This window comes from Chenopodium album, chromosome 13 (genome assembly GCF_948465745.1).
Source record: "Chenopodium album chromosome 13, dcCheAlbu1.1, whole genome shotgun sequence".
NCBI lineage: Eukaryota > Viridiplantae > Streptophyta > Magnoliopsida > Caryophyllales > Amaranthaceae > Chenopodium > Chenopodium album.
Window position 1 is genome coordinate 2657882 of NC_137846.1, and position 141921 is coordinate 2799802.

Here is a 141921-nt window from a genome sequence, read left to right on the forward strand (position 1 = left end):
GAAACTAAGTCAATCATCACATGAGATGTAAAAAAAGTAATTGAAGAAACAAACGATAGAAAATAATGGCGAAAACTTTTTGAAATAATTCAATTTAATGGTTATTTAATTACATGTGATGGAAAATGGAAAATTAAGTAGAATGAAATTAATCAAAAATATTTTTAAACAAAAAGGCATTAAAAATATTTAAGATTTCACTTTTAGAAGAAATCTACATTTTGCCAATGTCATTTATGTTGTTATGTGCACCCAAGTGCATAGTTTGTGATGTTGAGTGCACCCTTGAAAGGTTGTGCTGCTACACGCACCTTTGTCATAGTTGGTGTTGTTGCGGCCAATTTTTCCTTAGTTTTATCATACTGAGTTTTTATTTATTTATTTATTTATTATTTTTTATAGTGGTGAAAAAAATAGAGAACAAACACACTATCTGCTATGAAGTGGGCTCTATGGACATTGCTTCTACCCGCCTTAGTACATATTACAAAGGCTCTTTTACTAGCCTAGCTGATGATGTCCTTAACTATATTTTTTTTTAGCTCGTCCTCTACTTTAGAAGGTTGCTATAAAGCCTTGATAGCAACAATGAAGTTAGATTTTATCACCACATTAGGATAATCCCTTGGAACCTCCTTGATGGCACATATAATTGCTAGTTTCAATTCTCTACTTGGTCGGGTGATGTTGCAAATACTCTTGAAGCCCCTTGAAATTGCTGCTGGCTGCTACTTTCTGCTATCCAAGCTATGGCTACTTCCTATAAATAGACAGTTTTCTTTTTTCTTCTCTTCTAGGCAGCATCACACAAATGGATATAAAATGATTTTATGTTGTCTTTCCTTTGATCCAGAAAGGAAGTATGGATGTTTTCTTTGTTCACTTTGCTGTGTTGAGATGCGTTGTTTAAAATGACTGACCTACTTTCATCTTGTGACGTGTGACTGCGCTGCTTCCATTAATGAAATTGGATTAGCACTCACGCCTTTGAAGATAATTTTATTCTTATGATTCCAGATTGCTCACCCTCGCAAAACAATAGCATGACCAATAGGATGTTTTGATGCGTATAATTTGAATGGCTCTCCGGAAAGGAGACACCGCATCAAATCTTTCTCATTTATGTTAATTGACGCTATTAGGGGTTTGGAGCTTCTTTAAAACTACATTTTTCTATGCTTTTCAATTGATTATTAAATCTCTTGAACACTTCAATCTATTCCTTTTGATTAATAATGCATTGAATTCAAACGATTTAAGAAGCCAAATCAAATTTTGGCGAATAGATTAAATAAATTATATTATAATTATTTATAAAATAACAAATTACATGAAATTATATATATATATATATATATATATATATATATATATATATATATATATATATATATATATATATATATTGATAAATTAATCATAATTTTATATCACTTTTCTCATATTAAATAATTCAATGTTAAATAAGTTATTAGTTCTTCATCTTTCAAATATGTAACAAATATTTATTTTACAAAAAATAAGTGGGGTCAATTGGCCCATTACCTTGTGCAATACTCTTCAATTCATTATAACGCAGAAAAAGTATTGAATGGATATGAATCATCAAAATCATTCGCACCTCCTAAATTGTCAATTAGTTCCTTTTTTAAAATATTGATTCTTCTATTCCTAACCATAACTGGAAATACATAGATTCTAAATAGTCACAAATCGGAAAACACCAACATAAATTGGTCGCTTGTTTTATTTGCTCTTAAAAAATGTTAAAAAATTACCTGTCATAATTGAGGCTGTAATCAATAATCACAACCCCTCCATTGAATCTCACCATAGATCATCCTTATTAAAATATATATGAAATATACACATCAAATGGTAATGTGACATATAATTTTTTATAAAATAACAAATTACATGAAACTATATATACAAGTGTATTATATTAGACGTTGTTGACACATATAATTATTGATATTTATAAACTAATCATAACTAGATGAAGACCGTGTCATGCACGGTTTGTTTGAATTTTTTAAAATATTTTTTATTTATTTATGTGCTAAAATTTGTTACATATTTAGATAAAATTCTTAATATTAAAAGATAATATTTTATATTTAACTAATTTAAATTTAAAAATCTCATTCACAAATTTTGCTTAGGTGGCATTTGAATTATTTCATTCTAAAAGAAAATAATAATCTCTTATTTAATTGGCTACAACTAAAATTTATAATTCTACACGGCGCGCTATGAAAATTAAATGCTGCGTGGCTCTCTAAAAACTCAGAAAAACTCCCCTTTAAATATATATTAGATTTTATATCACTTTTCTCATATTAAATAATTCAATGTTAAATAACTTATTAGTTCTTCATCTTTCAAATATTTGTAACAAGTATTTCTTTTAAAATTATAAGTGAAGTCAATTGACTTCATTACCTTGAACATAGATCCGCCGCTGACTAAAACAACCTTAATTAAAAACTCTTATCCACCATTCCTTTATAAACTTAACATACATTACACTAATAATAAACATTCTAACCATTAATGAATCACCTTTGTTGGTAAACATTCAACATTTCAACCTTATAATACATATGTGATTGATGAACATATTGCACTCAACTATACATTATTTACCGCACATAAGGCTGTGGAAACTGATGATGATAGAAAGCAATACTATTATTTATACGACCCAATATATGATGTAATGTATGTAGTTGTGCAAAAAAAAAAATCGTTACACCACATAAAATGGACAACAATTCAATTTTTGATGGCATTAAAGTTTATAAGCACAAAAAAGCTATATGTTGAATATCTAACTCATCTTTGTTGTGCCTTTAATACCAAAACCCTTTACCAAGCAATAGAAAATTGTTGCTCTGTGTTTCACCAAACTCTTCATTCCTCTAGATATCCTGAATATTGCGTTCGAGTTTTTCGAGCCAAATATCTGAGAATTATGCATCTTCCTTAGCAACAAAGGAGTTTTATATTGTTTATTTTCCCCATTTACATTCTTCCCAAAGGATGCATTTTTTAATAGGTATTTCTTTATCCTTTGCTTCCTACACTCTAAAGACTCAGATTTTCCCATATTTTCTTTGAGTTCTAGGATGGGCCCAAAGTCACTTGGATTAAATGGGCCAAAAGGACCAAAATCATCTTTCTTTGGGCTTAGAACCACTTTGTTATGTTTATGATGGGTATCACATCTTGCTGACCCAATGGGCCTTCTAAATGGTGAGAGTGACTTGGACCGTCTAATCTGGGCCTTCTTTTCACTTGAGCCCATCACATCTTTTTCTTCCTTAACCTTGTTCAAAGCAGCTAAGAATGGATCAAACCCATCATTCCACAAGCTCCTTTGCCTCAAGAATGGCACCTTGAGCTTAGAGCTTCTTCCCCCTGGAGACGAGGCAGTCGAATGATTACCACGTCTTTTATGAACCCTCGCATCGAGGGCTCGTGGTGGGAGCCTTAAGGGAACCATTTTCCCATCACAAAACAACTCATCAGCATACGCTATAGAAAGATCTTCACTCTTTTCAAAGCCATTATTCTCATAGGGGTCAAACCTCTTGCTCCCCTCAAATTCAAAATCAGCGTAAGGAGAGTAATTTTCGGATATCACGGGTGTTATCGATCCTGACTTGAACCTAGATGAATTCCTTGAGGGGCTAGTAGGCATGCTAAGGAAGAAAAAATCATTTGCGCGGTTGTACCTCCTAGGGCTAGTTGGTGCACTCGTGTAGTAAGAGTAGAAATCATCTGTGTTTGGAGAAATACTTTCCATTTGCTAGAAATTGTGACTTTATTTGGCTAGGAATGAAATTCAATTAAACAAAAAATGTGCAAAGTTATACATATATATACAAGTATAGTATAGTGCATGAAATTTTGAAATTTCAAACGAAAACATAGGTTCCTGAATTAGAGGGAGGATATTATATACTTTGTGTTAAATAAAAGTTTGAGCCAATTGCATGTAAACTAGTGTTACAAAAATATAAATAAAAAATTTATTAGTGAAGTAAGTTGAGTAAAATAAAAAAAAAAAAAAAAAAATATGTACGTGGGTGATTTGTTAGTGGAGTGTGAACTGTGAACTGTGAAATTGTTAAATTCCTGGTATTATGGCTTCATTGCTGGAACATAATAAAGCAAATAATTTTGGTCAAAATCATATCCTTTGACACATCCCATGTATCATGAGAGTTTCTAGTGCCCATTTCCCAAATTTATGCCCGTGATCACTAGTGCATGAATTTGTACACAAAATAATTAATTTGGAATCCTCTATTTCACTTTTTATGTGTAATTTGCATGTCATAAGCTTAGAGATGATACAATAATATACGGAATATGTTTGTAAATTAAATTCTCGAAAGGAATATTTGTTTATTAGGTGAACATTACACTATCACAATTCACAATCATAGCGGAAGGAGGATGAAGGGATTTTTTTTAATGAATATGTCTAATTGTCTGCATATACATACTGATAGATACATGCATAAAATACGCACAATACACATACACCTGCCACAAGCTAAACAAAAGCTTCAATTACCGTTAAGGACATGTATAATTTACCTTATTTATTTTATGATCTTATTATTCACTTCAAATAAAAAAAAATACGTACTATATATTATATAGAGTAAATATAATTATGAATAGTCTAAATAATAATCATAGCATTATGACCTTTTCTTTTAATCAGTTTATTACAGAAACTTAATGCCATATTATTGTCTAAATTAACTAAACTAAAATATCTAATATCTTTAATTGCGTAGTAAATAAAAATTTGTATAAAATACATATGAGATGACACTAACAATTTTCAACTTGATACCGTTTTCTTTTCTTATACACTTGTATAAATTATAGTCAAAATTTGTAGACTATAGCTAGTATGAAGTATGTATGTACTACTTGGTCCACTTCTAATGTGGTTTAGTGAGAATTCAGTTATTACACAAACTGGATATAGGAGATGAACCAAATCAATAAATCATTATATAATTAAGGCTAATTTCCATATTATCGAATTGATTTCCTTCTTTATTAAATTAATAATCCTATTAGGAAAATTAGTTTTTAAAAATAGAATTCTAACCAGTGAAGTGTCTATCAGTTCAATTGACATTTTTGACCAAAAATAAAATACACACGTCGACCTTGATTTTTTGACACTATCACAAAAGACTTTTAGGAAAAAAACAAAAATAAAGTACGAATGATTACAACTGAAATAGAGATATAAAATCTTTTAGTGTCTTTGTTGTAAGTTTATCTATAAAACTAAACGTGCTTTAACTCTTATAAGTAGGAAAGCAAATAGTGGACAAATAGGTTTATTTGGCCTTTCATTTATTTCTAAAAAAACATTTTCTTATAATTACTCTATTTTTAATAGAAAATTAAGAGTTGGTTGTTTCATAAGATTGTGTTTGATCAAGAGAGCGAGAAATATTTTGATTTGATTTTTTTTTATTTTTTATTATACTAGGGCAGCTAACGCGCGCGATGCGCGCGCATAGCTAGTCATATCTAGTTACTATTTCGGCTTGGTCTTAAAATCACAAATTTAGTTATTGGCAAAATTAGTGACAAAAAAAATATGTACACAACTATGTTTATGAGTATAAATATCCAAGACAACTAACATTAATGCATGAAAGCAAATAAGTACATAATTAAATATTTCAGAGGGTATAATTGTCCAAACACTATTCATTAAAAAACTTGTACATATTAATGAGGGTATATATGTAAATGCACATTTTAAAGGGTATAATTGGCATTACACTATTCATAAGAGTAAGTTTCTACTTTTTATAAGGTAGGGAAATTGGCATTACACTATTCATAAGAGTAAGTTTCTACTTTTTATAAGGTAGGGATGTATTCTTGTAAGTACGATATTTGTATGTACTTGGTATAATATTTTGAGGTAATATATAGTGTGATTACATACTGATAGGTCATGTGTCAAACGATTTAGTAGTTGCACCATACACTTTATAAATTATATATTAATCTATTGTACACCCTAATACCTCCACCTGAGCACCTTCTTATCACATTTACTTGTATACATTATACATTAACAATTAATTATTATTATTATTATTATTATTATTATTCATGACATGGTACACCTAGCCTTAATTATTCCTGTGAGCGCATATATACTTCGTATACAGAGTAGTAATTTAAAAATCACAAATTTTCATATGTGGCTGACTAGGTGTGGCCGGGGTTACTAGGTCGGTCAAGGGTTATCCGATCAGTGTTTGGGTCATGCGTGTCAGCTTGCCGCACAGTATTGCTGCCTAGTTGGCCACACCAAAAAAATGTTGTTTATAAATATGGTGTAGGTTTAAATTCATTATTTCTTTTTCTATTTGTATTTCAATTTTAATTTTACACACCTTACTTAATTGCAAATGCTTATTTTGTGCGACTAATTTAATTGCTGATTTGGTCTCCTTGCTATTGATATAAGAACATGCAATTACACAATCAACCAATTAAAGAGTTTGTTATTACCTAAGAATTAGTGTGTTGATTCAAGCATACTTTGAGTTTTGGGAACCCTAGAGAGAAAATAGGTTAAAGGTTTAAAATAATAGTAGAGAGAAAATATAATCCTTTTCACACCAAATTAATAAAAGTTATATAAAAATAATGTAAAAAATCGAAATGATGCAATTTTTTTTATTCTTATTCTTCATTTTTTTGACAAAGGATAAAACGTGATGCAATACTTAAAAGAAAGACAAGTTCCATTTATGTTGGCTACTTTGTAATTTAGTGAGTCAAACAATTAACAAACTTAAACACCCCCCCCCAACAATTTTCATTATATTGATTATATATTAAACCAATTTATTTATTTATTTATTTAGCTAAAGCGTGTAATTCGTTGCGAGTTGTGAGTCCTATGAGAAAATGAATATGCAAAATTACAATAATATTAAATCATTTATTATAAATTATATATTCATTACATAAATGATTTAAATGGGACACTAAGGGCATGTTCTGATTTACTGAACTAAGCTGAACTGCACTGAATTGTTTATGAGAGAAGAAAATTATGAACAGAATTGAACTAAACTAAACTAAACTGAAATTAAACTGAAGTGAACTGCTCCGTATATAGTATTTAGAGTAGAGCTAGCAAAAAGTCGTGTCGTATTTGTATTTAATCTCGTTTCTATTTCGTGTTGTTCATAAAATCTATATTATGTAAATGCTATTTGACCACTTTATCAAAAAATGTCATATTCAAGTTGGTTTCATGTCATATTGACTTCGTGTTCGAGCCATGTCAGTAATTCGGTCATATTCCCGTGTCTTGTCAGAGATTGCAAGCTCTAATTTAGAGATAAAGAAAATATGATTTTTATAATTTAGTATTATATTATTAGCCATTAGGTGTGTATAATGATAATGTGAAGTCAATGTTTTAGCCTAAGAAAGTCAAGAAAACGCAAGCAATTGATTCGGTCAATGATTGGAGAGAGGCTTCACGGTTGAATGAAGTTTTTACAAGTTTGGAAAGTTGGAAGTCAATATAGTGCCTAGACCAGTAAATGCTTCAATTCCTATCATAAATAGGAGTACAAATTATAAATTGTCCATCATACATCATTACTCATTAAATTAATTCTCTACTACACTTTATTAATTTATGTTCTTGTTTTGTCTTTATTGAATATTAATAGGCGGAGTAAAATACAAGATTGCTCGTGAACAATTTAAAATCAGTTTATTCCAAAAACACAGGAGATACTTAGCTTCTCTTAATAGCTAATTAAATTTTCGACTATTGATTAGAGCGATTTTTCACATCACTACTAATGTAGCAAATTAAAATTATTTCTAATTGAAAAATATAAAGATTCCTGTGGTGTGATCAAGAAGAAGATACTAACCAACATTACACCTTAAAATTATTGAATTAGCTTAGCTTGATTAATTAGGCGTAAGAGTAAAGCTTTGCGATCAAATTATGTGCCTCTAATTAACTGAAATGCTCTTTGGCTGACCATTGACGATTGTTTAGTCTTACACTATCAAGTTTATTTCAATTCATAACTCTATACTTATTCGTTCTTACCCTATATTATTGTATGGTCAATTTTCTATGTACAACTGGTCAATTTTCTATGTACAACTGGTTATTGTAACTAAGCTACCTTGTGCATGGTACAATAAACACTATTTCGAGCTATATTTCAAATCTATTCTATAATTAAGATCGAGATGAGTAAAAATTTAGAAAATAGAGGAGTTAATGAGTTATACCCTGATTGTTCGATTGATGTTAAATAAAGAAGACACTTATATTTTCAATGGAGACAACCCTAGATCGGTAATTTAGTATTACGTAATACAAGATAGTCAAGAATCAACAAGCTAAGTAACTTCACTCCAATTTCTTAATGAGGAGTATATATACTTGGTATTGCCTTTTCACTGACGTAATCATTAAAATAAATATATAATATTTTGTTCATGTTATTTTTGACTTAGATTTTTCATGATCTGCTTCATGTTTTTCAATTTATCGTAATTCAGATAATTAAGCTTCTAATTTTACTAAAATTACTACAGAGTACTTTAATTTAGTTTTGATGAGCGAAGTGAGAAAGTGTACTCGTAATAACAAAGTAACAGCCTAGCTATTTGAAAATCAACATTCTTCCCTTTTTGACCGAGTACGGTATCTAAGTAAACCATGTTAATTGTTGACCAAATGTTGATTAAAATAATAATATCCTGCTTTGAATAGATTGTATTATTGGATAAATTTCAATGATAAGCAAGAATACGTAGCTCTATATAAACCTCAACGCCCTAACCTTTTTCTTCCAAGATCTACCTCCCTCCTTTTTAGTACTACTTCTCTCCATAATTTAATCACTAAAAAAAAAAAAAAAAAAATTATTATTCATTATTTCTACAAAATAACTTACAAACAACTTAGCTATGGAATCATTATTAGCACCGGACACGGCCACCGCCTTACAACTCATCGAAAACCACCTATTCGACGACCAATTCTCACCGCGAACCTCCACAACAACCAAGCTTAGCTCAAAGTCATCATCCTCATCATCATCGTCGTCGTCATCATCATTTAGCGACCAATTTTTACAAAATAACACAAAAGTTACAACCTTCAACATTTCCTTTACTACAACTGGAAGTGGTTGTTTAGATGATAGTCGCCTACAATACATTTACTCATCGCTTGACGAGGAAGGAATTGATTATGATGAAACCTTTCGTGCATTCTGCACTAAACCACGTAAAGTTGGTCATAAAAATGACCGACGACATAATAATAGTGGGAATTATATCGGGGTGAGAAGAAGGCCGTGGGGTAGATTCGCCTCGGAAATTCGAGATCCTAGTCGTAAAGGGTATAGGATATGGCTTGGTACGTATAACACGGCCATCGAAGCTGCCCGAGCTTACGATCGGGCAGCTTTCGATATACGAGGTCATAAAGCTAGACTCAATTTTCCTCATGAAGTTGAGTGTTGGTCTTCATCTACTAAACGAACAATTGATCAAGTGCAACGCTTAGGTGAGAAAAGGCAAAGAATTGATAATGGTGAAAGAGAATTAGAAAATAACTATTGTTCTTTTGATGATGATGACCAATAATTCATCAAATTGCCTAAATTAATGTAACTAATTTTGTCATCTTCGTATTTGAGGTATAAGTTTGACCGTAAATTAATATTATTGTTAAAATTATAATTCTAGTGCTTTCATATTATTTTTTTTTTTATAATCATTATATTCTAGAAGAAATTTACGGTCAAATTTTAACCTAAAAAAAAAAACATCGTTATGTATATTTTGACATTTTGTCATCCACACTATTCAATAAATGAATTTTTGTTTTACATGTTCCGTTTACCGTTTTATCATTTATTATAGTATATTTTTTTAAGAAAGAAATATACACAAATACATTTAGGCATGTCTTCTCTCAAAACTAAAACTTATAATTTATTATACATTTAACTATTACTAATTGTGTCTTTCAAAAAAAAAAAAATATTTACTAATTGTTGTGAGCTAGTTCGGTCATTTAATTTAAGTTCAAAAATGTAAAAAATCACTATATTTTAAATTTGTAATCCATAGTAATGATAATGATGTATATGCAATTTAATCTCATATTGTCACAGTGAATTACATCTTGTTCGATCCACACATGTTATTTAAAAGACTTTAAAACTTTACCAATTGAGTTAGGATTCATACACAATATTTTGGTATAGCCGGTGGCGGATCCACTAAGGCACAAGGGGTAGCACATGCTACCCTTTAAAAAAAAAAAAAAAAAAGGAAGAAGAAGTAGTTCAAAGAGACCTGTTATCTTACATAACTGGTCTCTTTGAGGCTACTATAACAAGTGCCACCAAACCTGCATGTTTTCCATATTAAAACAAAAGAGACTTGTTATATTTAAAACAGGTCTCTTAGATTCTGCCTTTTTTTATTGAATTGCTTTCCATGCTAAAAGAAAAGAGACCAGTTATATATAAAACAGGTCTCTTAGCTTTTATTTATTTATTTATTGAAACAAATTACTTGTACTTATATTTGTACATAATTTTTTGTTTTTGAAGGACTCTCATTTAAGTTATAAAAATTTATAAAGTAGTAGAATTTATCTACCAAAATGAATTTTAAAATTTAAGGCTAATTATTAAACGATAATACTAGTATATAATAAAGAACTTTTTCTAATTTTTATTTTTTTCTTATTATTTATGCTACCCCTAGTTAGAATTCCTAGATCCGCCACTAAGTATAGCTATGAGCTTTTGAAACCGCAAGAGACAACGATGAATAGATGATCTTCAAATTTGGGTTAAACAATTAAATTATTGTAAGCTTCTTTCAAAATACTCCATAATGTTAAAAATATTATCTTCAACGAACGCTTGACAATTGACATGATGATGGCCTTGATGGGTCATTGACCTCTAAGCAATTTAGCGTATTATATTGAGGCGGAAGTTTTTCTTAAATTCAATTTTTTAAATAAGGATTTTTTTTATATGGAAAATGGTTAGCATCTTTAAGGAATATTTCCTCCATTTCATAATGGCCCTGTTTGGCAATTGGCTGTTGGCTGTCGGCTGTTTTAGTTGGCTGGTTTGACTGGCTGTTTAGATTGGCTTTGAGTTGGCTGTTTGACTAGAGTTGTAGTGTTTGGTAAATTGGCTGTTGGGTGCTAGCTGTTGTTAAACTATATTAACACTAATGAACTAATATAGTACTTTAATATTACTTAAAATAATAAATTATTGGTAATTATAATTGTAAATTAATTATTAATTATTTACAATAAGGTTACAATAATTTAATAATAATTAATTATAATTTAAATTAATTAATTATTGGTTAGAAATTACTAATAATTGTATATTACTCCATTTTAATACTAATTATTAAAAACTAATTATTCAATTATAATAATTATTATTAAATATTAATTACTAATTATAAATTACTAATTATTTATTATTAATTATTAATTACTAATTATTAATTACTAATTACTAATTATTAATTACTAATTATTAATTACTAATTAATAATTACTAATTACTAATTACTAATTATTAATTATTAATTACTAATTACTAATTATTAATTATTAATTATTAATTATTAATTATTAATTATTAATTATTAATTATTAATTATTAATTATTAATTATTAATTATTAATTATTAATTAATTATTAATTAATTAATAATTAATAATTAATAATTAATAATTATTAATTATTAATTATTAATTATTAATTATTAATTATTAATTATTAATTATTAATTATTAATTATGAATTAATTATTAATTATTAGTTATTAGTTTTTAGTTTTTAGTTATTAATTATTAGTTATTAGTTATTAGTTATTAGTTATTAGTTATTAGTTATTAGTTATTAGTTATTAGTTATTAGTTATTAGTTATTAGTTATTAGTTATTAGTTATTAGTTATTAGTTATTAGTTATTAGTTATTAGTTATTAGTTATTAGTTATTAGTTATTAGTTATTAGTTATTAGTTATTAGTTATTAGTTATTAATTATTAATTAATTATTAATTATTAATTATTAATTATTAATTATTAATTATTAATTATTAATTATTAATTATTAATTATTAATTATTAATTATTAATTATTAATTATTAATTATTAATTATTAATTATTAATTATTAATTATTAATTATTAATTATTAATTATTAATTATTAATTATTAATTATTAATTATTAATTATTAATTATTAATTATTAATTATTAATTATTAATTATTAATTATTAATTATTAATTATTAATTATTAATTATTAATTATTAATTATTAATTATTAATTATTAATTATTAATTATTAATTATTAATTATTAATTATTAATTATTAATTATTAATTATTAATTATTAATTATTAATTATTAATTATTAATTATTAATTATTAATTATTAATTATTAATTATTAATTATTAATTATTAATTATTAATTATTAATTATTAATTATTAATTATTAATTATTAATTATTAATTATTAATTATTAATTATTAATTATTAGTTATTAGTTATTAATTATTAGTTATTAGTTATTAATTATTAATTATTAATTATTAATTATTAATTATTAATTATTAATTATTAATTATTAATTATTAATTATTAATTATTAATTATTAATTATTAGTTATTAATTATTAGTTATTAATTATTAATTATTAGTTATTAATTATTAGTTATTAATTATTAGTTATTAATTATTAGTTATTAGTTATTAGTTATTAATTATTAGTTATTAATTATTAATTATTAGTTATTAGTTATTAATTATTAGTTATTAATTATTAATTATTAATATATTTAATTATTAATTATTAATTATCAATTATTAATTATCAATTATTAATTATTAATTATTAATTATTAATTATCAATTATTAATTATTAATTATTAATTATTAATTATTAATTATTAATTATTAATTATTAATTATTAATTATTAATTATTAATTATTAATTATTAATTATTAATTATTAATTATTAATTATTAATTATTAATTATTAATTATTAATTATTAATTATTAATTATTAATTATTAATTATTAATTATTAATTATTAATTATTAATTATTAATTATTAATTATTAATTATTAATTATTAATTATTAATTATTAATTATTAATTATTAATTATTAATTATTAATTATTAATTATTAATTATTAATTATTAATTATTAATTATTAATTATTAATTATTAATTATTAATTATTAATTATTAATTATTAATTATTAATTATTAATTATTAATTATTAATTATTAATTATTAATTATTAATTATTAATTATTAATTATTAATTATTAATTATTAATTATTAATTATTAATTATTAATTATTAATTATTAATTATTAATTATTAATTATTAATTATTAATTATTAATTATTAATTATTAATTATTAATTATTAATTATTAATTATTAATTATTAATTATTAATTATTAATTATTAATAATCAAAAGTTAATTATGTCAACAAGCCAAAAGCCATAAGCCAAAAGCTGCTCCAACTAGCTTTTGGCTTTTGGCTTAAAAGCCAGCTTTTCAGCTAGTTAAAAAAGCCTCTAACCAAACATGTTTTTTGGCTGTTTGACCAACTTGAAGAAGCCAAAAGCTAGCTGAAAAGCTGGTTTCCAAACACCCCCAATAACTGTAACAATAGGGTTGACACAGAGTTTTAGGAAAATTATAGCTAATGGACCAAAAGGAGAATATTTTGATATAAAGTATAAGAGCAAGCTCCAATTTATAACCTGATAAACAAATTATGTTTATCAAATGACATTTTCGTAAATAAATTATATTGAAAATTGAGTTGTTTTATTAAAAAATATATATTTTTATTGTTTGTTGGGCATCATGACAAGTTGGACAGATTTTCAAAGTTAATACCGTTAACTCTCCGTTTGCTACGATTCATAATCTTCTTTCTCCCACCTTCTTCTTCATGTTCATCTTCTTCCTTTTGTTCATATTTCTTCTTTCCACCTACCTTAATCTTCTCCCTCCAATATCTACCCATTTTCACCTTCTCTTTCAAGTTCGTTAAACGAAAACCCTAATAACAAAAGGAGAAATTAATGGCATGGTTAACCCTAAAGGGTAGCTGAGCTTTCCTTCCTCCATTAAATTCGACTTTGCACCACCATTTCCGGTGGCGTTAAACGAAAACCCAAATAACCAAAGTGAGAATAACGGGCATGGTTAACCCTAAAGGGTAGATAAGCTATTCTCCCTCCATTGATTTCGACTTGTTCGACGTCATAAAGTGAAAAGATGTAATTTCCACCATTGAAATTAAAGGTTGAAGGAGGATAGAGAAAACAACAAAAGGTTGAAGGAGGAGAGAGAAAATCAGAAAATACCAAAAGATTGAAATAGGAGAGAGAAAACAACAATTAACCAAAGTTAGATGTTATTTACATATACACCCTTGATAAAGAATTGTTTATTTGGGTTATAAACTTTTATTTTCTCAAAGTATAGTTAGTAGGAATATATTTAATTGTTAGAAGGAGAGAATAATAATAATAATAATAATAATAATAATAATAATAATAATAATAATAATAATAATAATAATAATAATAATAATAATAAAGTAATTTAAGTGGGGTTGGTTGTTATAAAACAGATGAAAAAGGAAAGTATTGCGATTATTATGAAACGGAGGGAGCATATTACAAGCCTAATTAAAAATTAAGGCATTACTATAGTTTCTCAGCTCGCTTGAGATAGCCACATTGGTAAACCAAACTCATTCTCTACATTTTGTATATTTATTGGTAGGTTTGTTATGATTTCAAATCAGCTTATATGACCTAATATTCCCTTCAATTTTGATTTTTCTCCCGAATTGGTCCGAAACGTGAATTATAATCTTCGTTTGTGAATAAAGTTCGACTTTTTTGAGCTCGGGAAGAGATGAGGTCGGAAACCTTCCCATAGATCCCACGAATCCCTGAGATGCCAATTTACCCTTTATATTGTCAATTTAATTAGTTGGTTTATACACTTCTCCTTCATCAATGCAAGGCCAACATAGGCCTTTGTTTGACATATTATTGGTCGTATTTTGTTCAAAACAATTTTTTTTTTTTTTTTTTTTTTTTTTTTTTTTTTTATAAGAGTTCAAAACAATATGACTCTAAGGTGCATTCCTTACCCTTAATGTAACCTGAATTGTCAACATCAGATCCTAAAATCTCTGAAATTGGACAATTCCGTATATAGCCTTTAAATTTAGCATAGTGGTTTTTTTTTTTTTTTTTTTTTTTTTAGTGCAAACTAGGGGGCAGGGGCTAGGCCCTGATTTAGCTTAGCTTAATGACACAAAGAAGTATATACCTTGGACAAAAAATTAATTTATTATGGCATTGTTGAGTGGTACAGAGTATTTATAAAAGAAGGTTACGAACTATGTAATGGAATTTCAACTCATTTTCTTAGCTTAAAGAGTCATGGATGCAGGGATCTACGTATAATTATCAGCAACGGAAATTTATGATCATGGTTTTAACAACAAAAATAAAAAAAAAATAAAAAAAAAGGTTACTCAGAATAGCATCTGGAGCCAAGTCCGAATCACACACTAGTTAATGAATGAAAAAAGTATATAGTTGTATTAATTACATGTTGAGTAATCAGAGTCAACAAACATGAATAAAACTTTATTTCTATTATTAATACGAAGTACTCCGTATTCCTAGTATTTAGTTACGGAGTAAACCTAGTACTTCGTATTTTAGTTGAATCTGTATAAAAATCCAACCTATTACAAATGTATAATGTATTATACATGTAGTAATACAATTCAAGCAAGTCAATATACGTTTGATCAGGCAGACAAATTCAAGCCAACGCAACCATGGATTATGATTTAATAACACTGTCAAATTTATTTAGATGCCTTGGATTGAATTAATAGTCAAGCCAAAAAATTAATTAAATTTGTCCTTAAATATTCTAGATATTCAATAATTTTGTCCTTAATCTGATTATAATTAATCAACTATCTCGTAATTAATTAGTACTAATACAATGATCATTGTTAGCTATGATAGAAAATTTCAACATTATTAATAAATCACATATAATTGAGTTTAGTACGAAAGCCCCATTAAATTTCACCTGATGAAAATTACTCGTATGAATTTTTAAATTATACATTTTAATCTGCTTATTTCTTCGTATTTGATTAATACCGAAAGGGTAGTTGACTTTGTCTTAGAATCATATGACAACTGTTCGTTCAATTTATTCCATCCACGTTTTTTTTCAAAAATCTTGCAGAATTTTAATAATTACTACTCCAGTATTTATATAATTTTAACTAATCTAGAATATACCCTGTAAATGTATGGAATATAACCTTTGTGATTTGTGAAGAAAGATTATTAGATTAGCTTAAGATCTGTTTGTTACTCCGTATCATTTTTTATTTTCATAGAAAATTAAAAACAAAAAAGTGAAAATCACAAAACGCAGTTTCTAGAATTTTTTTTTGGTCATTTGTCAAAATCATCGTGATTTTTGTAGGTATGATTCATTTTTTGGCTCATATTTCTATTTTAGTCATATAACCTGCAAAATTATAAAATAATAAACTAAGGTGGATGTCAAACAAGCCCTTAGTTATTAGAAAGGGAGTGGGAAATATAAACATTATTGGAGAATTTTATTTACCGTGATTATTTTAATCTATACATAGAACTTGAATATTGAAGCTGGTTTTAAAGCTGAGGTTTATTTTCCTATTTCCTCAATCTCTTATTATTTACATCGTCAAAAAAAATAAAATTGGTGAGGGGGTTTTATTGCATAGGAGTACTCTTTTAATTTATTTAATTTTCTAATTAGCTCCTCCCACCTTGTAAAATTAAAGGTTGAATTCTTGGAACGTTCTAAACCTATGATTACAAGCTACAACCTGTTTTCACGGGTCAATAGGACATGTTTAGGCAAAAACCAATATACAATATGATTTTTAATCATAAATAAATAAGGAGGAATCTAAGATGACTAAATCAAACTATAATACTCTTAGTAATCCAGTATAGATCTGGGATAATCCAATTATATATACGAGTATGTTTTTAGAATTTTTTATTATACAAAATACTTTGATTTGTTATATATGATTTAATGTTGTGAATTTAAGGAACAAATTCATTAAATAAATACAAGTACTTTGTGTATAACAATACAACAATTACCTAACATACATGGTCTGTTTATTTGAGATTAATCAACTTGTTTCCCAGTTAAAATTTAACCCTTAAACCTAATTGAATGATGATACATTCAATAACGGAAAATTTAAGTTGTATAGCTAGCCAGCTTGCGCATTATACATATGTGATAGATTATATAACATATTTTTGGGTCTCAACCATCAGCTTAAACTTTTGGTTGAGATGGTCCTTTAACATGGTATAGCTTTTGGTTGAGGTGGTCCTTTAACATGATATCAGAGCCAGCGTGACACAAAGGTTATGGGTTCGAATCTCATCCACCCCCCACTTTCAAGTGGAATATTAAGCGCAAGGTATGAGGAGAGCCTATGCTGCATCCACATTGCTAGCCCAATGGGCTCTCGCGTGAGGGGGTGTGATAGAGTATAAAACATATTCCTAGATTTCAACTATCCGTTTAAGCTTTTGGATGAGATGATCCTTTAACCAAATGGTACATACATGGTCATGCACTAAAAATTACATGTGACATCCACGTAAAACCACATATGTGTCCCCTAATGTGCACACTATACACACTTAAGACCTAATATGTATAATTATAAGTAATACATATGACATCGTTAAGAAGTATCTCAAAACAAATTCATAATAATGTAACGATCAATCAAATTCATTTACTTTAATATTGATAACTAAATGATAAAAATACAACACCCTTCTCAAGTGAAATGGCTTATATTTTACATTATTATATTTCAAGAGGAGAAATTCAACCTATTTCCATTTTATAGACCGAGTAACTATATTTCAGTAAACTTTGTACATTGAATAAGTTATTATAATAGAAATTCCGTTGTTGAACAACTAGGCAATACAAAGTCAATAAGGAATTTCAAGTTGATTCTCCTGAGAGTCAACACTTTTTAGCCAATGAGGTTTTTTCTTCTTAAAGCTCTATATATATCCCAGTTACAAACTTTAAGCTTCCAGATATCCACCCCCCTCTCTCTAACATTTCTAAATTCTAAGTACGTGCTATTGCTCCCATAGTTAAACAACACACTCGTACCGATAACCTAAATTATTAGGTGCACATAAAAGAAGGTGCTTCTGATTGATATGATAATTATATTGCGAAAATAATTGAGATTAATTATCACTCTCTATATTAGTCTCTCGCTACAAGTTATCATATATCTAAAAAGCACGTAATCGTAAAAACATCTGATAATCTTCCTTAGGAGAAGACGGTGTCTCATTCATCATGGATCCATTAGCTCAAGACACAATCTCAGCCCTACAACAAATTGAGCAACACCTCTTCGACGATGAAGTTGATCATTATACCTCATCATCTCCAACCTCCTCATTAACCAACCTCAACTCAAGCTCTTCTTCATTCACTACCCAACTAAATCCTCCAAACAATAATTCTAGGGCTTCCTCTTTCACAATTTCATTCAGCAATAATGAGGGTCATTATCGTACTACTCATTCAGACAATGACCCTCTCCTGGAGTACATTCAATCATCACTCGAAGAAGGTATTGATTACGAAGAAACCTTTCACGTGTTCTGTAGCAAACCGCGAAAAGTGGTAGCTGCTAAAGATAATGCTACTAACAATCATAAACTACGCGGGAACTATATAGGGGTGAGGAGAAGACCATGGGGTAGATTTGCGGCTGAAATTAGAGACCCTAATCGTAAAGGCTATAGAATTTGGCTTGGTACGTATAACACGGACAAAGATGCTGCCCGAGCTTATGATCGGGCAGCATTCGAGTTAAGAGGCTGCAAAGCCAGACTTAACTTCCCACATGAAGTTGGGAGTTGGTCATCTTCTTCTTCATCTTCGTCATCATCCTCTACAACAAAGCAAGTGCAACAACATTCAGGTGAAAAGAGGCAAAGGAATGAAGATAGTGAAAAAGATATGGGAGATGATGATTTTTATTCGTTTATTGATGAACTTATTGATGAAGAATTGATCATCAAAATGCCTAGAACATTTTAATTTATTAGATTATTATAGTATGTGATAGGGTGTTATTAGTGATTTTACGTCAATAATTGAAGGTACATGTAACATACTAACATGTGCATGTACAACTCTTTGTGTTAGATTGGCGAATTCATCATCACAATTAGACATGTCAAATTGGTTAGCCTAATTCGGTTTGAATAAGATGACCCAAGTTTGAGTCAATTGTGAGTAATAGGGTGATTTCGGGTTTGAGTAATATATGATTTGAGATAGTTTTCTTTATTTCCAATGTTTTTGTGCATTAATGATACACTTGTACTTTTTAGGAATCCAGATATAGAAATCATTATGAACTTAGTCATTCAATATAATTCCTAACTAAAATTAACCGTGCAAGTCCCAAATCTAACAAAAACCATGCCAAAAACAACTATTAATAATTGAAGGTTTATTTTTACAAGAAAATAAATTCTTGTATTCTCATTACATTACTTTAAAAGTTTAAAAGAATTAGTTTTTGAGTTGATTAGGTAAAAACTAGCCTATAATTATCAAATTGCTTGGATTTCAAAAGAAAAATTAGGTTTTGTTTATGTAAAAAAGGGTTTTGGATAGCTAACTTAAAAACAACAATCACAACGTACAACAAAGCCCTAATCCAAAATGATTTGGGGTTGACTAGCATGAACGTCATGAATGATCATAAAAAACCATCCACCAAAGTTGAAATGATACAATAAAAGTGGATTAAAAACAAAATAAAACATACGAGTACTTTGTAGAAATCAAAGTGAAACCCAGAAACACTAAAAGTTTTATTATCCCAAAATGATTTTGAGCAAACTTAAGACAGATTAATTCTAGGTTGAATTTTGACTTAGTATTAATCATCATTCATAGTGTCCCAACTCTTCCTACCAAGGTCGATTACCATAATTTTACTAAAATAACTTCAAAAAGAGTTAGCTCTGATGTCTTCTCTCTCTCCACCATTTCATTTTATTTTAGACTAAGATAGGTTTGGAAATCAAACCTATAATCTAATCTAGATCTCATATAGAATTTGTGCCATGATCACATAAATAGTCCACTATTAAAATAACATACAACCAATAATACAAAATAGTCCAACACATGGTTGGCATATCATGTTAGCATCATATGAAATTTCCCAAAATGATTATTAGCCATCTTAAGTTAGAAAATTTTAATTTATGTTGAATTTAGGTTGACTTTAAACTTGATATAATTAGTAGTCACAATGTCCCAACCCTACAAATTAGAGCATAGGTCCTGTAACCTGTTATGTGTAGTTTTACATACAACCAAGCTAGTTTTAATTAGTATTTCTATTGTAACAAAAGATGTTAGAACAAAGGAACTAACATTATATAAAAGCACAATTAATTTGTAATAAATAAATAAAAACACATTTACTAGCATTAATTAATATAACACATAAATAACCATTAGAAACAAGCACAACCATTATATTTATATATCACATATTATTTATTATAAAAAAAAAAATTAAATCATATTACTCCGTATTACATAATAAAAACACACTCTTTAATCAGTTAGCATATTACTCCGTAGTATATAGAATTATAGATCTACATACAACCACTTTAATTTTTATTATGTTCTCCAATTTTTAATTTCCTGTCCTCTCTCGATTTCCACCATTATATTTCATGTAATTTTAGAGTAGTATCTGTTTGGAAATGAAACCTAATCTAATGTAGATCTAACATAGAATATGTGTCAGGCATCACAGATCACATACTGTAAATAGAAGCATTAAACATACAACATATAACCAATAATATAAAATGGTCGTCCAACACATGGCTGGCAAATTGGCATATGATAGAAACATCATATGACATTTCTTAATGTTAGATAATAATAAAACTGTTATGAAAAACGTTGGTAATTCTGAATAAAATAAAAAATGTTAGTTTCGCTAATTATATGGATTCAATAATTCAGAGTAGCTGAAATTATAATGTACGGGGATACTTCGTTTTTTGACAACTACGAGTGTTATTTAGCACGGAGTTGTACGGTCGTGCCAAAGGGAGCCGTAAATATAACTGACTGACTACCTGGCTGGCCTGTCCCTAGGAGATGCTCGTCGAGAATAATTAAAAATAGATATAATAAATAAATAAATATGAGTTTTCTACAATCGTAATGAAAAATGCATAAAATAGCTAGTGATCTAGAAAGTGTATTTAATCTTTAGTTTTATGTACCATCCTTTAATATTTTAACTAATAATTACAATAGCTGACTAAGCTACTTAACATCCAAAAGAATGTTATTAATTTTTTGGTAAGGAAAGCGGTCATACCGAACCAGAGTCTAGAACAGATTACTTAGTCCGGCTATACATGTCAACGCTTGAGAGTAGAGAGGTGAAATAAAGAAATCCCTCTACTCTCAAGCATGTGTAGATGTTGGGGCTCGAACTTTTAACCTCAAAGTTATAAAATGAGTTTGGGACTAGAGAGGTTCCTTTACATCCCTCTTTACTCTCAAGCGTTGACTAACTGACTTGTGAGAGGTTCCGATTCAATAGGGCTTTTTCTCAAAATAAAAAAATAAATAAAAAATGTTCCTTTCAAAAGTTATGATTGGGTTGTAACATACTCCGTAATATCAAAAGCTTGTATTCTATAATTTTGACCTCAAAATTTGGGAGAACAATGGTCTAGAAAAAAGAAATCTTGATTTCAATTTTCGAGAGCTTGTTATATATACTCGGGCATACTGTAGACCCATGAGTATTTTGTTCTTATTTTGATAATTGTCTTCAAATGAAATGAGGAGCAAACACTAATCTTGGGTTATTTGGGTATACGGTACACCCGGGTGTATATAAGAAATTCTATCAATTTTCGGGACAACTAGATCACTTTAGGAGATTTATAAATTTGCCCATGCCAAGAATAAAATAGAAAAATATTGCATAGTAAAAATCAATAACAAAGTAACCATTAATAATATGGACACATAGAGAGGCTTCAAACTCAATTTGGAAGAACGAGAAAATCTGACAGCCTTTGAGCATATATAGCATGGAAAAACGAAAATAATAGCAAAACTACTAAATGGTACGTTGGTGTTAAAGGTGTGAATCGGAATTCATGGAACCTTTCTAAACAGGTTTGATTTAGGCCCTTTCGTGGAATCGTGAGGCAACATATACAATGACCTACACTATTTCACTACCACTCCAACCCTATGAGCTGATATCTTGAAGTCAGAGGAGGCGAAGGAGGGCCAGAGGAGGTACATGTAAAGGATATCGGGGGGATGTTTATGTTCGGTGTATCATCTGATGTGCTTCATTACCAGCTCTGTTAACTATAGATATTCCAAGTCTCTTAGAAGTCTTACAAAGTAGAGCATTTCTGCTAAAAATCTCGAAGATACTTGCTGTACATCTGAGGTTTTCTTGTCCATGTAATTGAAGTTACTCGAGCAATGACCATGAAGAAAGTTAGGATTGAACGACACTCATGGATTTGGATTTTGATCAGCCCAAATAAAGCTCAATAAGAATTTACCAGGAATATGACAACAACTAAAATGCTTACATCTAATCAGTTGTATTTACAAAGCTAGAAGGAATTTCACTAATGAATAATCATTCTAATATGCCAGGCGCAGCTGTAGCAATTACGACAAGGCAGATGCTCACAGACTTCAAAAATGCGCCAAAGAAACAAAAATCTGCACTCTTGATGTCAAAGAAAGCATTTTAGTGTGATCCATGCATGGTGCATTCCTATTTATCATTGCTGTTTCTGTATTGCAGCTTCACAGCTTGGTCAATACTTCAGGAGAGTCATCTGACATGCACAATTCATCTGCCTTTGTCTTATGACCTTTTCCATAGGCAGCAATGAGTAGAGCCTCAGCTCGACCTGGAAGAAACAATAGTCTAATAAGCTACACCAAGAAATAACATGCAGCGACATTATTAAAACCCCAGAGAAAGAATGCCACCTAAAGTCAGTGGAAACTTCTGATACAGTAATTGGCTTGTGGGTGAGCAAGTGATAAAGAGAAATTTTGGAATCATTTCAGTAATATATCATTCAGGAAAATAGTTCAACACAAGTATCCTATACCAAGCGCAAAATTCAGAAAAAAGTCATATAAGTTTGTTTTGCACAATTGACAAATATGCCAAGATCAGTGTATCGTGCCAAATACAACTAAAGATGAAGAAAAAGGCCATCTTTCTCAGATCCAAGTTAGTCACCGTTTCCTAATTAACTGAATGGGCAAGCTATACAATTTGGTTGAGTATTTTCAACAAGATGGCTAAGAATGGGCTAATGGAGCATGTACATATCAGCATCAGTTTTAATTCATAGGGGAACGACAAAGTTTCCATGTTTACAAAAGACGTAATGCATCTTTAATAACTTAAGAAAAATGCTAGAAAAATAGTGATTTAAAGACTTTATTAGTACCGTGGTCCTTCTTCCTTTTCAGCATAGAACTTAAATCAGGGAACATACGTGCTGCAAGCTCCCTGCTATCATCCTGCAAATGTTCAAACACTCGATACAATATGTTCATCCATGGGGAATATGCTAGATTAACACACTTGTACAAAATTGCTCCATTTATCATATTGTATAACAGTTGGGCACACCTTACTTGAGGTGCTTCGAGCAAGTTCAAATTCCCTTTTCCATGAACTAGACGGCACAGGAACAACAGAGAACCCAGAAGCAACCAATACTCCGATCCATAACCCATAGCCAAATCCTCCACTCCACCAACCCTAAATCTTACAAAAAAGACAACAATCTGCCAGTATTAGAGCTATCAAAATAGTATGCAGTAAATATTACACTCTTGCCCGTTAGGAAGCGAGGCAATGACTGTTATAACTTTGGGGTGACAATATAAATGACATAACAATGCAGATTTAATATGTTTCTAAAAGCAATATGTTATGTGAATTGCAATATTGAAAATATGAAATAGGCTAAATAACATGCTCTAAATTACACACGTAGGCAGTCAAGTAGCACAAACAAAAAAGACAGAAGTAAACACTAAAAGCAGCAATCACCAGTTTTCCATCTCGAGGAAATGGTATAGATTGCTCCAGATATGCAGTGGTACCTGCAAGAAGAGAGATCAAGTTCAGAACGATGGCAGGTAAAGGGGTGGATGGATAGAAGGCCAAATACAAAGCAACATCACGAGTCACTATGTCAAGGAAAATAAAATGTACAAGATTGAGATACATATATCAGACAGGATAGAGAAAAAAACTAAAAATATCTATACTAGATAAAATGGGGAAATATAACATGTGGATGGCAAGAGCAACTGAGCTAGAGCGACAACAGCAGCAGGCAAATCTTGAGAGCAAGAGAAAGCATCATACACCCACTTTCGAATTTTAGTTTGGAAAGCATACAGCTTGTCCATACTACCCTTAATGCTAATGATAACCACAAGGAAAGACTATCTTGAGGCATGGTAAAGATGTAAGAACTTGCATAAATAAGGATAATCATGGTATTTCAACCACTGGCCTATTATTTAGGGATGGAGTTTGGAGAGACTAAGTTCTTCCCTTCTCGCTCACTTCTCTCCTTCCCCTTCACCTCACTCCCCCTTCAATTGACTGTGTTAGTTCTGTTGTGCTTCTACAGGCCAGCATAACAATGTGCATTTAAAATGATCTTCACCACAAACTGCTTTTCATGAAGAGGAATGAATATGAACCATCAATTATTTAACATGCAGCTAAACCAGAGTGTCATGGTAACTGCAATGTTATATACATGCAAATACAGAGTAAATATAATTCCACAAAAATCGGTTCAATAATTAGCAAGACATGATACCTTTTGGAGCATCAAAACTCTGCAACAACTGAACAATAGACTTCGCATCTAATCTTTTACGGCGTGTTTTCCCAACTGATATTTGCACAAATGGGGCATCAAAAACCTGGAATAGTTTAACAACAATGCTTGTAAACATTTGATATAAACTAGAGAGCGTCCACAAACCAAGCAAAGTAACCAAAAGCTCAACTTTAACTTCAACAAAACTTAGATAGTGATCATCATACAAATCAAAGGGCCTAATGGTCGAAGTTTTTTCAAAACTACACCAAAGTCTCATTTTTCATTTGCATTTCAGGAAAAGTAATAATTGACTAATTAGTTTACAAAATACAGATAAGTCATACTACATGAAGAAAGATTCACTTTTTTCAGAATACAGTAATGCTTAGTCGTCTCTAGTTCAGTTCCCTACATTGCTACACCACCTTCAAGTCTCCAAGTAATGAATGAAGTATTTCTTCTTATGGAAGATAATCCAATTCGAATTTTTCACTTTCTAGGAGAAACTACCAACTGCTCTTGATCATTCCTATATTAGTTAAATCATCCTTAATTTCTTACATGTAACATGCCCTTTTTCAAGATAAATCAGCAAGCCACTTTATCCACTTTGCAGAATGTTAATATATTTAGTGGGCACCTCATGACCTCAACCAGTAATCCATAGCCTAATAGACTTCGACTAATCAGGTCCGAGACCCCAATTGGGAAGAAACCTCTCCCAACAACATAGAAGAGTACAAGAAATAGTGGTATCAACCTCATTTCCCACAATTATAACAACAGAAGAATCTAAAACCACAGCACAAAAATCAATAATTCAAAGAAAACAGAATATTACCCAGCTGATTAAACAATCAAACACAACAAAAATCACCTAAATTGAACAATTTAGCGTAAAATAATTAATTACAAAAATCAAACCAAGTAAAAAATCAATCAAAAAATGCATGAAATTACCCCAATTTGATTACCTGGGCAGAAATACAGACAGAATTATCGTATTTCAAAAGGGCTAAGGCACCAGAAACATCTGGGTCGATACCAATAATCCAATCAAACCCACCATTTCCATCAATTTGTTCGTTATTTGAAAGAGAAGACAACCAATTTTGTTTAAGATTTTGCAAGTTAAATTTTGAATTAGCACTGGCTTTACCGTTGGGAGGTTGAATTTCTGTAATGGGGTTCTCTAAATTCTGGGAAGTAGTACAGAAAATGCGGAATGGAAGAGATTTGGAGAAGAGGGTTCTGGGTTTAAGCTTAAGTTTTGAGGAGAGAGAAAGTGGGTTCATCAAATTTTGTGGGAGAAATAGCCGTTGATGAGGTTGAAGAAGGACACTGTCCATGGAAATTTGGGAGTACAGAACTGTAATTAGCAATTAAAACAACAATTTTTCGAGCATAAAACACTAGAGTTCAAAGGAAAAGTAAGAACTTGAACTCGAGTGCACTCGGTCAAAAACGACAACATATTATTTGGGTTTAAACTATACTACAGTACATGTATGTTTTGGGATTTCAATTTTAGGTTCATAATCTTCATAGACACAATTACTCCATGCTTACCAATTCTTACCTCAGATTCTAAAGGTTTGGAATTCGAATCCTAGCAAGTGATAATGTTTGAGGGTATTTGGAGATATCGTGAGGGTTCCTACCAATTAAAAGAAAAAATTATTCCATATGTATTTAGGTTTGAACTCTACTATTATCTGCCAAAGTATATTTTTGTATTTTGCTTCCACTTGTATGTTTTTTTGTTAGTGAAACACGTGATGTTAATTGAGCTATTTTTTTTCAAGTTGGTGCATAGCTCAATGAACAAACAATGCATTTGAGCGCATGAACCAAGTATTGAAAACATAAACAATTGAAGTCATTTAACATATGGTCAACAAAGTCATAGTTCTATCATTATTTTATGGGAAAAAAAATGAAATATACTTCATTTAGTTCAAATTATTTACAATGGTTTGACTTTTAGACTATTCATGTATATATTTTGTTTTTCTAAAAGAAAAATAGAGTCAAATAAAAGAGACATAAAATGTGAATCGGTACAACCGTACAAGGAAGACAATTTTAATCAATTGCACACTTGTAATTATTTATGTAATGGTTTTAGTTCATAAGATTTGTACAATGATATGAGAATAATGAAGAAAAACCTTCACTGGATATGGTTGTTACATCATGCAATTAAATTATACCTTCAACTTTAAACCAATGATAGTGATATAAACTCGAAAATTACATGCATAACATCCATCAATTTTGCCAAATCGAGCCAATATCATTTCACATGAACCAAGTGAGCTAAATTTTAAACTTCCATATTACTCTAGAATATACAATCCCTTCCTATTATTTCCTACTTAAGATACTATCTTTAACCTAAATCCCCCACCCCAAAAAAATAAAAATTGAAAAAGAAAAAGGCATGCCTATACAATCAAGGTGCACTTCAATTACAAGGGGGTCAAAATTTTCAAATAAACTAGAAGTAGAAAGAACATATAACAGCAACAAATTATCTCAAGCTTGTTGCAGGATCTTCTGCTTCCTCTTGCCCATTATGGCTAGCAAAATCTATATGTCCCATTGAATACGATTGAAACCCCCCGGAAGTCGATAATTGGCCGGAGCCACTACTACTAGCAGACCTTTCGATATCCTCAAGCTCTGCATTGAAAGAAATTGGCCTTTCTGGAATAGAAGGAACTTGCATATCAGTCTCCAATATCTTTACAACTTGATCCATTGTAGGCCTAGCATACAACTGAGGATGTGAACATAAAACCGCCGTCAATACATACTTCTCCATTACTGAATCCGGTCCTAACTCCGGCATCCCTTCTTCTATGACATCCAAACCATGCCCTTTCCTAACCAATGACCAAGCCCAATCAGTCACCAATGATGGCTGCCCTTGCCCATCTGGGACCGATAATATAGCTTTCTTACCACTCAGCAGCTCTAATAACACAACACCAAAGCTAAAAACATCGCTCCTCTCGGTTAATTGCCCATAAAGGGCATATTCCGGGGCAACATACCCCATAGTCCCAGCCACCCTAGTACTCAAATGTGAGAAACCTTCAGGGTTGAACTTTGCTAGACCAAAATCCGCGACTTTGGCCTCAAAATTATCATCCAATAGTATGTTACTAGCTTTAATATCACGATGAATGATCGAAGGCTGTGCTCCATAGTGTAAATAAGCTAATCCCCTAGCCATTCCTAGCGCGATTCTTTGTCTAACCGGCCAACTTAGCTTCCTCTCCAACGCATTCCCATACAAATGATCATGTAAACTACCATTATGCATCAAATCACACACAATCAACCTCTGATGACCCTCTAAATTAGTAGTAGCAACACAATACCCTCTCAATTCCACAAGATTAACATGCCTAATACTCGCAATCACCTCGACTTCGTGTGTAAAACTCGCATCCCCTGCAGCCGAACAATTCTTAAACCTCTTAACAGCAATCTCAGTACCATCAGGCAATAAACCCTTGTACACATTTCCATACCCGCCTCTACCAATCAAATTATCGCGGTGAAAGTTCTTGGTAGCCCGTTTAATCTCATCAAACCCGAATTTCATCAAATGGGTACTCCCCCCAATCGACGAAAGATTCGGCCCGGTTCCAGACCCGACCCGACTAATCCACCTGTTTTTCGCAGCAATTTTCTCTCTCCTCTTCTTCAACCTCAAATACATATAAACCCCACCAAAAACAGAGCACAACCCAATAAAACCCACGACTACAATCAACGAAATCAGCAATTTCTTCTTCCAATTACTACCATTTTTGGACGAAGAAAAATCCAGCGAAAACAAACACTTAGCAGTTCCAGGATCAGACGGTCCAAATTGATTAATCACAGCCCCAGCATAAATCAATGGAAGATTAGTACAATCAGAGATATTACCATTAAAAGGGTCCTTCGATTTGAGATACGAAGCTTGCAGAGTAGTAAGACTCGTGAGACAAGAAGCACAAGGAGACCCATTTGCCAGAGATTGATTACAGTTCGAAACGGCGTCGTTTAACGCAGATTGAGGAACGAGTTTCTCGAACTCGGACTGAGTCGAGATGTTCAAACAACCTTCGGAAATCCACTGAGTTTTGAACCCACAAGAGGCTCGAACCTTGAAGTTTGGTAGGAACGAGTCGACGACTGAGTCGTACGAGTTCCAGCATGACTCGGACGAGCTAAGTGGTGGGTAGAATGAGCCGGTGGTTCGGAGGTATTGCGAGAGGACGAGCCTGAGTCCTTCGGCGATGTAGCCGCAGTTGGCTGCGACATTGTTTGATGAATTTACGTCTTTTTCTCGAACTAGAGTTTGAAGTATGGCGAAATCTAAAGGACATGATGAGTTTTGAGCTGATGAAGGAAGAAGAGAAAGAAGAGAGAGAAAAAGGAAAAGAATGAGACGAAACATTTCTTTTTTTTCTATTGTTGATCCATGAATGGGTGTGGGTTTTTGGTTTTGATTCGCGGATTAGAATTAGGCTCGTCTTCTCTCAAGACTAAAGAAATGATGCGAGGATCGGATAACGGTGGATTAGTGAGGGTGGTTAAGGAAAATTATGAGCATGTGAAGAAATCAAGGATTAATAATTAAAACTGATTAATAAAATAAGTGAGAGATTAGGTGTAGCAGCCAGCAAGACAGTGTAAGGGATGCTGATGCATGAATGGGTACAAAGTTTGATGGCTTCTTCTTGCTTCTTGGAAAGTAGTGTTATTCTTCTTCTTCTTCTTCTCTTCTTTTTCTTCTGGAGGGGTCCACTTACTTACTGATGAATTTTGACTAGATTTTTTGATTGGATGATTGGATGGTCTAATAGTAAATCTAGGGGCTGTTCACATTTAATGAATTGAGCTGAATTGAACTGAACTGATTGGTGCTGAATTGAACTGAACTGAGCTGAAATGAATATTTTATGAGAGAGGGAAATTAGAAGCTGAACTGAACTGAACTGATTGGAGCTGAACTGTACTGATTAGAGCTGAACTGAACTGAATTGAAATTAAGTAAATGTGAACAGGCCCCTAGTTGGTGGTGGATGCGGTGGTGGTGTAGGGTGGTTTCTGGCGAGAGGGTTTATTCGTGGAAGTCGAGGCTGAGTTTGGGGATTAGACGGTGAGAGTATTGATGTCGGGGTACTCGTACATATGTCTTGTAATAGTCACCATAATCTCTTGTTATTTGGGCATAGTTGCAAAATTAATACTCATAGTGATATTGTGACACACGAAATGTAAGGAATCAAACATCAAAGCTTGTTATATACTCGTACTTAATATTGAATATGGAACTATGGAGTACATATTATGTCCTTTAATCATGAATGATAATACAAGTTACCCAATTATTAAAATTGCAATTAGCCTTATCACCCAATTATCTCACTAATCCCAATTATGCCGCCGTTAATCAAAATTGACATTCATAAAATAATGATATGAAGTACAAGTTACTTGAACACCCCCTTATCTAAACTCTTCCTCTCTTTACTCATTAATGGCAAAATGGACAAAACATTTGGTATAGTATTGTTGAGAGTAGAGTAGGTTAGAGGGTGTTGAATTGTTCATCCCAATCTCACCTAAAATTCCACTCAACCTAAACAAATATGGAAAATAATCAAATTATCCATTCTATCATTACAAATTCCAATCAAACCCCTTTTCCTACAAAATGAAATATAAACAAGGAGTTTGCAACTATGTGAAAATGAGAGGAAGAAATAGTGGGAAAGGGTACATGGGTCTTTTCATCCAAAAAAAAACACTAGTTAATTGTTTATGTTGGGTTGTGCATATTAGTAGGGACAGACGGACAAGTTGTAGATCAATGATTTGGAATTTTGGAGTAATATGAGATGAAAACACACTTTTGGTCCTACTAGTGGCCAAGTGGGTTCTGAGGGTTAGAATGGGAGCTTTTAAGTTTTTGAGGGATATTTTCAATGTATAAAGCTAGAATTTTAGTATGTGGTCTGGTTTGCGCTAAAATGCAGGGTCCATGTTGGGTAGGTTTACAGTTCTCTAAGTAACATTTATTGGTTCGGGTTGAATTTTCAAACCGGGTTAGAGACTGCTGCCTCTAGATCGGCTCTAGTCCTCACTACTTAAGCCTAAAGGACAGGACACATTTGGGTCTAACACCTAATCTTAAGAACTGTGTAGTACTGGGTTATCAGACACCAACCCTGCTGATGTTTCATTCGCTTCACCCACACTCACATAAATCTTACTTAAATGACAGCTAAAATGACAGAAAGCAGCTATTTCCACATGCTTGCATATGCTTGCTATGCTCATAGTAATCAACATTGTCACTAAGAGAGAGATTTTCCATTCATAGGCAGCATATAAGGGCTATTCATATGCTAATTAATAAATCGAATTCTAGAAAGATAGAATGATTGATGAACTCCATCTTCTCAAAACTCCTGAAGATGATACTATGATGCAACAATAAGATACACAGCAGAACAGCAGTGGAGTTCGGGTAAAAAAAAAAACATATATAACATTGATGTCCAAAAAGCTATCTTTTGTTCTCTTCATTCAGTCGATAAAATAGTTTTCTTGTTTTTATAGAAAATGAACAGTACCAAAAGGAGTTTCATAATACTCTATATATATATCCCTATGTCAGGAAAATAGTCAATGTGTCATTATCTCAAGCTGCACCTTCTTGCTTATTATCTCATCTGAAAGTTGCATCTGATCTAGGATCTGAAGCTGCAGCTCCTCCAAAACTAAACTTGAAATGCTGCGACATCTTGACATCCTCTATATTCTTTTATAACAATGTCGGATTGTAAAATTTACTAAAGGGTAATCTCGTAAATGACCCCTTCCAAGTTCCCAACAATTGAACGAGTTCCAGCAACTTCCTTTGTGGACAAGCCATGTCCCTGGGCCTCATCAAGAACCATCTGATCCATTCTGTGTGAAGGTGAAAGATGTGAGCTTATAGGGCTTGTAGGATCACAACTCACAAGTACTTCCATAGGAAGACCTTTAGTCATTTTGAACATACTCCAAAGTTCCAGCTTAAAAGGAAAGAACATAGAACGACAATCCCATTAGACACCAGATACTACTGAGAGTCATATTAGTCTAAACCATTTTCTTTCTTCATATATATATGGGAGTTTAGCCTCAAAAACATCATATATTTAGATTTCACAAGGGGAGAAAAAAAAAAGAGTGATTTGTAATGCTTTTTTTTACATTTATACAAAATATTCTACGGAGTACAATATTTGTTTTTGATCAGTGCGGGCTATGTTGTTCTAAGTTCTAACCACATTCTCCATAATGGCCCTTTTATATCTTCTTTTGCTGAGCTCAAGTTATGAAAGAAAGGGAGATAACCAAAAGGTACAGATAGTAACTAGTTTCATTAAAAGTTCATATCAATCTACAGCATTAAATCCTTCTGCATCTAATAACTAGCATTGGGTAGACCTCAAAGTTTAATGAAAAGCTTAGCATGAAGAGGGAAATGAATCACCGACAGATATTTTCTGAACACTCTTTGCGGAGAGATCAATCCAAACTACATGGCTTATAATATTAAAGAACGATGGCAAATATAAGAAACTGTGATGTATGCATGCATAAGAATATAAGGAAATCACGAAAGTTACTCACACTTTAGCACGAGAAACATAACCCAGGATGAATCTGCATCTTCCTTTTCCTCTGATTTGAAGAAGACTCTTAACTGTATCAAAAAGCAAGGGAATACTGGATTGTTGGAAGCTTATAGATTGTCAAGGCCTTCAACCATGTGCTCATGGAAAGATAAAAAAAATGGCAAGAGTAATGACTGAAAACTTGTGTGACAGAGTAGCCAGAACATTAAGCTATGGGACATGACATTGATGACAAACATCAAAGCATAACTCAATCAGTTGCACATATCAACAGTCACTCAGCCTATTTAGAAACGTAAGCTGATTGGAAAATAGGCAAATAGCACATCAACACTTTTAAACAAATAAGAAATCATTAACAACAGCATGATTTGAATTTGCAAATCAAATAAGAAAAAGATTAGGATATAAATATCAGCTCCAAGAACCAGATCAAATCCTTCAGGATATCTTTGCACAACTTCATTTCTCTGGTCAGAATTTCCCCATTCTAGTTTTTCCGCCCCCAAATCTGAGATTAGGAAATTATAGAAGCATATCAGGTCAATGACATATCATATTCCACAAATTGCTACTCCAAGTCCCTTTTACATACCAGGGGGAGGGTAATTCTCAGAAGATGCATGTAGGTCTATATTTTTCTTCAGAATCTGCATGACAAGATAGCACAAACTGTTAGGCCACCAAGATTAACCTTCAAAATCTCCAGCGATAAACTATTAAATCCATGACTTTGCCTTAAGAACTTCATCATTGTGGTCAGTCATCACAACTGTCTTGCAAAATTTACTACAGAGTACTCCAGTGACACCTGTGATATTGGGGTTGAAATTTGAAAGATTTAGAAAACAGTACAAAAGGTAGAAATATAAAAACTAGATAATTGCTTCAACATTTGGTTTTAAGATGAAAAAGAAAATGACTATATATGAGAAAAATTATAGATTTCTGATACCATGCAATATATCTGATTAATCTCTATGCATGGGAATATCATAAATTCCTTTCACGTAGAAGTTAATACACAATTTAACAAAGCTCTTAACCATCAATCTATCAAGGGCATGGCCAGTTGGCCTATGCAGATTAACAAACTTCTTAGCGGCTGACCTCTTTTCATTATTCCATCAAATGCCTCGAACTGATAAGATGTTCAATATTTTGAATCATGATCATTTTTCACAGCCATAATTTATCAACGGTTGTATGAGCATTGTTTAAGACATGGTTGACACTTTTGGTTTTCTTTTCACAAAAAATTACATTACCAAGCTCAAGTCAATGTCATTGTTGTGCCCACCGAAACAGGCAAACAGCTGAAGAGCAGGGGACTGGGGTAAACATATGTAGCAAATAAACAAACTAACAAAGTTTAATTGAATGAAAGTTAAAGCTATTGATTCTTCCATCACAACAAATGCAACAAGATTCATGGTCTCATCTATCACAATTCATTAAAAACACGATGAAGAAAAATTTCCAATTCAAGTTTACAAAATTCTACAATCCTACAAAAAGAAGATAGTTGCAATCAAAGAATTGGGCATACCAACACCAGAGCCTAACTCGATAACAGATAGTCCTTGAAGCATCTCAGCATTTTTGGACAAGTATTCATTTAACAACACGGCCCCTGGCCACACCAACTGGCCTGTCAGATCAAAATCAGCTGCCCAAAATATATACAGTTTCAGTATTACTTCTCCATTATTTGAGAAATGGTAATATACTTCTCACAAGCTATAATCTTCAACATATATCGAAGTATAATTGCGCTTATTGTAGCACATAAATTTAATTCAACATCAATATGATAATTTGCTAGCCAAATCCCAAAAAAAACCCACTTGAAAGTATATATACTTAATTGAAGTTGAATGAAGACAAAGTAGCTCAAGAAATCAAATATTATACAAATAAAATTATATGCAATTGCAGCTAATTACAGCACAAAAGTGAATTGAACAGCATCAAATAAGTAATCATTAAATAAGTAGTTGCAAAACCCCAGAAAACTCATTTGATAAAACAAAGTATTGAAAGTGAATTTACTCGATCCCAGAAAACCCATTTGAGAAAAATAACAATAGAAAATAATTGTACTCACTTGAAGCTGAATTAAGGCAGAATAGCTCAAGAACTTGAGACCCAAATGTAAAAGTGGTTAATAGGTAACTGCAAAATCAAAAATAAAAAACAATTTAAGAAAAATTAACTAAACATTTAGCGATATCAGTTGATACTTACTTTGGATAGATAGAGAGAGGAAAAAATACTTGTCATTTATGAAGAATGATTCGTCCAAGCAAACAATATCATCTTCATCTTCCTGATCTCTTTCCATTGTTAGGGTTTAAGCTTTTCCTTCCCCAAAACCCCACGCTTAAGTAAAATACAAATACTTACTTCGGTTTTATTAGTAATACAAAACAAAATACAGAGTAACTTGAGATCAAATCCTCGTTTTATATGCAATTTTTTATCGTTAAATTTCGTAATAAAAAAATTATAAAAATTACATAATAATTAAATACATATTATTACAAATCTAATAAAATTTTGATTGATATATATTTTTCCTTACAGATTATCATATTAATAACTTTATTGTCCGTTTAACCTCTTTTTATTTTCGTTTTGTGATTCTTGTTGTGTAAAAAAAATAAAAAAAAATAAAAAAAATAACTAGCACTTCATTTTACTATCTCCGTTAACATTTACTTGCAACTTTGGGGTATTATTTAAGAGACATAAAATATTCCAAAGTTGCAAGTAAATGTTAACGGAGGTAGTATTTATCTTGATGACCAATCACAAGTCCATATATATTTCTACTTCAGAGATAATGTTGTAAATATGCCAACTAATTTCCTTTCACCAAATGAAGTTGATTGAATGATCTGATCAAAGTTTCTAGAACAAAATACAAAGTATCTCACCAATGACCGATAGCTATATAGCTCCTTGAAAGGATAATTGAATTAATTCATATAAATACTAAAGTTATGAGTCCATCGAAAGGTTGAGAAATGAGCTCAATCAATTTTATTGAATTTTTTTTTATTTTCTATTCACGAAGAATGGTCTAACACTTTTTAAATTTACCCTAATAGACAATCCTAAAACAAGTACTTCATATATAAATGACTGAAAGGAACATAGTAGGGTATACGTACCTAGGACCTATTCTCTTCAACTTAATTTCAGTTCAATTCATCTCAATTCAGTAAATCAGAACATGCCCCTTAAAATGAGAAAGATAGGAATTATGTCTAATTGTCTAAATGCTAGTAAGAAAATGGCCCTTTGCTTGTAGTTAATTTAATGAAGATGTGCTCATTGCCTCATTGCACCTACTTTAGTCATTTACTACTAGTCTACTACTACACCCTACAACCAGCTAATTATTAGTGGTCATACACACTTTCATTATTTTCCTTGTTAAAAGTATGGACTAATGGACTATGCATGGAGTATGTAGGCTTTAAGAAACTTTAATATGGTCTTACTTCCAAAACATAATAGAACTTGAATAAAGTAGATACATTTTGACTTGAAAAGTTCTAGTCAAAAGTTGATTTCAATAAATATGGATAAACTTCAACATAGTTAATGAGTTCATTGTCTTTGTACCAAACCATATTTACCCACACCCTCATTTTTTTTTTCATGGAATATAAGTACCGAGTACATATTATTTCTACAGTGTTACTTCAAAGAGGCAAATATCAATCATATCTAACGAGGGGCAAATTACGCAATATATTTGGCTTACGCAATAGATTCGAGAAATATCAAATATGAGGGACAAAATTTCTTTGCTAAATGTGTCATATTTAAGATATATCATATTTGCATTTACATGAAATATCAAATTTAGGTCTGAAACAAATATCAAATTTAAAAAATACTTCCTCCGTTTTTTTTTTTATAATTGTAATAGTTTGACTTTTAGACTATTTATGTGTTATGCTTTGACTAGTTTTGATGATTTATAGATATGCAAAATACAGTCATGTGGGAATTTGTTAAATCCGTCTCAATTTGGGGCATGTTTCCTTCAGCTTAATTTCAGTTCAGTTCATCTCTAATCAATTCAGTTTAGTTTAGTTCAGTTCCTAGTTTCCTTCTTTCATAAATTATTCAGTTCAGTTCAGCTCTAGTCAGTTCAGTTTAGTAAATCAGATTAGACCCTTATACTATTTTAATATCAAATGTTAATAATTTTTACATATTAGTAATTAAAAATGTGAACGATTGTAATCATAAATCAGTAAACGTAAAAAGAGAAGTATTATAACTATAAAGAAATAGAGGAATATCAAATACGGAGTATTGTCAAATTTACCAAACTCATTTACCAAACTCATTTACCAATATTAATGCAAAATCGCAAAGTACTAGGTAATTTCCTCTCAAAAGAGCAAGAGTCACATAACATGATAATATTAATATTTTCTTAAATAAAACTAATACTCATAATATTAAATTATTAATATTAATACGAGTATATGTAAGAGTAGTTGACTAAAAAAGAGCAAAAAGAATGCATGGAAATTGACCAACTTCCAACTGAAAACTACCCACCCACCAATTTCCCTCCCTTTTTTAATTTATTTTGTCGGCAATAGTTGATTTTTTAATTTTTTTAAAATTAATTTTAGAAACCTTTAAAATGGGACAAAGTATTTTACTGCCACAATAAGCCATATAATCAAATTTCCCCAAATCATTCAACAATCAACACACATTTTTTCTCTCTCTCTACATTTCATTTTCTACACCAAATACCAAGAACGATTTATGAGCAACTAGCTTTCTTTACATATTATAGTATTTTTTAATTTATTTTTTCTTCAATTCCTCAACTACCCACAAAATTATTCACTACTGTATTATTTGTTTTTTTAGAGGAATAAAAAAGCAGAGGAGGAAAAAACTCCCCTTTTTTTTCCAGAAAAACTAAGGGATTTCTGTTCAATTTTCAAGGAAATTTCAGTCAATTTCAGGTGTGTTTTTAGTTTAATTTTTGTGGGTTTTTGATTTTTTTGGTTGATCTGTTGATGGGTTTATTTATTCCCCTGTTTGTTTGATTGGGAACAGAGGATTGAGAAAATTAGGGTAACAAATTGGGGAAACAATTTTTCTCTTTGTTTTTGGATAAATTGGTGTTATAATTAAACAATTTGAGGATGTAATTTTATTTTTCTGCCTTCTTTTTTGTAGAACCGTTGAAATTATTACTGAATTCCTCTGTTTTTTTTTTTAATAAGCTTTTCTTAAAATTTGAAGTTTTTTTTTTTTTTTTTTTTTTTTTTTTTTTTTTTTTTTTGGATAGCTGAGTAGTACTTGTACATATAATTGTTGGGTTTGAATTGATGTCAATGTTTGAAGTGTTGGCACATCTATTAAGTAGTAGTTGATTAAATTTGGGGCTAAATTTGTTTTAAATATACTCTACATTTTGTCGAGTTCTTGGATTTTTGCTTAAAATGCTAAGTTTATCTTGCTTTAAGTGGAACTAGCTATATTAGAGAACATTTAAGTTGATTGTTACTAAGTTTAGCATAAATTGGAAATGAATTGATGGTAGAAAATTATGTCTTTTTTTAATGCACTTATGCTGTAGCAAACTGATAATATTGACTTGTGGCATGGTATTTGTGTAAGCCATTTAAATTTCAGCTGTAAATGCTATGAAATGGGGTGTGGCGAAAATCGTTCTTATTTGGTATACTTGCTATTAATATTATAGGAACTTAGGAAGAGTCTGATAGAGTGATAAGTACATCCATACATGGTACTTGGACAATATTATATACTCCTATAAGTAATCATGAACAAAATTAGTCATCTAATCGAGGTCGAAGTGTTGAACTCCTGACTTTCCTCATGGGAAGCTAAACTTAAGATCATGGAGGCAAATGCTTTTATAGTGTAGAGTATGACCATTTGAAATGTAATTACCAGTGAGAAAAATAGCATGAGCAATCTGATCATATTCAAAGGAACAAATAAACTCTTAAACAAAAACAAGCGGAATCAAGAGTGCCGTGTAGGTTCATGCACATGGAGTGTGCAATGTAAATGGTAGTTGACTCACCTATTTCTCAACAAGTTAACAAAACTACAGTATAATGTTGGGTGATGAAGTGATTCTGGTCCTTTTTTTTGATGTTGCATTTGTTGGCATTATTCGATTTCTTCTGATTGATTATAATTAGCTGATTCTTTTGCTTTGACAAGTTGAAACACCTCTTACAATGCTTGTGGTAAGTGAGGTTTGTAGCCTATAGCCAAGATGCTAACAATGTTGAACATGGCTTTATTGAAGTATCGATAGAGTAATTTGTTTATATATTTATTTTCTACTTCCCCACATTTAATTTCAGAATGTCAAGTTTGGAGGAACCCCTCAGTTTTGACAAGCTGCCTAGCATGGGCAGTCTTGATAGAAGGTTTTCATCTGGTTCTTGTCGACCCCGAGGAGAGGATATGGGCATGGGAGCTCGATGGATTGAAGGAAACAGGTGCAGCACATCTAACAGCTGTAGGTCAGTGAGCTTCAGGCTCTTTTATAATCTTATCTCATATCAAATGTTTTTTGGGTGGATTTTCTCATTTGATTTGCTTTTTGAAATGTTGCAGTGAGGATACAGAAGATTACATGGGAGATGCTTTTCTTTGGGGAAGGAAATCAAGGGAGACTCGTGGTAATTCTTTCAGCTGGAGGAGCTTAAGTCTGGGCAGAAATCATACGACATATGGAAATCATGACAAGTGCACTGGTGTCAAAAGAAGTAAGGTAATTGGGTACTTTTGGCTTCGTTTTTCGGTCTCTAGTATTTTGGACCTGTTATGTAAGCTCTTTTGCAGCAAGATTTGGCTATCAATATACCCATGATGTCGTTTTTTGCTGCCCACGCTTCTGTGAGATGTGGATTTGGTCCGTGATTTTCACCTTATTTTTATGGCATTCAAACATTATTGCAGGTTGTAAATGGCATGCCCAATCATGTGAAAATTGTGGAGGTTGGTCCAAGGGATGGACTTCAAAATGAGAAGAACATGGTGCCTACCCATATAAAGGTTGAATTGATCCAAAGACTAGTTTCTGCTGGATTATCCGTTGTTGAGGCAACGAGTTTTGTTTCGCCCAAATGGGTACCTCAGGTACCAACCTTTTTCAAACTGATTTTTACTTTTATGTTATGTTGCAAAATTTGCAGGCACCTCAGGCAAACCTTTTATTTTGCAGCTCTCAGATGCAAAGGATGTTATGAAAGCAGTCTGTCATGTGGATTCTGTTCGTCTTCCTGTGTTGACCCCGAATCTAAAAGTTAGTGACTTTCATCATGGTTGTCATCTGTACTTAATAGTTATGGACATGAATAGCTTTACTGATCTGTTTCTTAACTTTTTATCTAGGGGTTTGAAGCGGCTATAGCAGCTGGTGCTAAGGATATTGCTGTTTTTGCATCCGCTTCAGAATCCTTCTCAAAGTCAAATATAAACTGTAGCATTGATGAAAGTCTTGTTCGTTATCGAGCTGTTGTTGCAGCAGCTAAGAATCTCTCAATTCCAGTTCGTGGGTAATGCTCTACACCAAAACACTTTTTATCTGAAAGTTTGAATTCTTTTGATGTGTATGTCAATATATTTGAAATGTTGACATGTTTACCTATGCTATCGATTTCCATCACCATAACAAACTTATAATGCTGTCCACTTTGCATCACTTCTTCTGATTTAAAGATCATTCTTCTGCTACACATGCTTACTGATTACCTTAATATATTGCTATCAATTTTATCATTGCTAATTTGCTAAATGTGAAAATAATTGTGTAGGTATGTATCTTGTGTTGTTGGGTGCCCAGTTGAAGGGCCTATTCCTCCTGCAAAGGTGGCATATGTGGCTAAGGAACTGTATGACATGGGCTGCTATGAAATCTCTCTTGGGGATACTATTGGCACTGGTACACCAGGTAATGTTGTTATCCAATCTATCCTTCTCTTCTTGAGCTACCTTCTGGAGAATGCTTCTCCATTGCAGGAAGCTTCTTTTTTTAAAAATGAAATTAAGCTTATTTTGTGTAATGTATTGGCATAACTTAATATCTTGGCCCCCATTATAGTCTGATGTTAAAAGAAAGGCGTCAATCTTTGATTTTTTTTTTTAATTTAAATTTTCCAACTGTGTAATTCAAACATTGGTGCAAGTGTTCAGTATTGGTACAAATCCAAGTGTCAAACACTTTAGGGCAAAAATTTTTGAACACGGGACTATCCTAAAACTGGACACAGGTGTGGGAACACAACATTAATAAGACTATGGCATGTACTTTTCATGTTACATATACATACACATATTGACACACTTTAAGTTGACCACTTGTCTAGTTGATATTCTGATCTGTAGCCCGTAATATTCTCATCTTTCCTTTCTTGTTACTATTGTCAGAGTGACGTAGCTTTCTACACCTCCATTGACAACTTTGTATATGCAGCATGTATATATGACCGGTTTAGCAACTAGATAAACTGAGCACATAATTTTCCAAGTTTGCTTAATTGTTACATAGACTTTGATGATCTTTAATTTTCATTTGTCATTTGTGTTCTTCCTTTTTTTTACAGGCACTGTTATGCCCATGCTCGAAGCTGTAATGGCTGTTGTTCCTGTTGAGAAGCTTGCTGTGCATTTCCATGATACCTATGGACAGTCTCTTCCAAACATTTTGGTGTCTCTGCAGGTGAGTTCAGATTTCTATCTGTTTACTACTGCACAATGTTTGATGGGTTTGATTTTGGTTAGACTTAGGCTTTCTTTCTTTTTTTTTTTGCACTTGAATTCCCTTATTATCATTTCTTACCTATTCCCATATCTGAATTTAGTCGAACCTACTTGAACTAACTTTGTTTGGGGGATGGGTAGGTGGGTATGAGAATTTTCTTACCAGTTGCTTGTTAAATTCTTATGTCGATAATTTTCTTTCTTTACAGATGGGAATCAGCACACTCGATTCCTCAGTAGCAGGACTTGGTGGATGCCCTTATGCAAAGGGAGCATCAGGAAATGTTGCCACTGAAGATGTGGTATACATGCTTCATGGAATTGGCATCACTACTAATGTAGACCTGGAGAAGCTGCTCTCTGCTGGAGAGTTTATCTGCAAGCATTTGGGTCGCCTTTCTGGTTCTAAAACTGCTATCGCATTGGGCCGAGCAACATATGAAACCTGTAATGCTGTAAGATATGATGAGCTTACACCTGCAGCAGTATAATGGCCTCTGAGGTGGTATCACAATAAAGATTAAAAGAGAGGCGATAATTCTCGTGTCTTTTATTTCTTATTTTTGTAACCATTTTTATCACACATTGATTAAAGGGGTCAAGCCTCTAGTGCATTCCCCATTAAGTTTGATTCCAAAGATATACAAACAACCTCATATACATGTAGACCATTGGGATACATCCCGCTTAACAATTGATTGATTTAAAAAAGTGCAATTTTATGCAGTGTATCTTGATTTTGAAAAATGTTCGCTAGCAAACATAGAAGTACTTCAAGTTATGCACCTAAAACAAATGTTTCCATATAATATACCCGTAGCAAATAATAGTACTTGTTGACACGATGAAATCCTCATTTTTCGCACTTGAATTATTAACATTTTGCTCACTAACGCATCATTCTAGGCCTAATTCATTCTAAACAAAAGAGTTGCTCCAAATCTAGTTGTAACTCATAAGAAAGGTGGAATTGACCAATTGTGGGGATGTCAAATAGTCAATGGCTAGAAAAGCGTGTACATAAGGTGGAATTGTGGGGAAGTCAAATTGTCAATGGCTAGAGTTACTCCCGGATTGACTTTTGTGAGAAACAGTTTGAGGTTAACTTTGGATGTTTTTATGGTAAGTTTAGCCCCTTAAAACGTAACTTTTAATTTGTCGTTGGTTTGAATTTTATTTTAATGTGTATTTTCTTATAAATTCATTAAATATTATAAGGGCTAATATGATTGAACGCAAGACCTCATTGAATGAAGTTTAACTTATTACCATCTAAGCTAGAAACTAATCATGTTCTGTATATGCACATAAATATATAAATACATACTCAAAGTAATGTAGTATATTATTGTTTTGTGTTATTATAATTTACTAACAATGAAAAAAAAAATTCTTTCAAATTTTTTAATAAAAATACTCAAAGTAATACCCGAAGCAACGTCCGGGTCGCGCACTAGTTTTTGTAGTATAAAATGTAACTTAAAATAACTTTACAATAAATTAACGTACACCATTTTTGAAGAATTTGTGTTATTCTTCATATCTTTAATACTTCATATTTCTTACTACATAGTAACATGGAAAAACGTCTAAAATCTATCAAAACTAATCTAGTTCGGGTGAATCATGATTACTTCTTGTTTGATACGGTCCTAACATAATCTATTTGGCATTTTTGACTATTCAAAATTTCCTTTTTCTTTTGGTGTATTGTGGTCATGGACGAGATTTATTCACAAGTCTTAGGCAACTGACTTTAACCGACTAAGGTCCCGTTCTTTAGAGCTGCTCTGCTCTGCTATGCTCTGCTTTGCTGAAATCTTCTCTGCTCTGCTCTGCTTCAATTTGCTCTGCTCTGCTTAAAAATAATACTTAATATTGAATTATTATTATAATAATAATTAATATTTAATAGTAATAATAAATAATTAATTTTTAAAAATAATAATAATTAATATTTAATAATAAAAATAAATAATTAATATTTAATAATAATAATATTATTAAAAATTAATATTTAATAATAATAATAATAAATAATATTTAATAATAATAATATTAAAAATTAATATTTAATAATGATAATTAATAATTATTATATTATTAATAATAATAATATTAATAATAATAATGATTATAATAATGATAATAACAGTAATACTAATACTTATTATTAATAATATTAATTATAATAATAGTAATAATTGATTTTTTATAATAAAAATTAATATTTAAAGATAATAACTAATATTTAAAGATAATACTAATTATTAATTTTAATAATAATAATAAAATAATATTTATTAATTTTAATAATAATAATAATTAAATAATATTTAATAATACTAATAATAATAATTATAATTAATATAATAATAATAATTAATATTTTATAATAAAATTTAATGATTATAATAATAATGCGATAATATTAATAATAGTATTAGTTGTAGTAGTAGTAGTAATAATAATAATAATAAATAATAATAATAATAATAGTTATAGTAGTAATAATAATAATAGTAATAATAATAATAATAATAATAAAATCTGCTCTGCTCTGCTCGGCTCTACTTCAATCTGCTCTGCTCTGCTGAAATCTACTCTGATCTGTCCAGAAGCTCAAAAGAACAGGGCCTAACTAGATGACATGTTAGTTCCTTAACAACACCTTATTACTTCCTCCGTTTTTAAATACATAATTCATTTCTCCATACGCGGAGTTTTAAAAGAAATTGGAGAAATTAACATGTATTTTCTCCTCTACGAGCTTCCTCTAGTTAATATGCCATATTAACCTCCTATGTTAATATGATGGCAATTTCGTAAATATGAGAGGTGAAATCAATTATTTTTTTATTTTCTCCTCTACGAGCTTCCCCCACTTATGATGCCATATTAACAGGTATTTTCTCCTCTACAACTTCAAAATTGAGACCTCCTTGTTTTTTTTTCCCCTCAAAGTTGATATTTGATCAACCAAAGATCGATCCAAAGTTGCAAGCAGCATGGATGAGCGCGAATTTCAACGCCTCCTTCTCCTCTTCCCTGTTGTTCGAACTCCAGATTACTCTGTAATTTCTCTCTCTTCTTCTCTCTGTTAAACCCTAGATTTTTCTTTCATTCTCCCCAATTTTAATTATTTCTTCCTGCTTGATTTTGGGCTTTATAGTTGATTTTCTTGATGGGGTTTTCGCTACTGTAATTCTGATTGATGGGATTTGTCCCTAGCTTCAATTTCTGTAGTTTTATATAATTTATTTTATTTTTATTATCATGGGAAGTGAAAAAGATTTTTTGCTGCAATTCTGTTTGGGAATTTTGATTTTTTTTTTTCTTTTAAATTTGTGGTTGATTTTTGTAAGTAGTTTAATTCTGGGAATCTCATTGTCGATTGAGTTTGCAAAAAAAGTTGGATTAAAAAAAAAAAAAAAACCAAATTTGCAAATCGGGAAAATGTTTACATGAAATGCTTGTGTGTATTTAGTTGATATGTATGCACTCACTTTGTTCAAAATTATAGTTTCATGTATGAATATCAGATGTCCGGTATAAGTTATCACAATGGGAGGTCACAATTATGATAAAGATCTTGTAAGAGATCATCTCATACTTTAACTATAGAGCAATGATGCACGGATTCGTCAGATGGTAGCCGTCTCCCGTATCGGAAACGTTTCGGGGACGGGTACGGCTTGGAAACGTCCCCAAGGCGTCCCCTTCAAAAGTGGTACGGCAAGCCAATTTGGGGACGGCTAGCCTCTTGCTCGGATACGTATCGGGGACGGCGTGGCTCATTTTCTGACGTTTCCTTAGGATTTCAGCCCAAATTTTCAGAAAAAAAACCCCAAATTAGTGAATTACTAACCTAATTTTCGATTTCCCCCAAATCTCAAAAACCCTAACAATTGCGAACAGCGATTCCCTTAGAGGTGCGACTTAATTCAATCCTCTACGGTGACTGGAGGCAACTGGCGAGTGGCGACTACTCCGACAACGGCGAACGAGGCTTCGACTTGTTACTGTTCCTCTTTCTTCTCTCTCTGTTCTGCACTTCTGCTTCTAGCTCTCTTTTTTCTCTTTCTTCGCACCTTCTGTTTTCTTTTTTTCTTATTTCTTTTTTTATTTTTTATTTATTTACGTGAATAATGTGATTAATATTGGTTAGTAGTCTAGTACGGAATATCTTACAAACAGTACAGCAGCATGTGATTCTTTTTATTTTTTATTTGAAGTCACTATAAGTGTAGAAATCAATTACTTGTATTTTTCTTTTTTTTTTTTTTTTACCTTTTTCCGTTTTAAATGGTACTCCGTACTATAATTTGTGTTTGTATAGATTATTTTTAATTTTTTTTTTTTTTTTTTTTTTTATATTTCATGGATTTATATTTTGCTCATTTTTTGCCGTATCCAAGCCGTACCCGTTTTTTAAAATTTTGATTTTGCCGTATCCCGTCCCCGTATCCGTACCCGTTTTTGTCCCCGTATCCGTTTCCGTGCAACTTAGCTATAGAGTTTTGGGACAATGTGAATTATTTTTTAGATGGTTGGAGTATTTCAATGTTGCCTTGGTTTCTATTCTGTTGATATTTGGGGTGATTAGGCTTGTCTATGATCATAATGTAGATAGAAATTCAGTGGCTTCTGTGAAGTAATTTGATTGAAAATGTGGTGGAGCAGTTTAAGAAGTGTTGTTTTTGTTTTTCCTGTTACTTGTTTTGCATCTGATTAATGTTGTCATCTTGTGTAATAAATAGCAAGCGGACTCAGAATCATCAGGGCAATCGACCTCACAAGTAGAAAAGAGTGAGGAGGTGGTCTCACTTTATTTTATTTCAATAATTTTGCTTCATGTTTTTTTTTTTTTGTACTCTCTTGTTTTCCTCACGTAACCTTATTTTCTCTTCAGGTATCAGAGTGGCAAGATGCTCAGGGTGAGCAAGAAACCAAGAACCAAGGTATTGCCCAATAGTGGTATTAAATAGTTGTTTATTGAGTGCTTGACAGGTCCTTCGATGTCCTTGAGTGAAATTTTAGATGGTTAGGGTGTCTTGCTTTCATAAGTTGTTCCTCACTCCCTTTTCTCCTTATTGCATCAATAATTAATGTATCTTTTGTTTTCATTAATAGAAGACACAAGTAAGCATTAATTTCATAACAAAACATATCTTCCTGCTGACAACATTAAACATTTCATGCAAAATTTGTATACCAACATTTTGACCTTGTTTTCTATTTAGTATTTTGGAATTCTATGAGGCTTTAGATGTGTCCAATTCTCTTTGATAATTTAGCTGCTCTTCAAATGTGTAAAAAGCTAAATGATGTTATTTGGTGATTATCTTGCTCTTTTAATTGATTCTATTTTGCCGAACTGTTTTGATATTTTTCCCACTTGTCGTAACAGATGTCTTCTGGGATAAATTAAGATCTACCGCAGAAAAAAAGGTGAGCAAACATGTGGTTCTTTTGTATTATGGTACTCTCATTGCATGATTGATTGATAGATAAAGCTTAATGGTAATTTATAATTAAGCCTAACATATTATCGTATAGGGGCACTTTATTTGTTCGCAATTTAATTTAATATAATATATTCTTCGCTTTCGGAATTCATTACTACTCTGGAGTATGTTTCCATGTGATGCTTTGCTGGTGTGTACATAATTAGTAGGTACCAATATCTATGTGAGCTGATAGATTTTATTAGCTCTTTTGAATCTCATCAACGTAAAGTCCATGTGTAGGAGTCTATCAAGGAAGCCACTTGCAGTCATGGTTTGAGTTTTAGATGCTAGGATTACATATCTTGTGCTTGTCGAATATCTTAAATGTTATACTACGTATTCTTTCTTTTGGTAAGGTCTAGTTTGGTCAACAACCATAAGTTTAGCTGTAACAGTATCCAAGTTCAGGTATCTTATCAACAAATCACATGATTGTATCATCTTTACTAAATGTGCATCTTTATTGCGCCTGAAGGCCCTGAATTGATATTATGAAATAGGCTCAAAATTAGCAATTGCCAACCTTATATTCTCCAAGCTCTTCTTCCCTACCTTGTAGCTTGGTAAATCTTTAAGGCTTTAGTATCTATCCATGAGCATTGATCATCCTCAGACCTTAGTTATTGGGTGGAGTTGGAATGATGGAGTAAAAAGGGACATTTAAAGATACAAAATTTATTAGTGAGTGTCTTATTTATGGGAAATTGGGAATATTTACACTTCTATGAAATTCAGACACATCTGACAAGTCAAGGTTCCGGAAAGGTCACTAGCGAATACCACATCTAAAAGTTCATTTACTTTGCAATTTAGACAAAAATGGAATTGTTAGATTGAGGTCATGGCTCATGGGTAGTATTAGGTAATGTTTTGATAGGTAAACAACGCCTCATATGAAAATAGAATCTTCACCCCAAATATAAGATTAATACGAGTCATTCTTGCATTTAGTTTTCCTCATCAAAGTATTGTTAGTTACTACATCAAAGAGATGCCTCCAGTTTACTGATGCTTCTTGGCTTCCTTTTGATCATATTATCTATAATAGTAGCCATTTCAATGAATTGTGGTTTAGTCTAGGTGTTTAGAAGTGCAGTGTTTTCCTATAAATTTGTAGTCTACTGTCATTAATGGTCTCAAAGGCAATTAGGTATCTTGAGGAGAAGCATCTTCAATTCCCATCAAAAATTGCAGCCATCCCTTGGAATACCTCATTGGAAGTCGCTTTTTTAATTTGGTTTTGGATAGTGTGCTGTCTTATCTGGACTGAATGACCATCATTAACTTCTTCAATCCTGGGAGCATGAGTGTTAGTAATTTGGATACTTCTTTTAGTTAAAAATTTATAATATTGCCTTAATAGCTTTTACTCTAAAGACATGGTATTTTTCATGGAAATCAAGCTGCTAGTCTGTGTCTACTAAGTATCTACTCTATAATGCCATATAAAGCTGTTGGGTGACTGTAGGATTCTACCAAGATTTTCCGCCAAAATATAGAAGGCTTTCACGGGCATGGTTATTGAATTATGTCGTCATCAAATAGGAGGCGATCAGATATCTGGTGTCATATAAGGATCAAATGACTTAATTGTACTCCATATGTTTGTCTCAGCCTGGGACCCTTCAACTATTTCTTGAGATTTCTTACCAATGCCATTAAAAGTGTATTTTTGGTGTCATATAAGGATTGAATGTGGCATGTGTCCGTCTCCTAGGACCCTTCATTCAACCATTTCTTGAAATTTTTCACCTGCAAAGTGTGTAGGACTTTTTTTTTTTTTTTTTGGTTTGTGTGTCACCTATTCTTCCCCGTTAGTTTGAGATCTTCAGAGTTCAGAATGGACTTATTCAGAGTGATTGAGATGCTAGTATCATCTTTGGATTAGGAATAACACAAATTTAAGGAAAGAAATCTTAATATTTTCTGCTATTTTCTAGTGTCAAAAAATGATGTTTGAATCATATTTACACTTTGAATCATTGTTGTGTCTTGATTCTAAGTTTAATGTCATCTATGGATCAAATGGTAATTTGGATCTTAGGCAACCTGTGCTTCAGTTCTTAAGACCTTGTCCTAAAGCCTTTTGAAATATTTTCCATTCATTTCTTTAATGGTTTCTATAGCATGACATTCGACATTTGTTTGAACATTTAATGTTGGATCTTCTACCAACTATGGAAGGTCCTGCAATCTATTATGCAATCTGAAGAAAGTTCCCTTCATTTTCTATGCTGATTTTCTGCTTAGACATGTGTTACAATCTTCAATTTCTGCCCTTCTCCTTTTTATTTTTTATATTTTGAGGAATTACAGGTTTGGGTTCAGCATCACATATCAAATGACAATCCGAGCTTCAAATGAACTTCTAAATGGCCACTGTGAACCACTCCAAAATTTCTTGAAAATTTCCACCAGGCCTGTAAGATGAGTAGTTTGACTGAAGACCTTACTAGATCCATATGTATTGGATTGAGTGTCATCTATAGTCCAAAAAGCCATTGAGAGATTGATAGAACTTTACCATTTAAATATTTGTTCAAGGTTTTCTGCAAGTCACAGAAGGATCTTATGGGTCTTATGGGTGTGAGTTATTTACTTTCAAACTAGCTTCTTGGGATGAATTTTAGTTGTGTACAACCTATGTATTCACCCTAGGGAGCTGTTTATGACTTTTTTTTTTCCAATTGTTGTATAATTTGTGATAATTCCCACTGGTGCTCTGAAATCACCTCCCCTGTTGTGTTTGTTAGACCAATCAGAATAATTTGCATTTTTAATAGTTTTGAAGGCTTTTGGGTGACTTGTGGACTAGGCCTTCCAATTTCCATCAAGACTATTGAGTTTCAGGTATGAATCAAAGGTTGAAGTTGGACCTTAGACAACGTCATTGGTGCCTGAGAGACTTCCTTACTCTTGCATGAGTTGTGGTTTTATTGAGGCATCATTATCTGTATTCTGTAAGATGAAGGTCTTTTGAGTGAAATCTATAAGTTCTTGACATCACATTGTTCTTTTTAATTCTGTTTCTTTCATTAGGTTAATGTGTGGATGCCTTTGAGATTCTTTCAAACACCAATGTGAACTTGAGCTTTATCAAATCATTCTTGATGACAAGTCTCTTGTGTTTTTTTCACACTAATTGGTGATCTTTTGAGTCTTGCCTTGCTATATTGTTGGAGAATCATCAAGTTATAGAGCTATGATGGTTTACTTAGTTTGGAAGGCTTCCTCTTTTGCAGTGAACTGCCCACGGATAGGTTACTTTATTTGCTTTTAAATTTTTATTGTAGCTGCACTTCCTCTCCAGTGGCTTCACATGCCAATTGTGTTGAGATGATGGGGCTCCTCGTCTGTTTTGCTTATCTGGTGGTAAATTTTTAGGTGAGTTAGATTTGGCATCAGTATCTTATCTGACTCTTTCACTGGGTTAGTATACTTTTTTTGTAAAAGACTTCCTGAACTGCATTTCTATTGTTTGGCACATAGAGGTTGTCATGTACTTACTTTGCCCTTAGCAAAGTACCTTCAATTCTGGGATGTCACATAAAGATGTCGACATCCCCTTTTCAGTAGGCCAAATCGCCAGCTTTTTTCACTCTTCACATCTATCTCGTCTTTATCTCCGTGCAAAACGTATATGTTAACTTGTTTTAGGGATGCTGGGACAGAGGAAACATTACTTAGATGAGCTGTCGTTTGGTGATATTTGATTATACTGTAGTGTTAGTTAAGTAAAAATTAGTCTTGGATCGAGAAGACATCCAACAATGCTTGGGAATGAAATGGATTTATCTTGTTGCTGTAAGACGTCTTGATTTCTGATATGTACTTATTTGACTAACAGTTAGCACTTATAATGTCTTATTCTCAGTCTGGTGGTTTAATAAATTTTCATTTCTTGATAGGTTGGCCCAGCTGAGGCAGAGAAGTTCTGTGACGCCTTCCAGAAAATCTATCAGAGACTTGTATGTAATCATATTTAGACTGACAGTGTACATTTTTCTCATGCCCAACCCCTAACCCAACCCAAAATGAAATTTTAGATGAATGAATAACTAAAAGCTTTATTTGTTGAGTATATTGTATAGTTGCTGATGAATTCTGGTTTCTTGTTCTAGGTTCATGAAGAGCTAAGCAAAGAAGATATGGAAAACTTCTTAAACTCGTCTTGAGTTGTTAACTGGTTTAATGGTTTTTGCTGTTGCCCGTTTTCCAATTAACATGAAGTAATACCTAGATCTAAGATGATTCGACAGCAGTGTCTGTCCATTTTCAGTGTTTTGTATTGACATTGCTTTGGGGGATCATCTAGGCTTATTTGGTGACGATAGTCTAATTTTTTGGGTGGACTTTCTACTGCGCACAAGCAACTATTGGCATCTGAAGATTTAGGTCCCCTAATCCTCTGACTACTGTGGCAAGTGCTGTAAAAGCACATCGGAAGTTTACTACATGACTGTCACCACAACATTGGTTGCTTGAATGATGAATGATAATTATATTATAATTCCAATTATTTCATGTTAGCTCGTAGCTAAAATATTTGCAGCTAATACAAGACTATGCAAGTGACCTATTTGGTTTGCACTCAAATTTTTCATGCCAGATTAATTGCAATTATTTGACTTTTACAGATGTCAATGTATGTAAAAATTATTGAGTAATCTAACAAATTGGATCAAGTTAGATTGATTAGTACATTAAAAAATTAAATTAGCAAAAAATGTAAAAAGTTGTTTATTTTAGTGCCTAAGTCATGAGAGGAAGTTAGACTTGCATGATCAACCAAACTAGGAGTACTTAACGCTATAAATATACACATTGACAAAAATGTGATAAGTCATAAACTTGGAAAAAATAAAGTTTTTAGCCACTGAAATAAAGGCTTTGCCTGTATATCACTGATGCAACCTTGCATGATTTATCAACATCAATAGGCTAGACATTAGTCAATACACTCCACAGCACTCCTCTCTGCTGCTTGATTAGAGCTTTGTCCAAGCTTAAGGGATTGGACGAAGGCGATAATCTCGCATTGAATATTTGATGTTGATTATACTTGAGGAAATTTACAATTAATCAAATAGATCACGAATAATGAAATCTGTTAAGACACCACTTATTTTGGTGAAGGCTGCTAAGACCTACAAGTCATGGAGCTCAAGCCATTCCCTTCACAAGAATCCCTGCATCTCTAACTTCAAGAATATATTGCTATGATCAACAAGCAAAAGGCGAAACCAAACCATACATACTAATTCCATAACAGTGATCAGAAATGATCAAATTAATAATAACATGAAAATGTTTCCAAAATTTGCAATTTAATCACCACTTTTGGTTCTGGTATTGTTACAAAAGGAGAGTATTTCTACTTCGTCAATTGACCTCTACGACCCCTTTCTGGGGTTTTATATTATTATTATCAATTTTTTTGGGGTGGGGGAAGCTCCTAAAAATGGCCAGAAAGCCGTACTGAATCACAATCAATCATGTAGAGTTCCAAGAATGTCATCTTCCCGGTACAGATGATATCTGCAAGAGGAGCACAAGCAAGAACAGTTACAACCATAAATAATTATACATTTCTCATCCCTGAATATAATCACACGCATGATACTCAACATTTGTATTAAGATATGCATTATATCACACATGAACTAAAACATACAAAGTATTAACTCACAAACAGTGGCAGACAACATGCCTCAACATTCCAAGTCAAATTATAGCAATGAAAATACAATCCCCAAGTATTAATAAACGTTGTACTTGTATATCCCAACAATTAGAAACTTACAATCATCTGATATACTAATAATTGGTCCACCACAGCCATTAAAGTGAAGTATAACTGCTAAAAAATCACCACCACAATAATTCCATGTACAGCATATGCCATCACAACTCATAAGGATTCATAACCATACAAGATACCACCACGCCTACTTACTCCTCCATTATTAGACTGTTTAGCAACTACTAAAGTATTTCACCAAGTATCCTTAACACCAATGCAAATATAATGCGTTGGAAGGATAGGGGCCTTTAGACTCAACGAAGGGTAATTTAACAGCACCAGCATCCCATACAGCACACTTCCCTAGCATGGGTGCTGTATAATTTCTACACGGCTTCATGACGTTAACTACAAATGACATCCTTGAACCCCAGGACACCATTACATTACTACAAGAATGGTGCAGATCAAATGGGGAAGCAATAAATTGCCAGTAAATTTTTCTAAAACACCAACCTCTATTCCAATTCAAATGTTAATGTCATTTTGGCTAGGTTTTTCTATATGCATCAACAGTTGATCAATGAAAAATCAGGCCCCAATAAGTCACAGTTTGTTGCAATATACTAATACCACCATGGTTTATTGAAGTACATCACCCAAAATATTACCATAATTATATGATATACCACCACAAGTCCATAACTAATTTTTCTATATAGGTTGGATTAGGTATAATACTGGATAAAAACATGATTAGGTATAGTTCAAACTTTGAGCCACTCACAACTATCTACTGTAAAGACGGGAGCTTTTTGACTCATTGAAGCACGGTTGAGCAGCATCAAAATCCATACCTTTACTACTTTACCAGTAACAACACCGTAAGAAAAAAAATCGAAATCTCTCCTAAAGTGCACTAACCCAACATGCTTGCTGTACAATACTACAAGACTCTACAATTGAAAATCCATATGAAACCCCTAAACTACATGTAAACCATATAGTGTAGGAAGAATGATATCACTAGTTAATTCTTCTAACAAAACACTACCATTCCAAAATTGGTCATCATTTCTTCGGTTTAGCAGCAATTAAGTTTGTCAAGGTAATACTGTATCTTGCAATGATTAAACTCAGTAATAAATTCCAGATCCTTTGACAGCAATTTCAAATTTCACACTATTTAGAAGCACATTTGAAAATTTTAAAGAACAGAGTTGATTCCAGAACAAAATCAATCACAAATTACTCATAATTTAGCTTCCAAGGTACACTAATAGATATAGCATAAAACAGAACTCACGTCTTATCTTCAAGCTTAAATTCAGAGCCACCATATTCAGGCAATAGAACAGTATCTCCCTCCTTCACACTCACGGGGATTAGTTTCCCATCACCGGTACGACTCCCAGGGCCCACGGCAATTACTTTCCCAGAGTTGAGCTGCATCAAAATAACCAAAAGCAATCCAATTTTAAGCAAACTAGATTATACAGTAGTATTGACCGCATATATTATAGAATTCATCAAAACCCTATTACCCTCCAAAGCTAATACTTGTACATTAAAAAAAAAAAATACAATTTTGGCATTTGCAACCAAAATATTAGCCGCATTCATTGAGAAATATTGATAAACAAAAATGCAATTAACCAATATCACAGATTCATATAATACATAGTTTGGGGCATTTATAATTAGATCAAAAGCAACAAACTCAATGCAAAAATGCAACTAACCCAGATTTGATTTCAGTATATACACTATAATCAACGAAAAAAACAGCTAATTAACCGATATCATAGATTTATAAAATATATAGTTCATGATTAGATCAAAGCAACAAAATTTATGTAAAAATGCAACTAACCCAGATTAGAATTCAACTTACACACTATAATCAACGAAAAAAACAGCTTACAAATTTAATAAATAGTAAACAAAGGGATTTAATCAGACCTTGCTAGAAGATTCTGGGAGCAAAATTCCAGTATTAGTTTTGGCGGGAGCAGTAATTTTCTCAATCAAAATGCGATTGAAAGTGGGAATAAGCCGCTTTGCCATCTTTCTCAAAGTCTGCAAATTACCAAGAAAAAATGGAGGAGAGAGAAAATTGGGGTTTAGAAGTAGAAATCAAGGGTTTTGACACCGTGAGGTTTATTATAATTGAGCACTGGTCTTCGCTAGAAGCAAGGCAAAGCAACTAGAACCTTCTAAATAGATCTTGATTTTTAGGGTTTATCTAAGATTTATGGTTTGGTTACTACTTCTACTAAACTACCCTGTAACTACTTTTGTAACACTTGCATTAGTTGTATAACTAAAAATTTTGTACTTCATATGTTGTTAAGCAAATGTTCTCTGAAAGTTAGCTATCGGGACTCGGGTAATTTTCGAGAGTCATATAATGTAATTAGGAGTTAATAAAGGGGGATTTGTTTGTCATTGAATACAATGTCACTTTGAAAGAAAAAACATATCAAATTAAAGGCTATGATTCACATTTTTAGGGTCAATTTTAGAAAATTTTTCCAAAATTAAGTTGAATGTGAGAGATGTCTCTCAGTGTTGTAGTAGTTGGTTTACAAAGATAACAGGTATACCAATATGTTTATAAAGTACCGAGAATGTACGTTTTAATTCTATGGCTATATCGGAATTATGTTGTATACCGTGTCAAGAAGTGCAAGAGATGATTTCAGTCACCAAGTTGACTTTTCAAAGTCATATTAAATTGTTTTTAAATTACTTAGCATACCATGCCAAATATAGTTTAATTTGGGTAATGGCCAAAACTATAACGGCCTTGACCATGTACACGGGACACCCCTTAGAGCCAATAACAAAGTTCATATGAATAATGTTGACTGATTTTATAAAAATATAAAATCAATCTGAATCAAAAAACTCGTTACAACTTACAAGTGAATTGATTGCCATACTTAGTGCCAGCAATAACAAAGACTACTAGACAACCATCACGATTATTCTTCGTTGCATTAGAAAGGGGCAAAGGGCGAACAATACTTTGTGTTTTGTCAAAAGATTTGATTGTCAATTTGTCACTTCTAGACTTCAAGTGCTAGTATAGGATAACTTCCAAATGTTTTTTTTTTTTTTTTTCTTTTATAAACTACTGTAACTCATACAATGAAACAATTGAACAAATATAAATGAAGCTAAGTGAGATCATAAACACAAATAGTATGAAGTATATACGCTAATCCTCATATACTCCAAGAATTGAATAGGCAAAATTGGACTATTGGAGGGATTCAATTTTGTAGGGGTTAATAGTGTTGTTTGACAAAATTTCCAATCACGACATTATCATCCACAATCCTACACATCAACTTACAAAAAGCAAGCATGATGCCATGATTGAGCAATAAACAACTGAGTTGATGATCTGATCAGCACTGGCTTACAAGTTACAACCTCTAAAACAGCCGTAGATGAAAATACTGAGCAACGCGTTGATAATGCTACTCACAGTGTGACAGTATACATAGATTTCTGAGCATGTGAGGATATCTTTTCTCAGTTTCTCATTCGAGTATGCTTTAGCTGCTTCTATTGTACAAAGCATTACTTATAACTTTTGCCCTTGAGGTTTATTTCCACTCAATAATCTTCTTAGTGGCGCTTTTTCCCACCACCACCTTTCTTTTTGCCACCCTTTCTTTTGCCACCCTTCTTTTTCCTCCCTTTGCTAGGCATAGGAGGACCATGATCATCATTCTTTGGAGGTGGGGCGGATTTTAATAAATGTTTGACATCAAGAACTCCATTTCGGAAACGTCCTTCACTGGATCTCAGCACTCCATCTTCAGGTCTGCGCTTCTCTTCAGGTTTTTTGGTCCTTTTGATAAGGCTTTCCCCACAATGTCCGAGGAGTAACTCCTGCAAAAAGTTTTTATCAGCAAGTTTCAACTTTACATTCAGAATATATCAAGTTTCAAACAATTTAAAGTCCCATCTCTGAAATCACCACCTGTTGCAACATCTTCTCTTCTTTTTTCTTTTGATTCTTCATCATTGGCCGTGCTACACTTAGTGGTAGTCTCTGTGTCTTGGGAGCCTTGAACACATAAATTCAAAATGTTTGTTAATCAGCAGATTCAATCAAAATTTTCAGATCAAAATCCAAACATAAGGTATGTCAACAGTGCCTACCTTTCCACCCAATGAAACAACCTTCTTATTCTGCAAATCCTTCCTCTCTTTCCATGTCATATCAGAGGATCCTGAAACGACATAAAGTTTAATTAATCACCAGCAATACATTGGAGAAAAGCTTGCAATCATATCACGTAACCATAGATAAAAACAGAAGCTAAAATTCGCAGCAGTAAAGAAGTCTGTAAGAAGCACGTATACTGCATCCTGCATCACCCATCCCCTAAAATTCTATTTGGAGACACAGCAAACTAGAGACAAACTACTTCATTACCCAAGCAGAATAATATCAATCATCCAAATGCAAAAATATAAGGTATTGGTTGGTACTCCCTTCGTCTCTTGAAGATTGCTTCCTAGCATATTTTGGGATCAAACAAAAAAATCTGATCACAAATCCCACTAATCTACTGAGTACTCGTATAAAAAATAAAGTAATCAATCATGTGGGATCTTGTTAGATTCTTCTCAATGGAAAATTTTACAATATCAATTACTTATGAATATCAGGAATATGAAATTGGTGATTAAGACAAGTATTAGAGACCATGAAAACTCGTATGAAACAATCTTGTTAGAATGTTAGCCAATGTGGGAATTCAATTTCAATTTCTTAAGGATGTAAATAACTTAGGCTCTTTGTTGGTTAAAATTGAAGTCTAATTGGAACTCAATCGAGGAAAAGGACTCTATTGGTTGCACTTCCACTATTCCCTTGGGCGATTTCTATTGTACAACAGGTTGTATCGTACCACTAAAGCTACAATTGCAGTCCCCCAATAGTCTCTCTTCCCAAATTCTGCAATTTCTATCGTACAATCGCAGTCCCCCCAATAGTCTCACTTCCCAATATTAGCATCAAAAGTTGTAAACTTTACCCCAAATTCAAACCCAAATGCCATATAATTAAGCAAACAATAACACAATTGAAATCTTTAAATTCAATACCTAAGAATATAACTTATTCTTAGCATTTATAACAACAAAAATTGAAAGAAAAAAGAGGGGAGTTTACCAAGAAGTTCAACTTCCTTCATAATAGAGCGAAAATCCAATGGTTTGCCATTTAATTCCAAACCACTTCTGGAAGAGCTTCCGGTTTCTGCTTTCGCACCTCCCTTATTTTCCCGCATTTTCATCTTGCAATTTCAATCAAACTGTTAACGCAAAAATCAAATTTAAACCCTAAAAAGAATGAATAAGGAGAAATTAATTACATATAACCTGAAAAACAATGAATCAAGTTTTACGAAGGAAGACGAGGGTTTTAGGCTTCTTTGTTTTGGAATTTTGGGTTAGTATCAGGGGTATACTGGAAATTCGGTTTTTTTTTTTTTTTTTTTTTTTTAATTTTTTTTTCTTTTTTCTTTTTTTTTCTTTTTGAAGTTTTTTTTTTTGTTTTTGTATGTTTTCTTCATTTGAGCGATTTCAAGCTAAAAATATAAATTATTTTCTTATATAACTCGGTAAAAAAAAAAAAAATTTACTCAAGACAAAATAATATAAAAAATAGAAAATTTTCAATTATAAAAAAAAGCTATAAAAGGAAAATTTGAGAATAAATAAACATTAATAACACCGATATACGCGTGTTTTTGTCCTAAATTACTAAATCTATACCATTTTTTTTTATGTATACACCCTCCGTGTTTTAATAAGTGTTACAGCTTGACCAAACACGTATGTCGAGACACGACTTTGACCATTAACTTATTTAATTATATGTTAGTAAAATTATAGGAAAATTGATGTTATGAAAATATACATTATAACGAAGCTAACAATGTATTATACAATAACATTTGTTTTTTTTTTATATATTAGTAAATTAATCAAGTCAAAATTATTATGTGAATTGTGAAAAAAAATCAAACTGTAGCACTTATTAAAACATGAAGGGAGTAGATTCAGGCTGAATTTAGAAAGAAAAAACAATGAACAAATTAATATTGTGAGAAATAGAGGAAGAATTAAATGGAGATTCAAATCGAAGTGAATTCGTAGCCTTGTTCCATAATCTAGATAGACACACATTAGAGTTTGTTCACATTTATTGAACTGAGCTGAACTAAACTGATTGGAGCTGAACTGAACTGAATTGAATATAGTTGAAATGAATATATTATGAGAGAAGAAAATACTGAACTGAACTAAACAGAACTGATTGAAGCTGAACTGAACAACCCCTTAATTGTAATTAGAAAATAATCATCTATACTATCAAGTTGCATTAAAACCTTTTTTTTTAAAAAAAAAAAAAAAAAATAAAAATAAAAATTAAACTTAACTTTAGATTTGTTGAAATAAACTTATTTTTATTTAACTTAACTTTAGTTTTGTTGAACTTAACTTAGTCTTAGCTTAACTTAACTTATATTTACAATGTGAAGAGTGATGAAAGACAGTAATATACACAGTAATACTTGATCCAAACAGTTGTAAAATATTTGCCCAATTTAGTATCCTGTAATGTTGGAACTTGCATAAAAACCGAGTATCAACAACATGAACGGAGATGAGAGTAGAGAGCTGCATACACCAGCTAATTACTGGAGTAGTGCAATAACATTTGAGCTGGCTCGTAATCTATGCGTTCCTTTTGTACACATTCAACTAGCATCTGGATAAATTTATGAACTCGCAGCTCGTTCCTGCCTTAATACTCCGTAGTTAACAGCAATCAAAAATTTCATGATTTATCAATGTGGGACTGCTTACAAGTTCTCAAGGTGGGCGATACAGTTTTTTAACAATGATTTTGCCAGTTCATTTTTTTCATTTTCACACAACTGAGCTAGATTTTCTTTAAACCCTTCATCTACTGCAGACGCTGGTTGAATAGCTCCATAGACTTCAATCACTTCCAGCAAACACTCAGCGGCAGCAACATGAACCTAGTTGAATAGTATAAAGACACCTTGTCAGATCGTGAATACAATTTCAAGGCTAAAAAATATTACTACCAAAGCAGATTACAGTTGCAATAAGATGGGAAATAACCCCCGTTCCCCCACTATTGTGAGAAAACGAGTTACTATCCAAATCCTTTATGGATTAGCTGACTCCAATCAGTTGTATTGTTAAAATAGCTACAGAATTTCAATTTATCTTTATTCCTTAAAGTGATGCATTTATTTGTAAATGTTTAGCTCTCCAGCAAAACAAACAACATATGGCAAAAGCAACCACATACCTGTCCGATCTTTACAGTGCTAATACAATCCACAATTTTGCCAGATACGCTGATGAATAACTGAAGAAGCAACAAAGAGGTCACATTCCAAAGGTAAATATAGAACGACAGTTAGCAGTGTTAAATAAATTAAATTTTGGCTGAACCTCATTGATTAACGCCACGGCACCAGCAAGTAAAGGATCTTCTAGGGTGGAACCACATACAGTAGCTTTTAACTTTGAACAGAGCTTCTTTATGGTAATAAATGCCGACACTTTGACTGTCCATAACAAGAGTGTTAGCAAAAAAAAATGGCAATAACTTATCTCATAAATCCGCAATCAAATCATACATCAAATTACCTGTCCACGGAAATGCAGGTGATAAGGCATGGGATAACAGCAACATCAAGTTGTGCTTTTGTTGAAGAACATCATTAATTGGAGCAACACTTATGCAAGACGTGGTGCAATCTAAAATTTTACTACGTGGCACATAACTATCTTCTTCCTTATCAGAACCTGCAACTGTCAGACCATACATGTAACAACTATCAAAACCTTTCATATACTTCGTACATCAAAAAACATAGTATGATAAAAATATTTCTGCACTCCACATATCAAATTTTCTCAAACCTCCTGCACTCCACAGAATTAACACATACTATATTTTCCATAATTTGAGATACACCAGAGAATTCTCTTATATTTTTCTGTACTGCTCTCACTTAACAGTTAACACTCAATTGAGGTCTAAAACTCTATTATGCTGTAATATATACGCAGTCCATAATTTGAGAAGTTAAATGTTCCATAATAACACTTCAGCTACCTGATTTAAGGGAAGTACTTCCTGATGGTTCTTGTGTACATTTATCTCCTGTAGCTGAATCAAACATCTCACATAACAATGGGAAAACAACATTAAAGAACTCTGGTGAATCGAAAGCCTTGATAACCTACAAAAGAAGAGGACAATTGTTAATATTGTGTCTCAATGGATAACTTGTGTTAATAGTCCCCGTGCAAACACTAACGAAAATATTCTACAAACCGTTCTTGGAAACGAATCGCAGGAGTTCCTTTTCCTCGTAGAAAAATTTAGCTCGTCTTCTTTAGCTTTCTAGATAGTAATTATCTACCATATAGTAATGGCAGAGCACGTAAATGCAGTGCACACAAAACAGCAGTTTAGGGTAGTTTCAGATGTAGGAACAGATCCATAGACAGCACAAACAGTCATACATGCACAAGAATGCAGCGCATACTAAACATAGACTTTACTACTTCAGTGAGAATAGAATAAATTCCAAGTAAATTTTGCTAAGCATAACAGAAGTCTCCTGCAGCTAATTCGTGATTACATGGTGGCGTCTAGTGATGATTAGTAGCCAGAGTTTTGTATAATGATATAGACAGGAGGGAATCAGGAATTTGAGGCATACTGTAAGAAGGTATAAGAGTCATGAAGGTCTTGAAGGAGACATGGGAGTGGAAGTAGCACAAATACCAAGAAAATTTTGCTATGCATAACAGAAGTCTCCAGCAGCTAATTCATGATTACAGATGATTAGTAGCCAGAGTTTTGTATAATGATATAGACAGGAGGGAATCAGGAATTTGAGGCATACTGTAAGAAGGTTTAAGAGTCATGAAGGTCTTGAAGGAGACATGGGAATGGAAGTAAAAATTTTAGGATAAAGTTTTAAGTTCGAGGAAGTGCCCAGAACTCCTGTGAAACTATACTGTAGCATTAGATAGCCAAAAATAAAATAAAATAAAAAAATGAAAAAACAGAGACACAATAAGAGAGGAGGGTAGTTTGACTAAAAAACAGCAAGGGAAAGAGTTGCAAAGCCAAGTCTAGTACTCCACAGGAGCATGTAAACACTGGATATTCAAGATTGAGATTCTAAGATCAATATGTTCTGTGTTTAACTATGCCAAGGCCAGATAAGGAATTGCACCAAGAACTTTTCTAAAGGATGAATCATAGATTGTTAGTTTGTCATCAAAGACTGGTGGCTGAAACACTATTGGAAGTCAACCGATAAGATTGGAGAAAACAGCATTGATTAGGGACAACAATATCATGAGAGCCTTACCTAGGCTCCAATTGAGCTGAGAGCTGAACAGTAACTACAAACGGTGACTGCTACAAGCCTACAATTTTATCTGGATAGCTCATCCTTTGGGTGAACTTGCCTATCATTCTTATCAAATTAACAGTCCCTCATTCATATTATCACGTTAATAAGCTCCAGCTTCCACCACCAATCCTATAATCCATCCATTAAAAACATGTACACCCTCTTCTTCACGGTTATAGGCTGATCTTAATAAGGTAGACAGGAAGAGAACTCCTTGGTTGATTGCTTTATTCCATGTCCCTTGGTACAATAGCAACACCTCTATTCCATGTTGGAATCATTCAAATTGATTGTCTTAATTACTAAATGGATCCCTTTTGTTCCTCTAAGTCGATAGGATGAAATCCGTGAAAGAGTAATTACATTCACTTAGTTAAGAAGCTGCATATAAGAATTACCTGATCTAAAGCACATAGAGCTGCTTCTTGAAATTTCTTCTGCTTCTTAGTGCACGCTGTGGTAACCACACTTAGGACATCATTAGCAGCTGATGGATTGGCAGAAGAAATAACATTGTGGCAAGATGTGCAAAGGGCAGCTAATGCATTTAGAAGAGCATCCTTTCCCTGTCGCAGATTAAAGTTCAATTAAACGTCATTGAAGTTAGAATAGATCTTCAGCATGTAGACTCTAGGAAAGAAGTTATAGGCAGAAAATTAAACCTCCCACAGTCGACCAGGAATCTCCTTCAGCAACGAGCTCAGTAGAACTTGACAATGAGTGGAAAGCGATTCATGCAATGTCTCACTAAGTTTAGTAATTGCTTGCGCTGCCTGTTGTCGACCAAAGTAGTTCATACAAAGAAAAAAAAAAAATCAACATAATCTACCAGTATATCTGGTGATTTAGCCACACGAACTCATGAAGTCATTGGTATCAAAATGAAGAGTTTCTACCTTTCGTTTGGAGTTCCAAGATGATGAAGTGATGCTATCTGTAATAAGTGAAACTATCTCTCCCAAATACAATTGAAGAGTGACGTTATCGCCACTAGTATTTTCTTCCCACACCTCATCAAATAAGCAAGACACATGCTTATCGTCCTCAAATCTGCAAATTTGAGATTAGTTTGAATGCAATCAGACTATGTCAACTCAATTCTTTTTAAACAAACAATACTCCAGAGGTAAGATAGAAAGTACCCTAAAAAGGTCATTAATTAATTGCAATGCAGTTATCATATCTGATTACCCCAATAATAAATACAACTCACAGGAGACACACCCATATGGCATAAATCCAATATACATATACAAGATGATCATAACAGCTATTGTCGTCATAGTTCATAGACTAAGTTATTTCATCAGAATTGAGTGGAAAAATGAGAGCCTGACCTAGGCTCCACGGCCATGCATGATTAAGTAAAGAAGGTTTTACCCCAACATTTACATTTGAGCTTTGCCAGCTTGGCAAGTCCCACACCAGATATCATTACTACCATACCTTCTTTCTTCTTTTTTTATTTTATTTTTTTCCTTCAACATATTTAAACATTTTTTAAAGGAACGTTTATGTTTCTTGTATGTTCATAGCATGTTGGTGTCAAGCCAAGCGCAAGACCAAGCTGCCAGGGCTAAGCTACACTCATCAAGCTTACCTAGGGCCTAATAGGCTCAAGCTTTGATCTGCTCTAACACAAACTGACATAACCCATGGATCTAGCCAAATTTTACGCCCAAACAGCGCAACAATGCAGTTGACTTCTCGACTATATACAAGATTCACTGTACTTCAGATCTACCAAGTATCTGAGACCTTGTTGATTTCACTTAAAATAAACAGTCTTATCAAAATTATTGTAAAATCTAAAAGATTATTGTCGTTACCAATAGTAAATAAATGAACTACTAGTCTACCACTATCACTAATCTGTCAAAAACCACAAAACAGTACAACAACAGAACAAAAAGTCCTCCTTCAAAAATCACAAGAATCATGCAAACCACCGTAGACATCTACAAAGTAAATAAGTTCAAAATGCCCTTGGCACCACAGACCATAAATAAGCTAACAATTCCCTCATGTCTCTGACCCAGCAGCCTTATCGTGAACTAAGTTATCAGTGATCATTATGCTTTAACCAAAGAACCCAACTCACTTCTAAAAACATGTGCCTCCAAAGAGCTTTCTACTTTCTGCTACTCCCAGAAGTCAGAACCAATACACCTCATTTGCATATTTTGCAACAAAGAATCCCATAGCCAAAAATCACCCTTCAAAGCAAAAGAGCTACAACACAAAATGAAGCCAATTCAATTGGAGAAAGAAACTAGGAAAACATTCAGCACCTTCACGGCTTCACATACTCCATCTGTTCTTTTTTTTTTTTTGGGTACTCATTTAATGTGGACTCTTGTCTCTAGGAGAGGTGAGTGGGTGCAAGATCAGGGCGGATAAAGTAAGAGAGATACAGTGAAAACACAGATGGGTGTAAGAAAAAGGTTGATAAAATAAGAGTGAGTGGAATGGTACAGATATGGTGGGGTAATGGAGGTAAGATGTTAAATGTGATTACCAAAATTAGAGGAAAGTAGATGTGGTTACATAAACATTAGGGGGTCAAAGCTCAAGGTTGTTACTGGAACTGTAAATTATCCAGGGTACTCAATTCCAAAACTGGTGTCCATAGAAAAGCTTTGGAGCCTTACCCTTCCAGATAAACTTGGGAGCAGAGATGATTTGAATCTAATACTTACTTAACTAAGCAAACTAAGGTGAACCAAATACGGCCTGACACTCCGTAATATATTTCAAAATGTATCAAAAGCAGACTATACAGAATCCTAAGAGAGAGTACCCTAAAATCTTGTCAGGGATGCCATAGTGATAGCGGATCTAGGATTTATTTGAAGGAATCTTATATTACTAGCATGCTGCAAGAGAAATAAAAACAAGACTATGTATATGTGATCTACGAAACTGTTTTTAGGCAGTCAACTCTTAAATAATATTTGATGACTTTGAGTGACAAGAATAAGATGCATTATTAAGCATATAATAATAAAAATCGTTATAAATGCCTTGTATCCTGATCCAGACCTTGAAATGAAAATCACGGGTAATATCGTCACATGATAACCACTCAAGACATCAGCAGCTAAGGACGCACAACTTTTTAGTAGAACAGCACAAGACACCTGAGCATTCCTGTCACCTGCATGTAGTGCAGCCACTTCCTCAATAAATTGTTGAGCCTGAGTAGGCGTTGAATACTTCAGGGCCATTGCAAAAGCACTGGCAAAGGCACGCTTTGCAGATGCGCTTCTTTCCTCGATGACAGCAGGGAATAAAAGCCTCAGCAGCGTTCCTGTGAAGGGTTTAATCTCAAGATTGACTCTTTGTACCAGTAAGGTAATAAAAGATGCTACACCAACCCTTCAAATCAAAAAAAGAAAAGAGTGAGTTATCAAGTAAAAAATGGCTAAATTAGAAACTATGTCACTTTCACCATAAAATAGATATATTTCAGCAATTTGTCAGGTACGGTAAAATTGTATTCACAAACAAAATGACTAACCTCCCTAATAATTATTTTTTGATGGTTAAATCTGCGTATAGTTATGAAAAGGTAGTTAAGTGTTAAATTTCATACCTAGTATTGAGACCAACCCCAGATCTGACCAACTGAGCAAGCCGAGGAACCAATAGATCTAATGATGGCTCATCTACTACGTCAATGCATAGCTCAAGAGTTTCCCACATTGCAGAGCCTTTTGCAATTGAAATCCGTAAATTTTCAAGCTTATCTTTCTGTAATCCGATGCTTGCCGCATGCAGCTATGGTAGAGAGAAACATGCATCGGTCATACTGGCTTCAGAACAAGGCAAATGTCAATAAAAAGATAATATTCACGATACCTCAACATAATTGAGTCCTTGATCTTCCAGGCTTGACAAACTCTCCAGCATGCAAGTCACTAAATCAGCCAAATGTGGACGGATAGCAATTCCTGCACCCTGAAATTGATCAAAGCTTAACCACTTATTGTATCACTCATTACCCTTGCGGAACAACTAAAAAGTCTAATTTATAATTTTGTACAATACAGAACAAGAATTTAACCATCATTTTCAACTAAATGTAGTAGGTTTGAAACAAAATCATCCATGATTTTTGCATGTACTTTGTGAAAAGAAAATTTGGACTGGAATTTTTTTTCTTGCTAACCTTTGCAAGCTTCATAACCACTCCAATAGATGCCTTACGTATGCTATCAACTTTACTCATAATCCCTTCTGCCAACAGAAGTGGCAGCACAATATCCATAGCTTGGCTAGTTTCAGATTTATCAGTGAGTGAAACATCACAGAGCCTTATAGTGAGGGAGCTGACAGCACGACATAACTTATCACCAGAATTCCTGACAGTCTCCTTTATATCATCCATAGCACGGAATGCAGCCATCCAGAGCTTTTTAAGATGCTTCCCAATCTGAAAAAAATGTCGCATTTAAGATCAATGTCAAATACGATGCTAGTAATCACCATTTCCAAAGATGGATCTGAAGACCCCAAGAAAGTGAAGAAACACAAAGGACCAACTCCTACAAACTAACGAAAACATAAATATTAGACACCAATAAGCACAATTACAAATCAACAATAACCCAAATTGTCATATTAACATATTGTCAACATACTTTGATGTTAACATAATCTGATTAAAGATTATGTGAAAATCAAGTTAAAGATCAAATGCCTAGATGCAAACCTGTTGAAAATCATAAAACCAAAAAAAAAAAAAAAAAAAAAAAAAAAAAAAAAAAAACAATTCACAGGAAGGCATACTTTGATGATAATGACAATGGTTACCAAACAGTCCGGGTATTAGAGAGTTAAAAACTCCTATGATATTAATCAACTTTATAACATCTACAGAGTACTTGAAAATATACTTCCAGAACCTTAGGCAAAGGGCCTCCAGAGATTTGTAATGTCCAAAATATGAGTCAAGTGTTTTCGCAGTGGGGGGACAATAAAGAGTATCAATAAATGTAATAGAGATGGACTGCACTGATGAAAAAAGCAACAGACCATCACATAAAGGCAAGTTGAAAATCGATAATGCAACAGCCTTTGCATCATGTAACTGCTTTGATATTATTTCAAAATGCAGACCCTCTAATGTGAGTACAAAGAAAAGAGATATCAACACCACCAGGTATGCGGCTATGAATGCAATTCTTAAGATATTATAAAAGCCATCTTTGTCAAATGATTTGCTCTTTAACATCACACTAATTCCTACCCTTCCCTGTCTTACAACCCATCACCCTTCCTCTTTAGGAGTACCCATATGTAATATTAACAGAAACCCTAAACCCTAATATAAGTACAAAAATCACACTCACAAAGGTACATAGCTGCAACAATTTATTCCTATGAGGCAAGAGAGGCTCTAATTAATAGGCCCTAGCTAATCTAAAACTACTAGAGAGATTATCTCCAAAGGACCTACAAAAGAGCACATTTGTAAAAGTGTGAGCTAGTCTTTATTTCAGAGACATATTCGAAAAAGCATCACGCCTGCATAGTGCAAATGCCACACACACACACACACACGTGTGCCCACATATAAGCGACACACGTGTACACTCTGCAGTGTACATTAACACAAAGAGACTACTCAATGCTGAAAAGACTGTTATCTTATTCACAGGATCCACAATTTTGAGTGAAACAATTAGGTTGTATATTTCTAAATAATGTTGTGGCAGACAAGTGGTAAATGCAAAAAAAAACATGCATCTCACAACTCATGCCCAACCAAAACATATTTCCAGTGTTTCACAGCTATTGCAACTCATGCTAGTTTGAGATGTTCATTTAGAAAATTGCAACACTTCCTTGACAACTTTTACAAATCAACCCATGTGCTTTACTCATACTTGGCCCACACTCTCTCTCTCCACTTCCCTCCCCTCAAGTCTCTATTTTTCTTAAAATGTACATTTATTTTCATATCATCGCATGGGTCAGCAACACACTTGCATTGTTTCTTCTTGCATAAATTATTGGACAAATGGCAAATGTTACAATTTTAATAAAACGGAGGAAGTGTGAAGTTTTCCAATGCAGATTTGCAGCTTACAACATAAGGTCACACACAGATACATCATGTTCACCATGACTGGCCGGTATCAAATATTTCCTCTTTCTCTATTATCATCCCAAGTAGGTGAAATTGCATTACAATACTTGTAGGCTATGAAGCTTTTACCAAGATTCTTGACATTTTTTCTCTTTAATCAAGCTATAAAAAGGTCCACCAGGCAACGAGAAGAGAAAACCCACCTCCACAAAAGATTGGTCTTACACTCAGAAAATGGCTTAGTCCGAGTATGGCATGCAACACTCTCCTACCCCAAGACCCCAAAAGATACTAACTACAAAAATCATAAAATGCACAAAATCATAGCAGGATTCCTCATCAACATATAACAATTAGTTACTTACATAATCAAACCTGCGTCCCTGAATAATATCTGCAAGTGCAAGACATGAAGACTCACGAGAGCGCCAAAGCCTAGAACCACACTGAGTCAATAAATCATCTAGAATAAGATCGAAGTGTTCATCGATTGTTTTCTTCGAATCAACGACAAGCGACTTCCATATGTGTGCCATTGAATCCTAACATGAACAGAATCAACAAATGCAAGGCCGATAATGAGAGTATGATGATAATAATAATAATAATAATAATAATAATAATAATAATAATAATAATAATAATAATAATAATAATAATAATAATTTTGGACAGCATAATGTTGTCATTAATATTAAATTAAATCCAGAATGAAGCTGAGGTTACAAAAGCACCAAAAGAATTCACAAGTCATAGGTTAGGACTGCTTAGTGCTTACCTGAACATTTTTATCAGGATCATACTGATAGCGTACCAGCCTTGGAATCAACAAACGGAGATGAGGTTTTAGAGCATCGCCAGCATGTTTTGCTATCCTAGAAAATCCAAAGGCAGCTCCTCTCTTAGAATTTAGAGCAGCCTGATAATTAGCAAGGTCCATGAACTTATATATAAGGTCTGGCTGGCCCATCTCATTTGCCATGTTGCACAGCTCCTTATATGTGCTCAATTTTCCCCCACTGGGACTATCACCAATAGTTCCCTCTTGAAATACTTCTGAATCCTCTACCAGCTAAAGGTTCCAAACAGGAGTATAAAGATAAAATTAATTAATTTGTGCAAATACCAACACCAAAATACGTGAATCATAGAAACAACAAGCACATTTACCTTGACAGCTCTCTTTCTCTTCCCTGAACCAGTCAAAGTGCCAACAAGTGCATTCACTAAGCTCTTCTTCATTAAATCATCACCAAGTTCATAAACAAGACTCATTCCTTGTGACGCTAACTCCTGAACAAGTTCATTTTGCTCGCCCAATAAATGAGAGAAGGCTTCCTGTAATCGGCAAAAGAAAATAATAAGGTCCCAAACCCCCACCACCCATAAAAATAAATAAATAAATAAAAATAAAAAATAAAAAAAATCTCCACAAGCAGGTAGGCAAAAGGTCTACAGTAATATACTTTCAGCCTTGAGAAATATTCTCTACACGGATATAGTGAGTTTCAGTTGTATATAGACGTCCAAACTCCAAAGTACACAGGCTGAATCAGAGACCCAATTTGAACACTTTTTTTCAGATCAAACAAGAGTTACATGAAGCTAAGAACATAAGGTATGGGGATGCACACAAGTAATAGTTGACTTACATTTTTATTACTTTTTCCATTCCACATAGCCTTACTCATGTTTTCATTTTAATTTGTCCCAAGTACTCATTTCCTTATTTGGAATGTACCCAGCCATTAGTATGTTATTTTCTTGCTCCTCGCCTCTATAAGTCATTACATTTCCTTTCCTCATATATATAATAATATGACAACACACTACTTTCATTAAATATACATAGTTTTCTCAACCAAAAGCCACCACAATATATATAGACATATTAGATACTCCTGGAGTGCCACCTATTACAAATATTTCCCTGGCATAGAACAAACAACAACCAAAGCCTTACCCCAATATGACAGGGTCGGCTGCAAGACCCGAGATTTTAGATCTGGTTGCATAGAACCACATAATAAATTATATTTTCCATGTTGGACACACCTTATCCAATTTACAAAGGAACTTCAGCACAAAATGCCCTAACCATAAATTGAAAACATAGGTCATAACTATACCAATAAATACATTTCATTCACAGACATCAATTCTTGAAGAGGGGAACTTAATGCTCAATTGCTCAAATTAAAACTCGCACAGAAGTAATAAAGATATGAAGGCATTTCAGGTAATACTTCTAATGAAAGGCAGGGTCAACTCTCCACATGCATCCAACAGGGTCAACTCTAAAGGTGGTTATGTGCAAACATATACATGTGCGCTCACATATACCTACACGTGACACACACACTAACACAAATGTCAATCCCACTCATTATATAAATTCAAACATATTAGAGGTGGTTAACTTCATTCCATGGGTGTGATCAAACCTGAAGTTTTTTCATTTTATGGTATAATATAATTGCTTAATAAGACGAAAAGTAATAACACCAACAGCCCAAAGTGAAATCTGATGGTATATTTGAACTGGTCCTTCTAAATTTTGAAAGAAAAAGCACCTAAATTGTATCAGTTTTATTTAAAACACACACACACACACACACAACATGAGGATGCAAAGCTAACATATATAGGTGCATACTTCAGATTTTTAATTACATGAATAAACACACTTGCAAACCTGAATGTCAGGAAGCAATTTTTGAACTGTATGATGACGGCCACAATACATGGTCAATGACAACAACCAGACAGTCCCAGCACAGCGCTCCTCTTTCCTGCTGCTGTACAAAAGAGTGTCAAATATTTTTTTGGTTATTAAATCTCGGGCCATATCTCGACCATCCTTATTGGATTCATTCTCGTCATTATAATTTTTTGTCAACCAAGAAGAAGAAACATCTTCCAGAAGAAAGTTTGACGTTGTTGAAAGTGAGGTATAGTTGGTTTTCAAAATAACATCAGCATCCACAGGAACAGCACCCCAAGAAAATGCAAGAGCCTCCCCGGCAGCAAATAGAACATCCTCAGCCTGTGAAGCCAAAAAGTTTCAAACAACAGATAATTAACCTAAGCTAATGAGTTCATTGGAAAAACATGACCCGAAGAAATCAAAGCACGTACCTTTGAACGACAGAGACCAAATATAAGTTCTAGAGCAACATTATAACTAGAAGGTGAGATTTCCTTCATGCACATATGCCCCAGAGATATGGCAATTTTCTTTATTGCTTTTGTATCATCTCCAGCAAGAAGTTTGCCCAGCTTTTCCCGCAGAACAGTCAACACAGACGCTACAAGAATTTTTGCCAGCAACTATTTTTTAAGACATTTTTCAAGAAGGTACAACATAATCAACTAAAGAAACCATCAGAATGTACTTTACCAGGACCAGAATCATTAACAAGTGATGGCAATGCTACACGCAATGCAATATGTCCAAGTGCTTGCATTGCAATAGAAGCCACTGTAGCAGTTTCAAAGTTAACTACATCAACCAGGCTTTTTACAGTATCCTGAAGTACCGCTTCTGGCACCTACCATGTCAGAATACAAATGTCTTTCAGTGATAGAAAAAGAATTAGCTTGAAAACCATCATAAAACCCAAGCTGAGCTGACAAAAAAAATCAGATTTACTACAGCAAATAAACAAAAAAGAAGCTCACAATTCAACAAAGCAAGATATTTGTGACTGAGAGCAACCTCCCCAATTACCCAGTAATCATAGGCCATGAGGAATTTAGCCCTCTGAAAGTGCAAAAACCTCTGGTGACAGGAGGAAGGTAATTGCTGGATAGAGGACATATGTAAAAAAAGTGTAAAGCTGATATGTGCCGCAGGTGACATGATTTTTTAAGAATGGGAGGGAGGGTTGTTTGAGAATGGCAGCAGTGAGTCTAGAATCAAAGAGATTATGTTATATGACAATAATTTAAATCTTTCCAACTTAAACTATAGGTCTACAGCCCCCATCAGTCCCATCAAACGCCAACAAATTTCAGGAAAAATTTTCAAAAATGACGATAATTAAAGATAGCGAATTGGAAAGACAGCAAGTAACAAAAAAGGCTTAAAAGAATTTCATTTTGTTCAGTTCACTGATTCTCAGGTATAATCAGTTCATTGTTTCCCAGGTGTCAAACTCCAACTCTTCTCAGTGCTCACGATTCATACGGAATATGGCACATTGGCTCCGGATAACCTAACATGTAACAACTCTAATGACTAACAAAACAAGGATAAAGAGTGGAACCTCACAAACCTCAGGTGCTCTAGATAGAGAATCTGCAGTAACAAACCCTATAGCACATAAAGCCCCATGCTGCATTTCAAATCTGAAACCAAATCAACCTAAAAATCAGTACATATATACCAAACCCCGACTTAGTCACTAATATAAATGAGCAAACCTCGTTTTATGTGGTCCACTAGTAGGATTAATAACAGCCGTCAATTCACTTATCAGGGAAGATGACGCAGCAACAGGACAAGCTGAAGAAGCTATTCCAAGCAAACGAGCAGCAGATTCACGCGTATCAAAGTCTACATGCCCCAGTAATTGCTTTAACCAATTAATTTTTGAGGCATACCGTAATGCCAACACCTAGTTCACAAGGCAAAACATGTGAGCAAAGAGGGAGAAAATGAGCAGGCAAAAAAGGCATAACGCGGTTGATTCACCAATATTAGATACCTCGGGAAAGTACGCTGCTATTTCAATCAAAGCCTTGGAAGCATTAGCGTGCAGCTCAGCAGAACCTTCAATAGCCATGGCATGTTCAATAAGAGAGCACAATGCTTCCACAGTAGGCTGGAATTCAGCTGTCTTAGAATCATCCTGTAGCATGTCAGACTCAAAGCACTTCAAAAGAAATTTAATCATGGCATCATATGTCTTGGAGGGGAAAAGGAGTCGCTCCCTCATTTCTATTTCTGCAACTTCTAACACTTTTGGTTGGTGCCTGATGATACAATCCAACATGTCTCCAACTCTGGGATATTTAAGATCTATCTTTTGGCTAATGGATCTTCCTTCATCAGGGAACAGCCCCTGAGTCGCCATTTCCCTACAAGTGAGAAACATAGAATCAAAGGGACATAAATAAACGACAAAATCAGAGTAGAAAGAGCAGAAATAATTGAACTAATAATATCTAGCACTTTAACTTCTGACAACCTAAATTTTAGTAAACAGTGGACATCACTTCAACAGCTTTTCTCTATCCAGACTCTCAGTATCTCAACCAGTAAGGTACCTGGCCTTAAAACAATTTAATGTGCCCTGTATAGGCATAAGCTGGATATCTAACTGTTGTTTCGTACAATGAAATAGATCTATCCCTCTGGAAGCAAACTAAAGCCATTAATATTTCCCAACAGCCATCTAAGAACAATTGAGGAGTGCCTCTTCACTTCAAATTCTATGACATAATGGGACTTTATGATACAAAATATGAAAGAAACACTTGGACGACTACAGTAAGCAAACCCATAGAGAAAGTAAATAAGAATATATCACAAACAACGTATGCAGCTTTCGGGTTGACAGTGAACATTAGCCAACAAAGGGCTGGTCTGTATGCTACCAAGGATGGTCTTCATTTTGTAGTAGAACAACTAGTTTATTATTGTTCATAAATACTTCATTTTTCATAACAATTTAAAGCTTTGTTTAGGCCCATCCTATATTCATTTAGTCCTTGTCTAGAGCTTGTTTTATCATCCTCAATCCATAGATACAAAATACAATATTGTACGGATACATTTAAGCATACACATTACCATTTACTTAAAAAACTATATGAAAACAGAATATGCAAATCTATATTGATCTCATTGATTCTTAATTCATTGGAATCGAACTAGTGCTACATTAACTTACACAGAGTTTAATATTTATACAGTCATACTCAGCTAGGCATGTTAAGTTCAATATTTACACAGAAACAAGGGTGGGCAGATCAACTAAATGGAAAAATATAGCCACATCAACTTAAATTGATGATTTCTTTCCTCTTTCGTAAATGCAACGATAAAGTACAGTCCACTTTTGATCCAGACATGCTTTTATTTTCCGATTCCAAGTTCAAAGCTGACCAAATTACATGAGAGCTTCCTCAATCACAGTTTTATACCCTCCATTCTCTAACATACAAATGCCTACCTCACATCCACTGAGTAATTACTGTAATATACAGATACTTAAAAGAGTTTCCCTATGAAAAATCCTCAGTATATAATAGTAAACCTATCCTGTCATAAAAATTATTTACACTTTCAATAAGAAACAACACAACTACATAGCCTTCATGGTCCTTTTAGGACTGAATATCTTGTTGGATGGGAACAATAGTGTGATTACATTAAAAACAAATGTGGTGTGTGTGTGTCAATGTTTGTGCGTGTGATCCATAGTGCTAAAATGTTACAGTAGAGGAGTATGCTAAAAAGGAATTGTGTTATGTATGTTGGGATGTGTATCATCATAAGAAGAGCACAAATAGCTAGTGAGAATACCCTGCTAGTGAGAACACAAGAGCACAATACTCAGATGGACATCAAATAGATGATAATTATATAACAAATATTTATTTATATAATGGCACAAAGATTAAAAAACAGTACAACAAGAGGACAAGGTGTACTCTGGCAGATAAAAATAAAAATTCAAAATTTACAATGAGCAGAATTTTAATGAATACATGATGTAGATATCCATTACAATTGAAAGCTACTAGTACCGTATATCCATCTTTGGGTCAGCTGCTGCAACCATACATAAAAAACGGCTAGGACAGTGCTCCAAATCAAACAATGATGTCGCCCACCTCACAGCACAAAATCGCACCTCACTTTTGTCCTTCAAAACATTTTTGAAAAGCATATAGTGAGAGATTAAGATTCAAAAATGACGAGGAGAAAAAAAATATATAGAAAGAAGCACAAAGAAAAAATATTAAATTACCACTTGTGAGTTATCGAGCAAGAGTTGCTCCAAATCTTTTAATATGCTGGACGATGCTCCCTGATGCGCAGAACAAGAATTTAGTGAGAAAAAATACTGGGCTCAGAAACAAGAAGTCCGAGGAAATATCATCCCTAAGGAACTCTTATGATTAATAACAAAGCAATAGAGATCATCAAGCCACTTGAAAACATTCAAATGAAATAAACAAGTTATTCTCAATAATAAATTAACAAGACAAGAATATTGCTTAGTAACTACACCCCCCCCCCCCGCCTCCAGAATTATCTACAACCAAGATACCTAAGAACTAAGAAGTACAGCCAAATTACAATTGGTTCATGCAGAAGATAAATAAAAATACAGTAAGTAAATTGGCAATAGTGTAATGTTGAAAGCCTCAGAGATAGGAACAAAGAGGGAAAAAGGATCACCGTATAGGCAGAGGCAAGGGAGCTTGTAGCCTCTTGAATGACCAATCGAAGAAACTGAGACTCAGATTTCAGAGCATCGAAAAGACGAACAGCCATGTCTATCTTATCCCTGTAAGAAAACAGCTATAAAATGAGCACTGAGGAGGAATGATATGGATATTAAGGGTATCTATGGTATTTTCACATTTGGTTTAATATTATCAAATAAATGTAATCCCAAATTATAAGGGACGTAGAATTTTATTTTAAGTAAGATAAAAATAAAGGAAGCTGCATGGCTTTCCTTATTCATTTAAAATAGGATTTTACATGTTACAAAAAAGGTTGTGTTTTATTGCAATTAGGATACCTAGTAACCTAGGTAACATAGGATTCATAAGTCTATATGAAGTGCCTTAGGTTGTAATGGTTTATTTTAAGAGTTGAGTATTTTGAGTTTTTCGTAAAAACTTGAGAAAAACACGTTCATGAGAATAAGGGGGATTCTTATTCACCTCAAATTAGTAGTGTAAAATTTTTGGTGCCACAGTTTTAGTTAAACCACAGATAGGAGAGACTAATTCATATCAAAGAGCCAAGGGATAAGGGGAATGGAGGAATGTTATAAGAAGTCACCTGAAAAGCTGAGGCATGCGCTGAGCAAGCATTCCAATTGCTTGATACGCAAATGTCCTGGTCTCCCGAGATATAGAATCTAAGTAAACACAACTTACATTTGAGTAAGGGTAAACTATGCCTCCATTAAACGACAAAGTTAAACTATTTGAAATACAGATAATAAAAAGTTCAAAATATTGAACTATACCTGCTTCTCGATTGTTTGTCCCGTCAAGAGACTTCAGAATTCCAGTCAATATGAGAGGGCCCATAAGCTTAAGTTGATCCATTCTTGCCTGAACACAGACAGGAGCATGAACTAATAAAAAAAAAAAGTTGTACTCTACATTGGATTGAGCTATAGTCAAGGCACTTGTACATTGGATTGAGTAATAGTCAGTCCAGATATGATGGTATGCAGGACTTAAAAAGCTACAGCTTCAAACCCCTTTAATATTTCGAGATATCGAGATATCATCTCAGTTGGGAGTAAATGAATACACAATATTTATCACACAAAAAAGTCAATAGAAGGGCCCCAAGAGTGAATGAGTGATATATGTAAAAGGAAGGAGGAGCATTTCAAGAGCACAACAGTAAATTACTTTCTGTTAGTACATTCCTTGGGCCTGAGTCCTGACATCTGTAAGTTGCAGCTGACTACTAATGTATAACAAAACAACACTTCATTAAAATTGTTATCAAACATTGAATTATTAGTCTAATATCCCATGTGCATGTGCAATCATCAAGACTCCAAGTCCACTATTTCAGCATCAGTTCTCAAAAACACCATGGGGAGCTCTTCCAGCTCCTTCATGAACTCCAGACAGGTCACTGTAGATTTACGATTTTCTAGGTGTCTTATCATCAACCACTTTCCAAATCTATGATTGTCACCCAATTTCAATCACCCAATTTTGCTATTCTTGTAGCTGCACCTGCCACTATGTTGGATTAGGATCACCCTCTACCAAAATCTATGATTATATACAAGCTATACAGAATAAGTACTGCAATAAATCTCCATTCTCCGATTGCAGCACCCAGCAATCTTAATACCAGCTATTATTCTTCCAAGCTCCACCTGTACTCCTTTTCATCACATTTGCTCCAATACAGTCATTCACTAGGTATTATTAAGTGGGAAAAAACAGGCAAGAGCGCATATAAAAACGTACATGCTGTCATACTAAGGGGGTGTTTGGTTCACAAAGTGGTATGGGTTTAAAATACAAGCTGGTATGGGGTTGAAACTCAATTCTAAATTCCTTGTGTTTGGTTTTTGTGAGGGAATGTAAATTTTCTTTTAATACCTAGAGGTGTGGTATGAGTCATACCCACCTTCAGCCTTCCCCTTGGGTTTCTAAACCCCGTACCTTGTGGGTTTGAGGCATGGGTTTAAAAAAATGAATTTTTCTTAAACAAACATTAGGGACTTATACCTCATACCTATAATCTAAACCTATACCTCATACCTAAAATATATGAACCAAGCTCCCCATAAGTTCATTTTTTTAAACAATGCATATGGTAAATGATGGTAGGCCGGGTAGGGTCAATCACAGCATATAAGCTACGCAGAACCAGCAATTGGGCTGCAAGTCTGCAACTGAAACATCTCCTAAGAAGCAAGCATGCCAGTTGTTCAGACCAAGGAAGAGAACATAACTAACAAAAAAGACTTATCAGTTCTCAAAACACTAGAGCTCTTACATAACTCTGCGGTCCTAACTCTGCAGTCAGGACTCAGGAGCTGCACTAATGGAATTACATGGCTAACAAAAAAGAAGTGATTTTAAACAAAAGTTAATCCCTTTAACTGAAGAAACACAAAAATCAAAATAACATCAATATCAATAAGGCTCTTGTCTATTACTATTCTATTATAGTGAGATCTTGCAAGCAATGTGAATAATTAACAACTTGAAGGGAAACGCTTATAACCAATATGAATATCCCGTACATGTTTTAGAACCCAGAAAGCAAATTCCATTCCCGACTGCTTTAGTCTTGGGGTGGTATCATTTCCTGTTACAGAGAATCAAGCAAAGAGCATCAGGTACATGATCTTATTCCATCAAGGAGAAATCAACAATCTTCACAACAGAATTACATCAATAGCATTGCAGTATGACCTAAAACACACAGCAAATTGTAAGAACTGAAGTAAATATTGTTGAAAGTTTCCCAAGTGTGTGCACAAAGAATAATTGTCCCACATTGGAAGAGTGGTATGAAGGTGACTAGCCAACAAGGTTTTTGGTCCACTCCTACTGATCTATGGCTTTAGGATGGAACCTCACTTAACATGTATGCTAAGTGGCCTCTCCTCCGATCTTGGGACATGACCAGGCCCAACAAATGTGGGCCAAGTAAAGATTGCCTAAATTGGCCAAGTATAGAATGGGTATGAGGTATAAGTGATAAGTCCCTAATGTTTGTTTAATTAATCAGTTAAGATTAAACAAAACCATATGACTATGGATTAACAACTTCTATTTCGTGAGTCATATTAGCAATTCAAAAAGATATTTGGTAAAAAATAGTTGTTGGCCTAAGTATATTTAAAATGGCTCTTAATTGACAAGCCGGCTAATTATTTTAAAACAAACCGGCTTTCATTTTGTCTAAAAAAGCCAGCCAGTCATTCAATGAAAAAACCAAGTATTTACCAAGCATATCCATTTGTAATCTGACCACATTGACAAGCTAAAATCACCCAAGCTAAAAGCTATCTCACAAAGACACAAACAAGCCCAAAGCCCCGAAACTTGAGGATAAATTTGTACACAACTACACTACAATTAAGGAAGACCAACCACAATACACATCAACATCAAGGTACATTCTTCCAAGAATCTAGAATACAACATGTACATAGAAAAACAAGATGAGCAATTTCCAGAAGCTTTGTTTCAAGAATGAAAGAGAATACAGCAAATATACCATATATACAGGCAAAAATGCACTGCAAAGTAGCAGGGAAACTATTTGCGGCTGCAATGGACCGACAAAATACAGACATCAGCCTAGTCTTCAAAGGATAATATGCAGGTGAAACTTTATTCTCTGGAGCAATTGTTTCAGTAGCAGCATTTCCTGATAAACAAAAGATGTCATACAGATGAGTATGGATTAGGCTAATTCCTAAAACTAATCTTCTCAAAAAAAAAATCTTGCACCAGATAACTTTAAGGTGATGCACTACGGCACTAACAATAAGTATCTACACTGCAGCAACATCATATATTCACCGGATAGTTTATTTTGGGTAAATGCTCATTAAATAACCAGTTGAGTTTAGTGTAGTAGACAGCCATAGCTGTTAGGGTAGAAAGACGTAGATATTTTCTCAATAGCTGCTACCAAACCAATGAGCTTATGCTTATAGCATCACACTTTAATGGCTCTTTTATATTTAGAATAATTTGTTGTTCAATATAAATGAGAGATCATATTAGATCATGCTTAAATTAGTTTAATAAACTCAGGCAGAGTTATATGGACAGATGAGATTCATGAGAAGTGTATTACTCTATAAGCTAGAGTTGAAGATGCAAGTACACAACTATCTCACCATTGAATAGTAAAAACAACTTTCTGATAAGAGTTGGATTATCTAAATCAGCCATAGATCCCTTCTTCTTCAAAAGTACCTCCCCTCTCTTAGCAATAGGCTCTTGACTTGCATGGATATATGTCAGAAAAATATCAGGATCTACACCTCTCGTACAAAGATTCAATGTTATAAGAGAAATTAGTTCACTAGCTATATACACCTTGTGTATGTAAGTTTACCTGTCTGCAGAGGCAGCTAGATATATTGGGTAAACAGTATCTGCTGGAAGATCCATGGATTCAATGACATTCAATATCCCTAACTGTAAGAAGAAGAAAATTTTAAATTTAAATTTTTTTTAAAAAAAAAAAAAACCATCTGCAATTGCATATAATGCCGAGTAGAAAATTGAATTATAATAAATGTTGGGAAATATATCAGCCAGAAATAGAAGAATAAAGAGTGGATAAAGCATTTAGCTGATGTTACCTTCCTACTCAAAAGAATCTCATTTTTTAGTGGTTGCTTCCCAGTGACACGTTCTGCCATGGATATTGAAAGACCGGCTGGACATCCGCCACTGAAAGAATAAAACATCAATTCACAGTATAAGAGGTCAAAAAAGAATGATAAAACCCCAAAATTTCAAAACCTTGGAGGCTAGCAAGATTAGACCTTTGAGATGTAGGTTGGTACAACACAGTGTGCAAGCAAAAATCAACAAACATTTCAGAGTCCTGAGAACCTCTCGTCATACTATATTTTGCAGCAATTTCTTCATCAATCTTAACAGAATGGGCTTCTCCAATGACCTGAAGCCAGCAATGGTGGATAAAGTGAGATGTTGACAGAGCTCGCGGGGGGGGGGGGGGGGGGGGGGCAGATGTCCCCATTTACAAACAATTTGCCTCCAAGATGATGGTTTATAATAGAAATGATGTTGAATAATACCTTAACAACTACTCTCAATATTATTGCTTGATGCTGAGGAGGAAGCTTTGAAATGTTCACTAAGAGATTGGGAGCCATACTTTTCTGAACCTGTGAAGAAGCATTACAAGGTGACAATTATTTGAAGGGTTTTCTTAAAGTAAAATTTGAGTGCCAATAAATCCTCTCAGCATGAAAGTCAGATGAAGTTAAAAAAAAAAAAAATTTAAAAAAAAAGTCACACCTCTATTTGTGAGCGCTCAAATGCCATCTCAATGTAGATGATGCAAAAGTTCCGGACCATTGGAGCAGTGGTGGCTTCAGAATACATACTCCACAATTCAGATAATGGCAAGCCAATCCCTGCCTCATGTTTCACACGCTTATTTACATGACTCAGTATTTCAAGTACCTACTTTGTACAGCAACAACATAGAAACCAACTAAGAATGAGGATTCACCTTTCTCTAACCAACCAAGCAAAAATATTTAAATTATTCAACAGCATTAAAACATTAAATCCATCACCACTTCATGATACAGAAAATCAAAGATGGTTTGTGTGTAACTGACATCCCCCAGCATTCCAATAGATTCTTATGGGAAAAGGGCATTTATATATCAAAGGACAGATAATCACGTTACTTCTAGCTTCTTATTTTTGTATACTCTTGAATACACTCTCCAATCATCAATCCCCCGCACACTTAACAGCTTTAAGCACCATCAATGAAGCATAGAAAATGCTCTAGACTTTTATGCAAAGAGCGTCCTTGACAAAAGCATACCTATTCCAATAACTTGCTTAGGCAGTAAATCTAGTTGCAATACCAGCATTAAAACAACATTTTCTTATATGATCCATCGCAAATGTCTCATACAGACAATCCACTTGCCGTTACCAATGACCTTACCTTAGCGAACCTAAATGCTCTACATTGTTATCACTTTTCGTAATACACTACTTGTTTTCTCAATTCAGGAAATTGCAGTACTTTGCATCACCTGTTTCTATTCAAAAGTAACAATTAACATCGAACTCCAGCCAAATTAACCAGCAAGTGAATCCTAAACCCACATGAGCTCCTCAAAGCGAAGCAAATGCTCGATATTATACAATTTGTTGCATAATTGCAGAAACCGCATTTTACTAGTATGATCAATCACCGTTCACCTCCAACTACAATTATACCACTATTAACTATAATCAACCTTAATCATCAACTAACTAAACATAACTTATTCAAAACACCAAATTACATCCAAATTCAATTACTTCCATCCTTAATCATCACAAACCCTAACATTCAATTAAACACAAACAATTCCAATAAACAACTCAAATTTTGAATAAAATTCAATCCGTAAAACCGAAAATGAAAAGCAAAATCAAAATTCAATAAAACTATAATAAAATTAAGTAATTAGAGGACCTTGTTGCGAATTGCAGTTGATTGAGAGGAGAGACAAGCGATAGCACGAGGAAGAAGGTTAGCGAGTAAGCTTTGAAGCTTGGAATCATCGCAAAAGGCTAAGTTGGTAAGCATTCTTTCCAACATTTCTTCTCTTTGCTTGTCCGATAAAGCCGCCATTGCCGACAACAACGTCGATGTCGCCGGAGACTGCGATGAATCCGCCATTGATATTCGGTTGAGCTTTTTAGTTGGGTGTTGTTGTATTGGTTTTATGGTTTTGCAGTGAAGTTTTGAGAAGTTAGAAGCTTTGGGAATTTGGAGTTGGGGCTTTTGAGTTGGACTTTGGAGGTGTTTCTTGTTTGGCAATACACTACAAGTCAACAATTACTGTTTCATTTGGCTGGTTTGACGGACTGTTTTTTATCGGCTTTTATTTGTGTTGGTGGATAGACGGAAAAACAATAATAATAATTATAATGATAATAATATTGGTAGATCCGAAGAAAATTTAAAGTTGAAATGAAAATCAAGAGTAATACATAGCAAAACGTGTTCGTAAATAAATCCGCTTATAGTGTTAATGATTTACTATTTTATTAATCTTTTATTTTATTGATAAATAAGAACATCACTACTCACTAGTGACGTCAACTTTGTGGCCATACAAGTAGTTTTGCTAGATGTAAAGATCGAATTATTTAGTTCATTTAAGGAGTGATAAATCATATTTGTATAGGATTGTTGGGCACATTTTTCATTGTTTTTAGTTACTTCTTAGTCTCTTAGTCGTTGGTTTAGAGTCATTTATGCATAGGTTATCACTATCGTGTTGTATTATGCTCCGTTTGTGTTTTCTTAATGTTTCAGGTAGTTCTCATAGCTATTTGGACGCTCTCGGAAGAATTCAGCATTTGTCGTTGGATGGAGGGATGTTGATTTGAGGCCGATGATTCATTGACCTTGTGCTTATATATGTATGTAGATTCCTTGAAGCAAATCGGAGTTGTTTCGTAGCCCTTGTTGCAAGTATGAGATCGTTTTAGGCCTTTGGTGCATTGACAATTTGAGTTGCTAAGCATTCTTGCATCGAGCTAAGCACGAGCTATAGCTCGAGTACTAGCTCAGTAAGGCAGCAAGCCAAGGAAGCTCCGAGCTATCGTTCGCAAGCTAGCTCGCCTATTAGCTCATCACTGCCATACGCAAAGTCTTATGCGAGCTATAGCTCGCCAGCTAGCTCATCAGAGAGCTATAGCTCGTTGCTGCTCCAACGTTTCTTGGTCGTTTGACGTAATCAAGTCGAGTGTCGTGCCACGTCATCAATTATCATCCAATAGCATTATAGCTTATGTATTTATTTATTTATTTTGTTTAGGATGAGGCAATAATATAAATACTTGAGAGGATTTTATTTTGCCTCTTATGCTTTATTTTCGAGATTGAACGTTTCTTTGTTTTCTCTCCATTGTTGAACCCTAGTTTATTATTCTCCATTAATTCAATCATTAAGGTATTTCATTCAATCTTTCGTTCTTTATTTTAATTAATTATGAATTCTAGTTTATTTGTCTCTTTTGTTTTGTTTATTTCAATTATGAGCGAGTAGTCGTTTTCTAGGGCTAAGTGAGGGAAGCCATGTTTATACCTTGATTAATTATGCTTGATTATTTATAAATTTATGAATTAGGGTTTGAATAATTCCAATTGATTTGTGCTTTATTGTTTGATTCATGTAATTGGCCAATATCATGAGTTGATTATTTAGCTAATAAAAATTAGAATTGAAAGATCATATTTTTAGAGGCTTAATTACAATTGGCGAATTTGATTATGTTAGCGGCCGAACTACATATGTTAATTCGTAAGCGTTAATTCCCGACCGTAGGATTAACAAGTGTTTTAATTATTCGACCTAGTTTGTTTATTAATGGATTGTTTGCATTTCTTGGATTGGTATAAGCATGGTGGACCGAACGTATGCCCTAGACTTTAATTTATCTGAGAACAACCTTATTTTCATTATTGTCATTCTTTAGTTAATTAATCATCAAATCATTATTCGTTTATAGAAATAGTTCATATAATTGGGCAAAAACTAATAGAACCTGTCTCCCTGTGGGATTCGACCCGTATTTGCTAAATCTCTGCTAACAACAGACACCGTGCACTTGCGGTATAACTTTTTATTCATCAAGTTTTTGGCGCCGTTGCCGGGGAGACGGCTAGATTCTATTAGTTTTAGTTTGATTGTTTGAACTGTTTCCATTGTCCCATTGGAACTTTCAGTTCCAATCGGGGCATTCTCATTGTTTTCTTTTCTTTTTGTTTTATGCCCAGGTTAAAAAGAACAGGTGAAGTGATCCCTACGGATCCGGACTTGGAAAAGACCCTTAGGCAAATCAAGAAGAAAGGGAAAGGAAAGCAGAAAAAGACCCAATCACAGAAGAGCTCTACTACACAGCCTGACATACAAAAGGAGATGACTGATAATAGGTCTCTTAATTCTTTCGGGGTACCATCCCAAGATGGTATTCCAACGGGTCTTAAAATGCCAGAAATCACTGCAGAGAACTTTGAAATCAAACCCGCATTGCTCAGTATGGTTCAACAAAATCAGTTTAGTGGCCATCCTACTGACGAGCCAATTAATCACTTGCAGCGATTTCAACAGTTATGTTCCACTGTTCATCACAAAGGAGTCACTCAAGATCAATTGAAGGTGATGTTGTTCGGATTTTCCCTTCGCGATAGAGCTCAAAAATGGTTGAACACTGTCAAAGAGACGGAGTGGAGCAAGATTTCTCAAGCATTCCTCAAAGAATATTTTCCCCCTGAAAAAACTGAAAAGATTCGACACCAAATTTCAACATTTTCTCAAGATTCAGGGGAATCTCTTAGGGAAGCATGGGATAGATTCCTAGATCTTCAAAGATCATGCCTGCATCACAATTTTGAGAAGTGGAATCTTGTTCGTATTTTCTATAACGGACTAGAACCTGAGACTAAATGTATTGTTGACTCTGCTGCAGGTGGTGTGTTCCTTGACAAGACGATCGAGGAAGGGTATGATTTTCTTGCAAATCTTGCAGCCAACCACTTCTCATCTCCAAGGACGCGACCAAAGAAAGGGAAGATGGAAGTTGAAGCCTATTCACTCATGACATCTCAAATGGCTCAATTAACTGCAAAGATTGAAGCATTGCAGGCCACTCAAGAATCTTCTCTTTTATCTGTTAATGCTATGTCTTCTCAACCTTCGCAAACTCATTTTTTTTGTGAATTGTGTGGTATACAGGGTCACTTTGGATATCAATGTGCTCAGAATTCTCAAGACACCAATCAGATGGAGCAGGTGAATGCCTTTCAACAAAGGCAACCAAATGATCCATATTCTAACATATTTAATCCAGGTTGGAGGAATCATCCTTACCTTTCATACAAAAGCAATAATGTTCAAAATCCTCAACCTCAGCAACAATGGGCACAACCTCAGCAATTTGTTGCAAGGCCTCCACTACATCAACAAGGGGCCTCTCATCATCCTCCTCCGGGTTTCAATAGGCCACCTCAACAACAACAACCTCCTCATGGCACTCAAGAGCCTACCATGTCTGACCTTATGAGAATGATGACAGCCATGAAGCAAAATACTGAAGATAACATCAAGGAATTGAAAATCACGACAAAGCATTTGGAGAACCAAATTGCACAAGTCGCAGGTACCAATATCCAAAGGCAACCTGGCCACTTACCGGGACAACCGGTCCCCAAGGAGACCGCCAATGCTATCACTACTCGTAGTGGTGTCAGTTATGAAGGGCCACAAATGCCTACTGATGATGCAAATCTTGAGAAGGAGAATAGTGAGGTTGCAGAGAAGCCCTTGGATGATGTTCCCACCTCGAAAGATGGGAAAGCTGAAGCAAGTGATGTTGAGAAAGAGAAAAAGAAAGGTTCCGAGCCTCCATCTGTCGAACCAAAGCTACCATTCCCACATCGAATGCAAAAGACCAAGGTAGATCAACAATTTGGTAAGTTCTTGACTATGGTCAAGAACCTTGAGGTAACTGTTCCTTTTACTGATTTGGTCTCTCAAGTTCCAATGTATGCAAAGTTTTTAAAGGAAATGATTACTAAGAAGAAAGACTTTGGTGGTGTAGAAACAGTCGCTCTAACTGCAGAGTGTAGTGCTATATTGCAAAATAAATCCCCACCTAAGCTTAAGGACCCTGGTAGTTTTTCCATCCCATGTCATGTAGGTGCATTATTCATTGATAAAGCTTTATGTGACTTAGGTGCTAGTGTGTCTGTTATGCCTCTTTCTGTTTGTAACAGGTTGAATATGGGAGCTTTAAAATGCACACAAATCACCTTGCAAATGGCGGATCGTTCAATAAAATACCCTTTAGGTATTTTGGAGGATGTCCCCGTTCGGGTTGGGAAATTTTTCATTCCTGTTGACTTTGTAGTTCTAGATATGGAGGAGGATAGAAATATCCCGATTATTTTAGGTAGACCTTTCTTGTGTACTGCAGGTGCTGTTATTGATGTCAAGTCTGGGTCTCTTACTTTGTTTGTTGGTGACGATACAGTGACTTTTAATCTAACCAATGCGATGAAGTTGCCTATGCTTGAGAATACTTGTTGCAGGATTGATGTGCTTGATGAGATTGTGAGAGATGATACGCCTCGTGAGTTAGCTAACAATCCATTAGAAGCTGTTCTCACCTTGGAGGCTTCTGAAGGAGAAGGAGATGTAGAGATTGACTCCTTGATTCGTGACTTGGATGCCCCTAACACCGAGGGGTTTGAGGTAATGGAAACTATTTGTTCTACTTCTGAGTCACAGGAACAAAAGGTAGAGTTAAAACCTTTGCCTTCTCATCTTAAATATGCATTTCTTGATGATAATGAGGAATGCCCTGTAATTGTTAGTGCTAAACTCGATGATAGCCAACTTACTAAGCTTTTGACTGTGCTTCGCATGCATAAAAAGGCAATCGGGTATAGCATTGATGATCTTACAGGGATAAGTCCTAATTTTTGTATGCATAGAATTAATTTGGAAGAGAATCATCGCCCTTGCATCCAACCACAACGTCGATTGAATCCTAATATGCAAGAGGTGGTGAAGAAAGAGGTAATGAAACTTCTTGACACGGGCATCATCTACCCCATCTCAGATTCTAAGTGGGTGAGCCCGGTACAAGTCGTTCCTAAGAAAGGGGGGACAACAGTTGTTAAAAATGATAAGAATGAACTCATTCCTACTCGTGTTGTCACAGGTTGGCGTATGTGTATCGATTATCGCAGGTTGAATACGGCCACCTTGAAAGATCACTTCCCTTTACCTTTTATAGATCAAATGCTAGAAAGATTAGCAAAACATAGTTTTTTCTGTTATTTGGATGGATATTCAGGTTTCTTTCAGATTCCCATTCATCCGGAAGATCAAGAGAAGACGACGTTTACATGCTCCTATGGTACATTTGCTTATCGCAGAATGCCATTTGGGTTGTGTAACGCCCCTGCAACGTTTCAAAGGTGTATGATGGCCATTTTCTCTGATTTCATTGAGAACATCATGGAGGTATTTATGGATGATTTTAGTGTTTATGGTTCTGACTTTGATATATGCTTGCATAATCTTTCTAAGGTGCTTAAACGTTGTACTGATGTAAATTTGGTCTTGAATTGGGAAAAGTGCCACTTCATGGTCAATGAAGGAGTGGTACTTGGTCATCTTATTTCTGATCGTGGCATCCAAGTTGACAAGGCAAAAATTGAGGTGATTGAGAAACTTCCTCCTCTGGTGAATGTCAAGGGAGTGAGAAGTTTTCTTGGTCATGCGGGGTTTTATCGCCGATTTATAAAAGATTTTTCAAAAATAGCGAAACCCCTAACTCAATTGTTGCTTAAGGATGCCACATTTGAGTTTACTGATGTTTGTATGGAGTCTTTCAACAGGATCAAAGAAGCATTGATAACTGCTCCAATCATACAACCTCCGAATTGGGATTTACCATTCGAGATCATGTGTGATGCGAGTGATTATGCTGTGGGAGCCGTGCTAGGGCAACGAAAGAATAAGGTTTTGCATGCCATCTACTATGCTAGCAAAACCCTGGATGAGGCTCAGATGAATTATGCCACCACTGAGAAAGAGCTCCTAGCTATTGTGTATGCTCTTGACAAGTTTCGAACTTACCTCATTGGTTCGAAAGTGATTGTCCACACTGACCATGCTGCTCTAAAGTATCTCCTAGCGAAAAAAGAAGCTAAACCGAGGCTCATTCGATGGATTTTGCTCCTCCAAGAGTTTGATTTAGAGATTCGAGATAAAAAGGGCGCAGAAAATGTTGTTGCAGACCATCTCTCTCGATTGAGATTTCAGTCTACTTTGGATAGCCCTATAAATGACTCTTTCCCTGATGATCATTTATTCTCTGTTTCTTCTACATCTCCATGGTATGCTGACTATGCTAATTTTTGTGTAGGTGGTTCACATCCCCCGGATTTGACTTACCAACAACGCAAGAAGTTTGACCATGATGCCAAGCGGTACTTTTGGGATGATCCATTTTTGTATCGTAAGTGTGCCGATGGGATGTTTCGGAGATGTGTAGCAGATTGGGATACTCATGGCATCCTTTATCATTGCCATAATCTGCCTTCCAGTGGACATCTGGGTTCTACAGCGACTGCTTATCGAGTACTTCAATGTGGTTTCTATTGGCCATCATTATTCAAGGATGCCCGTATCTTTTGCAATGCATGTGATGAGTGTCAAAGAACAGGCAATATATCGAAGAGGCAAGAGATGCCGCAAAATGGAATTCTTGAGGTCGAGCCTTTTGATGTATGGGGCATTGATTTTATGGGACCATTCCCTTCCTCTTGTGGGAATCGGTACATTTTGGTTGCTGTCGACTATGTCACTAAGTGGGTTGAAGCTATTGCGTCACCAACTAATGACTCTAAGGTCGTTATGAAGTTATTCAAGAAGATCATCTTTCCGCGTTTCGGAGTCCCAAGAGTTGTTATTAGTGATGGTGGTTCTCATTTCCATCAACGAACTTTTAAGGCTCTTCTCAAGAAACATGGAGTTACCCACAAGGTTGGCTTGGCCTATCATCCTCAAACGAGCGGCCAAGTTGAGGTATCTAATCGACAAATCAAAAGAATCCTTGAAAAGGTTGTCAACAAGTCCCGGAAAGATTGGTCATTGAAGTTGGATGATACATTGTGGGCATTGCGAACGGCTTACAAGACTCCGTTAGGTACAACTCCGTATCGGTTGGTGTATGGCAAAGCTTGTCATTTACCGGTTGAAATGGAATATCTTTCACAATGGGCCGTCAAGGAAATTAATTTAGATCTAGAAAAGGCCGGTGAAGCGAGACTTCTTCAATTGAACGAGCTAGACGAGATTCGGCTTGATGCTTACGAGAACCATAGGCTCTACAAAGAGCAAACGAAGAAGTTTCATGATAAGATGATCCAAAAACGAGAGTTCAAGATTGGTGATAAGGTGTTGCTTTATAACTCAAGACTTCGGCTCTTTCCTGGAAAGCTTAAGTCTAGGTGGTCCGGACCTTTCACCATTATTGAGGTCAAAGATTATGGAGCTATTGAAGTTTCTAGTGAAAATGGTTCCAAATTTAAGGTAAACGGACAACGTTTGAAGTTATATACCGAGGGTGCTTTTATTGGTGGATTGGAGACGATTTATCTCTCCGACCCACATAATGATGCTTGAAGTTGAGGTAAGAAGTCAAGCTCACGACTCTAAATGAGCGCTTATCGGGAGGCAACCCGATTTTTAGCTTAGTTTAGTTGTTTTCGTAGTTCCTTTTTCTATTTTTGAATTCACTTGAATTCGTTTTTTTTTTTTTTTTTTTTAAACAATTTCACTGATTTCGTGCACTAATGATGCTAATGATTTTTAGAGTGGTGTTCAAGATTTTATTGAATGATTTCAGATGGTCTATGGATGTTAAGTACATGGGTTTAGTGACAAAGGTCAGAAGGTGATTTTCGTGCAAAAGCAAATCAGAAAATAAATTGTCACAATAGACCTTTGTCCACTCTTTCAGCCATAACTTCAGTTATAGAGGTCGGATTGATATGATTCAAGTTGGGTTGGAAACTACACTTGAAGAGCTTTCCAACGGTAGGTCACACGCCTATATACGACTTACGAATCAGAAGTTCCGAGCCTGTGAAGTTGACGTTGTACCTGCAGCACGAAGCAGCAGCAGCTCGTGAATTAGCTCGCACAGATCGGGAGCAATCAGCAGCCTGAGCGATAGCTCACTTGAAGAACGAGCTATAGCTCGGTGCTACTACACCCCACTGTATGCCCGAGCGAGAGCTCCTTGACGAGTGAGCTATAGCTCTTCTTTTACAGCCCATTAGCAGCCCACATGTTCTAAGTCTATAACAATTTCACTCCCCTCCTTCTCAAATCTCACGACTCTTACCCATTGCTCCACCATTCTCCTAGCAGCCCGCACCTCCAAACCTCACAACCACCGCCGGCGAGTCACCTTTGGCCGCCGGCGACCACTTTCAGCCACCCTTTAACCACCTTAATACTACCAATTCACCTATTTTTCCCAAATCACACCCCTTGTGCAAACCCTAACTTTTTCAATTGAAATAGGGGTTTTTGATTTCATTCACATTGGAGCAAATTGGAGTCTTGGACTTGTTATTTAGCATTTATATAGGGGATTGACATCAGATTTGGGCCTAATCGACAAATTCATAAAGGTTTTGTGATCAAATTTCTTCTTTATCTTTGAACTTATTTGTGAATTGTGATTTGTTTGGACATATACCTTAGCTTGGGTTGTTACTCTGGATTATAGATTCTTGATTGATTTTTGGACGATTCTTGTTGTGCATTGCTGAACTTAATTTGAATATTATTCCTGTGATTTTCTGGTTTGTGTTTCTAATTGGTGAAGTGTTGAAGACTTTGCAGCAGAAACTGTGATTATTCTTTAGTCATGACTGCAGCTAGGAGGACAAATCCCAAACGAAACGCCACTAAACCAATACCACAAAGCAAGCCAATCTCCAAGAACAAACCCCTGCCCAAAACCCCTCAACCATTAGCCTCCCCAACTCCTATTCCCACACCTCAATCTGAAAGCCAACCCTCTTTCCTTGACCCCGCACATAAGGGCCGATTTGACAATATCCTTACCCGTCCCGTAAAGCCTACACTATTTTATTCAAAAAAAGATGCTGAAAAGTTAGGTTTACATGGGGGCATTCTATGGGCCTTATCCTCTTCTTCATGGGAGAATTCCTAAGCTTTGAGGAGTACACCTATAAAGACTGGACATATGAATTTTTGGCTTCTCTTGAAGTCCATGGGTGTTTGAAAACTTATCCTAAATTGCATATAAAATTTCAACTTGATGGAGAGAAACACAAAATGACAGTTGATAGGTTGAATGAGGTCTTTGGTTGGAAACAAAACGGAGTGATTCATCCGGACAATTTCGACACTTTTCTTGATGGTCTCGTCAAGGAGGAAGATCTATTTTATGCTGATGAATTTTGGTCTGAAATTACTGATAGGGAAGATTGGCGAGCTAGTCATAGCAAGTCATCATCAATTATTAATCCAACCATGAGGATGCTTCACCGGTTGATTAAGGGTGCTTTCTATCCTAAGAAAGACATGAGTCAAGTATGTACTAGTGACCTCCGGCACCTATGGTTCTTTATGAGTGATGATCTGGAACAACACGGTCATATAGATTATGGGAGTTTCTTGATTCGCTCTTTTCTCAATGTTCGTGATGAGTCTAGTGAAATCCACTGTGGGGGGTTTATTACTTGCATTGCCAAGTCCTTGGGACTATCGACTAAGGGTAAGACTCCAGTTTCAAAACATAAGTCATTGGATATTGATGCGATGAAACGTTTTGAATGGATTGAGTTGGAGAGAAGGGGAAGTGACACTCGTTATGTTTGGTGCTTAAAGGGAAATTTGAAAGGACAACGAAAAACACGTTACTCTTACCTCCCACGTGCCGAGGCTCATTTAACCAGTGATGATTCATGGTTATTCGCTCCAAACCATGCGGATTCTATTCAGTCAGGTTCCCAACCTCCTCTACCACAGATGACTGGCACCCAAGCACCACCACATGTCACTAATGTCGAGCCTATAGAGGCAGGAACTTCCTCTCAAGCCAATACTGATGTTTCATTGACTATAGAGGAGGCATTGCAAGCTATTCTGAATTCTTTCACCTCTTTTCGAGAGGAGACATCTAAGAAATTCGACATCATCAAGGATCATGTAGTCAAGCTTCGCAAGGAGGTCAAGAGCCTACGCTGCTCAGTTCGAGGAGATGAACCCGCTACAGTTGCCACCACTACTGCACGAGAGGAAACCCTTCCTACTACCGGTGATGCTGCTCCCGGCCCTGTTTCTGATCAGTGAGAATTTTTTTTCTTCTCTTCCCTTTTGTCTTTATGCATTTTTCACAGTGAGGACACTGTGTTTCATTTAGCTTGGGGGAGGGATGTCTATCTTTAATTGCTTTCATAGTGTAGCTTTATTTGCTTTAGTAGGATTGTTGTACGGTTTGTACCATTCACTAGGAGTGGGAGTTTACGTATAACGAAAAAAAGTGTATTGCTTTCCTAGTTTAGTGTTTTAGCTAAGTCTTTCTCTTTTGCATTTTTGTGTCCTCTTTCTATGCTTGTGATTTCGAACCGTGTGCGGACTTAAACTTGATTCTTTTGAGTTTCTTTTGACCTTAGTTATGATTTCAAAATTCAGTCGGTTTGTGCTATACAATGCTACCTACTTTACATTATGTGAATCAATTGAATGGTTAGCGGCAAGATTGGTTGTCCCGTATCAAGTATAGCTAGCCAATTCTCTTGCTATATCACCCTACTTTGTGTTTGTGTGACCGATGCAATCCGTTATTTGAGTAACCTCGGTTTGAGATCTATTAGTAATTTGGTTATCACTTATGCATGCTGCGTATGATAAAGGCCCTTTTCTCTAGGTAGCCTTCAGATGATATTTAGATACATTTGTTCCCATTTTGCTCACCCATGTTGTTGCCTTGCCCATTCATTATTATATAGCCACATTACAAGCCTCTTAGCCTCGTTGGTTACTATTCCCAAGTCTAGCTTGGGGGAGCTCATTAATAAGTTGTTGTTTGGTAATGTCAGGTTTCATTCTATGCAACCATGGCCAGTTGAGTTTGATGGGGTTGTATCAAAAGTTGAGAAGTTCATTCAAAAAAAAAAAAAAAAAAAAAATCAAATCAAAAAAAAAAAAAATTATTAAAAAAAATGAAAAGAAGAGGAAGAAGAAATAAAGAGAATGAAAAGAAGAGCTTGTTTATATGTTGAAAAATAAAGAAAAAGAAAAAAAAACAAAAAAAAGGCAATGAAAAGGAGAAGAAATTAATTTCATTCATAAATAATCAGTAGATTGTTTGTTTTGGAGGATGTTTGTGAAGTTAGATGGAATAACAAAGGTCATTTCAATCGGTTGCATTTGGTCATGTTCACTTTCATATTTATGCTCCCCAAGTTAGCTTTTCGCTCACATCTTCCTAAATATTATCCTACCTTTTCACCTTAGCCCCATTACAAGCTTTAAAAAAGTCCTTTTGATCAGCATGTGTATTGAATGATTGAGTGAACGTAATCTCTTATTGTTGTTACATTACCCTTTTATGCATCAAAATGTTCGTAATCTGCAAGGTGTGCGGCGACGACTAGCTTGATTGGGAAATGGGTTGTGGCCAAGTTTGGTTTCAATTGTGGATCATGATGTAAGGTAGTTTTATTCGTATCCGAGCTAAATTTTGATCTTAATAACTCTGGTTTGATTGCTTGCTCGAGAGTTGGGTTGGTCTTATTCAGGTTCCCTGGAAATCATATTTATTGTATTCGTCTGTTTTGAGTCTAAGGTGTTGCTTGAGGACAAGCAACGGTTTAGCTTGGGGGAATTTGATAAATCATATTTGTATAGGATTGTTGGGCACATTTTTCATTGTTTTTAGTTACTTCTTAGTCTCTTAGTCGTTGGTTTAGAGTCATTTATGCATAGGTTATCACTATCGTGCTGTATTATGCTCCGTTTGTGTTTTCTTAATGTTTCAGGTAGTTCTCATAGCTATTTGGACGCTCTCGGAAGAATTCAGCATTTGTCGTTGGATGGAGGGATGTTGATTTGAGGCCGATGATTCATTGACCTTGTGCTTATATATGTATGTAGATTCCTTGAAGCAAATCGGAGTTGTTTCGTAGCCCTTGTTGCAAGTATGAGATCGTTTTAGGCCTTTGGTGCATTGACAATTTGAGTTGCTAAGCATTCTTGCATCGAGCTAAGCACGAGCTATAGCTCGAGTACTAGCTCAGTAAGGCAGCAAGCCAAGGAAGCTCCGAGCTATCGTTCGCAAGCTAGCTCGCCTATTAGCTCATCACTGCCATACGCAAAGTCTTATGCGAGCTATAGCTCGCCAGCTAGCTCATCAGAGAGCTATAGCTCGTTGCTGCTCCAACGTTTCTTGGTCGTTTGACGTAATCAAGTCGAGTGTCGTGCCACGTCATCAATTATCATCCAATAGCATTATAGCTTATGTATTTATTTATTTATTTTGTTTAGGATGAGGCAATAATATAAATACTTGAGAGGATTTTATTTTGCCTCTTATGCTTTATTTTCGAGATTGAACGTTTCTTTGTTTTCTCTCCATTGTTGAACCCTAGTTTATTATTCTCCATTAATTCAATCATTGAGGTATTTCATTCAATCTTTCGTTCTTTATTTTAATTAATTATGAATTCTAGTTTATTTGTCTCTTTTGTTTTGTTTATTTCAATTATGAGCGAGTAGTCGTTTTCTAGGGCTAAGTGAGGGAAGCCATGTTTATACCTTGATTAATTATGCTTGATTATTTATAAATTTATGAATTAGGGTTTGAATAATTCCAATTGATTTGTGCTTTATTGTTTGATTCATGTAATTGGCCAATATCATGAGTTGATTATTTAGCTAATAAAAATTAGAATTGAAAGATCATATTTTTAGAGGCTTAATTACAATTGGCGAATTTGATTATGTTAGCGGCCGAACTACATATGTTAATTCGTAAGCGTTAATTCCCGACCGTAGGATTAACAAGTGTTTTAATTATTCGACCTAGTTTGTTTATTAATGGATTGTTTGCATTTCTTGGATTGGTATAAGCATGGTGGACCGAACGTATGCCCTAGACTTTAATTTATCTGAGAACAACCTTATTTTCATTATTGTCATTCTTTAGTTAATTAATCATCAAATCATTATTCGTTTATAGAAATAGTTCATATAATTGGGCAAAAACTAATAGAACCTGTCTCCCTGTGGGATTCGACCCGTATTTGCTAAATCTCTGCTAACAACAGACACCGTGCACTTGTGGTATAACTTTTTATTCATCAAGGAGTCACTAGTATTGGCAAATGGCAATATCAACTTTGTGGCCATGTCAAAGTATTCACTGATAAAAAAGAGTCATAAAGCAATTAACAATCATGAAAAACTTTACAGATTTTGTTTGTTTAATTAGTTTTGGCAATACGTAAATATTGCAACTAAAATAAATAAGTATATTGACATTGGTACAACTCCTTACCAGGGTAATTCTCACTATGACAAAATAATATGAGTTGTGAGAATAATGTTACCAGAAAAGTGTTATATGCAAAACATTGGCAAAAATATGGTTATGATTTGGAAATGAAATTGAAGTAAAATGCAGTCACATTACTAAAAGTCATATGAACACAAAAACACAATTCATATTATTATTGATAGTTTATCTCATTTCTTCAACGTTTACTCCCTTGCTAATAAAAAATTATCAAAAGGTTTTGTGTGAGACCGGACTCACGTGAGACCGGGCTCAATAACAAAAGACCAATAAAAAGGCGCGGGTAAACTAAACCCGATCGCGAGGCCCGCGACACCAACTCTGCCTTAGTACTGCTTCTTCCTCCATTTTCTTGGATTGTTTTTCATCATTGTTGATACTCCGAAGAAGAAGGTTGAGCTTTGAAGATCAGCTTCCGAGTCTAGATCAAGAAACTACCGATTCTTTGATACTTCAACCTTTCTCTCTCCTACAACAACTAAAAATGAAATTATAGGAGAGAGAAAATCGGATCAAAAATCTGGTTTTTCATTTGATTTCTAAACTATTTACTTCATTATGCTTTCACCATTCGAATTTATTGATTCCAGAAAACTTGTTTTGCAAATAAATGTTAATTGTTACCTAATGTAGTTATGAAGAAATTGCATGCCTTGTAAATCTTTAGCTTTCTTGTTATTTCAGAAGATAATGCCGGTGGGTACTCACATAATCATCAACTTCTCCCCCTTTTTGCTAAAGCTAAAAACAAATGATGAATGAAGCTGTAAATGTCCTTCACATGTGTTAATATTCAAATACATGACACTAATATTTTAATATCTGACGATAATATTTTAATATCTGACGATAATATTCTTATACATGACACTAATATTTTAATATCTGACAATAATATTCTAATACATGACACTAATATACTTATAGCTGATAATAATATTCTAATACATGACACTAATATACTTATACCTGACAATAATATTCTTATACATGACACTAATATTCTTATACATGACACTAATATTTTAATATCTGACAATAATATTCTAATACATGACACTAATATACTTATAGCTGACAATAATATTCTAATACATGACACCAATATTCTTATACCTGACAATAATATTCTTATACATGACACTAATATTTTAATATCTGACAATAATATTCTAATACATGACACCAATATTCTTATACCTGACAATAATATTCTTATACATGACACTAATATTTTAATATCTGACAATAATATTCTAGTACATGACACTAATATTCTTATACCTGACAATAATATTCTTATACATGACACTAATATTTTAATATATGACAATAATATTCTAATACATGACACTAATATTCCTAACACCTTACCATACTAATCTATTACCAAACAAAAGATTCCTAACACCTGACCACACTAATTTTTTACCAAACAAAATAAACCTAATACCTGACTATAATAACCAAATATCTGACATTAATTACTTAATATCTGACATTTAAAATATGTCTAACAATAATATTCTAATATCTAACAATGATATTCTAATATATGACAATAATATTCTAATATCAAACCTTACAAGTTTACTATCATGCAAACATTAAAAGTTTAATGTCTGACATCAAAAGTTTTATATTTGACATTATAAGTTTTATATCAAACATTAAAAGGTTAATATCTGACATTAAAAACTTAATATCTGACATTTCTTGTAAAATATGTTACTCCGATACTACATACTCTAAAAAGCTTGATCAGATAATGAAGTTTTACTGCACATAATGCAATTCAAGTTGTATGAATACTTTTTAACGGACTATTCTTGTAAAATACAGCTATATATGTATGGGATGACTCAGAGTATATTCCGCTTCATATTGTCGATAAAGCAGCCGAGCTTCTATTTGGGAAGCTCAGTGCAAAAAATTAGTACAAGTCATATAAGTTCTTGACGAAGAATAGAATTTGAGAAAGTCGTCGCCATTGTTGAGAGTCCTTTCATGGTTGAAGGTTTGCAGAAGAAAGCAATAGAGATGAAGAAGAAGAATAAGAATTGAAGAAGAATATAAAATCGGGTCATGCGCGGGCCTATTAATAGAACAGACTCATGTGAGTCCGTTCTACACAATATTTTTCCAAAAATTATTTATAATACGTATAATAAGTATCACTACTATTCTCGAGTTTTCAAATAAGACTATCAAGAAGAAACGAGTGGATAAAACCATGACTACAAGGCTAGCATTTGTAGTTTTTGCTTAATTGGGATTACAACAACAATTTCCCCAAGGGCCACCATTGTAGTAGCATTCACCACCATGTATGTAACCAAGGCCAACACAATAATTAAAGCATCCTTTATCCTTAAAATATGCGCAACTATTGTTGCATACTGCCCATTTTCTTTGAAATAAGGGAGTTTTTCCTTCAACTGAAAAATCAAGAATAACATTCCAAATTAGTTATATATTTAAATTATTTAATTAATGCACTAATGGAGGATATAACATATGAAAGCACAAAGTAAATTAGATTTTTAAAAAAGAAAATTGATAAATGTATAAGAAGCTAAAGAGGAAAGTATTAATGAAATACCTTCATTAATTACACTGATTTGTATGTGATTTTATCATGCATTCCTAAACTTATACCAAAAAAAAAATAAAAATATTAAAGGCTTATTTGTAGCCCTAATGGCTACATATAGCATTACCCTAAAAAAAACAAAAATATATAGTTTTTTTCTAGAATTAATTCAATGTGTAGTATTCATCAATCATTATTTTTTTACAATTTATTTAAAGTCATATGTAATTAAAAATCATATACATGAATTATAACAAAAAGAACTGAGAGATAGATATCAGTGATTAAATATACAAATTGCATACAATTAAAAAAAACAATGGTAAAACCTCTGCATAAATTTAACTACTACCTTCATCATTGCCTCACAAAAAAAAATCAAATTTGAAAAACTTTTAATTTAAAACGAGCAAAGTATTAGACAAAAGATTGCAATAGAATACCATTGTTTGTGGCAACAAAAACCAACAAGCAAAAGATCATAACTTCTTTTAGCATTGTGAAAATGTTGAATAATGACTCCGAATTTCTCAAAATTTGTGTTCTAATTTTTTTGTGACCCAATATACAATCTCTTATTAGTCTTATATATACTCATTACACACTTTGTTTTCCATAAATATTCGGTACAAGTTATATTTACAATAATAATTTTTCAACCTAAAACTTCTGCATTTACCATTCATTGATTTTATAATATTTGACTTTAGGAGAAAGTGTAAAGAATAACTGCGTAAGTTACGATAATTAACAAAATTCTATGCAGATATTTTATTTCCTGATTTATTACCGTTTTACTCAAATTTCTTACCATACACATTAGGTTATTTTTCAAATGAAAAGATCATACTTATAAAAATTTGTACCCTATTAAAAATTTACAATATTCATTATTTATGTACTAATAAGATTCCCCTTTTATTTTCCCAAAAAAAAAAAAAAAAAAAAAAGATTCCCCTTATACTCCATATTATTCATATTACATAAGGATACATATACTTCGTAATTAGTTCTTCTTTAAAGGAAAAACTATATGAAAGTATCATTAAATTAGGATCTAAGACTCTTGTCAAAAAAAAAAAAAAAAAAAAAAAAAAAAAAAAAAAAAAAAAAAAAAAAAAAAAAAAAACTAGGATCTAAGACATGATCGTTTCTTCTTACAATCTTACTTTTTTTTTTTTTTTTTCAAGAAATCTTACTTATCAATTATCATGCAATTTATAAAGTAAGAAATCAACAATGCTAATTTGTTACCCAAAAAGAAAAAAACAGATGATAATGTATGTCGTATTGTTATGGGATTTTATTATTACAAGTGCGTTATAAATGGGGGATACAATTTACAGACGGTCCAAGAGACTGATCCAATAACCTTGCAATTATAATAATACCTCCGTTAAATGTTATGTGCAATTTTGGGGTATTATTTGAAAAATATAAAATATTTTAAAGTTGCACATAACTTTTAACGAGGGTAGTATACACATACAATCCGTACAAGACCAAGTACTACTTGGTGGATACACTAGTATATATACTCCAAACAATCAATTACTTACGAGTATATTTCGTACTATCGAGAAAGAAAGCTCCCACTTCATAACGTCCCCTCAATTCCTTGAACAAATATACATGATCAATCATCTAAATTAGCAAGAACAAAGATTAAAATTTGACAAATCAATCATGTTTAATGATAAAAAAAAAATACATGTAAATTACTCCGTAAGGACCGTAATAACTAATATATTACATGTGAATAATGAAAGTATGTGTTCAAAACACCAAATACATATGAATAAAATTAAGTAGTGTGGAAAATTGCAAAAGAATAGGAAAATAAAATGTACTTGTATATATTTGGGTAACACTAAGCTAGCAACCTCCTTAAAAATGTATAGCTAGCAACCTCCTTAAAAATGTATGAAATCATCAGAGAAGAAGCAAGATCCCACCAATCAAACTAGCAAAGAACATCTTCCAATTAGGCATAAACCCAGCTACATTATTGGATTTTTTAGCACTATCGTCATCATCACCACCACCACCACTAGTACTATCCTCGGGTACGTTCTTAGGATGGTTAAAATCCGAGGATATGATGGTATCCGGGGCAGATTGATCATCCCCTGAGTCGGGATTATCCGGCCCTGGGGCAGCATCTGCCCCAGTGGCGGGAGTGGGACCGGGACCCACAGCGAAGTCGGGGTTGTTCTTAAGGCTAGGAGGCAATCCTTTACCATGAGTCACATTGATAGAAAACTTTTGACCATTCATACATTGCTCTCCATCATAGTCCCCTGAGAAAAAATATGAAACACCTTCTTTCATTAGGGGAACAGCTACTGTTATAGGGCGTACAACCGTGGAATTTGGTGTAGTGCTTGACCATTGCACATTGTCGTCGCCTTGAGAATCACATGAAGTGTATGTTGTGGAGTTGAATGTTTGGATTACCGTATGATTGCTATCGGTGTTGAAAACTGCACGTATTGAGTGTTAAAAAAATATGATTAATATTCAATCATATAGTTTCAAACTTTAAATAATAACGATTCAATTAACACAACATTTCACCTTACACCCGAGTTTGAACTAATTTATACATGGTGTATATTGTACATATGTTGTGCAATGCGCGCAAACAAACATGCGCACCGTTATTCATATTGATAGGATTGCGTTAAAATTTTATATTTACATGTGACGGTTGCTTCATCCACCTATTTTAGCAATACTTTAGATTTTTCTAATGCCCCATATCTAAGAAACTTAGACACCTAACATGCAATTGTTGTAACATGCTAATAATGCCGACACTGGGTCAAGTTTTCAATAAGACTCACAAGATAAGTACTTTTACTTACTTTTTTTATGATTATTAATTACTACAACTACATAAATTAAATTAAGTAGATATTATTATAAAAACCTGATAATATCTAACCTCCATAAACCAATTTTAACCTTGCACAAACTTTTTTCTTAGTTTTTGTTACTAGAAACACATTAAACGGTGAAAAAATTACGAGTATTTCTATTTATAGTCTAAATCTTAAACCTTTGTATTGTAATTCGTGTTTTCCAAAGGGCTTTTGTAACTAGATGTTTAACATATGCTTTGCTTGTGAATTGAAGCTTTGAATCTTCTACTACTTATTAGTACATGCACTTTTAGACACAAAAGTTAAAAGAATCAAATGGCAATCTCAGTACTTAAATAGCTTGTTATTGAGGCAATCATCACTAAAAGGTAGGGAGTACTTATTGGACTATTAGTAGTAAACTACCTTTCAGTTTAGCGATGAAATCTAATACGTGAGATCAAATCATGTTGACATTATTACTTTTTCTAGGTATTTATACACAAAAATGAAAAAAATAAGAACTTCCCCCAGTAAAAATCAGCTCAATTCATTAACATTTTCGTAACTCTATGATCTACAAGCTCTAAACTTTAAGAGTATGTGGTTATTAGCTTATGAATTGAAATATTATCACACAAACACAAAACAGTGATTCATAAAATGGAACCAAATAAACAAGATTATAAGATAATCATACAATTAACATAAAAATAATGAAATTAGTACTTAATCTGTAGTGGGTTTTTAGACAATCAGCTATAAAATCAATTAATCAATAATTATGATACCATAACATATGATGATTAAAAAAAAGAGAGGAAAACAGAGAAAGATTGATGAACTTACTGAGGAAATCACCCAAAGAGAAAGATTTTCCAGAAACCCATTTTTCATAATCAACACTAGATTTGGAAGATTTATCATACCAACCCAAAGAATCTCCAACTGTATAATTTTTGTAAGCTTCAATACTTGGAATTTCTTGTAAAATTGAACAGATGAAAAACAGAGCAAAACGGAGCATATTATTATTGGAGGCAAGTATTCTCTGTTTCATGATTATACTCTTTTTGAGAACTGTTTGATAAAATGGAGTTTATTGGTTGGATATTTATGTTTTCCCTAAGGAAGAGATAACTGATAAGATTTGTACTATTTAAATTTTCTAGTAAGAACAAAGAACATGGAATTTTGCAGCTGCCACATTACCACCTTTTAAAAGGGATGAAATAATGAATGCCCCTAAACAGTCAACTCTTCCTTAATATTACCACATTGGCCTTGCTGTCCCTATTCCATGTTACATTGTTGTAGACCCTATGAGGTCTATAAGGAATACATTTTCCATCTCAAATTAGTTTTAACATTTAAGTGTCTTATCACGTATAATTTTAAACAAATTGATCGCGGAGAAATTTTTATTATATTTAGTGTGTCATGGTCTCCATGTAATAATAACTACTCCTTTTCTTTTTAAAAGTGTTAAAAAGTATATGTTGGGACTACTCTATTTAACAAAAGTTGTGCAAGAAATTTGAGGGGGGTATTGTGCGATTTGTTCTTAGGATATTACATGGCGCAACACAAAAAGTTGTAAATTAATTACGGTATAAATGGCTAAAAGCCTTAAACTAATGTTTAGGGTTTTTGATAAAATAGTAATAATGCAATTGAAAGATAAAATTTGCGAACTAGCATTATTTAGTGTTTTAGTCAAATATAACTGACTAGTTCATAAATTACCAATAAGAGGATTTTACTATCTCGGCTAGAGATATCATCACCACTTTAACATTTGTTAGGAGAGCTTACATCCCATTCGACGTCTTACCTATCTGATTTCGAATTAGTCATAATATGATAGCAAATCCTATTTATCATATAAATAACTCCAAAATAAATATATTTATTTTGTGAAGTGGGTCTAGTACCATTGAAATACTAGCTAACATACAATGTAAGAGAGTAGGGACTTATCTCATTTGTAATATAGTGTGATAAGTTGTCGAGTTGCGTGGGACAATTATGTATTTTTAGCATAAGCTAGTGATTTGGTGATTGGAGAACATGGATGTATGCGTTTTTAATAGAAAAGCTGGCAACAGAGATGTATTAACCAATATTACGTCTTATGGTGGGATCAGGTAGCTAAACCCAATCATTGAAGATCAAATTTTGAAGAGCATCTTGCTCATGTGAACAGCCTATAGATATTCTTTTGTTCTTAATTATTCATGATTCAATGGTAGCTACCCTAACAAATTCTAGTAAACCTCGGGTTCGATCTTCACTAGACACTCGGTTGGGATAATAAAGAATGTAAAAATAAAGCCGTGCCTTGGGTGTCGAGCCCTAAACTAGGAAGCCTAATCATTGGAGCATTTTATCCTTTTAATAATTCATAAGATAAACTTTATCAATTAATATACATAGACATTAACTCGCTTAGTTAATTTTCTTGAATGACAGTCTTCAACATTATAATCTACGGACTAGAGTTGGCAAAATGTCATGTCGTATCGTATCGTGTTCGTGTTGTTCATATAATCTATCAAAAACTATGTAAAATGTAGGATGATTACATAATTTGACCACTTTATCTAAATGAGTCGTGTTCAGGTTGATTTCGTGTCATGTCGACTTCATGTTTTCTCTCAATAACTTCATGTTCATGTCGTGCCGGTTTCGGTCGTGTTGTCGTGTCAGAGATTGTCAGCTCTACTACGTTTACATTTTTATCGTTATCGTTACCAGCTTTCTATCTACATCGTAAAATAAAATATTTCGTTAAAATAACAAAAAACGTCGGTGGACGGTGGTAGATTGGAAGTGAGGTTAGACTACTAGTGGACTAGTGGTATAGAATAATGAACTTTATAATGTGAATTTGGGGTCACTAGTGCTTTTACTCTCCCAATACACGTGCATTCTTGCCTCTTCCTTTTTTCTTTTTCGTCGTCCATAATTTTCTCGTTACTTCACTGAAAATTTTCAAGTTATCTTACCATGTTGCATCCATTATCCAAACAATTATTCACTAGCAAATACTCCTATTACTTCGTATGGAAACTTGTAATAATTTAACTACATGTGCTATATGTTTCGGGTGAAAACAATGGGACCTTGCCGAAGGTCCAGTGAATTGGTGAAGACTGGGCTCGGTCCAAATGATGTTGGGCCGAGGATTTCCTGCACAGCAAACACACGTAAACTAGCCTCGGGGGTGTTGCCGAGGAAGGCCCCTCCGATGCTAAAGTCAGTACAATGTGTAGAGAGAAAGCTATGCAAGAGAATTAATTGCTTGAGGCTTTGTCTGAATGTGAATCCCCGTACAAGTGTAATATTGATGGCTTTTATACCTTGGCATATATAGGAGAAGTGGGCCTTGGCCCAATTGACTTGCCTTGTGGACTGATCTTGACTTTAGCATAATTGGAGAGTTGAACCTTGACCTTGGGCTTTTAATTAGATCATTTAATGACTAGGCCCAATTGGACTAAATTGGACCCAAACAACTTGCCCCCCAGACCCGATTTGGAAGGATGACGGGCGGGTTTAATTAACCAGAAAAAGGAGGGAAGTAAATGATTTAATTAATCCAAAAATTTGAATTTAAATCGCAGTTAATGAAATAACGGCGGCTGGATGGATAATTTGTGGAAGTTGGACGGATAATGGGCGGTTAATCAAGAGGAAATGTGTTTAACGGTTACTTAGTGAGGTATTTAAGAGAAATTAAAGACGCGGACTCCCAGAATTCCAATTTCTGGAGATATAAGCAAGAGAACCACTCTCTCTCTCCTCACTTCTTCACAAACACGAACTCCGACTTGCGCAAAACCCTTGAATCCGCATCAAAACTTCCTTGAATCCCCGAGAATTAAGCTTAGAAACCGAAATTCGTCATTCCGAACTCATAGATCGGCAAACTCCGCTTCACAATAAGGTAATTTCCTTTGATTTTTGTTTAATTTTCTTCGAATTCGAACTCTTTCCCCTTTTTTCGACTCTTTCTTCGAAACTTCAACAATGGTGAGAGGAGTTAGAGGTAGGGCCCGTGCTCCAAGAAGGGCAAGGCAATTCCCCGATCCCAGGAACAGGACTGGGACCTGGAATTGACAAAGAGTGGGGTCTGACCCTGCTGAAAGGATTAGGGCGACCCCAATTTCATCGGCGCCTCCTGAAGCAACGGAGGAGCCGAGCGCTTCTGGGCGGGACGAAGAAGTTCCCGCCTATCTTTGGGATGTTCTTCCTGGGTTTCAGGAGTGGGAGGATGCTGAAGTAGCCTCAGCCATGATAAAGAACTACCCCTACTCTTGGTGGGTAAAGCATGCCGATGTGTATCGGTTTGCTGAACAAATAGAGCTGTACTACGGCATAATGGAAGCCGATGGATATTGGTGTAGAATGCCCGTTGCATCTGATAGAATCCATCGTCCACCCCCGGGGTATGTGGGGGTGTACGAAAGACAGCTTCAGTATGGGCTGAGGTTTTCTCTGGACATATTTGTCCGAGACTTGCTGATCCACTACAGGGTCTCCCTGTGCCAGCTAACTCCTGTCAGCATCCGAAGGGTGATGACGTATTTGTGGGTCTGCAAGTTTTTCAGATACGTGCCGAACCTCCATTGCTTCAAAAAGCTTCATCGGCTAGTGCCGAACATTCAAAGTGGGCACGGAGATCACGGTCCTGGGTGGTACCGAATTGAGTCTCGGCCCCAGTACTTAAAAATGTGGCCGAATGACTCCTTAGACAAGGACTGGAGGGGTCAATGGATCTGGGTTAGGGCGCCCACAGATCCTAACCACCCTTACGTCTTCAGCGCTCCCAGGTATCTATCTGAGCCTGACCCTGAAATGGGAATCCTGGGCCCTCCCGAAGATAGAGGCCCAGATCTGCACCTTAACCAGCAAAATATTTTCGGCCGAAAGCCGAACCCTGGGGGCGCTGGGGGCCGAATGAAGTTTATCCCGGAGACTTGGCTCCCGGATAACCACTATATTTTCCAAGAGCACATGCTAGCAGCTTTCGGCCTCAGCCGAAAGTTCAGGGATGGTAAGCTTCTTCGGCAGGGGTCGAGGCCTTTATTATTTATTCTTAGAAAGAATTTTTGTTTTGCACTTTCCTGCTGAGCCGATCCAGCATTTTTTATTTTGCTGAACTGATCTTTGCTCCTCTTTTCTTATACTCAGAGCGAGACGAGACTAACGTTGGCATCGACTACAACCGTCTCGGCGTCACCCAAGAGAGAGTTATCATCGATCGGGCCCCCTCTATCACAGATTCGAAGCACAGGGAGGTCCATCTAGATTACTCCCATCTCCAAATCGAGGCTGCTGCCCTGTATCAGAGGCAAAAGCCTTGGTGGAAGAAGAGAGATCCTTGGCTTCAACTGCTAGCTGAGGAACTTGAAGCTGCCCGTACAGCCGAGGAGGTTGCACGGGCTATTGAAGCTTGTGAAGGAGGAGAAGGGTCCTCCAGGGATGCTGAAGAAGAAGCAGCAGCAAGGGCAGCTGAAGAAGAAGACGAGGCTTTGCTGAAGACCTCGGTGAGTTATACTTAGCTTTTCAGCTTCAAAAGTTTTTTTTTTTTTTTTACTCACTTTCTTCCTGCCCCCCTATCTTTTGCAGTCTGAAGAGACCAAAAGACGAAGAGAAGGGAAAGCTCCTGTTCGTCCCGAAGATCAAGTCCAGGAGGAATCCGAAGACTCAGAAATGGACGAACAGCCCCTTCGAAAAAGGAGAAGACGGATGGCCATCATCGGCCCTCACGACTTCCAGACGAGGCCGATGTCTGTCGGCATAAGCATAAGGGAGCCTGAGGAAGGCGGTGGATCGCCGAGGGCTCCTCAGCCACCACCCCAGTCTCCGCCGAAGACCCCTCCACCACCTCCTGAGATGGAGGTGGATCAGAAAACTCCCGATCCCAAGGGAGGGGTTCCATCAAAAGAGGTTCAAGAAAGTGTCGGAGGGCACAATGCTGAGAGCGCTGAGAAGCCCGTTGCTGAGGGTTTCTCAGCCGATATTGCCCGGGAGGTTGAGGCTTTCGTCCTCAGCCCTGAAGAAGAAGCAGAGGTCATAATCATTGACTCTGCTGAGAAGGAAGAGAAGGCTCCTGAAAAAGAAGATGCTGAGCCCTCTAAGGCTCCAGAAGCTCCTGAGTCTTCCTTCCCTTCATTCCAGACGCTGCACTCTGGAGAGATGGGTTTCTTGGCCCCCCGAATTCCAATTCCAGATCATATCTGGGACCTCATTTGGGGCCAGAACCGAGAAGGTGTTGCAGCCTACTTCGGCAATTTCTCTGGCTTAACCGAAGTAGATAGGGCGAGGATCTGGTTGCTGAAGGCCACTGCTGGGATGGGCGAATCCAGCAGATCAGTTACAGACCCTGCAAGGTCGAATCAACTGCTGATGATGCAGGTAAATCCTTATCCTTGCTTTTATTTTTCAATTCAGCTCTTTAGTTTAGTTTTTTTTTTTTTTTTTTTTTTTTTTTACTGAGTTGTGCCTCTGTTCCCAATTTGTGCACAATCAGACTCTCACTGTAGAGCTGATAGACTCCCTGCAAGAAAGGGTCGACGCCGTCGAACATGCAAGAAAGGTGGCAGTCGAGGAGCTGAAGCTTGCTCAGCTGAAGCAAGCAGCAGCTGAGGAGAAGCAGAAGGAGGGGGAAGAGTATGAGAAAAAGGCTGCTGAAGCCCTCCAAACCTTCTGCGCTGCAATGGAGAAGGAGGTTTTTCCCCCATTGATAGAAGGGGAAAACTTCCTTCGGGATCATCTGGGAGTGGACATCTCCAAGTTCAAGGCTGCCATTGAGAGCCGAATTCGAGAAGGAGCTGTTGCACAGGCTGAGGTGCAACAAAAAATTAGAAGCTTCGGAAGCCAGTAGAATGGCTGCTGAAGAAAAGCTCCAAGCTCAAAATGTCCAACTCTCAGAGGCTGCTACTGCTGCCGAAGCTGAGAAAGCCAAGCTTCAAGAGGCTGAGGATCAGTTAAGGGTCAAAGATGATGAGCTGACCCAAGTGAAGGCTGAAGCTTCAAAGGTTCAGCAAAAGCTGAACGAGTAGAAGGATGTCTTCTCCAAGCTCGCTGAAGAGCTGAACCAATCCAAGAATGACTTGGAGGAGGTACAGAAGAAGGTAGCAGACGCTGAAGCCCTGCTCAAGGTCCGTATCTATACTCAAGAGGAGTATGATATGGGTTTCAAGAATGGGTTCAGAGTGTGCCGAAGGCTCTGTCTTCATGCTGAGCCGAAGCTGGACTGGTCCCAGTGTGCTGAATGGGTCCAGGATCCAGAAAATCCCCATATGAAGTTCCTCACTCCTGTTGAAGCTGAAATCCTTGCGGCTGAAGAAGCCGAAGAAGAAGAAGAGAGGAGGAAACTTGAAGCCGAACGGCGGGAAAGGGAGGCTCAGCAGGGTGCACAGCCTGCTTCATCTGCTGCTGGAGCTGAAGCCACCATGGGACCCAGCACTGCTGATCAGTCTGATCCTCGGGCTGAAGCATAGGAACTCGGGCAGTCGTCTTCAGAATCTTGCGGTTCATCATGCGCTCAACTTTAGACTTGCCGCTTCTGAAATTTTTTGTCTTGTTTTTTGGTTCAGCTTGCCTTGATGTACAAACTGCTTTATCTGTTGTTGCATGTACTTCGGCAGCTGTATTTTTCCGCTTGTGGGCGGCTGCCGATATTTCATTATGTCCTTTGAACAGTCTGAACTTTGTAGCTCGTTTTCTGAGCATTTGAGCTTTATGTGATGCATTTCTCTTCAATTACTTTGCCTTATTTTGAATGCTTTACTTTTTCTCCAAAAATTTGCTAAGTACAAAGCTTTCAGCTCGAAGAATTCTGCTGAAGATAAACTTGCACTGATAGTGCTTCTTGCCCCCCTCAGTAATCTGAAGACTCAGGTCTTTGGATTACTGAGTTGGGTTTCTGTCTCCTTTTTAAAAATGGATATCTGAAACACAAGGCCAACTGAAGGCAATGTTTCAGATAATGGCTCTCTGGGATACGAGGCTCAGCTAAGGCAATATCCCAGACTTGTCCATGGATTCATGTCTTTGGAGAACAAGTCTTACTGAAGTTTAACTTCAGCTGAAAGACCAGAGTTCTTTAAAAAGACAAGCTCGTCAACAATCTGGAACCCAGTTATCCGAAGGCGAAGGTTTCAGACGAGGCTGAAAAATTTCTAATGGTTGCCGTTATCCTTGGTTTTCTGTCTATCTTTAAAAATGGATATCTGAAACACAAGGCCAACTGAAGGCAATGTTTCAGATAATGGCTCTCTGGGATACGAGGCTCAGCTAAGGCAATATCCCAGACTTGTCCATGGACTCATGTCTTTGGAGAACAAGTCTTACTGAAGTTTAACTTCAGCTGAAAGACCAGAGTTCTTTAAAAAGACGAGTTTGTCAGCAATCTGAAACCCAGTTACCCGAAGGCGAAGGTTTCAGACGAGGCTGAATGAAAACCCTTATAGAGTAGATAGAATGAAGAAAACTTGAAAGAATAAAAAGTTGCAAAAATAATAGGAATGGTGGCTCTGAAGCCTTTCATTAATAACTCAGAATGTACTTATAAAGATTGTTATGCCCCGAAGGGTTTACACATGATATTTCTTAAGTACATCAGCATTCCAGTGATTTTTCAGCTCAGTCCCATATAACTGACGAAGTCTGTATGTCCCTGGCTGAAGCTCATCATAAATTTCATAAGGTCCCTCCCATGTAGCTGAGAGTTTCCCATGGATTCGGCCTTTCTGAACTGCAGCGGCATTCCGAAAGACAAGGTCTCCAATTTTGAGAGGCCTTGCATGGACCCTTCGGTTGTAAAATTTGCTGATTCTCTACTTGTAAGCAGTCATTCTGTTTTGGGCTGAGTCTCTCACTTCGTCAAGGAAATCAAGGGATTCCTTCATAAGTTGCTCATTCTCAGCCGAGAAGTGGTGCACTCTTAAACTTTCAGAACCGATTTCCACTGGAAGAACGGCTTCGGCACCATACACCAACTCAAAGGGTGAATAGCCCGTTGCCTCTTTTTCAGTTGTCCGAAGTGACCAGAGGGTTCCTGGAAGCTCCTCTATCCACTTAGACTTTTGATCCTCAACCCTTTTCTTCAAAGCATTGAGGATCTGTTTATTTGCAGCTTCGGCTTGGCCATTACTTTGTGGATGACAAACTGCTGAATATGCCAATTTGATGCCGAATTGGTCTGTGTACCGCCTCAGCGGTAAATTATCAAATTGTCTCCCATGATCGAAGACAAAGACCTTCGGAATACCGAAGCGAGTGATAATGTTCTGCCAGATAAACTTCCTGACAGTTTGCTCTGTGATGTTCGAAGCTGCTTCAGCCTCTATCCATTTGCTGAAATAGTCTATGCCGACTATTAACCATCTTTTTTGGTAAGGTGCATCTGGAAAGGGCCCCAAAATATCCAACCCCCATTGGGCAAATGGAAGCGGATTTAGGATCGGCTGAAGGTCTCTGGCCGGCTGATGGATGACTGGTGCGAATTTTTGGCATTTTTCGCATTTTCGGACCAGCTCCTTAGCGTCTGAGATCATGGTGGGCCAGTAGTATTCGGCCCTCAATGCCTTGTGGGCTAGGGTCCTTCCCCCAATGTGGTTTCCACAGATGCCGAGGTGAATTTCCCGAAGGATGTAATTTGCATCTATTGGTCCCACGCATTTCAGCAATGGGGCTGAGAAAGACTTTTTCAGAAGCTCTCCTCTGAAGACGATGAACCTTGAGCTAGTTCTTTTCATCTTGGAGGCCAAAATTCTATCTTCGGGAATTTCTCCCCGAAGCTTGAAAGCTAGGATGGGGTCCATCCAGCTGGGCTCTGGGTCGGCGCAGTACACTTCAGGTGCTTCGTCGACACCTCTTTCTCGGCGCACTTCCACGTATACAAATCTGTTCAGCTCGGTGAGGGTTGAACTGACAAGTTTGGAGAGCGCGTCGGCTTGAGCATTCTGACCCCTTAGGATCAGCTGCACTTCAAAGGTTCTCAGCTTTGCAATAACTGATTTGATCTTGGCAAGATAATTTATCATGGAGGGCTCTTTGGCCTCGTAGCTGCCACCGATCTAATATGCAACTAGCTGAGAGTCTGTTTTCTGACAAACATGCTCGGCTTCCAAAGAGATGCACAGTTCTAGGCCCGCGATTGCTGCTTCATATTCAGCTTCGTTATTCGAAGTCTTGAAAGAAAATTTGAGTGCATACTCGAAGGATTTGCCTTCGGGAGAGGTTATCACTACCCCTGCCCCCGAACCATTTACGGTGGAAGATCCATCCGTAAAAACGGTCCAGATTTTCTTTTCATCGTCTAACGTCTCTTGGTACGAGCATTCGGCCAAGAAGTCCGCTAGAGCTTGAGCCTTGATGGCTGTTCTCGGCTGGTAGCTGATGCTGAATTCAGTGAGCTCGAAAGCCCACTTGGCCAGCCTACCAGATTTTTCAACTTTGCCGAGAACTTTTTCCAGCGGCTGATCAGTTAAGACCACTATCTGATGGCAATCAAAGTAGGGCCTCAACTTCCGAGCAGCTACCACTACTGCAAAGGCAACTTTTTCGAGTAGAGGGTAACGAGTCTCGGCGTCCGTCAGAGTGTGACTGACGAAGTAGATCGGTTGCTGGATTTTAATTTCTTCCCTCAGCAGCACTGCACTGATGGTAGCCGGGCTAACAGCTACGTATAGATACAAAGTTTCCCCCTCCGCTGGACTAGCCAGAGTTGGGAGCTGAGCTAGATGCTCCCGAAGCTGCTTGAAGGCCTGTTTTTGCTCTTCTTCCCAAACGAGCTCTCTTGCTTTTGGGAGTTTCAAGGCTTTGAAGAAAGGTAGTCCCTTGTCCGAAACTCTAGAAATGAACCTCGAAAGGGCTGCCATTCTTCCGGTGAGCCGCTGAACGTCCCTCTTTGTTTTCGGATCAGGAAGATCAAGAGCTGCTTTGACTTTGGAGGGATTGGCGTCAAACCCCCTCTTGCTGACCATGAATCCAAGGAATTTCCCTGAATTCACACCGAAGACACACTTCTTCGGATTCAGCTTCATTTGATGCTTTCTTAGAGTAGCGAAGGTTTCAGCCAGGTCCTTAACATGGTCTTCAGATTTTTTGCTTTTGACGATTGAATCGTCAACATAAACTTCCATTTTTCGGCCTTTTTGATCGGGGAAAACCTGATGATACCCCGAGAATGCGTCCATGAAACTAAGCATAAACTAAGCCGATATGATCGGGGAAAACATAAGTCGCCCCCGCATTTTTCAATCCGAAAGGCATCATTTTGTAATTGTACACCCCGGCGTTCGTGACGAATGCCGTCTTTGCTCGGTCGTCGGGGTGCATGAAGATCTGATGATACCCCGAGAATGCGTCCATGAAACTAAGCAAGGCGTGGCCACTCGTCGAGTCGACTAGCTGATCGATTCTCGGCAAGGGATAGAAATCCTTCGGACAAGCCTTATTTAGGTCCGTGAAGTCAACGCACATTCTCCAGGTACCATTGGCCTTCTGAACCATCACCACATTTGCCAGCCATTCTGGATATTGACAAGGCTCGATGAAACCTGCGTCCAGCAATTTTTTGACCTCGGTTGCGATGTCTCGGTTCTTATTTGCGGAGTAATTCCGCTTCTTTTGCTTGACTGGCCGACACGTTGGGTCGACGTTAAGCTTATGGGAGATGAGCTCTGGACTTATCCCAGGCATATCGGCTGCCGAGAAAGCAAACACATCTCTGTTGTCCCGAAGGAGTTGAATAAGTTCACAACGGGTGCTCGGATCGAGGTCCATCCCGACTGTTACACATTTCTCAGCATCTCCTTCGGTCAATTCGACCGTTTCAGTCTGCTGGTCCAGGTCCATTGTTGATGGACTGGACTCTTCACAATCTGGCATGTTGTCTATATCAGCAGGCGTCCCAGACATTCTCTTCTTCAGCTGGCTCCCTGAGTCTTTCGGCTCAGATGAAGAACTAGCCTTTTCTTTTTCTGACCCTTTTTCTTTGGGCACAAAACCTTGGGCCGAAGCACTTAGACCTTTCAGCTTTTTTGTGCTCGGCTCTCTTTCTTTTTCTTTCTCCTCCTCATCCTCATCGTCGTCGTCTGGGCGACTAGTGGATGGCTTGAGATAGTTGCACCTTCGGGATTCCTTTTGGCTGCCCTAGATCCTTTCGGGGAAGCCGGCGTCTGAAACGTAAATCATCAGCTGATGATAAGTCGAGACGACCCCTTGGATCTCGTGAATTATGGGTCTCCCCAAAATCACGTTGTACACTGAAGGAGCATCGATGACCAAAAATTCGGTCATGACATTCCTAGCTGCTTCGTCGCAGCCGATGGTGACAGGAAGTAGAACCTTCCCATCAGGATAAGTTGAAGCCCCATTGAATCCGGATACTGTGTAGGATACCGGCGTAAGGTGCTTGGGCTTCAGCTTGATTTGATCATAGGCCTTTCGGAACAAAATGTTTGCTCCGCTACCACCGTCAACTAGAACTTTGCTGACGTCGTGGTTGGCCACCGTGGCGATGATCACCAACGGGTCCTCGTGAGGGTACGTCACCCCCCGGCAGTCAACGTCTGTGAACGTCATGTTCGGCACCGGTGACTGGGGTGGCTGAATATCAGCATGATTCACCTGGTGAGTCAGAGCCCCGAGAGCATGTTCCTCCCGAGATAACATGGATTGGAGGGAATTTTCCTTCCGCAGTTTTACTGTTCTTTCGGGGGAAGTCGATTTCTTGCCGAGAGTCTTTTTCGGACTTCTCAGCCTCTTTTTTCTCGCGGTGATCCGCGATATATTTTTTCAAGTATCCCTTCCGGACCATGTCCTCGATTTGGTCCTTCAGCTGGATACACTCCTCAGTGTTGTGTCCCGGTGATTCATGGAACTCACACCACTGATTCTTATTTTTTCGCTGATACCACTCGGGGAGCGGTCTCGGCTTTCTGTAACTCTGCTCCTCCTTTGTCACACTGTAGATCTTAGCGCGCGGAAGAGAGAGCGGAGTGTACGATTCATATCTGCCCGCGAAAGGAGCAGATTTTTCTTTCTTCGACTCGTTGGCCGAAAATTGTTCCGAGGCTTTCGTCTTTCCCTTTACCTTCTGGCCTTGGCCTTCAGACGATGGTGCTTGTTTTTCTTTCCCTCCCCCAGATTGGGATTGGGTTTTTGCTTTGTTCCACTCTTCAGCTCGGAAGAATTTATCCGAAACATTCAATGCTTCCTCCAAGGTCCTGGGTGAATTCATGACCATGAAGTCAGAGAACGGCCCAGTTCTGAGACCGTGCTGAAGGGCGAAAACTGCCAGCCCTTGGTCCAGCTGAGAAACACTGGATGACTCGTTGCTGAAGCGAGTCAGATAGTCTCGGAGGCTCTCGGCCTCACCTTGCTGCAGTCCCATGAGCTCTGCAGTAGTCTTCTCTCGGCGATTTGCCGTGGAAAACTTGCTCTTGAACTTGGAGGACAGGTCGTCCCACCCAGTAATTGAGCCTTCTTTAACTCCCTTGGAGATCCATGCTTGCGCGACCCCCTTGAGAGGGGTTGGAAAATACTTGCACCAAGCCGCCTCGGACCTGGGGCAGAGATGCATGTGAGCCTCATATGAGGCGATATGGTCCTTCGGATCCGAAGTTCCATCATAAGTGATGTGCGACGGGATTTTAACCGTCGGCACATGAGATTCCATTATCCATTGCTCGAATGGAGAACTGGAGGGCAGCATTACGGCCTTGCCTTTATTCCCAGCCGAAGGGACCGCGCTCCGCCCTCTCAGAGAGGTAGAAGTGGTTTTCGTCCCTGGCTGGGAGGTCTGGGCCTCGGCTACAGGATAGGAAAGGCGGCTGTGCACGCTCCGTTCCCTATCGCCGAGACGGTCGTGAACGCTTCGGCGAGCAGTTTCTGGCCGAGAGGCAGAACTGCTGCTTTTATGGGTTCTGCTCGTAGTGAGCTGAATGGAAGACTCCCTGAAGAAGTGAGAGTTCCTGTTTCTCTCCCTCTCGGTTCTCCAGGTATCCTCCTCCCATTCGCCAAGCTCCTTGAAAGAGGAGAGTTTCCCCCCTCCTAGCCGAGGCACCTCCGCTGGTTTCTGGTTTGCGGAGGGGTTCGGTCGCGTGGAAGTGGCATGTTCTGGGCCTTCATGGCTTCCATGAGGACCGCTAAGGCTCTCGCTACCTCCTCCGAGTTGGGCCCTGTCAAGGGTGTCCTCGGCTGAGAGCGAGAGTAGGTGCGAATGCTCCGGGATTGGCTCCGGGCATGAGATTGGGTCCTTTGACTGGACCAGTTTTCCTCATTTGACCGAGGCGGGCTCGGCGGATGATTGGACTGGATGATAGGAGATTCGGATCTCTCCCTAGGCTCCTCATGAGAGTCGGGTCCCGCGGAGGGGCTCCTATCTCGGGGAGGAGACAGGCTAGAAGTGGGGCGTTCCGAGGGACCCCCTCCTAGTGACTTTCGGCGCTTTCTCAGAGGAGAAGCACCGTCGTTTTTGTTCTTGCGATTCTTAGCCATTGGAACTAAGATTGAGGTAGAACGATTGAAATTGGCTTAAAGATTTTTTGAAAGTCTTCCCCACAGACGGCGCCAAATTATTTCGGGTGAAAACAATGGGACCTTGCCGAAGGTCCAGTGAATTGGTGAAGACTGGGCTCGGTCCAAATGATGTTGGGCCGAGGATTTCCTGCACAGCAAACACACGTAAACTAGCCTCGGGGGTGTTGCCGAGGAAGGCCCCTCCGATGCTAAAGTCAGTACAATGTGTAGAGAGAAAGCTATGCAAGAGAATTAATTGCTTGAGGCTTTGTCTGAATGTGAATCCCCGTACAAGTGTAATATTGATGGCTTTTATACCTTGGCATATATAGGAGAAGTGGGTCTTGGCCCAATTGACTTGCCTTGTGGACTGATCTTGACTTTAGCATAATTGGAGAGTTGAACCTTGACCTTGGGCTTTTAATTAGATCATTTAATGACTAGGCCCAATTGGACTAAATTGGACCCAAACACTATATATAGTACTATGTAATTTATAAGACCTTCGTATTTAAGGAAATTGTTACACTTAATTTTTTATGCGCTCCAGACAGAAGCCGTCGAGTTTACAACCTTACCACCAAAAGCTGTGATTGGGGAGAATGAGACGCCTCAATGACATTCATCGTCCAAAATGACCTACAAAAGACATTGCCAATGGGCAGTGGACAGCTCCGGCCATAACAATGCACGGTTATGAAGATGAGTCCAGAAACGACCAGACCACTGATGCAGGCCGATTCACTGTTTCACAGCAACTAATAATGGTGTCCTTCAACAGGGGGTGACTTTGGGTTCAACAATTACAGTGATAGCATCATAAATGGGGATGATGGTAGTAATTACAGGAATAACGTTACTGCAACTGGATATGACACAGATGATTATGGAAATAACTATGGAGAACATTGGAGTCAGCACCCAAGATAAAGGTTTCGTGGAGTACGAAATACTTCGTACAATATAGGCATGTGCAGATGTAGCTCTATGCAAGGACATATACAACAATCGGCCATGTGCAGATACGTGTTGAGATGATTAATGTTTGTACACCACCACATGTTAGCCCCGTGAATAAAACCCGACCTCTATAGTACAAGGCTGGATCAGGGTTTAGGTTCTCGGTTCAGGCTAGACAAGATGATAGCAGCAGTAAAAAAGAGAACTTACTCCATATACGCTACATGAGTCTTGGATACTCTTCTTAACAGCAATAATACTGCAAAATAGGTCATAAACTACAAACGACTGCCTCAAATTTGAATCCCGATACAATGGCCAGAAAACAACTGTCCTAATCGATGATAAAAATGCACATCACTTATCACACAACTAAATCCATGCCATTTAAAATGCACTGAGCCTAACAAACAGCTCTAAATCCAAGTATAACTTCGGCAATAGAATAGCAGATTTGAGTATATCTCCAAACTACTAATTAAACTGCTAATATTATAACTAATAGGGAAAGGGGAAAACAGGGCTTTTTCCAACTTGCAGTAACGGCATTGAAGTCAAGCTCTGCCAGAACCACAAACCTCAGGATTGTAAAAATCACTGAGAAGCTCGCAAAATTCCTCTCTACACCTGGTAGTCCTCTTCCTCCTCTTCGTCATACTCGAGATCCTCATCAGCAGTGGCGTCCTGGTACTGCTGGTATTCTGACACAAGATCATTCATGTTGCTCTCAGCCTCAGTGAATTCCATCTCATCCATACCCTCTCCAGTGTACCAATGCAAGAAAGCCTTTCTCCTGAACATAGCAGTAAACTGCTCGCTCACACGCCTAAACATCTCTTGGATTGAAGTGGAGTTACCAATGAAAGTAGAAGCCATGGAGAGACCAATGGGAGGAATGTCACAAACACTGGACTTCACATTGTTGGGGATCCATTCAACAAAGTAAGAAGAGTTCTTGTTTTGGACGTTGATCATCTGCTCATCAACTTCCTTGGTGCTCATCTTACCCCTGAACATTGCTGAAGCAGTGAGGTAACGGCCATGACGGGGGTCGGCGGCACACATCATGTTCTTTGAATCCCACATTTGCTGGGTGAGCTCAGGGACGGTCAATGCACGGTATTGCTGAGACCCACGAGAGGTGAGTGGGGCAAATCCAACCATAAAGAAGTGAAGACGAGGGAAGGGAATGAGATTCACAGCAAGTTTGCGGAGGTCAGAGTTCAATTGACCAGGGAACCTCAAGCAGCAGGTCACACCACTCATGGTAGCAGAGATCAAATGATTGAGATCACCAACTGTAAACAAAAATATCTGTCAGCACTCATATTTATAACTTGACCATTGTACATCCCAAGTAGTTAAAGCAATGGAGCAGCTCAATAACACAACCCCAGGTTATAATGGAATTTTATCAACAATCATCTTTGAAATGGAAATAAATTTCTTAAAAGGAGTATAAAAAGACAGAACTCATAAGCTGATCCAAAAAGGCAGTTTGTAAAGGCCAAACATCAAAAACAGTCAAATTTTGATACAAGTATTGCCAACCTATCAAAGTTCCAATATTCTTCTATAGTTTGCCAGGGCTAAAATTTTGATCACATTATCCATATTTCAAAATGATGATTATCAATTTACCATACTTGTAAAAATGCAACAATCCTATGACAAATTTTAATGGTAAACAAAAGTTTGCACCCAATCATTCAATCACATTCCCTTTAAAAAGTTTAAAGAATAGAAACTCAACTAGGAATGCATCATGCAAAAAAGATAAACTAGTGAGATAATATAATTAACTAGTCAACAGTGAAATGTCTTATCCAACAAAAAATAGATTCAAGTACACTTACAGCTAGGAGTTGTAAGCTTGAGAGTCCTGAAGCAAATGTCATAAAGAGCCTCGTTATCAAGTACCATACACTCATCAGCATTCTCAACAAGCTGATGGACTGAAAGGGTAGCATTGTAGGGCTCAACCACTGTATCAGAAACCTTAGGTGACGGAAACACCGAGAAAGTAAGCATCATTCGGTCAGGGTACTCTTCCCTGATCTTGGAAATAAGCAATGTACCCATTCCAGAACCAGTTCCACCTCCAAGCGAGTGGCAAACTTGGAAACCTACAAGAATAACAGCAAGAAAATGAGCAAGGCTAATTTACCATATTTCATAGTTTACCAATGCATAAGCAAAAATCAACTATTCTGGAGCAATTCGTAACATAACTAAACATAATGGACAAGCCTTATACCTTGAAGGCAGTCACAATTCTCAGCCTCCTTCCTCACAACGTCAAGAACTGAATCAATGAGCTCAGCACCCTCGGTGTAGTGTCCCTTGGCCCAGTTGTTTCCAGCACCAGACTGACCAAACACAAAGTTATCAGGGCGAAAGATCTGACCATAAGGACCAGTCCTCACACTGTCCATGGTACCAGGCTCCAGATCCATGAGCACTGCACGAGGAACGAATCGTCCACAAGAGGCCTCGTTGTAGTAAACATTGACCCTCTCGAGCTGAAGATCGGAAGTTCCAGTGTATTTTCCGGTTGGGTCAATGCCATGTTCGGCACAAACAACTTCCCAGAACTTAGATCCAATTTGGTTTCCACATTGTCCTCCTTGAATGTGAAGGATTTCCCTCATCTTTGAACTGCAATAACAAGTAGATCACATTCAGCAAACATCACTAGGAAGTATACCTAATCAACTTATGAAAAACAAAACCTCGCAAATTGCAATCGATTCGGAACCGACATTTATGAAGTTTTCTTTGTCAAATTAATCAATATGTTGATTGTACATAATAACCAAACAATAAAACATGAACAGGCATAGTTACATATATCTGCAGTCCCAGATATCTAATATAAAAACCTAAAATTTTCAAAATAACAAGTGTAGGATATAGCTCATCAAATCAATTCTTTAAAAAAACTTCAATCATAAACTTCCAATAATTTTCCACATAAATCGACATATTTAATTAATATCATGCTCAAACTACCTACAAAATCCGCCATTAAAAGGTCGATCTACTTGATCTGAAGGTCGCAAGTGCCATTTCTCTCATCCGATTCAACAATAATTCATCCAAATGACTATAATCTCATAATACAAACAAATACCAACATCGAACCTCATCTACAAATAGATCTGACGATTAAACTCGTCAATAATCAAAATATAAACAGATTTGAACCAAATGCGAGCCATTTGAAGAAACAAATTAACGAACAAATTAATTACAACTTTCGATGTTCAAGCTCAACACAAAACGAAAACAAATCGAAGAAAAATACAGCAGGAATTCAAACAAAATGCAAGCAATTTCGAGCAAGTATGAACAATCACATCAAACAAAACCATTTCAAATTCAAACTAAAACACAGATATCCAAACAAACAACGAAAAAATTCAAAAATCGAAGTAGTAAAAACTTACAGAGAATGTCGCCAACGATTGACGCAGAAAATGCGAGAGTGATGAGAGAGTAAAGTGTAGAGAGAGAGTAAATTGTAGAGAGAGAGAAAAATTTTAGAGAGAGAGAAGTGAGGAGTGAAGCAGAGGATGAACCCTAAATATATGGCTAAATAAGAGAAAGAAGAAGAAGAGAGAGAAAATAAAATTTTAAAAAGATGAAATTTTATTTAAATTTTTATTTTTAATTAAATTTTTGAAAGAAGAGAAATTTGGAGTAACTGATAGATCTGACGGTCAGAGATTTTTCCCTCCTTTTTTGTGAAGCGCCGTTGGATGCCGTCAGATTGTTTGTTGTTGGACGGTCAGGATTTGATGTGAGGTGGGAAGTTTGATTTTTTAATACGAATGTGGGGTCCACGGTGTACTGGAGATCAATTCAAAAATTAAAATTTGAGAGAGAAATTACGAAAATGCCCAGTGGGATTTTCCCGCTGATGTGATGTTGGATGATTGTGGGACCCAGGTATTTAATCGGCACCCTACAATCGTGCAATACTGTTAGTGAGGGAGTGAACCGGGCCAACCGGCCTTTTTCACGATTAGCTGTAATTTTTTGAATTTTTCATGGGTTTTCAACAACATTTTTAATGTATTTTTATAGTACTTCGTATTTAATTTTTTATATTTTTAGCAACACATTTGAAAGATCTTGCTTACTCTAGCATAGTTGTCAAGATTTGAGAAAATTGATGTTCGGTCTTGTGAAAAATTCAAAAATCATAAGATAGTGTGGTGAAAAAAAAAAATAATAAAAAAAAATTGCAAATTATATTTAAAATAATCACTTGTATGAAAACAAAATAAGTATCCAGGTTTGTTCTGATTTGTTAAACTGAACTAAACTGATTGGAGTTGAACTGAACATAACTGAGCTGATCTGAATTGTTTATGAGAGAAGAAAATTAAGAACTCAACTGAACTGAAATTAAATTGAAGTGAACAGACCCTCAATCCTATGCAAAATACGAACACGAGCACAGTAAATTATGCTTCTTGGAGCATATGTCATTAAATTTGTATGATTTAATCACAAGTTGAGTCACATGTGTGTTGTCTACGGCTTGTACATTTGGTTGCCTTACCGTTTTTCATGTTATTGGAGTCTTTGTATTTGTTCAAAACCTTTACAAATGCCACGAAAATTAACACGTGGTCATAATGATTTCAGTTAGCTATAATGAGATGGAGTAAAATATATTTTTATCTTGTGGTTTATAAATAGATGTTGCACTAGATTAAGGGTCTGTTCACATTTACTTAATTTCAGTTCAGTTCAGCTCTTAATTTCCCTCTCACATAAAATATTCATTTCAGCTCAATTCAGTTCAGTTCAGTTCAGTTCAGTTCCAATCAGTTCAGTTCATTTCAGTTCCAATCAGTTCAGTTCAGTTCCAATCAGTTCAGTTCAGTTCAGTTCCAATCAGTTCAGTTCAGTTCCAATCAGTTCAGTTCAGTTCAGTTCCAATCAGTTCAGTTCAGCTCAGTTCAGTAAATATGAACAGGCCCTAAGAACTACACACTAATGTTGGAATTTTGTAAATTTACTTTTATACTATTTTCGGTTGACACAACGCCAAATGACATTGTTCGAAATACTAATTACATCGAGGGTGTTCTTGGCATATCAATTTTTGTTCTACATATAACATGTTTTTTCCCAAAACTTAAAACACATGACGAATTAATGACACATTGACTATGAGATTATTTGGTAACTCACAAAGCTACATTGATAATTAATGTGTCAAGTTTTCAAATTTTATCAAATTTTCTCTAATTATTTCTCTCTTCGTGATTAGATTAGCACTTTCAAAATACTTTCTAAAGTGTAGTTAATGTTGATATGTATGTTAATGGAGACGAATCGAATTCATATCACCAATGCCACTTGTTCATGTGTCTATGAAAAACATTGAAACACAATAGTTATGGATACCATGTAACATCTTTCTTGTATGCATATGGATATGTGAAGAGATACTAGGTTATTTCTTATGTCAATGTGCGGACAATCTACACAAAGTTTCCATTGTATTTTATTAATATTTAAGTGACATGGTCAACCTTTAAAAAGTTTAATGTAATGTCATTTTACTTTCCGACTGTACATTATACATTATGTATAAATGATATAACCATATGGTATAAATCATGATCAAATGGGGGGGGGGGGGACCAAGTGGTGATTTGAGATTGATACTGGTAGGCAACTCATCAGGGAGAGTCTATATCACCGATAGGCTAATTAGATAATGAGACACATGAATGTTCGCCTATTTTGATAAATACATGCATGTGTCCACAATTTTTATTTCACATCGTATATATAATTAAACGATAGCTAGATGCAATATATGTTGTAGAAATGTATTCATCTAATTGACTAAGGGTCTGTTCTCATTGAATGAAATGAGCTGAACTAAACTTATTAGATCTGAACTGAACTGAACATAATCTGATGAGAACAGGGCCTAAATTTCCTATTTTTTCATCTAGATAATAAAATTGCTCTCTTTCTCTCATATTCACAACAGATGAAAGGTTCTTAACTAGAGAGGGAAAAAAAAACGTGGTTAATTTTGTAGGGAAAATGAGAAGGATTTGCTAAGCGCAGAAGTACATGTATGTCACGCGTTGTTTTATGCATCACTATTCACTAGTGTACACGTTTGGATAGTAGAGATGTAGAGTGATGACTTGAGTGTAGTATAATACTACTCCGTAGGTCCGTAATAGAAAATGCACTATTTTAGCAAAGAACCTTTTACCCATATCTCGACAATAATTGTGGTCAATTGGGTACGAATTAATTAACTACAATGAAATTGTCTAATGCTCCACCTAATATTTATATTGGTCCACAATTGTGATATCTCAAGCTAGCTCCTTGGAAGGGCACCATAGGAAATTTCCATTGATGCTCATGGAAGAGTTTGCTTGTTTCTGTGGCAAATGTGGCCATCTCTCACATCTTTTAGATTGTTATTATTATCACTCACCTTGTCTTTTTCAGTTTGCCCCATTCCCCTTTTTGTTATTGTTCTTTTTTTTTTAGCGACGTATTAATTTTTATATGAAAATTTTAAAAAAATTATACAAGGTGATAATCGGGTTGTTTGACTTGATTTTGATCTTATCAATTCAAATTGAGTCTTTTTCATATCAATTGGGCTGATTTTGAATTCAAATCAGGTCGAGTTAGGTAATTATTGATCCTATTGCCAATTAGGATCATTTAGCTAAATCGTTTGGATTGGGTCAATTTAAAACAAGTAAAGTGATTTTCAATAACATTCAAGTTTTGGATTGAATAATTTAGTATGAGTTGGTTTTGTCACATTTCAATCCAACTAATGGTAAAAAAATAAAAAGGTAAACAAATCTCATACAGAACAAACAAAAGCAGACGAAGAGAGTTATTGTTTTTTGTTGGAACAATTTTATACTAGAGAGTGGCTAGAGAGCAATGGTATATTATCTTAAGGAGTGGGAAAGGGGACAAAAAAGGGTTGGAAAAGAAGTCACATGACATAGCAACGTTGTTCCATGTGACATGCCAGCTTACAAGTAGTAGTACTACCATCTTTAGTCTTCACTCTCTTTAGTCCATTTCTTCCGGCAGTTTTCCCAAATCTTAAATCCGATTTATCCTTTTCCCATTCTTTAAAGTACACTCATTATGCTTGCTCAACTTATAGGTCAAGTATCGTTTTCAAGTCAATACTGTATTATTTATTGTATCAATAAGGATATATAAGGTCACTGTCTCTTAGATGAATTCCAATCTTAGGAGAATTATTTATTTATCGTATTATTAATAAATATGGAGTACAGAGTAATGACTAAGGTAAAACTTCATTATTTAAGAGAGTAAGAGTTAACCTAACCCTCTAATCTACTATCAAATCTGTAATTGTTTTCATCACCTGTTCTATCTACTGTAAGTATATATATTAGCGTAGGAGTTTGAATATGTAAATTAATGTTTATTGAATATATAAATCACTGACAAAGTAAATAAGCTATTCCATCTAGAGTTATATTATTTTGTTGTATGATAGAAAGTACTTTATACAGAGTAAAATTTAAGACTATTGATTATTCTTTATGATTGGTTTTCTATTTATGTTAGTCATTATGTTTGCTTACTACGTAGTTTGGATATTAGTTTATGAATGTGGTCTTATAATGAAATAAAAAAGGGTTGATTAATAGTATTGTAATTGGTTAAAGGGATAGTTATTACTCAATCATAATGACAAAAGAACAAAGGAGTCATCAAGTAAATGAAAAAATTGATCACTAATAACATATCTACCATACCAAATCAGACTTACTAATAACATATGAGTATGACAACTCGATAAGCAACACAAAAAGCTAATTTTACAAGACATCAATTAAGTAAAATAAATAAACAAATATCCAACAACTAACAATTGATTATCAAATGGATTCAAAGTTAAGATGACAAATCAGTGCAATGACTATCATCACCGATGAGGAAATGAATTTTTAATCATAAAATGCCAGTCGTTATTGCTTCAAAATCAATAAGAGTAATCAAGGCATCAGACAATTATAGGTACATATATATACACCCATTAAGGGATACATTCAAGCCTTAGAAGCCAAGAACAAGAAGGTCCCTATAAAGGTGGGACATCAAATATGGCTTTTAGCCAATCCCATGTTGATCCAACTTACGCAAAGTAGGGTAATTATTAGGAGTACTCATCTCTTTACTCTCTCACTTTACATGATTCAAAAGAATATTGCAAGCAAAAAATTAAATAAAATGGATGTTGGTGATAATATGCATGTGATTGTTCTTAGATTCAGATTTACAAAAATTAACTAATTGCAGTAACAATGTATCACATGAGCATATATAGTTGGAAGGCATCATTTTGATAAGGATCACATGCAAATTTAATACTTCTACGTATAATTATTTGGCTCATTCCATTTTTTTTTTTTTTTTTACTTAAAAGCTAGTAACATACTATATATATATTTTTAATTTAAATCGTTCGTTGCTGTCATTGTATTGAAAATAATCAAGACTAGATTAAAAACCTCTATATTATTATGGAAATATAATCCCGAATTTTATTGGACAAGACATACATCCAATCAATTGCCATTAAATATGGTTGTGGGTCGTGTCCAAAAAACTGAGCATATCTCCAAAAAAACTGTTTAGGTCAAGATTTGGATCTTATCAGATAAGAAATGTATTCAATTAATTGCCATTAAAGATGGTTGTGGGTCATGTTCATGATTTGCCTTATGTCCAACCTATGTGCTTTAAAGTTGATTCAGACCTGCCTAAATTTTCAAAAGCTTGGCAGATTTGAATCTTATTGGACAAGGCATACATCCAATCCATTGCCATTAAAGATGGTAGTGGCCCTTGTGGGTCGAGCCCATGCTTTTAGGTTAATTCAGTCCTACCCGAACCACAAGATAGATGTTGAGCCTAAATTTTCAAAAGGTTAGCCCATGCAGACGACTCAAGTTTAAGGGTCTGTTCTCTTCAGCTTAATTTCAATTCAGTTCAACTCCAATCATAATTTCCTTCTCTCATAAACAATTCAGTTCACTTCAGTAAATCACTAAAAGCCCTAAGTGCCATTTGTGTTGAACCGTGTTGTGCAGCTTGTGCTTACATGTCTAGGACACATGTAAATAATTTTAGCACTTCTAGCGTGTTTTGTTGTGCCATTCTATTTGCTATTTGCTATTTGCCTTCATTTTATTACTCCGTAGTTTGTAAAATTCGTTTCAGTTTCTGTGTTTCCCTCCAAAACCATCTGCCACAAAATCTCACCTCAATCACCTTCTTCTATGTTCAATCATGCTCGTTTCCTCCCTGTAATTTTCCCCTTCTTCAACCCCAAACCACTCTCTTTCTCTCTCTTCTCGACATCCGCCATTAAAGCTCTTCAACCATCACAACCCCATTTTCTCTCTCCAAACTCCATTGATTTCCTCCCTCTCCTTTCTTCTCTGCAATCCCTTCATCAAACCAAGCAATCCCACGCCCTCGCTCTCGTCTTCGGCTTTCTCCCTTCAAGCGTCTCTCTCTGTGCTTCGCTCATCCTAAACTATGCCAAATTTGGCAACCCAGTTTCCTGCAAATTTCTCTTCGAAAATTCTGTGTTTTACTGTAAAACTCCCTTCTTGTGGAATACCCTTTTGCGAGGGTATGCCATTGCTAGGGTTTATGATGTTTTTCATGTTTATAATTATATGATTCGAATTGGAATTAGGCCTGATGATCATACCTTTCCTTCTGTAATCAAGGCTTGTGCTGATCATTGTGAGAGTCAGAAGGGTAGAGAGATTCATGGGTTTTCGATTAAGGTTGGATTTGATAAGCTTGTGTATGTGGGTAACACCCTTTTGATTTTTTATAGTAGTTGTTGTGATTTGAGGGATGCACAGAATGTGTTTGATGAAATGCCTGAGAGAGATGTTGTTTCATGGAATAGTATGATTGGAGTGTTTTCTGATAATGGGTGGTCTAAGGAAGCTGTTGAGGTGTTTTTGGAGATGAAGATATGGTCTGGGTTTTTGCCAAATGCGGTTAGTGTTGTGAGTGTTTTGCCGGCGTGTGCTGAGCTCAAGGACGAGGTGGTTCCAAGGGTGATACATGGTTATGTGGTTAAGGTTGGGTTGATTAGTCAAGTGAGAGTTGGCAATGCGTTGGTTGATGGTTATGGGAAGTGTGGAAAATCGGATAGTTCTCGACAAGTTTTTGATGAAATTGTTGAGAAGAATGGTGTGTCTTGGAATGCCATTATTACAAGTTTTGCTCATGCTAGGTGCTATAGTGATGCTTTGTATATGATTAGGCTGATGATTAACTCAAAGGAGAAGCCAAGTGGTGTTACTTTGTCGAGTTTATCGCCAGTTCTTGTAGAATTGGAGTATTTTGATGCAGGAAAAGAGGTTCATGGACTTATTATTAGAATGGGTTTTGATTCTGATCTCTTTATCTCAAATTCGTTGATTGACATGTATGCAAAGGCAGGGGAGTCCACTAAGGCTTCTAGGGTATTTGAAAGGATGAAAGTGAAAAATGTTGTCACATGGAATGCCATGGTTGCTAATTTTGCTCAAAATAACCATGACTTAGCTGCATTAGAACTTGTGAGACGAATGCAGGCTTTTGATGAAACTCCGAATGATGTAACCTTCACAAACATTTTACCAGCTTGTGCTCGAATAGGTGCACTTCCCTCAGGCAAAGAAATACATGCCAGATGCATTCGGAAGGGAGTTGCTCCCGATAATTTTCTTTCAAATGGGTTGATAGACATGTATGCTAAGTGCGGTTTTGTTGATCTTGCGCAGAATGTATTTGATAACTCCACTAGGGATCAAATATCATATAACACACTGATAGTAGGCTATTCACAAACTACTGAATGCTTGAAGTCTTTGAGTTTGTTTGAAGAGATGGGATCCATGGGTATGAAGCGGGATACAATTTCCTTTGTAGGTGCTATTTCAGCTTGTGCAAATTCTGCAGCACTGAAGTCGGGGAAGGAGATTCACGCTTTTATCATAAGACGGTTGTTTCACACACACCATTTTATCACCAATTCACTTTTGGATCTTTATATGAAGTGTGGAAAGATTGGGATCGCTCAGAATATCTTCGAGCAGGCTCACAAAAAAGATGCTGCCTCTTGGAACACAATGATTTTAGGGTACGGAATGCTTGGAAAGTTTGAGACAGCAGTCTCTCTTTTTGAAGCTATGAGGGAAGATACTGTGAAGTATGATTCTATTTCATTTATAGCTGTTCTATCAGGTTGCAGTCATGGAGGACTCGTTAATGAGGGGAAGAAATACTTTGAAGAGATGAAGGCTAAAGGCATTACTCCAAAGAATATGCACTACACTTGCATGATTGACCTCCTGGGCCGAGCAGGACTAATGGAAGAAGCCGTGGAGGTTATCAGAGAACTTCCATTTGAACCAGATGCCAATATTTGGGGAGCTTTACTAGGGGCTAGCCGAATCCACGGGGATATAGAGCTAGCAAAATGGGCAACTGAGCATCTCTTTGTGCTAAAACCTGATCATTCTGGGTACTATGTGCTTCTCTCAAATATGCTTGCAGAAGCAGGAAGGTGGGATGAGGCAATAAGGGTGAGGGAACTCATGAAATCAAGGGGGGTCAAGAAAGATCCTGCATATAGCTGGGTTCAGAATCGTGATCAAGTTCGTGCTTTTCTAGTAGGGGAATCGTGATCAAACTTTTCATAAAGTCACATGAGAAATATTTTAGAATGTTCAGAAAAAGTTGTCACTTTCCGTAAAATAGTAATAGTTTATTTTTGAGTATTTTAACAATGTCCTTAAATAGATTAAAGTGATGGGAAGGGTATAGGACCATTACAAAGGATATGTTTTTGGCAAATCAATCAGATTGTTTATGAAAGGTTAGAACAATGTAACAACTAATTTTAGACAAAGAAAATAGTTGTAATGCATGTATACAAGACTTGACAAAATAGGCTAGGATCAGGTTCATTTGATAGCCTTATTTGTCATCTGCAGGTGAATGTATCATGCGATACTTCTTGATTATACACAAAATAGAATGTCGAACAAGATGATATTGATGATTTATCAAGATGTAAAGACTTACTTTTGAAGAATAATCTCATAGATACTCATGATATTTTAACTCAATTTTACAAGATGATCCTCAAGACATCAACAGAATATGGCCCGACACTGGGACAGAGGCAACCTAAGCTGATTTTGACATTTTGTATACAACCAGAGTAACCAAGAAGAATATGTAATCACCATACAAAATTACATACAGGAAACAATATGCCTACACTATGTTAAGAGATTAAAATTGACCAGAAAAAGGGAGGAAAGAAAAGAGTTGTATGTGATCACGTCAAGATTGGTGACAGACCACAGCTTTGCAAGAAGAGTCACTGTCAATGATCCACAATCCCAATTCTTCAAGATGTTTATGCACTGAATCTATGTCCATCTCAGGTGACCATGATATCACCTTTGTATTTGTTGGTAGCGATTGATTTCCATGGACTCTTTCAAGTTTCAAACTATAGTTTATGTCATCAACACTCTTAAATCTAAGGACATGATTTTCTGCAAACTTTTCTACAATATCAACAAAATTCCCATTCTCTTTTAGTAATGATTCTTGTCTAATCAGCATCTCCACAGTAGCAGCAAATTTCTGCACAAATCTTTCATCCCAAACTTCCCGAGAAGATGATGAGCTCCTGACAACCAGGAGTCTTGAATCCTTACCAACATAGAAGCTGCTGTCAGTGAAATCGAATGGTGGGTTACCGATGAGTGGAAGCATGTTGGAAGCAATAACCCAATTATCAAACCCAGCTTCCAAACATTTTTTGATCACAAAAGCTTTTACCACTGTCTCCTTGATCAATATAGAACTAGATTTCTTACTTCTCGTGATGCTGTCAAATACATCTTCTGTAACAATCACAGGATGCCCCCTTCTTGGCAGATCATGGAGCAAGTCTGATTCAGAGTTTGGGACCATAAAAATGTAGTTCTGAATATTAAGCCTCTCAAAATGGCATATCATATTCTTTACAATTGTCTCTGAAGATTTCAACAAGCTGACCAATAAGACAGGTTTTTGTTTCTCCATGGTGTGAAGAATGTGGCTAACTTCACTGAGTTTCTTTGCAACTCTTCCAGGGAGTACTCTTCTGAAGCAGAAATCATACCATTGTAGATCACTCAAAGATTGCATGTCCAGTAGATTGATATCATGGGAACTTTCATCCAACAGTTGTGAATCTGGCCCGGCTGTCTTCCCATAGTTAACACCAGGATCTCTGTGAGAGACACTGAGAGCCCTTTCATGAAGAAAATTTGTGTAGATGTTGAAGTAGCCACGTGAATGAATGAATTTAATGAACCATGGGGTCCATATTTTCTCTCCCAATTTTTTGTACCAATCTGTTGTCACCTGCATATAAACAGATAAAGTTGACTTCAGATCAATGTTACAATGGCATGAATTCAATGGTCCCTTAGGATAAAGAACAAGGTGGATCAAGGGACTGATGGAGAGTCGTCAAATACCATTCCATCAAGAACAGGCTTGATGCCTTTGGCCTTATGGTCATCATACCAAAGGCGGAACTCCTTCCAGGGTCTTGGAAAGAGAAGCTGACCCCAGGTTCCAACCAATGGGTAAAGGAAGAACCTGGTTTCACTGTCCAACTTTATTTTGTTCCCATGCTTACCTGAATATAATAAACAGTGCACGAAGTAATGATATGAGACTACTGATGGTAACAGGGTAAAAGAGGCTTGGACACCAACAATGTAATCACCTACTCTTATCCATATCACGCTCTACAAAGGCACTAGTGAAAACAAGAGAATACACAGATATTGTTCTATCACCAAGCTCGCATGGAGTAAGAAGGGTGTATAAAGGAACAGTCTCTTGTGAGTTTCATTGAGAAAGCTAGAAACTATGTATAATGATAAAAGAGTAGACTTCCATGCATGAAGTCGGCACCAAAAAAAATCACTGTGATTCCTTGAAGTAATTAAAAGTAATTGGAAGTATTCGAGTACCAGGTCAGCCCCTTCTATGATATGTGATAATGCTAGATTTTACAAAAAAATTTACTTCAAAACCAATAAAGAACTATTAAGACTCTGCATGAACGGCTACATGCATCAACAATCCTTCTTGTTTAACTTCTCAGTGTTACTAAGATTCCTGAACGCAAGTCATCAATAATCCCTAAAACAAATCAGTAACAGTAATCCGTCAACAGTAACTTCCAGCTAGTTCCAAGACACGCTATACTATGTAAACTCTATTGCATGCAGCACATCTTCCCCAAAATAATCCCACCCCTTATCTACTACTCTCTCCATTTGAAATAAGTTATCACATTGTCACAATCCCTTGTAATCAGTTAATGAAACAACTTACATAATAGTCTGGTCATTTTTATCCTCTCCCCATCATTTACTTTAAGCAGTGCCATTCTCAGAAATCTAATCATACCCATTACTAAATTAATAAATGTGATTAGGAGATGTGATTAGGAATTGTAACAATTTTTCCTGGGATTCCAAAATAATACTAGTATGAGTGCATATTTATATCATTTCAAATGGAGTAAAAGATCCCTAATACACAATCTACCAACCTTTGGAGCTGCCAATTTCACTTTCTTTTTTCTTAAAAAAATTGCTTCTTTTTCTACTAAGTCAAACAGCCACAATCACCACAATCCAGCAGAGGTTCTGCCACCCAACTTAGGGAGTCCAAAACAAGACCTTTAGTCCTACTTATACAATGCAGGAAAACAAAGAATAAACACCATTCTTAATCCCTCAAAGCTTTATTTTCTCTCGTTGACAAATAATAATGAAGCAGATTAACAAACTGACATCCTTTGATACAACAGCTTCTAAGAACCTGGAGCAAGAGTGCCAGACCTATAAACATATTACTATCGATGTTCCAATGGTATTTAATAAAATCTCCATTACGAAGATAACTTTTGAAGCTTCACTAACGCTATGTTTGGATAGAGAGAAATGAAGGGATGCATCCTCCCTTGTTTGGATATCTAATGCAAGGAAGGAAGGGGAGAGAATTGAAAGGATCCATTTTCCTTCCATTTTTAATAAATTAAATCCCTCCATTGTTGGAGAGATTTGGAAGGAAAATGAAAGGTCTCCTTCTCCCTCCCCTCTCCTCCCCTCCCTTTCTCTTCTCTCTTTTTCCTTCCCCTCCCTTTCCCTCCACTATTGTTATCCAAACATAGCGTAAAGGAGAAAAACTTCACTAAAGCACAACTGATTTGAATTCTTACCAAATAACTTAACTCGATTTGTCGCCTTAATCTGCAACCCAGTTGCTTCAATCAAAAATACAGAAGGGATTCATCTATTCCACCATAGCCATTCAGCCATTCAAGCATAATAAGTCTCTAAACATTATAATCCCTTTACTACTAGCTTCCACTCTTAAGTTTGTACTCCTAATTCAGAGTCCAACACCCGATATCCGTCTCAATTCCACCAAGACCAGTCCTAACTCCTAAGGAGATTCAAATATACACAGCCAAACAACCAATACTGAAACATCAGCCACTCGTAGCTCGAATCATATTTCAGCTGATTAACACATATAATATCCAAACCAATTGTAGCTAACTCTCTTTCATTTAACTGAAAAAATCCACATTATTTCATACAAGAATCAATCCAAAAATTAGCAAAATTTGAACTCAAGCATACCATTTCACTATACATAAGCAAAACATCCACATAATTCACTACAATGTACCAATAAATACCAAACAAAATAAAATAAAAAAATAAATAACATAAAATTGATCAATTACAAAGTAGGAGGTACCTGGGACAAACCTTGGACGCTGAAGTGAAGCACCAAAAATCCAAGGGCTAAAATTGGAGTGATTATAGTAATAATTCAAGATTAAACCCTTAATTAACTTATAATAAAGAGGGGAAACCTCCAAATCATCTTCAACAACAAATACAAACTCATCATCAGAAGAAGGCCACCAAGCTTCCAACCACTGGGCCTGCAAGCCCACATTGACAGTCCTATAATGAATCAACTTCTTCCCAAAAACCCACTTAAACCCATCAACAAAACCCAAGATTTCATGGGAATTTTCAAGATTCCGGCCCAAATCAGAGGAAGATGAATTGGGGAAGTGGTCAATGAAGATGTGGAGATCAACGGTGTCGCCATAGTAGTGGGCAGAGGAGAGAGAGTGGAGGCAGCGAGAAAGGGAGGAGAGCCGGTTGTATGCTAGGAGTTTGATGGTGAAGGTGAAGGGAGAAGTAGGTTTTGGAGGAGAGAGAAAGTGGGTTGTTGAGGTAGACAGAGAAGGAGAAGGAGGAGGAGAGAGAAAGTAGTGAGAGAAGATGAAGAGAGCGAAGAGAGAGAGGAGAAGAAGAAGAGTTAGGTATTGTTTTTTGGGAGGTGCCATTGAAGAAGAAGATAGAAGATGGAAGATGGGATCACAGTGCCACTACTGCCATTAGAGGAGAAGAAGAAGAGTTAGGTATTGCTTTTTGGGAGGTGCCATTGAAGAAGAAGATGGAAGATGGGATCACAGTGCCATTACTGCCATTAGAGAGAGAGAGAGAGTGAAGTGTGAAATTGGTGAGTGGTTTTTTTTTGGGCAAAATTGGGTTGGGCCTGTGTTGGAATTGTTATGTGATGGGATTTAGATTGGTGGCTAAAATCCGATACAGATCCGACCCATGATAGGACTAAATCCGATGCAGAGCCGACTTATTATAGGATTAAATCTAAATCACTGGGTCGGATCTGCATCGGATTTAGATTTAGATTTGCGGTTCAAAATTTTTTTGTGGTCTAACATTTAGGAAATACGAGAAAAGTACTTGAGAGTAGTAGTATATAGAGTAGAGTTATGAATTCTCCCCCTAAGCAAGTATTGTAAACCAAGTATGCTCAGTGGTACCAAGCAAAACTTGGTGGAGTTGGTGGGGAACTCACCTTGTGACTTTGAGGTTGCGAATTCGAGCCTTACCAACTATAGTAGGGTCCTTCTTCTTACCTTTAAATAAAACAAATGATAGGTGGTGTTATTGAAAAACTCACCTTGTGACTTGGAAGTCATAAGTACAAATTTCATCAACTACATGCTTGAGAGTAGGGGGATTTTCTTACCTCCCCCTCTACTCTCAAGCGATGACTTGCAAAGCTAGGTTGGCTTAACCTGTAAAAGGTGAGCAAGTACCATTATCTTATACTTTCATAGTTGATCATGTTCAACCTAGCCCAACCCACATGGCTCGACCTAACGATTGCCTTAACTTTTTTTTTAAAAAAAAATTAATTTGATTTTGGGCAATCCAAACTTTATTATTATAAACCCTGAACTAGCAAGTTTGGGCAAAATTTTGGCAATTTTCATCAATACAAACATGACATAATCTTATATTTAAAGGGTTAATTAGACATAAATATATACTATTAACACAACTTAGTTTTCAACATGATAAGATACTACTATTTCTTTACTTGAATTTAGCTCTTGCTGTATACTCACGTATTATTTTAACATTTAACTTATTAGTTTGGATTTTATCTTATTAGACTTATAACCTTATTGAAACTTATCTCTCCCCTCCCCCCCTCCCCCCCCCCCCCTCCCCCCCCTCCTCTTTTTTGTAATATGGTTTAGAGAGCCACAAGGATGGGGTTATATTTTTTTAAAAAGGAAATACTTATCCTATTTTATTTAGACTTATCTCTATCCTTATTAACTACCTACAAACTAGGTACATTTCTAATGACATACTCCGTACTCCATAATACCAGTAGTATTTTTACAAGATGGGAATTTCAAGTAGTAGCTTCCAAAAATCACAGCTTGTGTTTAAATTTTTCAAACGGGAAAAAAAAGTAAACGGAAAGGGAAACAAATAATTGATGGGAAAAACCATTGGAAAAAGTCATCCCACTAATTATTTCAAATTGCATGGTACAACTACTCCAATTAAATACCATTTCAAGTGACATTGTGAAAATGACAATCTGTTACCACCAAACTTTGCAAAATTTGAATGATAAAATTAAAAAAGTTCTAGAAAAATACAAGTATGTAACCAGTTGTAAATTGGAAGTGAAATAATAACAGTTTATTGAATTTTCAACCAACAACTGAATGTGAATATGATAGCTTAATAATAATAATAATACTCCATAATCATGAAATCTATATTTAATATGCCAAAAATATAGAAAAGGACAAACAATTAAACTTCCTTATTTCACATTTCAAGACATTCTTTTTTCTTCATAAAAACCCCATTTACACCAGCTGGTCAACTGTTGAATAAGGGCAAATTAGTCTTAAATTTGTACCTAATCACCCCCAAATCAAGTTTAATTAATCTTATCTTATCATAAATTAAACAGTGATTAATTATAAAAAAGAAAAAGTAATTAATTAACTAAGCTGAGTTTGTGAGATGAACATCAGCAACAAGAAACAAGTGATGTGGGCCCCTCTTTCATGGAATTTTTGAAGTTTGAAGCATTTTTACTCGACAGATTTTCTCAGAAAAATAAATAAAGTTTTAATTTTTTTAGAGAGAGAAAGTGTGGGGGTAGTAAAACAAGGAGAAGAAGGTTGTGTGAGCTGAGAGCGGCCAAATGCTTTTGCCCTTTTTTCAAAAAGCAAACATCTTTTTCTTTCACACCCCTTCAAACCCTCTTCTTCTTCATCCCTTTCTCTTTCTATCTCTTAATTATTTTGATTTTTATTGGGTGTAATTTATTTGAGCTTGAATATACCTGCTTGAATTCTGACCCGGTGGAAGAATCTCAAAACCCAGGAAAACCCATTTTTTCTTCTGCATTCTCATGATCTGTAAGTTTCAAAATCCCCACTTTTTATATGATTTTGTTGTTTTGTTGAATTTATGCTGTTTTTTTTTACAAGAAAAGTAATTGAATTAGGGCTTAAGTTGGTTGTCTTACATTAATTAATTAAGAAATGTGACAACTTTATGTGGAATTTTAAAGCTTGACTTGATATTTGTATACAATTTGCCTGAATTTCTGCAGTTGGGGTTTATTTGGAATGCTTTAGATGTGATTTATGAAACTATTTTAGTTTGTGATTCATGTATTTGGAGCTCTATTGAATTGGGTTTCTTCCCATTAATTTGAGAAAAGAAAGGGAAGGAATTGGGCGAGGTAAAGGTAAATTAAGTGATGTTTAGGTGGTTGTCTTTAACTTTAGGGTTTCAGTTTGGTGAACTGAACACTGACCCACATTTTGAGAGCACTAGGTTGGGAAGTCTTTGTAGTAATAGATTTAGATTCCAGTAATGGGTTTGTTGAGAGGGTTTTCATGCAGTTACATGTTGATTTTGATATTGTTTTGTGCTTGATGAACATCAGAATTGTTGGAATCCGGCACCATGACGAGGTTGACTCGTGAATTTGCAACAATGCAAAAGGAGAATGTCCCGGCTGTTTCAGCGGACGTGACATTTCTTTCAAGTCGGTTTCCTAATTACAGGATAGGGTCCGATAATCAGGTTTTGGAAGTCAAAGATGAGCAAAAGGTATCAATGAAGGAGATTGTTGCCCGAGAGACTGCAATGTTACTGGAACAGCAAAAACGCCTTTCAGTTCGTGATCTTGCCCACAAATTCGAGAAGGGATTGGCAGCTGCTGCTAAGTTGTCAGAAGAGGTTTTTCATTTATAGCTTCGCTTACATACTTTTGTGCTTACCAGTTCTTGTAACTTTAGTGTGCGTCATTATCAGCTGCTTTTAATTTGCTTGTTGTCATACTCTCCTTGTGTGGTTAACTATTTGTAGATATTATAATCTCTGCCGATAATGCTTGACATATCCAATGTTTTTAAACTAAAGATTTTCGATCTAATATACCTTTGAAACAACACAGAAAGTGAACTTTCTTATAGATGATAATCTATAATGTCAACATGGACCTAAATAATGCTATTGGAATACAGGATAAACTCAAGGAAGCTGCTTCTTTGGAGAAACATGTTCTTTTGAGGAACCTTAGAGATGCCTTGGAGTCCTTAAGAGGTCGTGTGACTGGTAAAAACAAGGGAGATGTAGAACAAGCCATTTGCATGGTAAGTCTGATCTAACAAGACCCCAATGCCTGTTCCCACTCCCCTCCCCCCTATCTTTTCATTTTGGCTGTGTTATTCTAGTGAATATATTTTCTTGTTTCAGTATATAATTGATGTTACATAATAGAGACAGATTAATATCCTGCTCCTATGAAGCACTTGCATTTCTAGAAATATTCTCAATTAACAACACAATTAACCGAAGTACAAAACTTCACATAATTACCAATCCTTGGAAAATAACTATGCAAACTAATAAGGATTTATAATCTACTAACCTAAAATTGTATGGTAATTTCTTTTTACGGTGCTGTTGAGCTATTTTCCTAAAGACTTCAAGAAACTGGTGTACATACTAGTCAGTTTTCCAGTATCTCAGTAAATAGAGGTGACTGAGTTTTAGGAGGATGAAATGATTGACTAAAGAAAGGCTAGACCACTAGATTGCAAAGCAGAAGTAATTTGTTCATAGATAGCATGCTTTTTGGTAAGAGTATGAAATAGTTTTGGGGTAGATCTACATCACCAGAAACTCTGATGTATGCTGCATTTAGGCTTATCTGATCTGTTGTGAGCCTTTGCTGGTCAAGGGCTCACTGAGTTCTTGTAAGTTATTGTAAGAAATCACTTAGATATGGGTTAGTGAATGAGGAAAGTTGTAAGTTTTTTATTGATCGTTGCTAACTGCATCATCAGCCACCTTCTGTATGTATTGTTAATACACTTTGCTGTATTAAACTCCCTAAATTCCAAGTTCCAACTACCATACCTTAAATGATTGTTACTGGTAATAATTTTGCACCACAAGTGAGGGAGGATAAGGACCAAACAGCAGACCTCCTTTTGGTAAGCTCCTATGATGCTGTTAAGCCAAGACGCCTAAGAGTTCTTTTGTGATATTTTGAGTGTTTGTTGGGTAGTAAATCTAGTAACTAAAAATTAACGTAGAGTTGGTGTCTGTGAATGCCTGAGTGGTGGTGAGTAGATCCCGCAACTCTGTAATAATATGTTTTTGTTACATTAAATGAATTTACCAGTCAACCTACACCTAGATTCTAGAGTATAAAGATCAGTTGGTATCATATGTTACATATAACTGAACCTATGTATAACTGACCCTTTATCGTAACCCAGGTTGAGGCTTTAGCTGTTCAGTTAGCCAAAAGGGAAGGAGAATTGCTTCATGAAAAGGAGGAGGTGAAAAGGCTAGCACACTTTTTGAAGCAGGTATGCTTTTATTTCTTTTTCTTAGCAAACTTGAGTTTCACTTTTTCTCACTCATCATGCATAATTAAGTGGAAGAGGCTAAAAGGCTTGTTGAGGAGAAAAGATCTATTATCAGGCTAAGAAGCTTAAAGTTCATGATTACGCTTATGTGCTTATAGTCATCACTGTTATTTTGTTGCATATCAATTAGGCGTCTGAAGAAGCAAAAAGGCTTGTTGAGGAGGAAAGATCTATTGCCCGCTCTGAAATTGAAAATGCCAGAGCTGCTGTGCAGCGTGTGGAAGAAGCCATTCAGGAACATGAGCAAACATCCCGAGCTTCAGGAAAGCAGGTTGATCAATGTCATTGGTTTTAATAATCTGAACTCCTCACCTTCCTTTTCTTGTTTTGTGAGGCTACATATTTCCAATTTATCAGTAGTGTAGTGATGCGTAGCTGTGATCTCAAACTTCGTCTTCTTTGTCATGGTTTACCCTTCCTCAATTGGCCCTTTTGCACTGTTATACGTCTGTACCATCTTTTTGAGGATATTAGGGGATACTTTCTTGTTGAGCCAGATCTGTCAAGCATCTATAGAATTTTTTTTTTTTTTCTCCTCTAAAATTTCCATGTGCATCATCAGGACTATGAAGAATTAATGAAGGAAGTTCAAGAGGCCAGGCGCATCAAAATGCTCCATCAGCCTAGCAAAGTAAGCATTCTTGTTTCTGTTTATGCCTATAAATTTGCAGTTCTGATCTATCTTATTGTATACTTATAGGTTAAGTCTATAAATTGTCATCTTTCCAGGTAATGGACATGGAATATGAACTTCGAGCATTAAGGACTCAGCTCGTTGAGAAGTCTAAGCATTCCATTCTACTTCAAAAGGAGGTATTATATTGTTCATCTTCTTATGCAATCTTCCGTACCATATCGAAATGTGTGACATCTTTTAGCTTCTTATTTTGATAGGGGACATGTAATTTAGAGTGCAGTTGTTGATTTTAGGGTTCTGGGTTCTGGCTCTGGTATCTGTTTTGCTGTATAGACATTATAGACAATAATGCTGTCAAGTAGGCTCCTGTTATTTACTCCATTGCTATACATTGAGCTGCCGACTGATTCCATACAAAATATGAGCTTTTGGCTTTGAGACTTTTTCATGAATACTAAAAACCTTTGATATTGTTCAGGATCTAAGTCTATAGGGTCACTAGTAGTGGTTACAATCTGTGCGGCTTCTCAATAAATTGGAATTTTTCAACTGTAGGTGATTGCTAGAATACCTCTGAATGAAATTTTCTGATTGGGATGAAAGGAAAGAAAATAATAACAAAATAAAATATTGTCGGAGTTTTCCCAGGTTGAGTGTATTTCCCATTTGTCCCAGTGTAATTTAATTTCACTTACTGTATTACAATTGATAGTCTTGGAATTTGTTTAGTTCTTCATTGGGTTGCTCCCTTTATTATTCTCTTAATTTTGTATGCATAATATTTAAATTTTTCTACCTTTTGCAGTTAATAATGAAGAAAAAGAACGAGGATGAATTTTCCCATTTATACGAAATTGATGGTCAAGAACTGTTAGGTTCATTTTTGCGGGTCCAAACACGTTCTGATGAGGCAGCAGAGCTCTCAGAGTGCTCAATTCAGTGGTACCGGATAGCATCTGACAGTGAGAAAAAGGAGCCTATTTCAGGTATCAGTTGCTAAGATGTTGGGAGCATGCCTTCAGTCTCTAGGTCCACTTATGTGAATAACTTTTCCCGAGCCTGGACCCTTTTGCATATCTTTCAGATAAAAATACTGTTTCTCATTTTATGAAGCACTTGTTATGTTGCTGCTTCATTGATTATACTCTTGTTATGCTATTCCTTGATCGGATCCATTTCTCTCTAATGTGATGGGCAATTTGTAGGTACAAATGTAAATTTTAGACTCTAGAATTCATGAACCAACCCCAATTGTTGGCAGTCGTCTGAACTCCCCCTCCTAACTGTTATTTTGTTTTTCAAAGTGTGTTAATTGTTTTCCTTTTAAAAATATACATTGTTCTTCGGGTATTTTGGGGGTGGGGGTGTGTATTGTCTTTCCAACTCACTAGTATTGGTAGTAATTAAGAACTCAAGAAACAATAGTTTGGAGAAGATTGGTCACATCTTTCCTTGTTAACTGTGTGTGCTGTTAAATGTTATATCAGGGGCCAATAAACAAGTTTATGCTCCGGAGCCGTTTGATGTTGGACGAACCTTGCAGGCAGAAATCACCTTCGAAGGTGGAAAAGCCATGGTTTCCACCACTGGTCCAATTGATCCTGGTTAGTTTTAATCATGAACAATTGCATGATTGTTTTGAATCTGACTTGGCAAGTTTATTGATGGCCTTTTCTTAGTCAAGTCTTGTAGCAGCCCAAAGTTACAAATCTAAATGTGAATGCGTTTTTGCTCTACAGCACCAGGTTTGGGAAGCTATGTTGAGGCTCTTGTGCGTAGACATGATACGGAATTCAATGTACGTTTCAAATTGATGCATCGAGTTGCCCCTAACTTATTTCCCCAACTTTGTGTATTCTTTGAACTTCAAAATCCCAAATATTCCAAGTTTGTCATTTGATTTTTGTAATTTTTTTTTACTTAACAGGTAGTAATCACTCAGATGAACGGCATAGATCAACCATCACAATCAATCCATGCTTTGCATGTTGGAAAGATGAGGATGAAGCTTTGTAAGGGCAAGACAACAATTGCCAAAGAGTACTATTCGTCTGCAATGCAGGTACACCTTTACAAATCTGAACTTACGCATTGACTGTTCCTTAATTTACCTAGTAAATTTTCTTTACAAAGATCATTCTTGTCTAAATATTACTCGTGATATCCATTTTCAGTGGAGTCAAAAATTCATTATCCAGAAAACAATCTGATGGGTGTAATTTTGTTTTTATTTTCCTATGCTCTTCAGCTTTGTGGGGTAAGAGGTGGTGGAAACGCTGCAGCACAAGCAGTATTCTGGCAAGTAAAGCAGGGCTTGAGCTTCATCATAGCATTCGAATCAGAAAGGGATAGAAATGCAGCCATTATGCTGGCCAGGAGGTTTGCTTTCGACTGCAATGTAAGCTCAAGCTTCTAGATTTTAATGCGTTCGATATGAACTAAAAGTATCCCTAAAATTTCGCTTTTGGCAAATTCTAAACTACTACACTCCTTTTATTGGCAGATTATGCTGGCTGGTCCTGGTGACAGAACACCGCTAGGGTCATAAACTTCCATCACCCTGACCTTTCGGTTAAATGTAATTATCAAAGTTCAGGAATGTGTCTTGTATATTAAGTTTGTACTAATAGAGAGGTTTT

The 141921-nt window shown here is 35.4% G+C and overlaps 15 protein-coding genes, 1 long non-coding RNA gene and 1 other non-coding gene across 19 annotated transcripts in view; 6 read left to right on the forward strand and 11 right to left on the reverse strand.

Annotated features, from left to right (window-relative positions):
• The first annotated feature begins 9024 nt into the window (after positions 1-9024).
• Positions 9025-9817, forward strand: LOC145575930 (uncharacterized). Its single transcript, XM_081633720.1, has one exon. It carries the CDS (start codon positions 9025-9027, stop codon positions 9706-9708), a length of 684 nt encoding a protein of 227 aa, XP_081489846.1. The 3' UTR covers positions 9709-9817.
• An 8805-nt stretch (positions 9818-18622) lies between these two features.
• LOC145577067 (ethylene-responsive transcription factor 5-like) lies at positions 18623-19381 on the forward strand. Its single transcript, XM_081634748.1, has one exon. It carries the CDS (start codon positions 18629-18631, stop codon positions 19379-19381), a length of 753 nt encoding a protein of 250 aa, XP_081490874.1. The 5' UTR covers positions 18623-18628.
• Positions 19382-22886: 3505 nt separating this feature from the next.
• On the reverse strand, positions 22887-26861 carry LOC145575931 (Holliday junction resolvase MOC1, chloroplastic-like). The gene is made up of 6 exons (XM_081633721.1): positions 26223-26861; positions 25243-25348; positions 24456-24508; positions 24030-24161; positions 23845-23917; positions 22887-23289 (listed from the first exon to the last, which is right to left on the reverse strand). Exons 1-6 carry the CDS (start codon positions 26595-26597, stop codon positions 23183-23185), a joined length of 846 nt encoding a protein of 281 aa, XP_081489847.1. The 5' UTR covers positions 26598-26861; the 3' UTR covers positions 22887-23182.
• A 628-nt stretch (positions 26862-27489) lies between these two features.
• LOC145575932 (putative LRR receptor-like serine/threonine-protein kinase RKF3) lies at positions 27490-29838 on the reverse strand. The gene has a single exon (XM_081633722.1). The coding sequence runs from the start codon at positions 29705-29707 to the stop codon at positions 27782-27784; it is 1926 nt and encodes a 641-aa protein (XP_081489848.1). The 5' UTR covers positions 29708-29838; the 3' UTR covers positions 27490-27781.
• A 1938-nt stretch (positions 29839-31776) lies between these two features.
• Positions 31777-33077, reverse strand: LOC145575933 (uncharacterized). Its single transcript, XR_014098295.1, has 2 exons — positions 32941-33077; positions 31777-32229 (listed from the first exon to the last, which is right to left on the reverse strand). It is a non-coding gene; the product is annotated as an uncharacterized LOC145575933 (long non-coding RNA).
• Positions 33078-33232: 155 nt separating this feature from the next.
• Positions 33233-35316, reverse strand: LOC145577068 (protein-lysine N-methyltransferase EFM3-like). The gene is made up of 6 exons (XM_081634749.1): positions 35222-35316; positions 35053-35120; positions 34495-34614; positions 33683-33756; positions 33541-33595; positions 33233-33456 (listed from the first exon to the last, which is right to left on the reverse strand). Exons 1-6 carry the CDS (start codon positions 35287-35289, stop codon positions 33233-33235), a joined length of 609 nt encoding a protein of 202 aa, XP_081490875.1. The 5' UTR covers positions 35290-35316.
• Positions 35317-37677: 2361 nt separating this feature from the next.
• On the forward strand, positions 37678-42472 carry LOC145575934 (hydroxymethylglutaryl-CoA lyase, mitochondrial-like). The gene is made up of 9 exons (XM_081633723.1): positions 37678-37954; positions 39338-39499; positions 39594-39750; positions 39939-40118; positions 40204-40284; positions 40374-40537; positions 40796-40932; positions 41585-41700; positions 41951-42472. Exons 2-9 carry the CDS (start codon positions 39339-39341, stop codon positions 42230-42232), a joined length of 1278 nt encoding a protein of 425 aa, XP_081489849.1. The 5' UTR covers positions 37678-37954; position 39338; the 3' UTR covers positions 42233-42472.
• Positions 42473-44643: 2171 nt separating this feature from the next.
• On the forward strand, positions 44644-51794 carry LOC145575935 (uncharacterized). The gene is made up of 6 exons (XM_081633724.1): positions 44644-44815; positions 46502-46558; positions 46654-46702; positions 47152-47192; positions 51160-51219; positions 51373-51794. The coding sequence occupies exons 1-6, from the start codon at positions 44750-44752 to the stop codon at positions 51424-51426; spliced, it is 327 nt and encodes a 108-aa protein (XP_081489850.1). The 5' UTR covers positions 44644-44749; the 3' UTR covers positions 51427-51794.
• A 741-nt stretch (positions 51795-52535) lies between these two features.
• On the reverse strand, positions 52536-55167 carry LOC145575936 (10 kDa chaperonin, mitochondrial-like). Its single transcript, XM_081633725.1, has 3 exons — positions 54957-55167; positions 54301-54440; positions 52536-52789 (listed from the first exon to the last, which is right to left on the reverse strand). Exons 1-3 carry the CDS (start codon positions 55059-55061, stop codon positions 52741-52743), a joined length of 294 nt encoding a protein of 97 aa, XP_081489851.1. The 5' UTR covers positions 55062-55167; the 3' UTR covers positions 52536-52740.
• A 1057-nt stretch (positions 55168-56224) lies between these two features.
• LOC145575937 (uncharacterized) lies at positions 56225-58408 on the reverse strand. The gene is made up of 4 exons (XM_081633726.1): positions 58192-58408; positions 57174-57244; positions 56992-57078; positions 56225-56900 (listed from the first exon to the last, which is right to left on the reverse strand). The coding sequence occupies exons 1-4, from the start codon at positions 58313-58315 to the stop codon at positions 56634-56636; spliced, it is 549 nt and encodes a 182-aa protein (XP_081489852.1). The 5' UTR covers positions 58316-58408; the 3' UTR covers positions 56225-56633.
• Positions 58409-59568: 1160 nt separating this feature from the next.
• Positions 59569-82826, reverse strand: LOC145574240 (uncharacterized). Of its 3 annotated transcripts, none has more exons than XM_081631986.1 (35): positions 82534-82826; positions 81345-81512; positions 81122-81211; positions 80846-80982; positions 80660-80750; positions 80410-80492; positions 80189-80295; positions 79558-79710; positions 78575-78639; positions 76817-76904; positions 76627-76705; positions 76012-76120; positions 75578-75637; positions 75354-75472; positions 73307-73679; positions 73023-73216; positions 72875-72947; positions 71998-72148; positions 71736-71905; positions 71293-71643; positions 69768-69935; positions 69376-69669; positions 68963-69139; positions 66675-66938; positions 66365-66463; positions 66099-66283; positions 65546-65881; positions 63400-63553; positions 63166-63276; positions 62902-63069; positions 61186-61312; positions 60714-60878; positions 60516-60631; positions 60370-60429; positions 59569-60070 (listed from the first exon to the last, which is right to left on the reverse strand). In XM_081631986.1, the coding sequence occupies exons 1-35, from the start codon at positions 82738-82740 to the stop codon at positions 59891-59893; spliced, it is 5472 nt and encodes a 1823-aa protein (XP_081488112.1). In that variant the 5' UTR covers positions 82741-82826; the 3' UTR covers positions 59569-59890. The 3 variants fall into 3 exon arrangements, with proteins under 3 accessions (XP_081488112.1, XP_081488111.1, XP_081488113.1); XM_081631985.1 differs by having other exon boundaries at positions 72866-72947; XM_081631987.1 differs by lacking the exons at positions 80660-80750; positions 80846-80982; positions 81122-81211; positions 81345-81512; positions 82534-82826 and having other exon boundaries at positions 72866-72947; positions 80189-80290; positions 80410-80489.
• A 2532-nt stretch (positions 82827-85358) lies between these two features.
• LOC145577244 (small nucleolar RNA R71) lies at positions 85359-85464 on the reverse strand. The gene has a single exon (XR_014098706.1). It is a non-coding gene; the product is annotated as a small nucleolar RNA R71 (small nucleolar RNA).
• Positions 85465-100528: 15064 nt separating this feature from the next.
• On the reverse strand, positions 100529-102888 carry LOC145575938 (early nodulin-like protein 18). The gene is made up of 2 exons (XM_081633727.1): positions 102513-102888; positions 100529-101282 (listed from the first exon to the last, which is right to left on the reverse strand). Exons 1-2 carry the CDS (start codon positions 102721-102723, stop codon positions 100732-100734), a joined length of 762 nt encoding a protein of 253 aa, XP_081489853.1. The 5' UTR covers positions 102724-102888; the 3' UTR covers positions 100529-100731.
• A 14492-nt stretch (positions 102889-117380) lies between these two features.
• LOC145574241 (tubulin beta-5 chain-like) lies at positions 117381-120746 on the reverse strand. The gene is made up of 4 exons (XM_081631988.1): positions 120614-120746; positions 119422-119822; positions 119021-119290; positions 117381-118462 (listed from the first exon to the last, which is right to left on the reverse strand). The coding sequence occupies exons 2-4, from the start codon at positions 119813-119815 to the stop codon at positions 117786-117788; spliced, it is 1341 nt and encodes a 446-aa protein (XP_081488114.1). The 5' UTR covers positions 119816-119822; positions 120614-120746; the 3' UTR covers positions 117381-117785.
• A 5648-nt stretch (positions 120747-126394) lies between these two features.
• On the forward strand, positions 126395-129059 carry LOC145575939 (putative pentatricopeptide repeat-containing protein At1g69350, mitochondrial). The gene has a single exon (XM_081633728.1). The coding sequence runs from the start codon at positions 126503-126505 to the stop codon at positions 128918-128920; it is 2418 nt and encodes an 805-aa protein (XP_081489854.1). The 5' UTR covers positions 126395-126502; the 3' UTR covers positions 128921-129059.
• A 291-nt stretch (positions 129060-129350) lies between these two features.
• Positions 129351-133831, reverse strand: LOC145575940 (uncharacterized). The gene is made up of 3 exons (XM_081633729.1): positions 133089-133831; positions 130778-130941; positions 129351-130661 (listed from the first exon to the last, which is right to left on the reverse strand). Exons 1-3 carry the CDS (start codon positions 133690-133692, stop codon positions 129585-129587), a joined length of 1845 nt encoding a protein of 614 aa, XP_081489855.1. The 5' UTR covers positions 133693-133831; the 3' UTR covers positions 129351-129584.
• A 1978-nt stretch (positions 133832-135809) lies between these two features.
• LOC145575941 (stomatal closure-related actin-binding protein 1-like) overlaps positions 135810-141921 on the forward strand; it is a 6420-nt gene continuing 308 nt past the window's right edge. The window contains exons 1-13 of the mRNA XM_081633730.1: positions 135810-136110; positions 136647-136942; positions 137230-137358; positions 138493-138585; positions 138776-138916; positions 139208-139276; positions 139375-139458; positions 140088-140268; positions 140770-140886; positions 141022-141080; positions 141210-141344; positions 141531-141680; positions 141786-141921. The exon at positions 141786-141921 is cut by the window's right edge and continues 308 nt beyond it. Of these exons, the coding sequence (XP_081489856.1) occupies positions 136667-136942; positions 137230-137358; positions 138493-138585; positions 138776-138916; positions 139208-139276; positions 139375-139458; positions 140088-140268; positions 140770-140886; positions 141022-141080; positions 141210-141344; positions 141531-141680; positions 141786-141830 (1479 nt within the window). The 5' untranslated portion in view covers positions 135810-136110; positions 136647-136666 and the 3' untranslated portion in view covers positions 141831-141921. The remainder of the gene's footprint in view (positions 136111-136646; positions 136943-137229; positions 137359-138492; positions 138586-138775; positions 138917-139207; positions 139277-139374; positions 139459-140087; positions 140269-140769; positions 140887-141021; positions 141081-141209; positions 141345-141530; positions 141681-141785) is intronic.

What these genes read in the sequence shown, in the direction of transcription:
- LOC145575930 (XM_081633720.1), top strand. Translation starts at nt 9,025, where the DNA reads ATGGAATCATTATTAGCACCGGACACGGCCACCGCCTTACAACTCATC.
- LOC145577067 (XM_081634748.1), top strand. Translation starts at nt 18,629, where the DNA reads ATGGATCCATTAGCTCAAGACACAATCTCAGCCCTACAACAAATTGAG.
- LOC145575931 (XM_081633721.1), bottom strand. Translation starts at nt 26,597, where the DNA reads ATGGACAGTGTCCTTCTTCAACCTCATCAACGGCTATTTCTCCCACAA. An exon ending in CTGTCTGTATTTCTGCCCAG is followed by an intron (nt 25,349 to 26,222) that starts GTAATCAAATTG and finishes AAACTATTCCAG; the next exon opens with GTTTTTGATGCCCCATTTGT. An exon ending in CTCGAAGCACCTCAAGTAAG is followed by an intron (nt 23,918 to 24,029) that starts GTGTGCCCAACT and finishes GAACATTTGCAG; the next exon opens with GATGATAGCAGGGAGCTTGC.
- LOC145575932 (XM_081633722.1), bottom strand. Translation starts at nt 29,707, where the DNA reads ATGTTTCGTCTCATTCTTTTCCTTTTTCTCTCTCTTCTTTCTCTTCTT.
- LOC145577068 (XM_081634749.1), bottom strand. Translation starts at nt 35,289, where the DNA reads ATGGAAAGAGATCAGGAAGATGAAGATGATATTGTTTGCTTGGACGAA. An exon ending in CTGCCTTAATTCAGCTTCAA is followed by an intron (nt 34,615 to 35,052) that starts GTGAGTACAATT and finishes TATTTTGGGCAG; the next exon opens with CTGATTTTGATCTGACAGGC. An exon ending in ACAATGATGAAGTTCTTAAG is followed by an intron (nt 33,596 to 33,682) that starts GCAAAGTCATGG and finishes CTTGTCATGCAG; the next exon opens with ATTCTGAAGAAAAATATAGA.
- LOC145575934 (XM_081633723.1), top strand. Translation starts at nt 39,339, where the DNA reads ATGTCAAGTTTGGAGGAACCCCTCAGTTTTGACAAGCTGCCTAGCATG. An exon ending in AGCACATCTAACAGCTGTAG is followed by an intron (nt 39,500 to 39,593) that starts GTCAGTGAGCTT and finishes GAAATGTTGCAG; the next exon opens with TGAGGATACAGAAGATTACA. An exon ending in CTGGTGTCAAAAGAAGTAAG is followed by an intron (nt 39,751 to 39,938) that starts GTAATTGGGTAC and finishes ACATTATTGCAG; the next exon opens with GTTGTAAATGGCATGCCCAA.
- LOC145575935 (XM_081633724.1), top strand. Translation starts at nt 44,750, where the DNA reads ATGGATGAGCGCGAATTTCAACGCCTCCTTCTCCTCTTCCCTGTTGTT. An exon ending in GCAAGAAACCAAGAACCAAG is followed by an intron (nt 46,703 to 47,151) that starts GTATTGCCCAAT and finishes TTGTCGTAACAG; the next exon opens with ATGTCTTCTGGGATAAATTA. An exon ending in AGAAAATCTATCAGAGACTT is followed by an intron (nt 51,220 to 51,372) that starts GTATGTAATCAT and finishes TTCTTGTTCTAG; the next exon opens with GTTCATGAAGAGCTAAGCAA.
- LOC145575936 (XM_081633725.1), bottom strand. Translation starts at nt 55,061, where the DNA reads ATGGCAAAGCGGCTTATTCCCACTTTCAATCGCATTTTGATTGAGAAA. An exon ending in TCCCAGAATCTTCTAGCAAG is followed by an intron (nt 54,441 to 54,956) that starts GTCTGATTAAAT and finishes ATTTTGATGCAG; the next exon opens with CTCAACTCTGGGAAAGTAAT. An exon ending in TTTAAGCTTGAAGATAAGAC is followed by an intron (nt 52,790 to 54,300) that starts GTGAGTTCTGTT and finishes CTCCTCTTGCAG; the next exon opens with ATATCATCTGTACCGGGAAG.
- LOC145575937 (XM_081633726.1), bottom strand. Translation starts at nt 58,315, where the DNA reads ATGAAAATGCGGGAAAATAAGGGAGGTGCGAAAGCAGAAACCGGAAGC. An exon ending in GAAGGAAGTTGAACTTCTTG is followed by an intron (nt 57,245 to 58,191) that starts GTAAACTCCCCT and finishes ATGTCGTTTCAG; the next exon opens with GATCCTCTGATATGACATGG. An exon ending in TTGTTTCATTGGGTGGAAAG is followed by an intron (nt 57,079 to 57,173) that starts GTAGGCACTGTT and finishes TATGTGTTCAAG; the next exon opens with GCTCCCAAGACACAGAGACT.
- LOC145574240 (XM_081631985.1), bottom strand. Translation starts at nt 82,740, where the DNA reads ATGGCGGATTCATCGCAGTCTCCGGCGACATCGACGTTGTTGTCGGCA. An exon ending in CTTTCTGGGTTCTAAAACAT is followed by an intron (nt 76,905 to 78,574) that starts GTACGGGATATT and finishes GTCTGTGTTCAG; the next exon opens with GCAAGAATGGATCAACTTAA. An exon ending in TAGCAGCGTACTTTCCCGAG is followed by an intron (nt 73,217 to 73,306) that starts GTATCTAATATT and finishes CTTGTGAACTAG; the next exon opens with GTGTTGGCATTACGGTATGC.
- LOC145575938 (XM_081633727.1), bottom strand. Translation starts at nt 102,723, where the DNA reads ATGAAACAGAGAATACTTGCCTCCAATAATAATATGCTCCGTTTTGCT. An exon ending in CTCTTTGGGTGATTTCCTCA is followed by an intron (nt 101,283 to 102,512) that starts GTAAGTTCATCA and finishes CAATACGTGCAG; the next exon opens with TTTTCAACACCGATAGCAAT.
- LOC145574241 (XM_081631988.1), bottom strand. Translation starts at nt 119,815, where the DNA reads ATGAGGGAAATCCTTCACATTCAAGGAGGACAATGTGGAAACCAAATT. An exon ending in GAATTGTGACTGCCTTCAAG is followed by an intron (nt 119,291 to 119,421) that starts GTATAAGGCTTG and finishes TTATTCTTGTAG; the next exon opens with GTTTCCAAGTTTGCCACTCG. An exon ending in CAAGCTTACAACTCCTAGCT is followed by an intron (nt 118,463 to 119,020) that starts GTAAGTGTACTT and finishes TTTTGTTTACAG; the next exon opens with TTGGTGATCTCAATCATTTG.
- LOC145575939 (XM_081633728.1), top strand. Translation starts at nt 126,503, where the DNA reads ATGTTCAATCATGCTCGTTTCCTCCCTGTAATTTTCCCCTTCTTCAAC.
- LOC145575940 (XM_081633729.1), bottom strand. Translation starts at nt 133,692, where the DNA reads ATGGCACCTCCCAAAAAACAATACCTAACTCTTCTTCTTCTCCTCTCT. An exon ending in GCGTCCAAGGTTTGTCCCAG is followed by an intron (nt 130,942 to 133,088) that starts GTACCTCCTACT and finishes TATTATATTCAG; the next exon opens with GTAAGCATGGGAACAAAATA. An exon ending in AGCCTGTTCTTGATGGAATG is followed by an intron (nt 130,662 to 130,777) that starts GTATTTGACGAC and finishes GTTTATATGCAG; the next exon opens with GTGACAACAGATTGGTACAA.